General features: G+C 38.8%; 2 protein-coding genes across 7 annotated transcripts; one reads left to right on the top strand and one right to left on the bottom strand.

Annotated features, from left to right (window-relative positions):
• Positions 1 to 36,767: 36,767 nt before the first annotated feature.
• GALC (galactosylceramidase) lies at positions 36,768 to 107,814 on the bottom strand. Of its 2 annotated transcripts, XM_021000294.2 has the most exons (17): positions 107,516 to 107,814; positions 98,424 to 98,492; positions 98,107 to 98,170; positions 94,113 to 94,226; positions 91,665 to 91,804; positions 90,786 to 90,824; positions 86,500 to 86,630; positions 72,709 to 72,864; positions 72,016 to 72,140; positions 68,934 to 69,061; positions 64,507 to 64,596; positions 63,111 to 63,203; positions 61,593 to 61,737; positions 58,582 to 58,762; positions 49,260 to 49,423; positions 47,342 to 47,418; positions 36,768 to 37,271 (listed from the first exon to the last, which is right to left on the bottom strand). In XM_021000294.2, exons 1-17 carry the CDS (start codon positions 107,744 to 107,746, stop codon positions 37,125 to 37,127), a joined length of 2,094 nt encoding a protein of 697 aa, XP_020855953.1. In that variant the 5' UTR covers positions 107,747 to 107,814; the 3' UTR covers positions 36,768 to 37,124. The 2 variants fall into 2 exon arrangements, with proteins under 2 accessions (XP_020855953.1, XP_020855954.1); XM_021000295.2 differs by lacking the exons at positions 36,768 to 37,271; positions 47,342 to 47,418; positions 49,260 to 49,423 and adding an exon at positions 55,611 to 55,785.
• A 23,496-nt stretch (positions 107,815 to 131,310) lies between these two features.
• On the top strand, positions 131,311 to 143,310 carry GPR65 (G protein-coupled receptor 65). Of its 5 annotated transcripts, none has more exons than XM_078151445.1 (4): positions 131,311 to 131,401; positions 134,704 to 134,906; positions 136,171 to 137,248; positions 141,354 to 143,310. In XM_078151445.1, exons 3-4 carry the CDS (start codon positions 136,333 to 136,335, stop codon positions 141,497 to 141,499), a joined length of 1,062 nt encoding a protein of 353 aa, XP_078007571.1. In that variant the 5' UTR covers positions 131,311 to 131,401; positions 134,704 to 134,906; positions 136,171 to 136,332; the 3' UTR covers positions 141,500 to 143,310. The 5 variants fall into 5 exon arrangements, with proteins under 5 accessions (XP_078007571.1, XP_020856008.1, XP_020856007.1 ...); XM_021000349.2 differs by having other exon boundaries at positions 136,128 to 137,248; XM_021000348.2 differs by having other exon boundaries at positions 135,680 to 137,248.
• Positions 143,311 to 144,179: the final 869 nt, after the last annotated feature.

The following is a 144,179-nucleotide window of genomic DNA, read 5'->3' as shown; positions in this document are numbered from 1 at the left end:
CATTTACAATTATCCTTTCTACACTGTGACCTTCCCCATAATGTTTTGGATATATTGCGGGTCAGCATAAGAAATTAAATGAGAATTTGGGGGGAGTTTTGTAGAAGCCTCAGACAACAGGCAAAGGCCAGCAGACACACAGAAAAAATTTAGAAACTCAGAAATGTGTAAAATATATTTATAGTATTATATAGTATCAGACTTTTCTGGTATGAAGGGAGGGTCAAAAATTTTATGTGGATTTCTCAGATCATGGGTCACTGCACCCCTAACCCCAATCTCACCCCCACTCCCCATCTCCCCACCCCCACCATGTGGAAGGGATAACTGTATTTATCTTTAAGATAGAGCCAGGGAGACCCTGGGCTCAAAGATAACATGTATTTATCTTGTTCCACAGTACTATGTTAGTAAGATACAAATACAGAAAAGAAAGATGGTTCCTAGCCTCAAAGAAAGTGTATTCTAACAGGAGAAGATAATATAAATGGGAGACTCTTGGCTAGGGAAGGGTGTTTAGGTCTGAGAAGTCACGGTGATGGTGGGTGGAGTTAAGGGGCTATATTATAAATATGGGCTAGGATTAACCAAAGGTTGGACCAGGTCACAATAACTATAGTGAACCTCAACATTCAGAAGTTCAGAAACCCAGAACAGAGTCGGAGTGCTGGATGGAAGGTGCAGACCAGAATGCAGAAGGGCTATAGCTCCTTTAACAAAAGTAATGAGTCTCTACAAAACAATGGCTTCATAAAATGATCATAACCTGACCCAAAGTTGTAAATGCTTACCCCTAAAAGGCTGTATTAGATTAAAGTGCCATGGGGACAATACTGATGTAATGTTTTAGAATCATAAATGTGGGAGGAGGGATTTGGGAGGAGGGATTTGAAAGTTGGATAATGGCGAGTGTGGAATAACTCAATAAAAGTCTCGCTCAAACACGGACTTGGTGCTATTTGATTTATCACTTTAATAAAATACTGTAAAGGCCACGTTTGAATAGAAGGCAGTATTTTATTTATCTAATTTGTTCTGATACTAAAGATGGTTGTTTGGTTTTTTTAAACAACAGACTTTGTTCATGACAACGCCGCTGAAATAGGTTGAAGTAGGTGGTCCATCAACTGCTGCAAGAAAGTAGAAAATTAGAGCATGGTGTAAGGAGCGATACAGTGATGTCTCTGAAGGTCCAGGGCATGAGCTTCCCTTGAAAATGAATTTTATAATTTCACACATATACTGTGATTTCTAGAACACATTCTTTTGTTCTCAGGACATTTTCTTCCATTCCTTATGCATGCAGCATCAAGGCTGCCTTTATTTACCCTTAGGTGAATTTGAAGGGTGCCAAGTAAAATACTCAAAATTAATTCTGAGATGGCACTTTGGTAACTCTTCGGGTTAAACACTGCCTGTTATATAGGACTGCAACTCTGCAGAGGTGGATAAGTCATAGGATAATAGAATCATAGTTTTAGAGCTAATAATAATAGCTAGCATTTATACAGCACGTACCATGCCCTAGCCTGGGTGGCTCAGTGGATAGAGTGCTGGGCCTGGAGTCACGAAGACTCATCTTCCTGAGTTCAAATCTGGCTGTGTGACCCTGGGCAAGTCCCGCAACCCCGTCTGCCTCAGTTTCCTCCACTGTAAAATGAGCTGGAGAAAGAAATGTCAGACCACTCCAGCATCTCTGCCAGGAAAACCCCAAATGGGGCCATGAAGAGTCAGACACAACTGTACAACACCTCTTCTCTTTCAGATTAACCTGTTTTACTCACATCTTAAATCTCACATTCCATACCCTAGCAAAGGATTATTCACTGTGGTACTGTGAGAAGAGCAATGAACTTAGAAAGAGAAGGCCCAAGTTCAAATCCCAGTTCTGGAATTTATGTGACTTTGGGTAATTCACTTACCCTCTCTAAGACTCAGTTTCCTCATCCGTAAAACAATGAGGTTGGACCAGATGGCTTCTAAGATGTCTTGCTGTTCTAGATCCATAAACTTCTGATCCTATGACCCCTCTGTCCACACCTATCTCCTAGGGTTATTGTGAGAATCAAATGAGATATTTGTAAGCACTTAGCATAGTATCTGCGCACATAGTAGGTGCTACACAAATGCTCGCTATTACAACTATTATTATGATGATGATCCATACTCCTACGTGTGATATGTACACACACACACACACACACACACACCTCATTTCCCTAATTACTGGGTACATTCTAATCCCATTGATTATCCCAACCTCTCTCAGTCTGCTTTTCAACTACTTGGACTCCTTCGAAGAAAGCATATTAAGACCCTGACAAGATAGTGTGAATGAGTTCTTCAACTCAGTTTTCTAAATGACAGAAGAATAATGTGAGAACACTAGAACCCTAGGAGAAGAAGGTTTGTTTTGATAGGAGCAAAGAAAGTGAAAGTCAAGATCCTAAAGACAATTTTTACATGTTACACCATTTGAAACTGGGTTGGCCCAGTGAATGTTCTTACAATGAAGCTGGGTATCTAGGAATTATCAAACATGGATACTAATACATCTATGCCCCAGTAGAATGGGCCAATGGTCATACAGAATGGAATGAGATTCAGTTTGACTCGTTAGAGCTTTTCAGTTATTCTGCAACACAATTCCAAATAATGAGAAGGCAGGTTAAGATTATTAACAATCATAGCAATGATAATGATAATGATGATGATGATGATGATGATGATGATGATGATGATGAAGATGATGTGCTCATGTACAATTGGTCCCTCAGAGAGAAGTTTGGGGTCATTAAATTCACAATATTGATCTCACAACTTCCAAAAGTAATTCCTCCTGCCCTTCTCCTCCTGGTCAATTTTGAGTCCATTGTAGTGTCAGTCCAAGACAGATGGGACCATTCTGTGTATTTTCCTTCCTTCCCATCATAATCTAATCCAATGGTCTCCAAAACTTTTTGATTGCATGCCCCAACAGCAAAAAAAAAAAAAAAATTCGATCCCATGTATCCAACAGGCAACAAGCATATATTAAGGGTTACTATGTTATAGGCACTATGCTAAGCCCCACAGATACAAATGCAAGCAAAAAGAAAGGCAGTTCCTGCCCTAAAAGGAGCTTACATTCTAACATGGGAAAACAACACACAAAAAGGAGCAGAAAAACAATAGGAAGAGGGGGAAAGAAGGTACATGCTCCAACCTGGTGCTGAAGTCCAGAGAATCAGAAGTGTAACCAGCAGGGTAATGAAACATTTAATTATTTATAAATTGTATATCTGTACTCATAAATACATTTTAAAATTAACACCAAAACAGAAATTAAACAGGACGAGATAAAGACAATTGACAGAATTATTCACCAAAAATTATTTTACTGAGGTAGAAAAAATAAAAACAAAATTCATTTGGAAGGACAAAAGGTCAAAAATATCAAAGGAATTAATGAAAAAAATGCAAAAGAAAGAGATTGAGCAGTACCAGATCCTAAACTCTGTTATAAGGCAGTAATTATCAAAATTATCTGGTGCTGGATAAGAAATAAAATGGTAGATCAGTGGAATAGAGTAAGTATAAAATACCCAGTAGTAAACGATTATAGTAACCTTATATTTAATAAATGTAAAGATCTAAACCTTTGGGATAAGAATTCACTATTTGGTAAAAATTGCTGGGAAAAATGAAAAGCAGTCTGGAAAAAAATTAGATATAAACCAATATCTTACACCACTTACCAAGATAAGGTCAAAATGGATACATAACCTAAATAAAGAGGGAGATATAAGAAAATTAGAAGAACATGGAATATATTATCAATCAGATTTATGGATAGCAGAACAATTTATGAATAAACAAGAGATAGAGAACACTGTATGATATAAAATGGATAATTATTACATTAAATTAGAAAGGATTTATACAAATAAAACCAATGTAGCCAAAATTAAAAGGAAAGCAAAAAATTGGGGAGAAAACCTTATAGACAGCTTCTTGGATAAAGGCCTCATATCTCAAATATACAGAGAATTGAATCAAATTTATAAGAATATGAGTTATTCCCCAGTTGATAAATGATGAAAGGATATCAGCAGGCAGTTTTTGGAAGAAATCAAAGCTATATATAGTCATATAAAAATTCTCTATATCATTATTAATTAGAAAAATGCAAACTAAAACACCTTCAAGGTATCACCTTATACCTATCAGTTTGGCTAAAATGATACAGAAAATGACAAATTTTTAAGGAGAATGTGGAAAAATTGGGACACTAATACACTGTTGGTAGAATTGAGAACTGATTCAACCATTTTGGAGAGCAATTTGGAATTATGCCCAAAGAGTTATAAAACTATGTATAACTTTTGACCCAATACCACTATTAGGTTTGTTTCCCAGGGGGATAAGGACAAAAGGAAAAGAATCTACATGTTCTAAAATACATATAAGCAGCTCTCTTTGTGATGACAACTGAAGGGAAATTGAAGGGATGTCCATCAATTGGGGAATGACTGAACAAGTTGTGGTACATGATTGTGATGGAATACTACTGTGCTATAAGAAATGATGAGCAGGTTGATTTTAGGAAAACATGGCAAGACTTACATGAAATAATGCAGAGTGAAATGAGTAGAATCAAGAGAACAGTGTATATAGTAAGAGCAATATTGTTTGAAGAATAACTGTGAATGACTAAGCTATTCTGAATAACATGAATTGGGGTAAGAGGGTGTCCAGCAGGGTCAGTCTATTCTACCTCGCACAAGAGATGTGTAAAATAGCACAGCCCACATTATTTCTGAGGGTGGATGGGGTGGGCAGGCAGGGGTATCAGGCCCAGCCCCTTCTCTAGGATTCCTGTCCCATCCTCCCTCCTTCCAGGGTTGCATGGCGGGGGGGGGGGGGGGAAGAAATTATATGCCCACAGAGGGTTCCTGAAGAGTAAAGATGGCAGAGAGGGATTCTGAATTAATTTGAATTGATGTAAATAGAAAATTGAGAGAGAGAGAGAGAGAGAGAGAGAGAGAGAGAGAGAGAGAGAGAGAGAGAGAGAGAGAGAGAGAGACTGAATGAGAATGATCTCTGGAGTTCCTCAAAATCCTAACATTCCATGTGGACTCAACACTATATTTACACAGCAATTTGAGATACTGTTCAACCGCTAACCTTCTACTATTTCTTTGGTTTATTCAATTTATACCCTAGGGAGACAGGGCCATTGAATATTCATTTTAAGTGAATAGAAGAGTAAGGAAGGAAATAAACATTTATTAAGCTCCTAATGTGTGCCGAGCACTGAGCTAAGTGCTACTTTACAAATATTATCTCATTTAATCTTCACAACAACCCTTGGAGATAGGGGCCATTATCATCCCCATTTCTACAGTTCTGGAAACTGAGGCAGAGATTAAGTGACTTGAATAGAGTCACACAGCTGGTAAGCCTCGGAGGTCAGATTTGAACTCTACTCTTCCTGGCTTTAGGCCCAGCACTCTATCCACCCAGCTGCCTTTATAGAGTTTTGTAAAAGAATTTAGGGGCAGCTAGGTGGTGCAGTGGATAGAGCACCGGCCTTGGAATCAGGAGGACCTGAGTTCAAATGTGATCTCAGACACATAACACTCACTAGCTGTGTGACTCTGGGCAAGTCACTTAACCCCACTGTCTAGCCAAAAAAAAAAAAAGAACTTTAATCAAGGTGTCTAAATCAGTGGTCTCCAGTGGCTACCTATGATATTTAGTGATAACGTAATTTAAGGCATTATGCCTTTTGTTTTATAATAATGATAGCTTTCAACAATTTAAATGTTTCAAAACATTCTCATTTGAACTTCATCAATAATCGAGCAAAGCACTTATTAAGTATTTACTAAATGTCAGGCACTGTGATAAGCACTAAGGATACAGACCAAGCAAAAAATGTCAGTCTCTGCCTTCAGGGAATCACATTCTGTTAGGAAAAGCCAACACTTAAGAGGAAAGCTAGCGTTGGAAAGGGGTGGAAGTGGCCTTGGCAACAAAATATGGAAGCTCCTCCAATACAGCCCAGGCTCCCCAGGGCTCTTCACTCTGAGAAGTCAAGGGGCAGATATTTTATAGGTAAAGACAATGAGGCCCTGAAATAGGATTTGTCCAAGTAAGTAACAGAAATTGTAATGTAACCCCAGGTTTTCTGACTCCCAATCCCATGATCTTCCCCTCTGCTATTTTTCTGTGTTACTATTCTCTATAGGATTAGGCATAAGTACATTTCATGTTATTGGGGAGTGGAGGGATCCTCTAAATCTTTGTAAATTTAATTCCTCTTTTCCCTTCCCCCAATCAAAAAGATTATAGTTTCCCGTATATGGGGTCTCATTGCCTACTCTTTTATGGGAAGCTTTATCCCAACAAGTAACTCTCTTTATCTCCTAAGAAGCAGGTACCTCTCTCTCAAGTAAATTCCTTCACTATATAAGCTATAAAGTTCACTTAAAGAGTGAAACAGCGGAAGCAGCACGTGCTCCGCTAAGCTGCCAAGCCTGTAAGAATTAGGAGGCATATCCTTGGTGTTCTTTGCTTATTGAGGCTCTCCCTCATAAGTCACTGATTCTAAAGGTGTCTGTAAATAAACACAGTCCTCCACAGGAAGCAAAAGAGGCCCGAGGACCTCACGGCTTTCCACTTCTGAATTCCTAGTTTACCCAACTGTCTTAGACCAGGGGTGCACCCTCAAATCACTGTATGCAAAATGAAAAAACCCATTAGGGGTTTGGATATCATATTCCAACCCATCACTGCTTAAAAGAATTGGTTTTGACCTAATCCTTGCATGTGCAGAAGCTGGAAGGAGAATAAAATGACCAAAGTCTTCAGTTGTTTAAACTGATACAAACCGTGGATGGAAGCAAGTGATGGACTGGAGTGGGGTGAAGGAAGGACAGGCCATAAAAGAGGAGCACACGCTATCAAAGAAGACAACAGCATGGCCTAATAAAAAATAATTCAATGAATTTCATCAAGGTTCCACATTAAAGAAAAATAAGCAAGGAATCAATACTAGGCATTTATCGAGTTTTTTCAGTCATATCTGACTCTTTGTGACTGTACTGAGGGTTTTGTTGGCAGAGATACCAGAGTGGTTTGCCATTTCCTTCTCCAGCTCATTTTGCAGATGAAGAAACTGAGGCAAACAGAATTAAATGACTTACCAGGGCCACACACAGCTAGTAGGCATCTGAGGCCAGATTTGAAGGTCCTCTTGACTCCAAGGCCCACACTTTATCCACTGAACCATCTAGCTGCCCCAAATACAGTCCTTACCTGCAAAGAACTCATATGCCTACAGTATCTCTTCTCCAAGTGAAAATCCTCAATTCTTCTAATAAATGTTCATATGGCATGGTTTTAAGTCCCCACAACTTCATGGCCATTCTCTCCTTTGAACATACTGCAACTAGTCAATGTCCACCTTAGATGAAGTGCCCAGAAGTTTAAGATAGTATTGGTTGTCATCCTTCATGCTTGAAGAGAACCAAAATGACCACATTATGCCAGGGTCAAGGTACAGTGTGGCTGACTGGGGCTGATCAGACCAACGAAAGCTCAAAAGGCTCTATCACGGGTCAGGCACAAATAGTCCAAATGAACATTTGAAGTAGAGATGTCTGTAACTTTTCATATCTCATGTTTCTTTTGAGCTACTGCAACTCTGCTTTGTTCATAGAGTCCAGCACTTCTTTTGATATGGGCACGTCATATTGGGTAGTCCTGTGCCAATGTCTTCCCAGCTTCACAATTAATTCCAAAATTCTTCAGAGAGACCTTCAGAGTGTCCTTACATTGCTTCTTCTGACCTCCATATGAGCGTGCATTTAGACAGCTAGGTGGATAGAATATTGGGCTTGCAATTAGGAAGACTCAACTTCATGAGTTCAAATCCAGCCTCAGACACTTCCTAGCTGTGTGACCCTGAGCAAGTCACTTAACCCTGTTTACCTCAATTTCCTCATCTGTAAAATGAGCTGGAGAAGGAAATGGCAACCCACTCCAGTGTCTTTGCCAAGAAAATCCCAAATGGGCTCACTTACTAAGCTGTGTGACCCTAGGTAAGTCACTTCACCCTGTTTGCCTCAGTTTCCTCATCTGTAAAATGAGCTGGAGAAGGAAATGGCAAACCACTCTAAGTATCTCTGCCAAGCAAACCCCAAATGGGGTCACGAAGAATAGGACACAACTAAACAACAACAAAGGTTCGACTCAACATGCCACTTTTTTTTAACCTAGTGCAGTATGGTGAACAAAGATCTGTATTTGAAGTCAGAGGACTTGTTTTCAAATCCTGCCCCTACTACTTAATACTTGTATGACCTTGGATAAGTCACAATCTCTGTAAAAGGAAGGGTATGGACTAGATCAGAGGTATCAGATATGCTGTCTATATTGCTCCCAAGCACAACCCAAAATAGATTAAAATGTAATTGAGAGGCATTTAACAAAATAAGAAAATAGATAAAGTTAACATCAGATTGTTTTCACAGTCAACATATAGCCCAAGGCAACATTTTATATTTGAGTTGACAACTCTCAATATTACCTCTAGGGACCCTTCCAACTCTAAACCTATCATTCAAATCCTAAGTGTCATTTGTAATCTTTGTTCCAAAAAAAGGCAGATCATAGTAGTTTCCTTTAAAATTTGGGAATCTCAAAACAATAACCTTACGGCTATCACCTGTGGCTCTTCGTGTAAGTCTGTATTACCGTTCCAAATCGCACCTCCCACAGCAAGGATAGGTATTCAAAGGCTACTAGAATCAGCTGTCTGCTCTTTGACTTTCAGATTTAAAGGTGGCCATTGCTTAATTTTTAGACTACGCAGTAAAAAAGCTGATTGGATTCATAATTACACGTGAAGATGAACTAGATTCTCTCCCTTTCCCTTACTTGTCACTCTCTGCCCTTTACCCAGGCAAATAGGGCAAACATTCTCTCCTATGAACCTCCCCTCTAACTAATCAACACTGAAAGCAGGTTTACCAAATGGATGATTTTGAAGAATTATCTGGCAAATTGTGGGTCATGAACATAGAACCTTGGGCTGGCCTGAATTAACCAGATTGCCTGTCTCTGTGTCTTGACTGTCTGGATATATCCTAAAGCTGACAGATGGTATCGATAGTTAGTAGATAACAGTGGTAGCAGTCCTGGGACCTAATGGGCAGGCCTGGCCTCACTCATGATAAGCCTGAGATTAGGAAAGGAGCCAGGACTGCTCGCCTTCCGTTCATCTCTTTTGCTCTTTTCTATTGATACCGGCTATATCTGGAAGAATTTTTCTCAGATAATCAAAAAGAAATAGCACTTAAAATCCTTATTTATACCTTACTAAAGAAAACCTATAAATATAGCATATATACACATATATATTATGTGATATACAGAACATATATATATATATATATATATATGTATATATATATATATATATATATATATATATATATATATATATATATATATATATGGAAAGGCTACACATGAGGGACCTAATGACTGACCGTGTCTGTCACCTAAGAACTGTTAGAGCTAAAATTGGAGGTGCTCATTGTGAGGTTAATTGGCCACCAGGTAAAGTCAAGTCAAGAAGCATTTATTAATCAACTACTATGTGCCAGGCAGGAGGTGATTTTTTTAAAAAACTACATCCATTCAAAAAAGTCTGTTGATAAGGTGTGGCAGCATTTTATATATATAAATAGGAGTGTTCATACTGATGTATATAATATATACATCGGTATGATATATAATATATACATATATAATACATACATATATAATGTATATATTATACATATATAATATACACCTATCTTTTAAAAAATTGGGTATAGCTCATGGCTGACTAGGTAGATTAGGCTAATTTTTAATCATAGAAGATAAATAGAATATTATAATATTGCATCATTAAGTTCTTCTTGTTTTTGTTGTTCAGCCATGTCTGACTCTTTGTGACCCAATTTAGGGATTTTTTGGGTAGAGATACTGCAGTGGTTTGCAATTTCTTTCTCTAGCTCATTTTACAGATGAGGAAACTGAGGTAAACAGGATTAAGTGACCTGCCCAGGGTCACACAGCTAGTAAGTGTCTGAGGCTAGATTTGAAATCAGAAGATGAATCTTCCTGACTCCATCCTACCACTCTATTCATTCTGCCACCTAGCAAACCACTGATGATTGACCTTACAGGTATGTGGGTAAAATGTTGTTAAATCTATCTAACAAACAAAATCACATCTGTCTAGCTATTATTAAGATTAGGTGGTAAAAGGTGACATTAGCCAGAGTCAGAATTTGAGCCAATTTAATTTACCTTCCCTTATTTTTAATTAAATCTTTAAATTAATGTGTTTTAGACCCCATGTAGATTACAATAATGAGGAAGATGAAGACATTGCCGCTGATCTATTTAGAAAGTTTTCTGCCCACAAAACTTTTTGAGTGTCTACTTCCAATTATCATAAGCAATGCTGTTAACTTTTCATCTTTCCCAGACCATAGCACTTTCGTTTAAACATAGTTATACTGCCATCTAGTGGGCATCTCTTAAAACAGTGGTTATTCTGTCTTCTTAACATTATGGGGGGTGGGGGGGATGGGGGGAGATTAGCCCTAACACTTCACATCAAATCTCTATTATTCTTTAGCAAACCAATCTTTCTGATGCCGCCATAGATTTTTCTGATTGCAAATCAGAATTGCAGTAATGAGACTTTGTTTTGTTTTATAGCCTGAAGTATGAACAAGCCCTCTCGCCTGACTTAGCTGAATGGTATTTTCAAATATTGTGTCAGTCACACTCAATGAGCTGGAAGAGTATTTTTGTTTATCTTCTTCTGGTTAGGGCTAAAGAGCTCTGTACAAGGGAAAATGTATTCCTTTGAAAAGGCAAGCCGTTAGATAAGTAGAGACTTGCCTTTTGTCTAGTTTAATTGATGTGTCTTAAAGAATGAGACCCTAAATCGGAATATATTGGCTGAGTGCTTCTTTTTCAGTTATTTGGTATATATACCTGTGTATTGTTCTGAAACAATCAGGTGCAATGTGTGCGACAAATACTCAGTGATTGGAGACAAAATATTTTATTTTTATTTATTCACAAACATTACATTGCCTTAGTTGTTATTATTATTATTAGTTATTGCCTTCGTTAACAAAGTGCCCTGAGAGGCGGCAAGATCTTATCCTCTTCTAAACTTCAGCTTGTACAGTCTGCATCATTCACCCAGTAATTAATCACATACTATCTTATGACACCTATATTGTCCCAGGGTCATTCCACTCATCTTGCTTACCTTTTTCCCTGAGTTTATCAATTTTTTCCCTCGGAGAGGCAAGTGTGCTTTAGTGGATATACCACCGGATTTGCAACTGGGGAGACCTGTATTCACACCTAAGCTGTAACTCTTGTTGTGACCCTGGGAAAGTCATTTAACTTCTCTGAGCCCCAGTTTCCTCATCTGTATAGTGGGAATAATAGTACTTGTTCTACCTACTCTAGCTCTATGGGCTGGCCCTGAGGCAGGTTCGGAGAGGGTGGAATGTTAATTAAAGAATCAGAATACTAGGAGCAGCTAGGTGGCCCAGTGGATAGAGCACTGGCCCTGAAGTCAGGAGGACCTGAGTTCAAATCAGGCCTCAGACCAAACACTTGACACTTACTAGCTGTCTGACCCTGGACAAGTCACTTAACCCCAATTGCAAGAAGAAGAAGAAGAAGAAGATTACAGAGGACCATAGACTTAGAGCTGGAAGAGGCCCATAAGGTATTAAAGTCCAAACCACTAATTTTACGAATGAGGACCTACACAGAAAGACTAATTAGCTAAAATAGGTAGTTACCAGATGCTGGACTTTCTCCTTCCAAATCCTAGGTGAGTTCCTACATGACCAAGTCCCAACCTTTCTTCCCCCTTCCTTTCCCCCCCAACATCCTAGTAGTGACACCAGTATCCCATGATCTCAACCCATCCTTCCTCCCCTCCTCAATTCAACTGATTTTTGCCCTTATAATTCTGTCAGTATATAATCAAAACCCCTTCTCTGAAACACACTGGAAGACACAATGGTCCCTCCATTCTCTGAAATCAAAACAATCTTGAATAAATGAATGAAGAGGCATTTATTAGGTGCTTATTATATGCCAAGCACTGTGCTAAGTGCTGAGGGTACAAGTAAAACACCAAGGCAGTCTTCATTCTCAAAGAGCTCACATCCTAACTGAGATGACACATTTAGTAAGGTTCAATTATAGAGCAATGGAAAAGCCCAGTGGTTCTTAGGGTATGTCAGCTTTGGGTAACAAATGACCAAAGAGTCACAGAGGTTTTACAACTGCTGTTAATCCCAAAAATATCAAAGAGCCCACACAGGTTATAAGCAAAAAGCTTTAATTATAACATTGGGGGAAGGAAATTAGACACATGTGTCCGGGCCTCTTCTAGTAGGAGAACCAAGGTTTTGGGGCTAAGACTGGAAAGGTAGCAGGGGTGGGAGGCAGGTTATGAAGGCTTTAAAAGCCAATAATTAAATAGAAGTATGTACAGAATGATTTTATACACACACATTTACACATATATACAAACATACACATATTTGTGTCTACTGATAACCATCTCTAGGACAAAGGATGAGGGAGGGAAGAAAAAAGGAAGCATTTTTATATATTTAAAAGGAATAGCAAGTTGTACATAACGGATCGGCAGTTTATGTGCAATCTTTTTTATTCAACTATGTTATGGAAATGCTTGTTTTATTTCATAAATTAAAAAAAAATAAAATAAATCTTATATTTGATTCTGGAGGTAAGAGGGAATAACCACTGTTTATTGAATAAAAGCTAGCCACATAGTTAGAACTGTACTTTAGGAAGATTAATTTGACAGATGACTAGAGAATGAACTGGAGGGCAGAGAGACTTGAGGCAGAGATACCAATGAGCAGGCTATTTCAGTAGTCTAGGAGTGATGTGACCAAGGCCTTGGAGTAATTGTTAGGGGAGAAAAGGGAGCACATGAGAGAGATGTAAGTTCTATATCAACATGGGCTACTGTGCCCTCTAATGCCTTACTTGAGCTAAACTGCTGTGAAGATTCTAATCGATGTGCCTTAAAAGCTGAGGACATTTTTTATTTTTAATTTAATATATTTTATTTTTTCCCCAATTACATGTTAAAACATTTTATTAACATTTGGGTTTTTCAGTTTTGAGTTCCAAATTCTATTTCTCCCTCCCTCTCAGAGATGGTAAGCAATCAGATATAGGTTATACATATGCAATTATGTAAACCATTTCCATATTAGTCATTATATACAAGACCAGAATAAAAGAAAAAGAATGAAAGAAAGAAAGTGAAAAATAGAATGCTTCAGTCTCTCTTTGGTGGGAAATTCTGCTCCAACTAACATAGCCACTAGCAATCTGTCCACAACCTCTTCCCTCCACCCCGCACAGTTCATCCAGCCATGATTCCTGGGAAGGCCCTGAGGTCTGAGATGCTAAAAAAAAAAAAAATCAGAATGAGGATCGAACACTAACACTGCTCCCAAACGCTTGCACTTGACCTGGGCCACACAGATACTAAGTGGCACAGAGGAGAGTCAAATCTCTATCTTCTGACTTCATAGCCAACAGTTCTGTTTTGGTTATGTTTATTTCTTTCAATACTGTGCCTCACTGAAACGATGATATGTGCATGTGTGTGTGTGTGTGTGTGTGTGTTTGTATAAAATGAGTCCCACTACTGTGTTTTCATGTTCTGTCTTTTAGGAATTTTACTTAAAATGATATTACAAAGTTTCTTGAGCCCTAAATCACAAAGCAGCATTTGTTCTGATGTGAAAGATGCCAAAATCAAAAGAAGAAGCCCCACGGGTAGGCAGAACCCAAGAAAATTCCACTGATTATCCTCATTAGGAATCATCTAATCTCAGCCTTGGGCTCTCTTACCCTTTCCTGGATACTTCTGGATTGCCTAAACCAGTCACCTCAGTATTCCCCTAGTGTCTTCACATCCCTCTAAAGCAAAGGGAACCAGCCAGACACACCTCTCCCAAACTACTTTTAAATACAGTACCCCTTCCACATCACTAGTGTTAGAAGCATGGTATCCCACAACCTGGAAAATCCACATAAAATTTTTTGGCCCTCCCTTCACACCAGAGAAGAAGTCTGAATTTTTTCTTTTTCTTTTATAGGGTGTTTACAGTATAAAAAGATAAAATGTGTTGATACTATACAATACTATACATACATTTTTTGCATTTATGAGTTTCTAAACTTTTTCTGTGTCATCTGATAGTCTTTGCGTTTCTGTACAACTTCCCCAAAATTGCCATTTAACGTCTCATGACAACCTGCAATATATCAGAACGGTGTCGGGGAAGGTCACAATGTGGAAAGGATAACTATATTGGTCTTCCATTAAAGAGTCTAATCAAACATATCTTAAGTCCACACTTACTGCTTTTCTCCTATCCCAAAAAGGAGACCAAAAGGATCTCATTTTCAAAGATCTTGTTCCTCCACCTCCTTCCTGAGTATTCTAAAAACTAATTATACCCTAAAACAGGCGTTCTTAAACTTTTTTTGTGTTTTAGACTCCTTTGGCAGTCTGGTAAAGCCTATGGACCTCTTATCAGAATAATATTTTTTAAATGCATAAATTATGTAAGAATATAAAAGAAAGCAATGATTACTAGAAATAAAAAAAGCCAATCACTAGCGGAAAATAAAGACACAATTTTTGTTTCTCATCCAATTTTACCGACCTCCAGAAAAATACCCCTTGACTCAGGGCCCACGGACCCCCGTTTAAGAACCTCTAGTCTAAAGACATTCTTGCCTGCTCCTTCAAAGATCTCCTGATGTTTCCCAATTTAGAAAACTCCTGAGGTTAAGATATCAAAGATCTCACATATACAGAACTCCAAATTTCAAGTGGTAAGATTTCTTTCGTGCCAAGACAAATCAAACATGCCAGGGACACAACCATCTGGGAAGTATTAAGCCACCCCAGAAAACATTCTGAACCTCACAGAGACCCAGGACACAGCTTGGTCACCTCAGAAAGCTTTCAGATATTACCAAACTTGTTATGCCATTTTAAATTTTATTTTTTCAATTAATAAGCATTTATTTTCTATCCTTCCCATTTTACCCACCCCAAATCACCATCCCCCTCCCACTGAAAGAAGAAAAAAAGAAAAAGAAATCCTTTTAAGAAATGTGTATAGTTAAGCTCAACATACTTGCAGAACAGCCTCACCATACTGCTAATCTAGTCATGGCCTAGCTTGTTGACCCTGCTTCAGTCTGCTCCATCCCACAGGAGGTATTGTTACCTCATCTACCCAAATCAGTAACTACCCCTCTTTTTCCAACATCCCCCCACTTTGTGAAGCACTTTGTTTTGAGAATCTATGGTCCAGTCAAATCTGAATAGCTCAACTCAACTACAAACAATCATAACTTCTGATAAGTTGCTAAGTTTTGCCACTATCATCAACAGAATAATATGAAATATATGGTGAGAGAGGCTTCTGAACCATCTCATCAACAAGATGGCAGCCTACACTTTTATTTTTTTCTGATCCATATCAACTCTCAAAACTCCCCAATCTAAAAATTATGTACAAAAGGTAAAATAACTGCATTAGGCCAGGACACCAAGAAGCCTCCTTACAAATTAGCAGCAAGAAATGCTAATCCTTGATCCCTAATGCCCTCACTCAGCATCCTAAACCACACAGCCCATGTGTTCTGGCAGAGCTACACAACTGGACCCCTAAACTTTTGTACTCTGGGATCCACTCAGCAATCTCCTTGGAGATATGCAGTCTCTGCCCTCATACCCTGCCCCTGGTCATACCCCACCATTCTGGGACAACAAGCACCCCCTAATGTACAGAGGAAATGGATACTTAGGAAAGTGGAAGGGGGCTATGCCTGGGGCAGCAGTTCACCAAATGCATCAGTGTTCAACCAGGAAAACAAAAACCAGAGAACTGGGCTTATGTTGTGGGCTATACTAGGCCTGAAGTAGAGTAACGGGCGTTCTTCTGGGGCCTGTTCTATTCCCCCAGTAGTCACCTGGGACAGGAACTGAGGCCAGAGGAAAGGGGATACTCCAATATGGGAGGAAGCAGGCTTTGAGGTGCAGCCCCGGGGGATTCATTATAAAAGAAGAAGGTGTCAGAAAGTCCTACCACTGTAGGAGAAAAGATTGAAATTACAGAAAAATCTCAGGAACAAGAAAACAGTTAAAAACCATGAGCACAAGATGAAGTGACAGAAAATAGATTAAAACCAAAGGGAAGATGGTCTCTAAGGCATCTAAATAAGTCCAAATTTTTTTTAATATTACAAGACAAAAAAAAAAGTGAATTACACCTAATGAGGCAAAAGATTCCCTGTGGATTTCCAGAAAAGCATGGAATTTCAACAGGATGTTTCAAAATGATTTAGGAGAGAAATAAGAATCATGAAAGTAAAATTTATGGTCCACACAGCAGAAAAAAAAAACAGAAAAAGAATTAAGTGTATGGTGGTATGTCTCTTCAAAGAAGCAAAAGAGAGAACTGAATGGAAATAAAAAACTTTAGAAGCAAAGCATAATGAAGAGAAGAGAAAAAGCAATACTGTTAAAAGAGTACATGATCTCTTATACAAGCAAAATATATTGATCTTGATGACAAGATGCCTACAGTTAACTTAAGGACCATACGTCTCCCAGAACACAAAATTTAAAAGACATATGAACACCATAATGCATGAAATAATACAAGAAAACTGCTCAGAACTTCTGAACACAGAGGACAGAGTGCCAATCGAAAGAATCCACAGATCACTCACCCCCCTTCCACATACACACAAAAAAAGCACATGCTGAAAACTTCAAGACACTTAGTAGTTAAATGGAACAGTTCCAATGACAAATATATTTCTTCAAACAACGATGAAAAAGATCTTCAAATATTAAGGAGATGACATTAAAACAACCCAAGTTGCACCCACCAGAAACTGCAGAAATGAATGTTCTGAAGAGCAAAGAGCACCCCAAAGTGACATACCCTACAAAACTAGACTCAGTCATCAATAAGAAAAAGAGATGGGCATTCAATAAAAGAGTGGCATTTGACGTGTTCTTACCGTTAAAAGTTATGTCAAGTGCAGCAGCATAGGTGGTGCAGTGGATAGAGCTCTAGCCTTGGAGTCAGGAGCACCTTTCTCCACTTGACACTTACTTACTAGCTGCGTGACCCTGGACAAGTCACTGAGCCCCCATTGCCTCAGGGGAAAAAAAAAGTTACGTTGGCTCAGTATCCCTTTGTTCTCAGGCCTGCTAATCAAACAGTGTTAGAGAAGGCTCTGGTGGGGAAGGAGACGCCTTTTTTTTTTTCTTATATCACCTGCTCTTTGTCAGGTATCTCTACCTGCAAATTGTCTCATCCTTGCTACCTTGGGAAGGAACTGAGATTCAAGGCCCCCACCTCTTTTGCTGAGGTGGATCTCTCTGGACTACCTTCAAGTTACCCATAAAAGCTCTCTACACCTTGAAGTCACTGCGGACCTTCAGTGATCAGTCAAAGCTTTGCTACGTTGATGTACTTCTAATAAAATCCTTTTAATTCTCTTTGTTCAGAGTTTGCCTCATTAATCACAGTGAAAGCCCAAATGAAGAATTTCCCTTTCAATACTACCAAAAAAAAAAAGCAAATTATTTGATTTGCAAACAACTCAAACAACAGAAAGAAAAGAAAGATAACTGAATGCAGCTACCAAGGAAAGTAAAAGTAACAAAATTAATTAATCCTTCCACCCCCACACCCAAAAAGGATAGGATTAAAACAATAAAATAAAAACACAGGGAACTGGAAGATATATCTTTTGTCAAAAGGTACTAACTGATTAAATATGCTACAGCTTCCCTTTTTCACAGAGGAAACAGGCAATGAAGTGGCATAAAAACTAGCCAATCAGGAGGACTTCGGATGCCCAGGGCTGCTTGACATACCAGTGATCCTTTGCAAAATAAACTTTAGCTGAACTCTGCAGCGGCTGAAACTAGTCTTGAATAGCTCAGTGAGAAAAGTAAACATCTTAGTTTCTGACTGATCTAAAGCGAAGCTGACGTCTTGGTTTCTGACTTTTCTAAACTAGAAAGAGCAGCTAACATCCTGATTTCTGATTCACTGAATTTACGGATATCTTCTCCCTTAGACCTCCACAACCCCCCGACTCTCCGATTTATTGTGTTTCTCCCTTAACCCTGATTTAGCCATAAATACCTCAAAAAGTCCTAAATAATTCAAATATGCGTAAATACCTCACTCTTTCCCACTCTGCTCTGAGCAGATGAGAACATTGGCCCACAGCTCCAGGTTGCAAGCTGCTGCTTCTTCTCAGGCAATAAATGCAGGTATAATCTTTGTAAACCATGATCAAACTCTGGTTCATTTCCAGGTCCCCCTTTTGTGATCTGGGGTTTCTTCCATTTTTGCAATTCACAGGGGTTTTTATTTCAACACTTTCTAACAGCAGACAAGAAGATAACAAAAGCAGAACATAGAGAGAAATGAATGTGTAATAAGAGGCTTGAAATCCTGTGAACTAAACCTCACAATACTTGGCCTGCAGAAGAAGCAATGTCTTTGTGGGGCTAAAGTGCAAAATGGCAGGGTAAATGAAAAAGTCCTCTCCAATCCTGAAGTAATAGCATTTTGATAAGGCGTTTATCAAAATCTTCCTTTCTTTTTTGATAATCCAAGGCATGGACAACTTCCACCCATGTGTCAAGTAGGATAGGGTCCCTCAACTAAATGAGCTTGAACCTAAACCCCTGGCTTCTATGTTTATTCTTTCCTGATCTTAGGCAAAGGGGTAATCTACCCTGAGATGGGCATACCCAAGCTTGGAGTCAACTTTGTGAGTTCAAGAGAGTCAGAGGTTCTGGGTCCTATTGGGCTGGAGCTGAGGCAGCAGGGAAGAGTTTCTGCAGCTACTTATTCCAGAGCTCTTAGAAGAGTTTGCACATGACAAGAGGTTCAGCCCAAGCCTGGCTGCTTTACCAGGGCACATACACCAAGTTATTTAGACAGTGTAGAAGAAAGATGAAATGGGTAATATCTAGTTAGCAGCTCCGCAAACTGTTTTATGCTCTGATAAGGTTTCAACATCAGCCTCCCAGAAGATTAACAACAGTTATAAGTTGTCATTGAATCCTCATTTTTTGGGTTTTTTTTTTAACGTATATGAATTGTGAATGTATGTTCAACATTTGTGTGTGTGTTGTTATTGTTGTTGAGTCGTGTCTGACACTTCATGACCTCATTTGGGGTTTTCTTGGCAAAGCTACCAGAGTGGTTTGCCATTTCCTTCTCCAGTGCATTTTACAGATGGGGAAACTGAGACAGAGTTAAGTGACTTGCCCAGGGTCACACAGCTAGTAAGTGTCCTGAGGTCAAATTTGAACTCAAGTCTTCCTGACTCCAGTCCCAGAGCTCTATCCTCTACACCACCTAGGTGCCCTGTGTACTGAGAATACCTTTTTACTATTTGTCCCTGGGACAGTGGAGCTAAAGAAAGTAAGAGAAGACAGCCTAAACTCTGCCATTAGAGTCCAGGTTCCCCCAGACTGAACCTAGCCCCAACTACCTGGGGACAGAAGGGAGTAGCACAATACCTCAGCCCCTGTGGGCCCCATAGTAGTTTTTCAAGGTCAAATGAGTAATAAGTAAACAATATGAAATAAAGGCAAAATATGATGGAAGAAAAGTAAATTATCTCCACAAAGTGCTAAAATAAATTTGAGGTGGGAAAGATCACTTTCAGATATATCCATGTAACACTCACAAATAGCCCCTCAGACCTTCACTCAGAGACTATACACTTGTGCTTTATATACAATTCTTGCTTATTTAATTTTTCAGCCTACAACATTTTGATGAGGCTAGCCTGGTAGCTAGAGGCTCCTACACATTGAAGAAGTGACAGTTTACAGCCTGACACTGAGGGAAGAGGAAAAAATAAACAAATTAAAAACCCCTCAAAAAGCATAGCAATCTGGAATCATTTAGTTTGAGGGGCACTCTTCTACACCTCACCTGTGGGTATCATTATGTAATGGCTCAATAGTAAAACGATGGCCTTGAGAAATAAACAAAAAGTTAAATTACGTTTAATATCCTCTTTAAGAAGGCAAGAAAAGGAATAATCTGCTTTAAAGATTCCTAGTGAAAACAGTTAAAATGAAATGTTTTGGTGCTTAAAGGGGATAAGCTTCAGTTACCTGGAAAATTCATTCTCTTGGGGCAGCTCCACCAATGATGCTGAATAAAGAAAGTGTTCCTGGAATATGAAAACAAAAGTATAGCAACAACATTTTCAGCTTGGCTTAGTGGTGCAAACATGCCAAAGTCTTTCCTCTGGGAAATGCATATTAGTAGAAAGGCACTTAAAATCAGATTACCAACTTGCACTCACATCTCTCCAAAATGCTCTTAATGTGCTAACGGTAAAACTGGGTTTTACTTATTGATAGAGACTTTTATTAAATTCTAAATAACTTTTCTTAGATTAGCTGTGAGTTTTTCATTTAGGCTGCATTTTTTCACTCTGAAAATATAATTAATAATTCCTTACTAATAAAAATTATATCTGATTATGTGATTACTCAAGTTCCATAATTGACATTTTGCTAATGGCTGCCAAAATGCTCTCTCAGTGAAGAGTAAAGAGGTAGCTTCAACTAACCAATCGAGCAAGAAGCATTTATGAGATGCCTATTACGTATCAGAAAGTGGGCACACGCCACAAAGATGAAACTGCCTCTGTCCTCCAGAAGCTTATAATCTACAGGAGAGAGTAACATGTTCACAAATAAGTAAACATGGGATGAATGCAAAATAAGTAACAGAGCAATTTGGTGGAATACGGAGGGATATGACTAACACTGAACCTGGAGTCAGGAAGACCTAAGTTCAAATCCAACCTCAGGGACTTATTAGCTGTGTGACTCTGAGTAAGACAATTAAATATGCTTCAGTTTCCTTATTTGTCAATGGGATAATAATGACTACTTCCCAGGGCAGTCATAAGAGGATAAAACATGAAAATACTTGTAAAGTGTTTTGCAACTCTTAAAGCACTGTATATATGTTACCTATTATTAGCTATTATTAACAACTGGGATAATCAAAAAAGGCCTCTGAAAGGAGGTGGAACTTGAGTGGAGTTTTGAAAAAAGCAAGGGTACCAACAGGCAGAGGTGAGGAGGGAGAGTATACCATGAGAGACACAGCCAATGCAAAGGCACAGTGGCTAGAGATGGGCTGTCCTAAATGAGGCCATTTTGGCTGAATTGGAGAGTCTATGAAGGAGAATAATATGTAATCAACCTGGAAAGATAGGGTAGAATCAGAATTTAAGAAGAATCAGATTTAGAGGCTACTAGGTGACACAATAAATAAAGTTTTGAACCTGGAGCAAGACCTGAGTTCAAATCCTATCTTAGACACCCATTTTGATGTATGACCCTGGGCAAGACACTTGACCTCTATCTGCTTCAGATTCCTCATCTATAAAGTGGGGATAATAATAGCTCATACCTCCCAGGGTTGTTTTGAGGATAAATAAGGTAGCATATGGTCTTTCAAACTTTAAAGTGCTACATAAATGCTAGTGATGATGATGATGATGATGATGATGAAGATGAAGAGCTTTAAAAACCAAAGAGAAAAGTTCCTACTTGATCCTATGGGAAACAGGGAGTCATTGAAGCTTCTTGAACAAGGTAGAAATAAGGTTAGACTTGTCTTTGATGAATTTCAGTTTAGGGAGGCTATCAGAGTATTCCAGGTCAGCAGTGATAAGGACTTGAATTATGGTAGTGGCTGAGTATAGAAAGAAGGAGGCAAATGGGTCCATCTCAATGTTTATCTATTTATCATACAAGGATTTAGGGAGGATTAATTAATGTATGGAATGTAGTTCAAGATTTCCCTGCTAAGGTATTTATCCTTCCATAAATCGGTACTATGTGATTAAATGCTATTTTAGGGAATACCAATAGAGGTATTCCCAGAAATATGTGTGTAAATTAATTAATTGTGAATTAATTCCCTACTTTAAGGAATCTTACAGCCATGACCATGCCTGGAAGCATGGAGTCCAAGGCAAATGATATATTCTAAACTATCCTTGCTCAGTTCACCATTTTTGTTCAAGTGCAAATAGTAATAACAAATGCGTAGTATTTACATACACATTAAGGTTTGCAAAATGCTTTACATTTATTAAATCAAGGGAAGACTTTAAGCGGGTAAAAATCACAAAATTTCAGTCTTAAGAAATACTGGTAAGGTTCATTTTGCCTTGGTGATGATGAGAGATGGGGCTATTATTACTGACATGAATACAAAGAGCATTCCATTCCCCATCCCCTTTGACCCTTATAACAAGGCTAAGAAGTAGATATTTTCTCCCACCAATTGCCTTCCTAAATCACTGCCAACCTCAGGAATGTGGGCCCCTCAAAATACACTTTAAACATGAGTTTGCAAGGTGGATAATAATCCACCAATTAGTCTGTTCACTGATGCTGGCTTTTCACAGACCATTTATCTTCTTTTTTAGTTGTTTAATAATAATAATAATAATAATAATAATAATAGATACTGTATAGAACTTAAAAGTTTTCAAAGCATTTTACACATACTATTGCATTTGATCCTCACAACTTGTGAGGTAGCCACTGTAAATATTGTAATTCTCATTTTACATATGATTTAAATCGTATTCCCTTGATCACAGCCAATAGGTGTCAGAGGTAAGACCTGACACCAGATTTTCTTGACTCAAATTCCACCATTCTATCCAAGTTTAAAAACAATAAGCCTACCTATCCTTAGGTGCTGAGAACCCAAACTATCTAGAGGTTCTATCAATTCAATGGTTTCAAATTATATTTAGGGGCCGGAGCCCCAAAACATAGTATGAACATTGTTGTTGTTCACTTGTTTCCATCGTGTCCAACTCTTCGTGACCCCACATGGGATTTTCTTGGCAAAGATACTAGAGTGGTTTGCCATTCCTTCTCCAGCTCTTTTACAGATAAGGAAACTGAGGCAAATAGGGCTAAGTGACTTGGCTGGGGTCACATACCTAGTAAGGGTCTGAGGCTACATTTGAACTCAGGTCTTTCTGACTCCAGGTCTAGCACTGTATTCATTGAGTCACCTAGCTGCCCCAGTAAGAACATAATCAGTGCTTAATAATCAATATTAATGATAATTAATTATTAATTATTTTATAATATATGATATTTAACTATATTACACATTATATATAATTAATAATAATCAATGCTTGAAGCAGGTGCACTTAACCACACCAAGGCCAACATGCAAAAAAGGCAAGACCATGGAAGGAAGAAGCCAAGTAGGTGTCAACAGCATAGGCCTTGTGGACACACTGCTCAACACAGAGTTAAGGAAAACACTGTCAAGTGGGCATGATAAACAATAATAAAAACCAACATTTCTATAGCACCTACTATGTGCCAGGCACTATGCTAAGCCCTTTACAAAGATCATCTCATTTGATCATTACAACAACCTGGGAAGGTAAGTATTATTCATCCCCATCTTACAGATGAAGAAAACTGAGGCAAACAGGTTATGTGACTTGCCCAGGGTCATGCAGCTAGTAAATATCTGAAGCTGGATTTGAACTCAGGTCCTTCTAACTGAAAATCTGACATTCCATCCACTGAGCTACCTAGCTGCCCCGTTCTGTCAATATAAAGTGATACGAATGAAGATAATGGACATCGCTGGAGTTTACTTTTCAAACCTCAGTCAGTCCTACCACAAACTGAGCAGAGCAGAGGACCTAGAGACAGAATGTGAACTTGCCTATATTACTGTTTAGCCAATATCATTCTTGAGAGTGCTGAGAAAGGGACAAGATATAGTATTCATTAGAACAGTCACTTCAGAGGGATATAATTCTTTCAATGATTAAATTTAAAATTACCATTTGTTAAGTGTCTGCTGTATGCAAGGCACTGAGCTGTGTACTGAAGACACAAAGGCAAAAACAAGAGCTGATATTCTATTAGCCGTTATGACACTAGCACAGATGAGTTCTAATTACAAAGTAATCTGAGGAGGGTATCAACAAGCCGTGAGGGGAAGATTATGGACAGCTCCACCAAAGACAAGGCCTATGAGCAGTCGAAAGGACTATGAGAAGCAGAGATGATGAGAGTAAATTTCAGGCATGGAGGTGGGGAGGAAGGCAAACTGAGAAAATATATGGAGGCAGAAGATGCAACACTGAGTTTGGGGAACGGCAAGTAGTCTACCTTAGTGGAGAACATCAGTGCTAGAATGGGAGAAATACAAAATTAAGCTGTAAAGTAGGGCAGAGCCAACCTTAAATGCCAGTCTTATGAACTTGTATTTTATTCTACACTAGGGAGTTATTTTTTTTTTTAGCAGAGAAATATGAACCTTGGAACAATTCATATGGTAGTTTTGTGAAGGGTGAGAAATCAGAAGTAGAGATGTCCTAGGTGAGCAGTGATGAGGGCCTGCCCTATGGTGGCAGCCATATGAGTAGAGAGAAGGGACAGATGGGGAAAAATGTCAAGGAACCATCAATAGGACCTGGAAACTGATTGGAAACAAGACTGGGGGCAGGAGAGGGAAGAAAGAAGAGAGAAGAATCGAAGATGACTCCAAGATGATGCCTGGGAGGATGGTGGTAGTACCCTCATCAGAAAAAAAAAAAGGGGGGGATGTTTAGAGGATTTAAGGATTTAACAAGGAAGAAAATAACTCCATTTTGGATATATTGCATTTGACATGTCAATAACACATCCAGGTGGAGATGATCATTTTGGGTCATTAATCAGAACATCTTGGAAACTCTTCAGCAATTGTTTCCAGGGCCCATTTATAAGCCTGAACATCGTTAATATTAAACCATTCCTTTTTTGAAGCTATAGTTCAAGAAAGTGGAACTTCTCACAGTCAGTTTTCTGGCTGGCCCCATCACACTTTGCTTTTTGCTTTGGGAAAGACCATCAGAGGTAGGAAGGTCAACAGAAGAGTCTCATGTTTATGTAATTCCCTGTGAAGGACAGGCATGTTCCTCAACGATATGTTGCTTCTCTGCTGCTGTTGCCATGGTAATCTTTGAAGGAGCTTGACTCAGCAGACCCTGTACAACAATATGTAGTAGAGTGTACTCTATTTCCTTTTAGAGAACCTTCTGATCTTGCCTAGTATTTATGTTTTGTCAAAACAGAGAAAAGGGGATGAAAGCCCTGGCTTTTGTTTTATAAAGGAAGGAGGAATGCTTGACCCCAAGGAAAATGTATCAGTTGTTTTCATCATTGTAAGTTCTAAATACTGACTTTGATTTCATGCTTGTCACATAGATGCTCCCTCACTGAACATGGACACATCTGTGCTGATTCAAAAAAAAAAAAGCCATCACGTACAAGCTACCTTGTATTTGCTTCCCAACTACCTACTGTTTCACTGCTCTACGTGAATGAGTGACAAAGGGGATAAACAAAGAAAGACAATGAAGAAAAGTCCCAGTTGGTAGGGTAATGAAGAGGTGTCAGTCTATACCAGGGCTGGGGAACCTGGAAGCCTCGAGGCCACATGTGGCTTTCTAGGTCCTTGGGTGTGGCCTTTTGACTGAGTCCAAGTTTTACAGAACAAATTCCCCAAATCCAAAGCATTATTAGAGATCTCATCTTCCTCATCCCATTGTTTTCTTCCATTACTTTGCATTACTCACCTAAGAAAACCTTCTGATCTTTCCTTGCTATTCTTTGGAATTCTATATTCAGTGGTCTATATCGTTCTCTCTTCCCTTTCACTTTCCTTCTTCCTTCAGCTATTGGTAAAACTTCATCAGACAGCCATTTTGCTTTCTTCCTCATCCTTTTATTTTGGAATGTTTTTGTTGCTATTTCTTATCCAATATTGCAAACCTCTGTCCACAGTTCTTCAGGTACTCTGTCTACCAGATCTAATCCTATTCATTACTACACCATGTCATATTCATAAGCGATGTTATTTGGGTCATACCTATGTTGTCTGATGGCTTTCCCTACGTTCTTCCATAGTGGAGAGTTCTGACAAAAGGTTATACACTGGAGAAAATGACAAACCACTTTGGTATCTTTGCCAAGAAAAACCTAAGGACAGTACTAAAATGATAAAAGAGATGACATCACCTTTGACATCAGAAGGCGAACCCCTCAGGTCAGAAGGTGTCCAATACACTACTGGGGAAGGGCAGAGGACGAATTCAAGCAGCTCAAGTATTAATGAAGTAGCTGTGACAAATCCCCCCCCCCATCACTGTCTTGTCATGGCAAAGGGGCTTGCAAAGTTCAATGGAACTATGAGGTACGCCATGCATATATGTATATGTTGTGTGTGTGTGTGTGTGTGTATAAACATATATTTTACAAGCTTTAAACCACTATATAAAATTCAGTCATCTCCACGTTTGTTATTATACTAAAAGAGGAAACAGTATGCCCCTTTGATCGTTCTTCCATCCCCCTCTAGTCTTCCACCTCATTTTTTTTCCTACAAGTATCTTCTTTGGTGGCTACAAATAGGTCCAGATCTCCCCATCACTAACAATAAACAAGAAGATTTTTACAAAGGCAATTGTGTTTGATCCCACCATTCCCTCAAGGTCTTGCGTGTCTTTTTTTTAACTGTCAAATTCCTAGAAAAAGTATCTCTTATGTGCAGCCCTTTGGGCTCACTTTCCACTAGTAACGGTAGGTTGGGTTCTCGTGTGGTAACTGATTAATTCTTCCCTCAGGGTTTTTGACAGGGGGCTGTGGCTTCTAGTACTATCTCTCATAAATCCCTATGGGGTCTTCTCCCCACTATCAATCAACCAGTTGACATCAATTAGCTTTTATAAGAAGAATATTTGCTGAGAAGCAAGAGCAAGGACTGAAGTTATAAGAACATTTTTCAAATCAGAGTGCACTCTGCTCTTATACACATATGGTCCCTGTGGACAGTGTGCTCAAAATTAAAGCAGATGGTATGAAACATCTCCTCCCCCCAAACATGGGATAAACTATCCCTTTGCACACACAATATTCCTCAGAATGGGCTCACATTTAAACTACAAAGGTAATAAAGCTCATATGTAGAGAATACATGGGGCCTAGGATTACCTCAAAACTTCAATGAGTTAATCTGCTCCTGAACAGGACAAGGCAATTACATAGCTTGCTGCTGCTCCCAGCTCCTAAGACTCTTTTGACTCTAGTGGCCAACAGGGCCTCAGATGGCTTTGACGGTTCTCCTAAATTCACTGGTCACCTGGATGCTCCTCTCTTAGAATATTCATTCAACTGAGATCAAAAAAGAATGAATAAAAAAGGAGCAGTGGTGAAAACATGATCATGGACACATGACAACTAGATGGGAAAATATATCTTGCCACTCCAACACCTGGAATAAGCAATTCTGCCCACCTTGACACCAGGAAGAGAAAAAGGAAAGGGGCCAAGGAAGGGGCATATGAACCATTTTGATTTGATCTCAGTTCTGGTTCAGTGCCTTCTGAGTCATCACTATTTTTCGCTTCTCTGTGTCATATCTGACAGCTTATGTGCAGTGCAGTAGATAAAGCACTGGACCTAGAGTAAGAAAGACTGAGTTCAAACCCAGCCTCACATGTACTAGCTTTATGATCCTTAGTTTCTTCATGTGTTAAATAGGGATGATAACGTCCCAAAGTTATTGTGAGGATCAGATGAGATCATCTGTAATGTTTTGCAAACATTAATGCTAGCTACAACTGTTATTATATTTTCCTACAGTCCACCTCCTCTCTACAAAGAGGACGACTCTGGAACCAAGATCATTCTTTGTGATTAATATGAGTTCAGCGATCCTTTAATACATTCATTTATATTACTGTATTTTCTTGTTCTGCTTTTTGCACTCAGTACCATTTCATATGTTTCATCATATTTGTATGAATTCCTCCTATTTGTTTTTTATAGCACAATATCCCATGACAACCACCTACTGCAAGGTGTTCAGCCAGTCTCCAAGCTATGAACAACTATTTTGTTCCTAGTTTTTGCCTACTAGAAAGAGCACTGGTATGAATGTTTTGCTATAGAAAGAACCCTTCTTTCTGTCATTGACTTCTTTGGAGTATATGGTCAATAGCGGAATTCTTGAACCAAGGTTATAGTTTACTAACTTCTCACATAATTCTGATTATTTTTTCCCAGAACAGTTGGACCGATTCACAACTCTACCAAAAGTGAATGTGTTACTTGTACATTTCCAGTATCTCTTGTATACACAATTTCTACTTTTGAGCTTGTTGGGGGCTAGTTTTTTCATTTTTCATTTCCTTAGTTACATGCATAATGCATTGATTTTCTTTCTTTCTTTTGTTAACAAGTGTTTAGAGATAAAAATTCTTCCCCTAACAACCGTTTTTCATTACATCCCAAGAATTTTGGCATATCCCATTCTAAAAAAAAAGTTAATGTAATTGTAATTCCTTTCATCATTCTTTGGCGTTGTCATTATTTCAGATTGCTATTTAGCCTCTATTTAAGTCTGAGTCCTTTGTTCATATTTCCCTTGATTATGTTTAGTGTATTATGGTCTATCAAGGATTTATTTAATGTTTCTTCTTATCCCAGTTTGAGTCCTTTATGACCTAGCCCGTGGTTAATTTTTGTAAAAATGATGCGCAATACTGGAAAAGTTGTGTCACTCAAGATTCTCATTCAGTAATCATCAAAGACCTAGTATTTATGCATTTCCTAGTACATATACTTCCCCTGCCCCAAACCTATGATTTCATTTGTGTAAAGAACTCTCAGTGAGGAAGTCACCATTTATGAAGCAACCACAGATGAAGATAACAGAACTATTCTTAAGACTCTAGATACAGTTTTTGGAGAGTTGCCTGGAGCATTAAGAGGCCAAGTGACTTGTCCAGAGTCAAACAGCCTGCATGTCAGAGGCAGAACTTAAAACCAAGTCTTCTTGACTCCATGGGCAGCTTTCCCCACATAAACAGCACAAATCTACTTTCTCTAATAATTAGATTCTTAATTTCTTTATTTGTCTGCTAGATCTGTCCAAATCTGAAAGAGTGATTTTGAAGTCCCAAATGATTGTGGATCTTTAATTGTTACTTTAAGTGATTAGGTGCTATTCATTTGGTCAACATATAATTTTCTATTCTGCTTTTAAACAATTTCCCTGCTTATCTCAAATGGCCAAATATATTTTTACTGTCATCTATCACGCCAAATACACTTTCCTCTCTGTTTGGATTCTGATGAAGTATAAGAAATTCTAATCCAACACCTCATTTTAGGTCAATCTGATTTATTTTGTGAGTTTTTTATTCTAAAAATTGTTGAGCTTAGTTTTCAAATCCATTCTGCCTCTTGTCTTATAGGGGAAGTCATCCCATTCCTAGTTATGATTGGTTTCCAACCCCTCCCTCAATTTGTTTTAAATTACTTCTTTTCCTTTGCTTTACCCTTCCATTCCAGTCCATCCCATTTACTTCACTGTTTTTATATTACTTTTAAAATTTTAACCCTTCCTTGCTTGGTTCAGAAAAGAATGAGATTCGCAAGTTTTAACACTCCTCAAACTAATATTTGACTAATCTCTTGTAGTACTTCAACAATAAGAAATATTAAATTCCTTCCTTCTCCTCCCTGATCTTTCTGTAAATTCCCTTTAAAAAAGAACTACCCAAGCCCACAGTTTGCTTTATCTTGCTCTTTTTAATTAGAAAATGTGATTCTAAAAGGACAGTGGTTTTCTCTTTCCTTTTCAGAATCCAAATACATAATCAATTAGCTTTTTTTTAGTTAATTTGTTTCCCTTTCTCAAAATTTGTTTTATATGTTGTTTCCTTTTAAAGTCTCTGCAAAGCTCTGGTTTCCTCAATAAGAATGTTTAGAAGTGACCCATTTTGTAAAGTCTGTTTTATTTTTCCTTGTGGGGTTATATTCAACTTTTCAGAATCTTATTCCCAGCAGAAAATAATTTTCCTTCACTGCATTATATTCCAACATTTTCTTCCCTTTCTTGTAATTGAAGCAGTCTTGAAAAGTGACTGGAGTTCCAAAATATGTGATCTGTCTTTTCCTAGTCACTTACAATCCTTTTTTTTCCCTCTTCTTCTTCTGGGAGCACTGAAGCTTGGCAATAACATTTCTAGGACTGTTGTATCTGGGATTTCCCCCCAGCCATTATGTGGCTGGGGGATTCTATCAATCTATACTTTGTTCTCTTGTTTCATCATGTCTGGATAATTTTCTTCTATAATTTCTTCAAATCTATGCTGTCTCTGTGCTTAATACCCCCCCTACACCTACCAAAATCCTCTACTTCAGCCCCAGCTAAAGTCCTATAAAGATTTTCTGCGATTCCTCACCTTAATATCTCTTATGCTGCTCAGACTTCTTCCCTGTATACATTTTTCTACCTTGTATTATAGCTATTTGTATGTAGGCCTCATTCCTCCCTCCTCCTACAAAATTACAAATTCTTTGATGGCAGGGGCTTTGCTCTTCATGTTTCTGTCCCTGTGGCCGGGCCATACATATAGCGGGCATGTTTGCTGAACTCAATTTTCACTCTAATAGTACTGCAAAGCTTTAATAACTCTAAAGATGAGTTCACTTCAATGCTGGTACCCTGATAATGATTCAGAGCACAGCCCATCCATGCCTTTTCATTCTGTGACTTTTGTCCATGGCCTCTTACAAATCTTCCAATAGGGGTCCCCCCAGTATGCTGGAGATTTTCCTCCAGAGATCTTGATATCATGTGAGTAACAATGAAGCACACTGCCTCTGCCACCTTGCTCTTACTAATAAACCAGACTCATCTAATAATCATATATTCCTTTGATTACATCAGACACCAATGTTCTTATATAATTCTTTTTTTCTTAATATGCTGAAGCCTATTCATCTATACCACTGGGTTTTTTTATTGCATTTCAGGGGATCAACAACTTTAATTCTCAAAAGACTTTGGTATACCATGATTCACAATCTTATAGTACCACCAGAAGAATATCTGTTAAAAGTTGGGCCTTTGTTTAAGAAGGCTGGAATCCTAAAGAACATTGCTCAATATGCAAAATGCAACCCATCTGACTCCCTTCCTCCTATTCAATTCTACGCCTAGCTTACTTTCTTTTTTCAGGATCTATTCAAGGCTTAAAGTGCTTTTTGCCTGGGATATTTTTAAATACTATTTTTAATAAAGCAGCCACCCTTAAAGCAAGATAATCTTTTCACTTGTGGCCTACCAAACTGTACCTCTAAAAATTTCCAGATGCCTTTTCTGGTTCGTTTTAAGCATAAGGCAGATATGCAGTTATGTATTGGCAGCCATATGAAAGCAGTAGTTCCAGCCTCTGATTCTAGCTTAAAAAAAGAAAGAAATTATTTCAAGTAAAATATTACTGAAATGTACAAAAGAGGAACTTTCAAAAATAAACATTTATTTAAAAACAACTTCTACCTAAGTACCAGTGTAAACATGGTAAGTCACCAGGCATTTGCTTTAAATACTTAAGAACAACAGCTTTTATACCCTTCACATCCCTGGGAAGAAAATCCATCAGTTATCCTAATGACAATTCATTTGACATACACACACACACACACACACACACACACACACACACACACACACACGTCATACTTTCACTCAAGAACACAGAAAGGCATTTCCACAAGACTACTCTAATAAATGTATTTTACAATTTTTTTTTGTAAATATGAAATCCTTTTTATGATTCCTCATTTCATTCTATTAAATGGTTTGGCAGCTACTTGCCAACCAATATATTACTAAATCCTCAAAGAGAAAGTACAAATATTGAATAACATCATTTTATAATAAGCTTATTATTTATAATACAATGGCTCTTTTACAATCTTTTAACAGATTCTATTAAAACTAAGTTTTAATAGAAAACTTAGTAGAACATGTTCCACAAGTGCAAAAATCAGTGAACTGTCTTCTTAGTGAAATAATCAGATTGATTCTGTCTTTTTAAATTAATCCTTTTAACAGTTAATTGGTTTTTGAACTGCCAAAAAACAGAACATGGTTCTTTGTCTTTGAATTTAGTTCAGAAGTTCAGCTATTTTGTAAAGTGCTAAGTTTAGAAATCCAGTCCTCCTGTCGATCACTGTTTTATTTTTGCATCAAGGAAATTTGTTATCCTTGAAGGAGGCAAGTGGACACCAGAAAGTCTGGTCTAGTGTCTTTACACCAAGTTATCCATCAAGGATCTCTGTCTTGCAGATGCAGCTGGACTCAAACAATGAACATTTCTTAATCACAGATGGAAGGAGGCAGTTGTTGCTAGCCTTCCTTCCCAATTTCTGTCCAATTTTCTTCTATCTACGATTCTAGCCCTCCTATTTTCTATATCTCCATAACTATACAATAGAGCTTTCCCCCTCATTCAGGGTCATAGCTTTGCTGGGGAAGCTGAAATCCTATTTATTGGCAAATTCATGCTTTACTAATAAATTAATTTGTGCCTCAGTCTACCTTAACTTTAACTGTTACCTTAATTAGAATAATCAACAATAATAAGCATTTATTATATATTTTCTGTGTGTTAGGTATTGGTATCAGGCACTGGTAATAGACCAAAAAAGTCAGTATCCACCTTCAGAATTTAGGTTATATTAGGAAGGAAAAACAAATATACATAGAAACCTAAATAGAAAATATAAAAATGTTATTTTGGGGCAGGGGGCGGGGTGTGGAGGCAAGGGTGGCACTAGGAAGGATCAGGATAGGGCTCCTGTAGGATAGAGCTCCTCATCTGTAAGCTAAGGATTCCAAGAGCACAAATGAGGAAGAAGAGCATTCCAGGCATAGAGATGAGAAATGGAATGTCATGTATGGGAAAGCAGCAAAAAGGTGTTTCACTAGAACACAATGTGAATGACGGAAATCAATGTGCTATAAACCTATAAGGGTTGGGTCCCAGCTGTGAAGGGCTTTAAAACAGATTCTTTAGCTAGAGAATGGTCTTAAGTGTGGAGGATGGGTTAGACAGGGAAGGTTTGAGGCTGAGAGATCAACTAGGAGGTTATCAAAATGATCAAGGCAAAAGGTGACAAGTGCCTGAATTAGCTGTGTGAGTAGAGAGAAGGGGATGGATGCATGCTAGAAAGGGAAGTCAGAATTGGCCTGCCTTGGCTTCTGATTAGACCTGAGCGGTCAGGAAGAGGAATGATTCCAAGTTGAGAAACTGTGTGACTAAAAGGGTATTGCTCTCAACAGAAATAAAAATGTTAGGAAGAGGGGTATATTTTGGAGGAAAGAAAACAAACTCTATTTTCAGTATGGCAAATTTATAAGATGCCTTTACTACATCTAGCTAGAGATGTTCAATGGATGATATAATACTGGATGGGAAGCCCAGGAGAGGAACAAGGGATGGCTACAGAAACTTAGGAATCATTTGCATCTCATTATTCACCTCAGTGTGAGTTTTTTCCCTCTCTTCCAGGTGAATTTCAGAATTTCTGGAAGAATGAGAATAATAAGAAATCACTACAAATTTCCTGAGACCTCCCTCACAAATGGCAGCATATGTGCATTTTCTAAGGGTAAACAAAGCCTACTGGTCAAGAGGGAGGAAAGGAATGACAAAGAAATTCTTCTAATTCTACATGGGCTAAAATTCATAAATCATGAATATTGTTTTTAGAGAAAATATGTAGTTACTACTAACAACATAAATCCTCAAGTTTTCTACATAAGCATAACAACCTACGTGGAATCAACAAACATTAAGGACTACTGTGTACAAAGCACCATGTTAGGCAATATAAAAAAAAATGACAAGACTCTGCCCTCAAGGATCTTACATTCTGTTGGGAGACAGAGAAGGCTCATGGATAGGGGAAGAGGTCCACAGACAAGTACAAGATAGGGTGTGAGAAGTAAAAAAAAAAAAAAGTATACCAAAGTGTTCTAGGGAAATTTAAGGAGGGAGAAAAAGTATTCTTGTGTAACTCAATCTATGAGCAAAAAAGCAGTTATTACAGTATTTGACAACATTCATCTTAGTCCTTTATTCTGTCTTTAGCAATATTGGTGGCGCAGGAAACTGAGTGCCAGTCCTGGAGTCAAAAGACTCATCTTCCTGGATTCAAATCTGGCCTTAGACACTTCTTAGCTATGTGACCTTGGGCAAGTCACTTAACCCTGTTTGCCTCAGTATCCCCATCTACTGGTTGGTTGGTTGCTGTTCTTCGTTCTCAGAGGACCAAAATGACATCATTACTAATGTCAAATTTCAAATTTAAATAGTCAAATTTCAGCATGTCCGACTGTGGCTGGCTGATCAGACCAATACGAACTCAAAATGTTCTACCACAGGTCAGGTACAAATAGTCCATGTGAACATTTGGGATAGATTCTCTAAATCAGCACATCTTGTGTTTTTTTTTGAGCTATTTCAATTCTGCTTTGCTCATAGAGCACAGTACCTTCTCTGATGTGGGCACGCCATGCTGAGCAATCCTGTGCCAGTGTCTCCCATGTCACACAATCAAGCCCCAAGTTCTTAAGAGAGACCTTGACAGTGTCCTTGTATCGCTTCTTCTGACCACCATGTAGGCGCTTACCTTGTGAGTTCTCCATAAAACAGTCTTTTTGGCAAGCATATGTTTTGCATTCAAACAACATGGCCAGCCCATTGGAGTTGCGCTCTCTGAAGTAGAACTCTTCATCTGTAAGATTACCTAGAGAAGGAAATGGCAAACTACTCCAGTATCTTTGCCAAGAAACCCCTAAATGCAGTTACAAAGAGTAAGACATGACTAAAAAATGACTGAATAACACCACCACTTATTAACGATGTTATTAAATGTATTATAAAATGTACATTACTCAAGTAACAGGAAATGTGGGGTTCATCCTCTTAAACAAGCTACATCTCTAGGACAAAGTAACCTGCCAGACAGCCTATTTCTGATGACTTTGAAATAGGATACAGTGCTTGATTTAACTTTTAACATCAGTAAGACTTGAAAGTTGTCAGCAGATATGATGACCTTTAGAAAAACAACACAAATTTGAACAAACTATTACCTGGATTAGTGAAAAGATCTTAATTATATGTGCTTATATAGATAAAAGTAAAATGTGTTGACTTACTAGCTTTTACCTTAATTGCTAATGAAGTGTTTCTAAGCAAATATTCAGTTAGGCTTGCCTGGATGAATAGTCACATGCCTCTGTGCAGCAGCACCCATTTATATACACAGTTATTATGAATAAATACAACCAACAAATGAACATCTACCAAGTACCTACTATTCACACATCACTAACTACTAGGAATAACACGGAGAGCAATAAGACTTCTCCCCAAAGAGCCTAAAAACCAGTTGGAAGACTTTACATCATTAAACTATATAAGGTAGGGTACAGATACCCAAAGACATATTATAGTTATAATGGTGTAGGCATTGAGGAGAGAGAGAGAGAAGAGAGAGATCAATGGAAAAATAGTAACCAGGAAAGGTTTCATGACTTAAGCTGGAAACTCTAAAGAGATCATCTTAATTAGGATAAATATTCATCATAAATTTTGTTGAGCCTTCAAATTTGAGGAGCAAACATTTTCTTCACAGATGAAAGGCTCTAGCCAGAGTTAAATCATCAAAAAATGCAAAATTAGTGAAATGTAAATTAGTATGGAAGAGCAATTCAGCTTTTCGGAGCTAAAAGGTATTCTACAGTGCACCTAAGTCTAACTAGGGATGGGAAACCTGCAACCTTGAGGCCATGTGGCCCTACAGGTCTTCAAGTGCAGCCCTTTGCCGAGTCCAAGTTTTACAGAACAAACCCTTTTTATTAAGGGGATTTGTTCTGTGACGTTTGATTTAGTCAAAGGGCCGCACTCAAGGATCTAGAGCTACATGTGGCCTAGAAGCCACGGATTCCCCACCCCTGGAACTCTTCGTTTTGTAGTTGAGAAGTGGTTAAATGACACATGTAACCTCTCCTAGAACCTACTTTTATTTTTTTCTCCTGGAACATAAGAAATATATTCCACACGAGTAACTGGGATGTTCCTAAAAAGAGTGCCAATTTTTAGAAGCAAATTATATCATATAAAAAGCACATGCAGCACTCTTCAAATATAAACTGATCAATGTATTAAAGAGTTGTTAAATTTCAGCTGGTATAATGAAATTCAACAATTTCATTTTGTGTGATAGGACAAGACACAATTCTCCCCCTCTTTCCACAAGCAAAAATATTGGCTACACCAACAGTGAGGAAAATAACTTTTTTAAAAAAGGTAATTAAGAGCAATATTATATAGTCAAGGTCCCAAATTATCTATTCATTTTTCTATTATTCAAGAAAGTTTAGGAGGTAGCTTACTAATAATCCATTTTAGAAACGGTCGTGTATTTGTTTACATCACCATTTTTTAAAGGTCCATTCAGAATGCAAGGATGAAACACCATGGTAATCCATAAAACACTGCCCTTGAAGCTCCCCTGGGCTTCGCGTGAGACTATTTGGTGGAGACAAGATTCTTGGAAGGTTAAAAAAGTATTTCTTTCATCATGACGTGCGACACATGTATGTATGTCAATAATGAACAAGTCTTTAAAGTTACGTTTATTAGTGTTATGCAACATGGAGAAATCTTTCAGTACACATACCACATAACTAATTACAAACCAGATAAAAGGGTCCAATTCCCTCAATATCAGGATACAATCATTGAGATCTCAATGGCAAAATTGTTAAGAAAAGGAAGTAATATATAATCTATGAAGTGATGTTTAAAATTAGAATAACTATAAGAAAAAGCAAATAAAATATACAGTAGTATCAAGTATGAAAAACAAATTCCTTCAATGTTTTTGGCCTCAAAAATCCCCAAGGAATTGACTTTGATTCCAAACTCAAAAGAAGTATGGAGGAGAGAATAGTCATTATCCAAGAGTTTCAAGAATTCTAATCTGTAGCCTCTATATGAAAGTTGTCAAACTGTGCAAACTCAAAGCTACGCGTTCCAATTGCTGCCCAACCATTCTGGGGATATGAGGGCAGATTACCTTTCCAGAGAAGCCAATTATCTAGTATGACATCCACAGAAGAGCCCTGTCAAAAAAAAAAAAGTTACTATATATTCACAAATATTTTCTCATTAATGCTATGTAAAAATTTAATATAATCAGTAGCTAACCTAGCTAGTTGTTATGCTTATCAATGAATTTCTATATAACAAAATATAATTTAACAAAATTTAGGTCAAAGGTCAAAATTAAATGAAAAAAGGATCTCAGATAACTTTCTTCATCCAGCTCTATGTGCCTGGCACACAGCAGATGCTTAATAAATACTGACTGATTGATTGATCTCTCATATATATAGCATTTGATGTGAAAGAACTGTTTCAATATTTCATCAATTTAAAAAATAGTTAACAATAGTTTAAAAAATACTTAACAATTCAACTGGAGTATCTCTCCAATTACACAGTAAATTAAGAAAAGCACTCAAAATAAATTCATAGTTTTATGTTTATGTATTAATCTGCTTTCGTATCTTCATGTACACTGATAATCAATAGATTAGCTTCTAGTCACTGTGAACAATTTCGTTTTAATTCAAAGGACCAGTAGCATAACTACAGGCCACCAATTAGCCTTTTATCACCAAAAACTAGGACTCACTACCATCTGATATGCTAAAAGACTTTAGACGAGGACCATATTCCAAATAGTAAGTTGAGAATAGCAAAGTGAAGAAAGGCATAATCAATTAACTTCATGGAATGAACTTCTGAGTTATGAGGGATCTTCTGAACTTTTATCTCCTATAACATGTCTAGCAAGCCTTCTCTTGAAGTCAGGCCTCTGATGATAGAGAAGTCACTCACTTCTTTGAGGACTAAAGGAGCCTATTCCAACTTTGAACAGCTTTAATTATTATGACATTTTCCCCTTACACTAAATGAAAATCTTTCTCTCTAACTGTTCCTAGTCTGGCCTTTGGAGCCAAGCAAAAAGACGGCTACCTTCAAGTATCTGAAGAGTTATCCTCAACCCTATATTTCCCCTATTCTCCAGGTTAAATAGTCTCAGGATCAACCAACTTTCCTAACCATGGTTTCAAGACTCTACTATTTTAGTAACCCTCCTCCGGATGATTTCGACAACGGCAATATTCTTTCTCAAATGTGGCACCCAGAACTGAACATAATACTCCAGATGAGGTCTGATTAGGGCAGAGAACACAGCAGAACGATCAAATCCTACATTCTGAACAGCATGATTTTATTTTACTTATTTTTTAATGAAAAAGCATTTACTGAATGCTTACAATGTGCCATGTACGGGGGGAAGAAATGAAAACAGCCCATCCTCAAGAGGTTCACATTCAAATAGGCCATAACACTGCCCATAAGGAGTTGTGTGAGGCTGCAATGCCAAAATGCATACACCACTATGGTATTCATTTTAGCATGAAAGCTTATATCATCTCTTATCTTTCAGCAAATAGTATACATCCAATCAATACTTTCATGTGTTGAACTGAATACCTTCAAGTTATTTATTTTTAACACTCTTTTTAAATTTTGAGTTCAAGATTCTCTCCCTCTATCCCAATCCTTCCCCACCGAGAAAACAAAAAAGAAAAAAAATACATCAATAATATATGTAAAATCATGCAAAACATTTCCATATTAGACATAACACACACACACACACACACACACACACACACATCTCAAAAATAAAAAAGAAAAGTATACTTCAATTTGCGCCCAAGAGTTTAATTCTCTAGAGGTGAATAGCATTTTTCATCATGAGTCCTTCGGAATTGTCTTGGATCACTGTAATGATCAGAGCAGCCAAACTGATCATCATACAACACTATTTGTCATCATTACAATATTGCTGTTACTGTGCACAATAATGTCACGATTCTTCTCACTTTGCTTTGTATCAGTTCATATAGGACTTGCCATGTTTTTCTGAAACCACTCCTATCATCATTTCCTATAGCATAATAGTACTCCATCACAATTATATACCACAACTTCTTCAGCTACTCCCCCAATTAACGGGCATCATCTCAATTTGCAATTCTTTGCCATCAGAAAAAGAGCTGGTATAAATATTTTTGTACATATAGGTCCTTTTCCTTTTTCTTTGATCTCTTTGGGTACAGACCTAGTGGTGGTATTGCTGGGTCAAAGGGTATGCACAGTTTTATAGTCTTCTGGGTGTAGTTCCAGATTGTTCTCCAGAATAGTCGCACCAGTTCACAACTCCATTAATAGTTCATTAATGTACTTATTTTCTCACATCCCCTCCAGCATTTGCCATTTCTGATAGGGGTGAGGTGATACCTTAAAGTTGTTTTAATTTTCCTTTCTCTAATCAATAGTGATTTTGAGCATTTTTGTCATATGACTATAGATAGCTTTTATTTCTTCTGAAAACTACCCAATCATATTCTTTGACTATTTATCAATTGGGGAATGGCTCTTATTTTGTATAAATTTACTCTGAGAAATAAGGTCTTTATCAGAGGAACTTGTTGTAAAAAAATTTTACATTACTTCATTGCCTATGGTATCTTTTAGCCAAATGTAGTTTCCCTGTTTATCTCGTTTAATTTGGTTTATTTTTGTTTTTGTTTGTCTGAGATCATGATTGCTATCCCTGCTTTTCTTACTTCACCAGATGCATAATAAATCTTACTCAAGCCCCTTAGTTTAACACTGTGTGTGTCTTTTTTGTTTCAAATGTGTTTCTTATATACAGCTTATTGCTAAATTCTGGTTTCTAATCCATTCTGCTGCTTCCAAGTTTATGGGTTAGTGCATCCCATTCACATTCACGGTTATGATTACTAACTGTATATTTCCCTCCATCCTATTTTCTTCTATTTATATTTATCTTTCTTCTTATCCTGTCCCTCCTCAAAAGTCTGTTTTGCTTCTAACCACTACACGCCTTAATCTGTCCTCCCTTTAATCACTGCCCTACCCCTACCCCATCTCTCTTATCCCCTTTCCTACCTATTTCTTTATTGGCAAAGATAGATTTCTATACCAAACTGAGTGTGTATATATTCTTCCTTCTTTGAACCAATTCTGACTAGAGTGAGGTTCAAGCATTTCCCACCACCAACAACCTATTTTTCCCTCCACTATAAAAGCTCTTCCTTGCATACCTTTTTTATGTGAGAAAATTTTCTCCATTCTACCTCTCTCTTCCTCCTTCTCCCAGTGCATCCCTCTTTCTCATCCCTACATTTTTTGGGTGGAAATTATCCCAAGATAATTGACTCACACCCATGATTTTTGTCTATGTAGACTCCTTCTAACTAATATAAAGTTTTTAGGAGTTACATGTATCACTTTCCCACATAGGAACATAAACAGTTTAACTTTATTGAGTCCCTTATGATTACTCTTTTATTTTCACCTTTTTGTGATTCTCTTGAATCTTCTGTTTGAAAGTCAGATTTTCTATTCAGGTCTGGTCTTTTCATCAGGAATGCTTCAAAGTCTACCTATTTTTCCCCCTAAAGGATTACATTCAGTTTTGCCAGGTAGGTTATTCTTGATTGTAATCCTAGCTCCTTTGCATTCCAGAATATCATATTCCAAGCCCTTCATTCCTTTAATGTGGAAGCCTCTAAATCCTGTGTGATCCTGACTTGGGCTCCATGATACATGAATTGTTTCTTCCTGGCTACTTGCAGTATTTTCTTCTTGACCTAGGAACACTGGAATTTCACTATAGTATTCTTGGGAGTTTTAATTTTGGGATGTTTTTTCAGATGGTGATCGGTGGATTCTTTCAAATTCTATTTAACCCTCTGATCTAAGATACTGGGGCAGTTTTTCTTTATAATTTCTTGAAAGATGATGTCTAGGCTCTTTCTTTGATCATGTCTTTCAGGTAGTCCAATAATTCTTAAATTATCTCTCCGTGATCTGTTTTCCAGGTCAGTTGTTTTTCCAATGAGATAGCTCACATTTTCTTCTATTTTTTCATTGTTTTGATTTTGTTTTATTGTTTCTTGAAGTCTCATGGAGTCATTAGCTTCCATCTGCCCATTTCTAATTTTTAAGGAATTATTTTCTTCAATGAGTTTTTGTACTTCTTTTGCCTTTTGGCCAATTCTGCTTTTTAAGGAGTTCTTTTCTTCAATGAATTTTCATACCTCCCTTACCATTTAGGCCAATTCTGTTTTTTTAAGGTGTTATTTTCTCTGGTATTTTTTTTTGTGCCTTTACCAAGCTGTTAATCCTCTTTTCATAATTATCTCGCGTCACTCTCTTTTCTTTTCCCAATTTTTCCTCTATTGTTCCTATCTTTTTCTTTAACTCTTCCAGGAATTCTTGCTGGCCTTGGTTCCAATTAGCATTTTTCTTTAAGGTTTTGTTTGTAGACTCTTTTTGAATTATTGCCTTTTCTAAGTTTACATCTTGGTCTTCCCTAGCATTGTAGTAGCCTTTTATGGTCAAGTTCTTTTTTTGGTGTTCTCATTTTCCCAAATATTTCTTCACTTTTTGTGTTAAATTTTGTGTTAATTTTGTGTTAAAGTTGGTGTCTGCTCACCTGTGGATGAAGAAGCACCTGTGGATGGATGCCTAGCTTTAGGCTCTTCTGTGCTGCTGTTTTCAGAGCTAGTTCTAAGGGGGGGGTGGGGTCTACAAGTTTTCTGGGCTTCCAAGGCAGTATTATCTAGGGAGAGATGTGGTCACTACATTCCTGGTCTACTCTCTGATTTTTGCCCAGAAAGGGTACCTGATCCCCTGCAGCTGCAAGTGCTAGTGCTCCTCTTGGCCCTGGAACTATGACCAGGGACTCTGCTCCCTTGCGACCCATTGCAAGCACTCCTCTTTGCCCTGGAACTGCAACCTAGAACTGTTTATAGGCAAGAGAGTTGTCAATCAGGACCAGCTGCACCCAGTGCCAGCAAAGGGTCCTCTTGCAATCTCTTCTGATCAGTTGTCTGACCTTTTTCAGCATTAATGATGGATGAAATTTTTTCTACAGCTATATTCTATCTTCTTCTCCTTTAGATACTTTGTGAATTGATCCCTCCACATCTTCACAACTGTATAGAGCATGGATCTTCTCTAGGTACAACTGATCTAGTAATTCTGGATGCTTTTCCCGTCTTTGTTCACTTACCTCCTCTTTTAAGAACACCTGAGAATATGATGTTAGTGTAATGTCTCTATTAACCTTTATGGTAAAAAGAGTTTATTAAAAAATCTGCAAATCTTTTGTACTGTTCTTCCATTTTCCCCTGTCCATCTAATCTTTAAATGCTCTCAGCATTATTCTGTTTGCATCTCTTTCCAACTTTCTTCACCTTGGTTTTACTAGACACTGTTTCTGTTTTATGAGGGGATATTACTCATAATCTTCTGTCATCCTTCTCCATAAGAGTTTATTTTCTGGAATAGTGTTGTTTTTGTCTACCATCTTTCTCCACTGGGCAAGTCAAGTCTTCCCTAACTAAGGTGCTTTTTAGGTTCTTTTGATCTTATGGCCCTCTGATCACAAACATTAAGCGAGGCATAAGACACAGAGACATATGTTTACCAAAGTTGTCTGCCAGTATACCAGGTACAATGAGCTCAGAGACCTAATTAAAGATTCCCTATGGATGGTGAGCTTATCCAAATATTCCTATTTGTGGAAACTGTTAAAATTCTGTGTGAAATTTTCAGGCTATATACATATGTATTATACTATAACACATTTTACATTACCAGTAACTTACCTGAATAGGTCAGGATTGACCTGTTTGAATTGCATGCTACATTTTTATCATTTTTCATCCCTAACAAGTCAATGACCCTACATACATAGACAGCTGACGCAGGAATGGCTCCCACATCAATGACAAGCTATTTCTTGTCATTTAAAATATAAATAATTTCATTTTTATGATGTTATTTTAGTTTTGGGGAGCAGCCATAGGATAATGGACAGAAAATTGATCTTGTAGGCAGGAATATCTAGGTTCACAACTCCCCACTGATACATACCAGCTGTGTGATCCTGGGCAAATCACTTAATCTTTCAGTAGCCTAAACAGCTTCCTAAGACTGTGAGTTGTAGCACAAATGCTATTAGGTACCCTAGTACCCTATATCAATAAAATATAAGTCTTGTCTCCTCCATAAAAAATGAAGCATGCTCACCAAGTCAAGTGCCTACTGATTCCTTTCTTAAAGAAAGTTTTCCTGAAATCACAATATATGAAATCAAGAAGCTTCTGAATAGCCTACGTGTGTTGGCCAAGAATCTTTCATTCATTACTCCTGACTCCTATTTTCCAATATATTTCTTACCAACCTCACCTATTCTCAGATATATCTTGATTTAATTTGGAGGGTCTTATTGACCCTCCAAATTTATATAACTTTCTCAACCCCATTAGCACATGCAACACGAAGCTAGATGTAGCACAGTGGTTGGGGCTGGACCTGGAATCAAGAATATTCGAGCTCAAAGACTGCCTATGACACTTACTAGCTGTGTGACCCTGAGTAAATTCTCTTAACCTCTGTCAGACTCAGTTTCTTCATCTGTAAAATGAGGGTAATTACAGCATCTATCTCTCCCAGGGTTATTGTAAGGATTAAATGACATAATATTTATAAACTGCTTTGTAAAAACCCTTCAGTGCCATAGGAATACTCACTACTATTATGATTATGATTATTATGGTACATAAGCTACAATTCTTCATGGCAATATTTTTTGCAAATATTTATCATGAACACCACAAGAGAAGATGACCAAATGTCCATGGAATGATTTTCTTCTAGTCCCTGTGGATATAACAAGACCAATTTCACCAATTTTTAAAAAATTTCTCTCTCCATGGAGAACCTACAAGCCACACTTCCTTTCAGCTATGTAACTGCCTTCTTTCATCTAGATTTCATAGTAAGAATGTCAAGATTTATATGATTCAGTTCTTATAGCATCATGCCCATTTACCAGTAAACAGACAAGGATCTCATGTTTAGAGTACCAACAGAGAAGAAAGATTTTACAGAGTCTAAAACCTGTAATTCTCAAGACCCTTTGTACCGTTTTCTGCCACTTTCCCATTATCACAGGAAATAATTTCCTTAGACTTTTAGTATATACAATAGACCAAAGAATCAAAATCACTTTTAAAGTGAATACAATCTTATTGTTAAAACAGAAGACTGGGAGCCATTCCGTACTTTCCTTTTTTTCCCTCCAGGGTTGCCACAGCCAAAGAATCACCATTAGACTAGCCTAGTGCCAAAAAGCCTCTACATTATAGAGCTAGAAAAAATAACAAAATTCACCGGGAAGAACAAAAAGTCCAAAATATCAAGAGAATTAATGAAAAGAAATGCAAAAGAAGGTGGCCTACCTGTACCAGATCTTAAAATGTATTATAAAGCAGCAATCATCAAAACTACTTGGTACTGGCTAAGAAACAGAGTGGTGGATCTGTGGAATAGGTTAGGTATGTAAGAAACAACAGTCAATGACTATAGTAACCTACTATTTGATAAATCCAAAGACTCCAGCTTCTGGGATAAGAACTCACTATTTAACAAAAACTACTAGGAAAATTGGAAAATAATATGGCAAAAACTAGGCATAGACCAACATTTTACACCCTATACCAAGATAAAGTCAAGATGGGTACAAGATTTAGATATAAAGACTGATACCATAAGCAAACTAGGAGAGCAAGGAATAGTCTACCTATTCAGATCTATGGAGAAAGGAAGGATTTACGACCAAACATGAGATAGAGAACATTATGAAATGCAAAAAAGATGACTTTGATAACATTAAATTGAAAAGTGTTTGCACAAACAAAGCCAACATAACCAAGATTAGAAGGGAAACAGAAAGCTGGAAAACAACTTTTATAACCAGTGTCTCTGATAAAGGCCTCATTTCTAAAATACATAGAGAACTGAGTCAAATTTGTAAGAGCATAAGTCATTCCTCAATTGATAAATGGTCAAAGGATATGAGCAGGCAGTTTTCAGAGGAAGAAATTAAAGCTATTTACAGTCATACAAAAAAATGCTCTAGGGGCAGCTAGGTGGATAGAGCACCGGCCCTGAAGTCAGGAGGACCTGAGTTCAAATCTGGCCTCAGACCAAACACTTGACACTTACTAACTGTGTGACCCCAACTGCCTAAAAAAGCAAAAAAGAAAATGCTCTAAATCACTACTGATTAGAGAAATGCAAATCAAAACAACTCTGAGGTTTCATATCATATATATCACACTGGCTAACAAGACAAAACAGGAAAATGATAAATATTGGAGAAGATGTGGGAAAACTGGAACACTAATGCATTGTTGGTAGCACTGTGAAATGATCCAACCATTTTGGAGAACAATTTGGAACTATGCCCAAAGGGCTATAAAATTGTGCATACCCTTTCACCCAGCAATACTACTTCCAAGTCTGTATCCCAAAGAAATCATAAAAATAGGAAAAGGACCCACATGTACAAAAATATTTATAGCAGCTCTTTCTGTGGTGGCAAAAAATTGGAAATTGAGCGGATGCCCACCAACTGGGGAATGGCTGAATAAGTTGTGGTATATGAACATGATGGAATACTATCGTGCTATACCAAATGATGAACAGGCAGACTTCAAAAAAACCTGGAAAGACTCGTATGAACTGATGCTGAGTGAAATGAGCAGAACCAGGACAACACTGTACACAGTAGCAGCCATAGTACTCGATGACTGACTTTGACAGACTTAGCTCTTCTCAGCAATGCAAAGATCTAAGACAACTTCAAAAGACTCAGTGGAAAATGCTATCCACATCCAGAGAAAGAACTATGGAGTCTGAATGCAAATGGAAGCATATTATTTGATCTTTTTTTCTTTCACTGTTTTGTTTCTTCATTCTCATGGTTCCTCCCATTACTTCTAATTCTTCTTTATATCATAACTAATGTGAAAATATGCTTAATATGAATGTATAAGTAGAGCCTATACCAGATTGCATGCTGTCTTGGGGAGGGTGGAGGAAAGGAGGGGGTAGAAAATTTAAAACTCAAAAGGTTATGGAAGTCAATGTTAAAAACCAAAAATTAATGAATTAATTAATTATTTTAAAGAAGAGCCTCTACGGACCCAGTTCAACTCTAGCCTCAAACACTTACTAGCTAAGTGACCCTGGGCAGGTCACTCAACCTCTGTTTGCCTCAGTTTCTTCATCTATAAAAAGAGATGATAACGGTACCTACCTCCTAGTGTTGAGTGTTGCTGTGAGGATCAAATAAAATAACTATAAAGTGTTTAGCACCATACCTAGGGCACACAACTACTGCCGTGGTAGAAGAAGAAGGAGTCATCATTAAAACGTAGTAGCATTTTCCCTATTCTAAACTCCTCTCCATGCTTCCTGGCAAGACAACTCATGATATTCAAGGTAAACTCCTCATATAAACCAGTTTTAACACAGAATCTTTGCTACCTCTATTTTAGAAACTAATGATTCAGAACTGCCAGTTTTTGAACTTAAAATGATGTCCCATTCCTAGAAGTTCATTGCTATAATTAGCACAAGTAAGAAAAATAAACCCCCAGTTACTTCTAGTCAACAAGTAATTCCTTAATATCCAAAAAACAAAATTTCTGCTAAAAAATAGCATCAATTATAAAATTATTCACATACAGGCCCAAAGCTCTTCCCTGACATCTTAGTGACAGAGTCTACTAACGTACAGCAGCCATTCAGTACCAACCTAACTAGGTAGCTTATCCAGTTTCTTGTTATTTGTACCAATGTAACTCTTTGCTGGCAAAAATAAGTAATTAATCAATAATAAAGAGATGCTATTGATAGCTAGGCAGTGCAGTGGATAAAACACTGGAGTTAGGAAGACCTGAATTCAAATCCAGCTTGAGCTCAAACACTAACTGCATGACACTGGACAAGTCATTTAACCTCTGCCTCAGTTTTCTCATCTATAAAATGGGGATAATAATAGCACCTACACCCAGGGTTGCTGTGAGGAGCAAATAAGATAATTGTAAAACACTTAGCAAGAGTGCCTGGCATATAGTAGGTGCTATATAAATGTTAAGTATTATTATTATTAATGTCACAAAAGAATGCTTTAGCTGTGAGCACTTTGAACAGCATTACTTACCTTAATATTCAGAGTGAGGGTGTACCATTTTCTAGCCTTGACATCAGCAGATCCTTTCTTCATTATGAATGATCTAGCTGCAAAAGAAAATAAAGCACATGCATGGATTATTTTCTTTTCTGACTTGACCAGGGTCACACAGCTAGTAAGCGTCAAGTGCTTTGCTCTGAGGCTGGATTTGAACTCAAGTCCTCCTGACTCCAGCGCCAGTGCTCTATTCACTGCACCACCTAGCTGCCCCTTAGGATGGGATCTTAACAGGACATTTAATCCTTGCCTTTAGGAATAATCCTTCATGAAATGATTAACTGGTTTCATTTATAGATTTGTAATTTAATGTAGAAATATTAACAAATATTTCAAATGCCTTCAAGTTACTGACAGTCTAGTTGGGAGAAAAATCAGATTTACCCATTACTCAAGAAATCGTTACTGAAAACCAATTCAATATTAAGCGTTGCATTAGGTATGCAAGATGAATAAGCAAAGTTCCTTATTCAACAAAGTCTTAGGCTTCTAGCTGTTTACTGTCTTTAGAAGTGATATGGATGGGCCTGATACATACTGAAAACACATTATATGCGTTTTCTATATATTTGTAGATATTTATCAATTTCATTTGAACTCTCAGTTTTCTGGAATATAACTGTATATAGTACACTTCATTTCCTTTCTGTTTGTTGTCAATTCAAGTTTGTTAATTTGATTTTCCACTTCCTTTTTCTTCATCAGGCCAGCTAATTTATTGATTTTGTTAATCTGGTTTTCCCTTGTCTGGTCTGCCCCATTTATCAAGTCTCTTTTAATACCAAAATCTTTTGTTGGCTGCTGCATGACAATATAGTTTGTGGTGGAGAAGGGCTAATGCCCCCTTCGTTTCTACCTTTTATCCATTATTTCTCTGGCCTAGATCTTTCTTGGTCTACCAAATGAATGCTGTTATCATTTTATCTAGGTTTATGAATCATCCCTTTGGTAGTTCCCAAGCTCTACTGGGATGTTTTGTCAGTTCAATACGAGGAGTTCTTTATGGATATTCTTAATCTGTATTTGGTCATTAGTCTTCTGGTACAGTATGTGAGTTTCCTTTTGCTTGATTTTTTTTCTTCTTGGAAGACCTATATTTCTTAGATGATCTCTTCGCATCCAATTTTTCAAGTTCAGTATTCAAGTTCATACGTCCTTCTAATCTTATTTGGTGTTTTAAATTTTTTTTCTTCCTTTACTTTTTATCCTGTCTCTTTTAGCCTGCATTCTAATTCTGCTTTCTCTTTTTTAGAGAATCTACTATTTTCTGAAAAGAATGAAAAATGTCTTCTAAAGTCATAATTGTTTGGTTAGATTTGCTGATTTCTGTGTTTAATATTTTGATATCTTGAGTTGGTCTGATTTACAGTCTTCATTTTGCTCACTTTATCTAAATGGCCAGGGAATTAAGTGATTTTAAGGGGCAGAGGAGGTCAGGGAATACATTCTAGGTATTGGGGACAGCCACTACAAAGGCAGAGAGATGGGAGAATTAACGGACACTATGAGTAGGGAACAGCAAGTTCAGTTTGTCTAGACTGTGAAATTCTTGAAGGGGAGCATAAGGAGAAGAAAAAAATAGGGTGAAGCAAACATTTATTAAACACCTACCATGTGTCAGGCTCTATGCTAAGTTCAGCCTGGAGTCAGAAAGACCTGAGTTCAAATCCATCCTCAGACACTTACTAGCTGTGCAACACAGGGCAAGTCACGTTTGCCTCAGTTTCCTCATCTGTAAAATGTGCTGGAGAAGGAAAGGGCAAACTACTCCAGTATCTTTGCCAAGAAAACTCCAAATGGGGTCACAAAGAGTCAGACACAATTGAAACAACTCAGCAACAACAGTCAATACACAGTTGTTTACCAAGTGACATAATAAATATTTACTTACCAAGATCATTTGTAACTTGGTAACTCCCATCTGCAAAAACCCAGAAGAAAATTCCAAAGGCACTTCGAATGACTGACCCGCCCTTATTTACTCTTCCAGCAACGAACACACCACCAACAGATGGCGTCTCTATGTAGACATCACAATTTATTATCAGATTCTTCCTAGGAAACAAAATTGACTATTAATTCCCACCAAAATTATATTTTTGTAAATAGAAATTAAATGTATTATGTAAGCCTTCGCTTCTATGTTTATATTGAGTAAAAGTGGCATTTTTCTACGAGTTAATGCCATCTGGTAGTTAATTGCACTACTAACAGTACTAGCTACCACCTACAGTTATCCCTCTCACATCACAACTTTCCCCATCATGGTTTCGATATGGCGGATCATCATAAGAAATTAAATGTGAATTCTGGAGGAGTTTGGTGGAAACCACGGATGACATGCAAAGGCCAGCAAACAATACAGAGCCTATGACCAAATACTTAACACAAAGTGTATAGTAAGGTAGTGTAAACACCCCATAAAAGAAAAAGAAGGAGCCCAGATGGCAGAATAAAAGCAGTGACTTGCTTGAGCTCTCCCCTAAACCCCTCCAAATACCTGTAAAAAATGGTTCTAAACAAATTCTAAAGCAGCAGAATCCACAAAAAGACAGAGTGAAAAAAATTACCAGCCCAAGACAACCTGGATGGTTGATAAGAAAGGTATATCATGCCAGGCTGAGAGAGGAGCACAGTTTGGCGAGGGCACGCAGGCCTCAGAGGACTGAATCACAGGCAGCTGTGGCAGTTTCTCAACCTATGAACGCCAAAGACAACTTAGACGGTCAACAAGAAAATTCTGTGTCCACAGTGAGAGAGAGGTGCAGTCCCAGGCCCAGTCCCCAAGCTCATCCCCAGGGCAGTGGCTGCTTCCTGAGATTCAGGACCACAGACAGGAGGAATCCAGTGGCTGATCAGAGGGGGATTGCAGGGATCTCTCTGCTGGTGCAGGATTCTCTTGCTTTGCCTGTGCTTGGATCTGGGTCACAGTTCTGGGGCGAGAAGGAGTGCTGACATGGTGGAGTTTTTGTGGCTTTGCAGAGCAAATCCTCCTCACAGTTCCAAGACAGAAAAGAGTGCTTGTGGTCACTCACAGTCCAGAGCACAGGCCAGGAAAGGAGTAAACACCTCGCCTCTGATCATAGCACCTTGGAAGAACTGAAAATTTACAGGTCCCTAGAAGTATCTCTGAAAACAGCTGCATAAAACCCCCAAAGCTTGGGACAGTACATTCTCCATATTGGAAGCAGACTCCTACGTTAACAAAGAGTTTATAACTCAAGTAATTGGCTGGGATCATGAGCAAGCAATGCAAAAAGAGTCACACCATAGAATCTCACTTTGGTGACGAAGAAGATCAAAACATAAAACCAGAAGAAGACAACAAAGTCAAAACTCCTACATCCAAAGCCTCCAACAAAAATATGAATTGGTCCCAGGCCATGGAAGAGCTCTTAAGGGATTTTGAGAAGCAAGTAAGAGAAGCAGAGGAAAAACTCAGAGTGATGCTAAAGGAGACCCCAAAAAATACTGAAGAAAATAACACCTTAAAAAATAGCCTAACCCAAATGGCAAAAGAGGTCCAAAAAGCCAATGAGGAGAAGAATGCCCTAAAAAGCAAAATTGGCCAAATGGAAAAGGAAACCCAAAAGCTTGCTAAAGAAAATACTTCTTTTTTTTTTTGCTTTTAGGCAATTGGGGTTAAGTGACTTGCCCAGGGTCACACAGCTAGTAAGTGTCAAGTGTTTGGTCTGAGGCTGGAATTGAACTCAGGTCCTCCTGACTTCAGGGCCGGTGCTCTATCCATTGCGCCACCTAGCTGCCCCTTGAAGAAAATACTTCTTAAAAATTAGAATAGAGCAATTGGAGGCTGGTGACTTTATGAGAAATCAAGACACTGTAAAACAAATCCAATAGAATAAAAAATTAGAAAACAATGAGAAATATCTCATTGGAAAAATATAACTGACCTGGAAAATAGATCCAGGAGAGAGAATTTTAAAATTATTGGACTATCTGAAAGCCATGATCAAAAAAAGAGCCTAGACATCATCTTTCAAGAAATTCAAGGAAAATTGCCCTGATATTTTAGAACCAGACGGCAGAACAGAAATGGAAAGAATCCACCAATCTCCTCCTGAAAGAGATCCCCAAAGGAAAACTCTTAGGAATATTGTAGCCAAATTCCAGAGTTCCCAGGTCAAGGAGAAAACATTGCAAGCAGCCAGAAAGAAACAATTCAAGTATTATGGAAACACAATCAGGTTAACACAAGATTTAGCAGCTTCTACATTAAGGGACCACAGGGCTTGGAACATAATATTCCAGAGGGCAAAGGAGATAGGATTACAACCAAGAATCACCTATCCAGCAAAACTGAGCATAATCCTTCAGGGGAAAAAATGGATATTCAGTGAAATAGAGGACTTAAGCATTCTTGATGAAAAGACCAGAGCTGAATAGAAAATTTGACTTTCAGATACTAGACTCAAGAGAAACATGAAGAGGAAAACAGGAAAGGGAAATCAAAGGGGACTTATTAAGTTGGAACTGTTTACATTCTGCATGGAAAGATGATATCTGTAACTCATGAGTCCTTTGTCAGTATTAGAGTAGTTAGAGGGAGAAAAATTACATGTATGTGTATACAGATAGATAGAGGGCACAGGGTTAGTTGAAGATGAAGGGGTGATATCTGGAGAATAAAATTAAGGGGTGAGAGAAGATTATACAGAGAGACAGAGAAAGGGAGAGGTAGAATGGGGTAAACTATCTCACATAAAACAGATCAGAAAAGGCTTTTACAGTGGAGAGGAAACGGGGAAGGTGAGAGGGAATGAGTGAATCTTACTCTCATCGGACTTGGCTTAAGGAGAGAATAACATACACACTCAATTGGGTCTATCTTACCCTACATGAAAATGGGGGGAAAGGCAACAAGAGAGCAGGACGACGATAAAGGGGAGGGCAGACTGGGGGAGAAGGGTAATCAGAAGCAAACACTTCTGAGGAGGGACAGGGTCAAAAGAGAGAATAGAAAAAATGGGGGGCAGGATAGGATTAAGGGAAACATACTTAGTGTTTCACAACATGACTACTATGGAAGTGTTTTGCATGACTACACATGTATAACCTGTATGGAGTTGCTTGCCTTCTCAATGAGGGTGGATGAGGAGGGAGAGAGGGAGAAAATGTGGAACCCAAAGTTTTAAAAACAAAAATTTAAAAAAAAATGTTTTCACATGCAATGGGGAAATAAGATATGCAGGAAATGGGGTATAGAAATTTACCCTGCCCTAAAGGAAAATTGAAGGGGAAGGGGATAAGAGAAGGCGGGGGAGAGATAGAAAGGAGAGCAGATTAGGAGAAGGGGTATTCAGAACACATGCCATCTTGGGGTGGGGAGAGGGATGAGATGGGGAGAAAATTTAGAACTCAAAATCTTGTGGAAGTGAATGTTGAAAACTAAAAATAAATTAATCAAAACCTCTTAAAAAAAGAAAAAGAAAAAATTCAGACTTCTTCTCTGGTACAAAGGGAGGGCCAAAAGGTTTTGTGCAGATTTTCTGGACTGTCAGGGTGCCACCCCCCTAATTCCCAGGTTGTAGAAAGGGTAACCATATTTATATAGCACCTGAAGACCTGAAAAATGCTTTACACATATATAATGACCTCACTTCACCCTGACACCTCTTGTGAGGTAGGTTCTTTATTACTCTCATTTTATTGATGAGGAAATTGAGGCAGAAAGAAGTTAAGTGATTTATCCAAGACCACAGAGCCAAATAAATGTCTAAAGTAGCACTTGAACTCAGGTCTTCCTGACTTAATGTCTAATATTCTATCTACTGCATTACCTAGCTGTCTCAACAGGGCTAGATACCAGAATTCCTCTGCTCTTTCAGTTTTTGCAATTTTTCACATGAACTAAAACAAATAAATTCATGGTTTCTGTGGAAAAGTATTTACCTTTAAACTTAAGCAGTCTTCAACTCCTCTATGAAGTCCTACTCTGAAGCCACATTTTGATAAGGAGGAGACCCTGGATTCTAGCTCTTCTAAGTTCTAACATTCTGGAAAGGTTAGGTCCTGCATAAAAAGCTGAATCTGCCCTGGACAGAATCACAAACAGGAGACTGACCACTGGTAAAGAACTCTTTGGCTAGGGTAGGCCTGCACAACATATGGCCTGTGAGTCTGGTGGCCTGTGAAAAATGTAGAAGATGTAAAAGAAAGTAAAGATGTAACGAGTGCTTTGTCCATGCCCTGCTGACCCCACCTTCCACCAGTCACTACTGTGACTGTCACGTAACTTGGTGGGTCGCCACTGTGCGCTCTCTCACTTGTCACATGATCCATAGCAACCAACCGCTGTCAGTCTGCCTCTAGTCTGTGATTTCGCAATACATGAAAATTTTAAGTAATAAGTGTAATTATTTGATATTAACTGAAATTTCCCTTCTTTTTGATATGGTTTATTTGCAAAATGGTTAATCATTAATAATTATATCTTTACTTGGAAAGCGAGCCACTGAAAACCTATCTGTGGCCTGAAGAAGTTTAGCCTACTTTAATTTTGGCCCCTACCTATTGCCATGCTGTATAGGTCTGGGCTAGGGCATCTCATGAAACAAAGCTTTGACTGGCAGCAAACTTGATCTCACACCCTAAATGGACAGCTAGGTGGTTCAGCTGATAGAGTACTGGGTCTGGAGTCAGGAAGACCAGAGTTCAAATCCAGCCTATCAACACTCACGGGCAAGTCACTTAACTTGTTTGCCTCAGTTTCCTCAACTGTAAAATGGGGATAATAACATCACCTACTCTGCAAGTTGGTTTTCAGAATCAAATGAGATAATGATCGTAAAGCACTTAGCATAGTGCCTGGAACATAGTAGGCTCGATATAAGTGCTTACTGACTTCCTTTCCCCCTTCTCCTTATAAACATGAATCTAGTCACTAATTCTCCAAGAATATATTTTTTAAATGATAAAAATTAAAAGGAAGTCAAACTCAAGATAATTTTATAAAACAAACAAACAATGACGGCCCTGGAAATTAGATGATGAAATACAACCTCCACCTTTGAGCAGAGGACTGGGGGTACGACTGGGCTAAATACTGGTTATACTGTCAGATACAATCACTGTCTGGGGTGCTTTTGCTTCATTGCTTTTCTCCTTTACAAAGAAGGGTTCAGTTTTGAGGTGGGAGGTGGGGCAGAACTAATCAGAGAAGGGGATAAGAAATGTCAAATGAGGGGCAGCTAGGTGGCACAGTGGATAAAGCACTGGCCCTGAATTCAGGAGGACCTGAGTTCAAATTCAGTCTCAGACACGTAACAAGTACTAGCTGTGTGACCCTAGGCACTTAACCCTACTGCCTAGCCAAAAAAAAAAGAGCTAGAAATGTCAAATGATATTAAAAAAAAAAAAGACATCAATGAAACTCACCGCCCCCAAAATAATACATTTTTAAACAACCTGGAATAACTATAGTTTTCACAATGAACTCTCTCTAGGTTTATTTTATACCACCCAGGGGCAATTGCATGGTTGCAATTGCTTTATTCAATTCTGCGTGAAGAATGACGAAAAAACAAATTATATTATCTCTGAAATTAATTTATATACTATTTAATGACTAATGACTACTCCAAACCGTGAGGTTAGGGGAAACAAATGACATTTTTGCAATGAAATTCTGAGTAAGGTGGACAAGAAAGAAAGTGGGGAACCAGAATGAAGTGGGGGTTTTCTTTAGCTCTCAGAATCTCTTTTTACTGATGATCTTCGATGAACAGACAAGTATTTATTAAGCTCCCATCATATCCCAGGCACTGTGGGTAGGTGAGTGCTGGCCCTGGAATTAGCGTTCACACACTGGAAATGACTATTTCATTTAAAGGAAAATAAAACTAAAGCAGCATCTTCAAAATGAAATTGCAATTAAGAAAATCACCTCAACATTACAATAACTAATGGAGGAAAGGGAGTACTTTACAGAAAAGCCAATGTCCCAGCTTCCACATCTGTAAAATAAAGAGATTATACACTAGGTAAATTCTGGGGTCCCTTTCAGCTCTAACAAACTATGGCTTTCTACAACTCCATGGCAAAAACAATCTTAGTTTTCACAATTACAAGTGTATGCATAAGGGTAAAAAAATATCTCTTTGCTATCTAAGCTGTGAACTTACTGGGAAGAAACTATATTTAATCAACTATGTAATCCATACGCCCTACTTCATTCCTGTTACTCAGATGTTTAAAAGGACCACAAGTAGCACAGACAGCATGATAAACTCATCTTTCTATTTAAATTGAGAGAGACCTTACAATTTTTTTCTGCCTCACATATCACAACCCATAATAAGTGATTCTGGATTCAGCACTTATCAGGAAATTTTATAGATAATGGATGAAATAGAAGACAGTGCAGCTCACTCTTCCACAGCCATAATTCCTCTGTAGTGCTGGCAAAAGCAAAAGAAAAAAATATATATCAGCCAATAAACTAAGTAAATTTGATACCCAGGCTGCAGAGTTCAGATATATGCAACGAAAGGCAATTTTCTGGTTGCCAATCTGATTACAATCAATGATTGCTAACAAGATGGAAAGTTCTATATGGCTTCAGTTAAAGTTACTCGGGGTTGAAAGTTAAACAACAAAGGAGGATAGTCTCCTGCAAATGAAACACTTTTACAACTGGTGGAACTACTTCTGTACTTTTCTGGAAAATGAGGTTTGATCTACTTAAGTAGAACTGTAAATAAGCACCTTAAACTTCCTTCTCCATTCAAACAATTTTTAAAATTAGCCATTTTTTCTTTACCATCCTATGCCACCCTTAGAAAGCAAGCAACAAAATCAGCAGCCACACAGCTAGTACGTGTTACGTGTCTCAGGCTGGATTTGAACTCAGGTCCTCCTGAATTCAGGCCCGGTGCTTTATCCACTGCGCCACCCAGCTGCCCCTCATTTGACATTTCTTACCCCCTTCTCTGATTAGTTCTGCCCCACCTCCCACCTCAAAATTGAACCCTTCTTTGTAAAGGAGAAAAGCAATGAAGCAAAAGCACCCCAAACAGTGATCGTCTCTGACAGTCTTGTAGAAAATTTTTTTTTTCCTTTAAAGAAAGACTGAGTTTCCTACCTCAACCAGGCTAGTGGTGGAGGGGCTATGGGTCCAAATTCACTCTATTTGGCAAAGGAGCTTTGATCTACTCCATTTCCAACCTCCTTGGGCAGCCTGATGGCCCCCCAACTCCCACAGGCTCATCATATTGGTCCTGGACTTAGTGCATACAACCCACCGCAACTCAGAATTCTCAAGTTTGAAAGCTTCGCTGGCCTTTGTCTCCCCAGTAGGAGAGATTAAAGGTGTGTGCCACACGCTAGCCTCTGGCAGAAATTCTTACACATCAGAGGCATGCAGCACTTTAGAGGGCTGTACAAAGGTATTCAGGATACCAAACAGGTGGCATCTGCATGGCATAAATATATTGTCTGGCCTGCAATAAACTGTAACATAACTTGATCAAACCAGTAATTAGGTACTGAGAACCTACTACTTGCTCACCACTCTGCTGGGTGCCAGTGAGACAGACATCAACGCAACCGAGGTTCAGCCCTCCCTCAAAGAGTTTACCCCCTGAAATGATTATCGGACAGAGCGCTAAACAGGGAAGAAAATCAGTGTGGGATTCAGTTTGGAAAAGGTTTCATGAAAGGCGTAGCAAACATTTACATAGTGAAGAACTGCACACAACCAGTGTTTCAAAAGCTGGAATGCAATTTTAAAGCTCTATCAGTTTAGCACTGCATTCCAACTTTTGGAACACACTTTGCTACCTCATTTGAGCCCTACAATAACCCTTTGAAGTGGGTGGCCTTATTGTCAAGGACTGGCCACTGGCACAGCTAGCTGGTTTTTCTGACTCCAGGGCCAGGCCTCAACCCACCGTACCACCTGGCTGCCACACAAAGTTGGTGTTTAATAAATGTTTATTAAATGGAAGGTTCCTCTCAGTTATGACATTATTATTCCAAAGAGCTGGCACATAATAAATATTTTTCATCTGAAAAGAAAAAACAAATTTGAGACTATACAATAAGCTCTTTATTAAAAGAGCTTGCATCTTTGGATCAAATTAGTGGCCTCAAATCGAATTCCTTTCCCAACCTTGGAACAGTAGCTTTTAAATCACTTTTTTAGAAGTTTATACCATTTTGGATAAACAATCTCAAATTTTTTTGTTGATACAACTCATAACTTACTTCAACTGCCTAGCTATTCCTAATACTTAGCATGGTCCTTGGCACAAAATAAGTACTTACTAGATACTCACTGGCTGGCTGAGTGACTGACCAATAGACTTGTTATTGGTGTAACACACAGAGCTTGGCACTAGGGACACAAAGATGAATGATTATACGCTTCTCTCCCAAAAACAGAGCATAAAGTCCCAGGAAGGCTGAGACATGAATGTGTACATGTCAAAAACCATGGCAGAACCATCCTATCACTTTCACCTGGAAACCACAGAGGAGCAAATGCTGATGTCAGAGTTTTAGCCTATATTTCCTCACTCTTTACACCACATCTCTTTGATTTAATATTGCAATAGGTAGAGAAGACAACACCTGACTCAATGCCATGGGTAAAGTTCTGAGTTGTTAATACTTATCCTAAACATAAAAGCTGCTTTTGCCTCTTACTAATGCCACCTACTGGACAAGGCCAGTATTTTACCTTAAATTACACAACAGGAATTATCAAAACAATCCTAAAATTCATCCAGCAGGTGGCAATCTGAGACTACAATAGCTACAAAATAAGATTTACAGAATCTAAAACATGTGTAACTTACAAGCACATAAAAGCCCACCATCAAATGAATCAGAAGTTACTTTTCATTCTAGGATTTGTCCATTTTCACGTTCAAGTCAAAATGCTCCTATCTCAGTGACCTAAAAGTGTGCTCTCTCTCCTCAAAAAGAAGGGACTTGCAATTTTGTCATCAGAGAATCAAAGGCAGCGAGAACTCAGAGACCTTAGAGACTAGCTAATTTAACTTCCTCATTTCATAAATGAGGAAACTGAAGCCCAGAGAGGGAAATGTAGTTTGCACAAAGTGATGAGAACACAAATCTATCAAACAGATGTTTAGCAACCACCACATAGTAACACAAGACTGACTGTTGGAAGTGCCTCAGAATGGACCACAGAGATAGCAAGTCAGCACCTATTGCCCCGACTGACTTACCAGTTATAGTCTCCTATTATACTGATCGTCTGATCTGCATCAAAGGCCCAAGTGATTGGTCGCTCAGTGACCACTTGGCGTAAGGTAAAGGCATGGTCCCCCACCTGTTCGACATTGGTGAAGTACTCAAATACTCCTGTCTGATCAGCAAAATTCGGAGCTTCACTAAAAGGTGGATTACCTGTTTTGAAAATAAGGAAGTCATCATTTTTTTTATAAAAGTAAATAGTTTGGATTTACATTTCTAGTCATTCATGAAGCAATTTACAAAAAAAAAATCTTTCAACTAAAACAAATCATGCACATGTACATGTGTACAAAATACACATGTACATGAACACATGTATATTTGCATACACGCACACGCACGCGCGTACACACACACATATACACACACACAAACTGACCAGGGCTTAAAATTCTGTGTCAATAAAGAATTAGCAATTATTATGTTCTACGTAATGAGTTAAATGTATTACATTTTGTATAACAATTTTAACCTATTTTCTGAAATCACATATTCTTTTCCTTTACTAGGAGACAATCTCTGCAATCTGTTTCTAATGTCTTTTCAATGTACTTCTCAAGAGTCCTTTTCCTTGCAAAAATTTCAGGTTTCATTATATTATGTGTAGAAGGACCATAAAGAAGCTAAAACAGCTGGAAGTTAGGGGGGTTTTTCCCCATTCTTGAAAATGAATATAATGTAGTTTTTGTCTCAAGCTCCATCCATATCCACAAGACCATCTTTACTATTAAATAAGAGTCTCTCATACAGCAGTTCTAACAACATCTCACATTTTATATGTAAATTTTTACTTGTCAAAGTCTTCACGTTCATTACCTAATTTGAGTCTCACAGCAATATTGTAAGATGGTTTCAGGGATTACCTTTGAATGCTAACTTTCACAGCTTTAATAGCTAAATTAATAATAGCATCAGTTTTAGATCTGATGTTTCAGAATATAGCCTCATGGCTTCAGAAATGAGAGTAAAAACAGCTTCTGGAACAGCAGAAGTTCTACAAGTGTAACTAGCCCAAATCTCACACACTCATTGATAATCCATCAAAGTCAATGAAAGTTAAACTTCTACATAGAGAATTTGGGTTAATGAACTCTTCCAAAGAGATTCAAAACCGCTTTTTTAGAAAGTTTATCTAACCTGGCTGCTTCTAAGGGAGTTGTTCAATAAGCCACACTAAGTTTTCCTGAGCATTTGTGGACATCAAAGTGGGCTTCCATCATGATACCGCAACTAAGGACACCCAGGACAAGCAGTCCAAAGGGTGCAGAATTTCTCCTGATAGCCTCACAACAGCTCTCAGGTACACAACGTCAGTGTCATCTGGACTCTTCATTTTCACCCCACACATCCAAATCTTGTCCTTTCTACTTTTTTAAAATTAATTTATTTTAAAATTAATTACTAAAACAAATACACAATGAGAAAAGAAAAAGAAACATAATCAACTTAAATACTTAAAAACTTAAAACAAGAAAAGAAAAGAAAGCATTGCCACGTGCACAGCAGAATTTAAGAGAGGACTCAAAATTTCCATATCAAGAAAGCCTATATAATAAATACTACACATTGCGTTCAGGGCTATGCATCTTTTCTTTGCTTACTTATAAGTTTTCTTTTCTTCTCTGCTGTGCACTTTTTACTTTGTTCTTTTTTTCCTCCTTCCTATTCCCTTCCCCCAAGATATGCATGGAGATATATACATGTGTATGTGTGTGTATGTATGTATAAATGTGTGTTTGCATATATACCCACATACATATATCATACACCATACAAACGTGTGTATACATACATATACACATACATACATACACACACTTAGATATCTATAATCATAGTCATTTATAGACATGTAGTAAAACTGTACTATACTTATTTGTCCTCTGTTTCTCTGAGGATGGATAACCTCTTCATTGACAAGTCCAAGTCTTTCCATATTTTAAGTCCATCAACTCGTCATTTCCTACACCACAGCAATATTCCAGCCTTATATTGTCTAGCCTTTCTACTTTCACAGTACTCTCCCACTCATCCTTTCTCTCTGTTCACCTGGCCAGTACTTGGGTTGGAGCCCTCACCACCTCTAGCCTGGGCTATGACAATCATCTTCTAATTGGTCTTTTGCCTTCAGTCTCTCTTCATGCAATCCACCATCCATTCAGATGCTTAAGTGATCTTTCTGACGTGTGGAATTGACCATGTCACATTGCTACACTCCAGTGGTTCCCTATTAACTCCAGCAACAAATATAAAATTCTTCATTTGGCATCTAAATCTTTGTGTAACCTGGACCTTTTCTGCCTTTCCCATTTTCTTAGGCTCTACTCCCTTCCTCACTCTCTACAATCCAGCTACACTGGCCTATTAGCTGTTCTTCCCATTCAGTGCTCCATATCCCTCCCACCTGTGTCTCTCTGAATTGGCCATTCCCTCACACCTGCAATGTTCTTCTTTCTTACCTCTGCCTCTTAGTCTCCCTCAGTTAAATCCACCTAGCACAGGACATCTCTCCTAGTCCTTGCAGCATGGTAGTGCTTTCCCCTTTGAGATGAACTACTCTTTGGAGATCTTGTACACATTGTCTCCCCATGAGAATGTGAGCTCCTTGAGGGCAGTGATTGTTTTTAATCTTTCATTGCATTCTCAGCACATTGATCACAGTGAGTGGCACATTAATAAATACATTCTGATTGGTTTATTGCCAGTGACAGTAGGCAAGTCTCATAAGATCCCCTTGCCATAAAATTCATGCATCATCTAGTCAAACATGTATTCAAAGATAGGAAGATTAGAAGTCTTCAATGAAAGCTTAAGGTCAACTTTAGTCTTGCAAAGAGATAAAAAAAAAATTTTTAAACCTAGAGAATTAGCCCATTTATGACATATTTTACATTGACTTCATGATGAAAACAAACTGGTGTACGGCACCTGATTTAATTCTAAAAATAAAGACTACATTAAGACATTTTAAAAAAAGACTTACGAATATTGAAATCATCTTTATAGCTAGTTGGAAATGGTTGTGATACTGGAGGAATAGGATAACTGCCCTTCTGACCTGTAGTGATCGTTGTTAAAGTATATACTTCATCCACACCTAATTTTAATGTGACTGTGCCATTAGTAATCTGAAAGGAAAAGGGAAAATAATGGTTAAGTCCAAAGAGGGCTCCTACATGAACGGGCTTAAATCAGAAAAGGCTTCAGAGGCCTCTGGGAGAACTTTAGCAAGAACTTCCTCAGTGGCTGGAAGAATCAAACATGTTACCATAGGAAACTGTAGAGCTTCTTTCACTAGAGCATCTATGAAGAGCACAGAAAACCATCAGACAGTTAAGTTATGTTCTAAGAACAGACAAAAAAGAATCCTGCCTCAAGGAGGGAGAAGAAAGCAGTTGTGACTCAATGAAAATAAGGGGGAAGTGACTTGGCCGAGGTTAAACCAAGATCTTCTGAGACTACATCAGGTGTTCTTTTTTCTGCCGAATATGCTCAATGTTGTTGTTATTGTGGGTGTGGCTGAGTGGGTGAGTGAAGATATTCTCTATCCCTCCCTCGCTCCCTCCCCCTCTCTCCTTCCCTTCCCTTTGCCTCTCTCCCTCCTCCTCTGTATATTCTGCCTGTTCCTCCCTCCTTCTCTCCTTCCTCTCACTCTCTCTGTAGGTTCTGTCTGTCCCTCCCTTCTTTCATCTCCCTTCTCTCCCCCTCCCCCTCTTCCTATCCTTCTGTCCTCCTTCCTGCCTCCTGCCCCTTTCCCTCTCTCTGACATACACAAACTCTTTCCCCTACCCTCCTTCTCCTTCCCTTTCCCTCTTCCCCTTCAGGACCTGTACCTTCTACTTGTTTTATAACCATATCTATCTTTGTGACTCCATTAAGGTGAAAAAGACCATAAAATGCTATTGTTTACTCAGAATGTTAATTTAAATATTTCATACTTATCACAGTGAAAACATGAGTTTTAGGTCAGATTTATGACAGTGGTGTTTTTATGTGTTATATGTACACTTTGGAGCACATTGGGCTTCTTTTCAGAACAAATGCACAAAAATAATTTATGTCCATTTTATAGGACCTGGAGCAAAATTTTACTATTTTAAAGTGGACAGTTTACAGTTTTCATAGCTTTGCTTCTGTGATAAGTTATTAGTCACAGTTATGATTTCATGCCAAATCCTAGGTTCAGAACACAAGCCCTGATTAAGACGTTGCTACCATGGAAAAACAATCTATTTTATGACAATCCACTTCACAAGTTTGTTTCCAGGCACAGACCACATCAAAGTGAAGACTGTACACACAACATGTTACACACAGAGGACAGTGCTAAGACCAATAACTTAAGAGAGTCAAATTTCATCCACAGAGAAAGCAGACGAGATTCAAAAAGACAAAATGGTATGTTTGCTTGCAATGGACAGAACACAAAACCATACTCACTCAAAGGCCTGCTACGCCTTGAAAAGAGTTTTGCTTTCTATAAAATACAACTAATTCCTACCTTTAGAGGAGGTAGCTGTTTGAATAAGACGGAGGTATTCCCAGCTTGGCTCCCGAATTTGGAATACCATACCTGTAGCGTTCTTAATTCTTTCTGGGAAGAGAAAAGCATCAAAGAGATAAGAGGTTTCCTTAGGCTAGGCTAAGCCAGCCTTAGAATTTCCAAAATCAGCAACAACAAAAGGCAGACAATGTCAAAATACACTAAATTTACTAGACACCTTCAACTCTGAGAGGAAAATATAAGATTTTCTTTTCTCCACTGGACTCCTTCCCAACTGCAGAAAAAGACAACGCTAAACCTCTGAAAGTAGAATCAAAGAAGCAGTTGTAAAAGGTAGGATCTGATGTAACCATTTTTCATCAGTATTACAGAGACAGCCCGCATTCACTGAAATGACAGGCTTTGTTTGGGGTGCTAAGATTTCAGTGTCTGTCTCTGAGGGCTTGTGCAAATAAAGCAACATGTTTTGACAACAGTGGGTATGGAAGAGCTAATTTAACTCAGTTTGAATCTGTGACAGTGGCATATAAGTAATTTTTTCTGTCTTTAAGAACAGAAATAAACATGGGAAAGGACAAGGTGCAACTCTTTTATTCAATTGCTGCTACTCATAAGGAGTCTGGGTTTTCCATTTTCTATAGAAACAATATGAAATCTTAGCTATCTCTGAAAAAAGTCAAGGTCAAGGTTAAAAAGATTTCATTCACAGAAGTTTTATGCATAATCCTATTTTGTATAAGTAGCCTTTTAAATTCTGATTAACCAAGGGTTTACTGACGTCAACAGCCATGCTGCTAGCTATGCAAAGGTGTGTGTTTAAGAACTCCAAAGATGTTGTATGCTGTCTTCCCTTTCTAAACTCCAGCTTCATACTGCTTCATTTTAATAGCAATATATACATGGGAAATTTAGAAAAACAGGTCAGATTTGGGGGAAAAACAAACAAAAAAAATCTGGAATAGAATATTTAGTACCCTGTTAAAATGCCCATGTATAAAAGGTCAGTTTTAAGGTGTTATATATGCTTCACTTAATCTTCTGTAGAAAAAGTCAGTCTGAGAAACGTTAGGTTTTTTTCAGTCTTTAAATGCATTACTGTGTAGAAACTGCAGTAATCCTGTCTCTTCCTATGTACAAAGTTCTCAGGATAACCTTTCATGAAAGGGTTCATCCTAAGCAATTAATGAAATGGTTGTATTGTAATTAGTGTAATGGTTACATCATTACAAAAAACATCAAAGCACATGACCTTGTATTTCTTCTGGAACTACAAAAAAGACACTAAGCTAAGGTTATACTAAGTTTCTCTGCAAGGTGACTAATATTAGTCAGTCAAGAGATAATGAATGACTTCTGATACATTTGTCCTGTTACTACATGTATATATACTTACAAAGGATCCCTTAAGAGTGAAACTTGCAGTTTGTTCAGACACTCTGAAGAAAGGAAGAGGTGGCCTTATGCATTTTGAATGCTTATGAGTCTGGAAAGAAAAACAAACAATCCCAAATAAGATCTAAATTAGACATCCCCTGTTTAAAAAAAAAAAGAATAGTACTGACATTTGTGTGGCACTTTAAGGTTTATATTTTACATATGTTATTCCACTTAATCTTTACTAGTTAGGCACCATAACTATTGGTAACTCCATTTTACAGATAAGAAAACTGAGGCTCAGAAGTTTAATGGCTTGCCTATAGTCCCACAGGTCCCACAATGTCAAATGTGGATTACTCAACTACAATTCCGGCCTTATTTCTACTACACCAAGCTGTCTTTACTGCTATACTTTAAAAAGAAAAAGGAGTGGGCAGAAATAGTTAAATATTAATTGTTCCAAATCTCAGGATATCACAAGCTTAGCCATCCAAAATAAATTCACTTGAAAAACATATTTCATTAATCTCCCACTAATTTATGTCTATTTTCTTTAGCTCAACAGTAATTTTATGGAAAAGATTAAAAAAATAGTTAATTCTCAATTATATCTATCTACCTATAGGCAGAGAGATATAGATAATACAGATACGAAACAGATTTTTATTTTCAACAGGCACCAGCTTATCCCTTTCAGGTAGGTATGTGGCCACAAAGACATCCAATAGAGTAAATCACTCATGGGCGTCAAGTAAATCACACATACTGTCAGCCTTGGCTGACCTGTTGGTTAGTTTTGTTGAACTGTTTTTCTCCCCTCTCTCCCCACTTGTTTTGTTCATGAAACAGCCAGGAGGCCAGTGTCACTGGACCGAAGAGGTCGTGGAAGGGAGTAAGGTGTAAGAAGACTGGAAAAGAAGGAGGGGCCTACGTTATAAAAGGCTTTGAATGCCAGACAGGGCATTTTATATTTGCTCCCAGTGGCAATCAAGAGCCACTGGAGTTTACTAAGCAGAGGAGTGACATGATCAGAACTGAGTTTTAGGGAAATCACTTTCGTGGCTGAATAAAGGATGGATTAGAGTAGAGAGAAATTTGAGGCAGGTAGACCCACCATCAGACCAGACCACTGCAGTAATCCAGGCGGGCCTATTCTAGAGATGTTGCCAACGTGAAATCAATAAGTCTGGGACAACAGCTTGGATAGAGATAATGAGGAATCCAGGATGACTCCTAGGTGGTGAGCTTGAAAGAGTAGGAGGATGGCATTGCCCTCTACAGTAATAAGGAAGGTAGGAAAGGGGGGAGGGAGGATTTAGGAGGAAAGCTCTGTTTTACACATACTGAGTTTAAGATGTCTACTGGAAATCCAGTGGGAGAGTCGGTCTTTCAGACAGTTGGAAATGTGAGACCAGAGGTCAGGAGAGGTTAGGTCGATCTGAGAATCATCAGCCTAGAGATGGTAATGAAACCCATGGGAGCTGAGGAGATCACCAAGTGGAGCAATAAGGAGAAAGAAGAGAAAAGGGTCCAGGACAAAACCCTGAGGGACATCTATGGTTACAGGCTGTGATCTGGAGGAGGATCCAGCACAGGGGACAGAGGAGCAGTGAGATAAGTAGAAGAACCAAGAGAGAGTGGTGTCCCCCAATCCTAGAGAGAAGAGGTCACAGAGGAGGAGATGGCGATCAGCAATGTCAAAGGCTGCAGAGAAGCCCTCCTGGCTGGAGGCTGGAGATCAGGCAGGAAACTTCTTGGCAGGAGGCGGAAGGCCTGCCTCCAAATGACTTTCTTTTTCCCCTTTCCTTAAGAAACAATCACAGCAGCAGGCCTGAGGCCCACGGGAAGGCTGCTCCTCTTTGCATGGAGGTACTCCACATACCCCGCCCCAGGAGATCAGGCTGGAAGAAGGAGGCAGAAGCTGCCTTGTGCTGCCCCAGTTGGAAGCTGTTCCTCGCCCTCTCGCCTCCTTCCCTCTGAGCATACAGCAAGAGATGGAAGGCTCTGGATCAGAGGAAGGTCTCTACTTGCTTTTCCTTCTTTTTCTTTCATCCTTTTCATCAGAGACTTTAGTCAAGATGGACAGAATGGGAGATAACATCAAAGTATTTTGAGATACTGAGTAGGAAAGAAAAGAAGCTCACAGCAAATAGCCTCAATTTTCTCTATAAAGTATATTGTTCTTTTGCCTCTGCTCTCTTCTCTCTGCAACACTTCACACAAGTCTACTCAAATTGTTCTGAATTTTTCATATGGCACAGGAATAATTCATTATTCATATATGACAATTTATTCATCTACTTCCCAATCAATGAGAACATATTTTTCTTCCCAGGTTTTTGTTATCAAAAATAATGCTATGAAAAATTTTTATATGTAAGTGCTGTTCTTGGTGTCTATCTCCTCCTCCATATAAGATATTAGTAGTGGAACCTCTGGTCAAAGGATATGAATAATTAATTAATTTTTCTTGCATAACTGAAAACTGCTTTCCAGAATACCTGCACCAACAGGTTGGATTGCACTGAGAAAACTGCCCAATTCTGTTGTCTCCCCTGCCAGAAGCATACTCCTAAAGAAAGCCTTTCTCAATACCAGCATTCTTTTGGGGACACCATATTGTCAAGAATTCTAGAACACATTTCAAAAGAATTAAAACAACAACCTAAAGGGTAAACTGAAAGAAGGGCAGAGACTATAAGCCAGCATAAGCATGTTACCAATGATGACTTGCTGCGCCGTTCAACATTTTTACCAGTAAGTTGGATAATACCATAGATGGCACACTTCCAGATGACACAAAGCAGAGGTGGAAAGCTAATAAACTGAATAACTGACGCAGGATCCAAACAGATCATCAGGCAAAACAATTAGCCAAACTTAATATGATATTGATCAGAAATAAAAGTTCTACACCTGGATTCCAAAAAATCAACCACATCATTACAGAATAGGAAAGTTGCAGCCAGACAAGAGTTTATCTGGGAAATATCAGGGGGAGGCGGGGATTGGTTATATTCACTAGACCTCTCAATACATGAGCTCAAAATTAAATCAGTAGTGTGAAGTGACAGCTCCCCTCCCTGGCATTAAGAGGGGGCTATGTCCAGGGATATTATGTTCACTTCTCAATGCCACATTCTAGTAAGGACACTGACAAATTAGAGGGTCCAAAGAAAGGCAAAGTAGATGGTGAAGGTACTAAAAGTCATGTCACAAAGGACTGAAATGGAAAAAACAAACAAACAAACAAAAAACAACTGAGAATGTCTGTCCTGGAGAAATTTAAGAGCTGCCTTCAAGGCCTGAAGGATTGTCAAATAGAACAAATATACTGTCACATACACTTGCCCTACTCCACCTCAGGGGGCAAGGCAAAGAAGCAAATTTAAGCTTGGTATAGGGGCAAACTTCCTAACAATTAAAGTGGAATGGGCTCCCTCGAATAGTACGTTCCCCCTCAATGGAAGTTTTCAAACAAAGATTGGATGATGAATTGTCATGCCATTTAATAAAGGATCCTTGGTTAGGTATGGAGTTTTGTGTCATATATACACCCTCTGAGTTCCCTCCCACCTCTAAGAGTCAGAGTCTGTGATTCATCTTCAAGAAGCTGCATAAAATACATTCTCAAGGTTCTCTCTCATTCCCCGCACCCTCTCACGGCCAATCCAAGGTCCGTAACCTCTCTCCAACACACCCCTTTCTCACTTCTGACACTGCCCTCACTGCCTCACACCTGGATTACAACAGCCTACTGGTTGGTTTCCCTGCCTCGTGTCTCTCTCCACTCTAGTCCACCCACCACTCAGCTGTCAAAGTCATCGTACTAAAACCTGGGGTCTGACTACTCCACCCTCCTACTTCATAAACTCCAGTAGCTTCCTATCACCTCCAGCACCAAATATTAAGTCCCCTGTTTGGCATTCAAAGCCCTTCACAACCTGCATTTCCCTACATTTCCCATCTTCTTACCCTTCCTTCCATGACACACTCTGAGATCCAGTGACCAGCCTCTTTGCTGTTCCTCATACAAAACACTCCATCTCATGAATCCACTATATACAAAGGAAATTCTAAAGGAGTACAGAGAATGGAGGCAGGGTGGGAGTAGTCAGAAAACACTTCGCCTAACAGGCAAGATTTAAGCTGGTTACTAAAAAGAGAGGTAGAATTTAAGTTAGTGGAAAGAAAGGACATTCCAGGCAGGTGGTCAGGATATGAAACAAAGTCTGGGGCAGGGAAGTTTATATTTAGAGCCCAGCAATAACATTAACTTAGTGGAAAGAGAAGCCTAAGAAAAGAGGAATAAATAAAGAAAACCATTCTAGAAGTACTTCAACTGCTGTAGAAAACAAAGTTACATAACAAAAATACTTTATTTTAGTAAATACTAATCCTCTTTACAACAACCAGTTAATTAAATCAGTTTTAAAATCTTACCATGGTTTCTATGATAACAGTGAGGTTACCTAAGCCATCAGTAAGAGCTACATAGCTTCCACCGTCAAGTAAATGGCCAACTGTTTTCAGGTATTGCCATCCTGGCTGAGCAAACTGAGTGGTATGAGCTGTGGAAAGGCAGAAAGAAATTAAAAAACAAGAGCTCAAGGTTTGTTTTAGAAAAGAGATGAGCTTCATTCTGTGTTAACTTTTTTTTGTTCTAATTTAATTAGTTTTCTACTTGTGTAGAAATCATCTATCAAAAATCTTATTTCAACTTACTAAACAAAAACAATTAGCAATTTATTTCAGTTAAGTTTTGCTATCCCTGAATTCTAAATACCTTATCAACTGACTGGAGTTGCAAGCCACTGCACCGCACCCAAGACACACCCGCTGCAGGGCAGGGATCTTAGGGAGAGGGGATCAAAGTCCATTTTTGTATCCCCAGTGCCTAACAAAGTTGCAAAGAAAGTGCTCACTAAAAAGATATAATTATGCTCTTTCTAATTATAAGAAAAGTTAAACCCCAAGCGGTAATCTGGCCACTGCTAGTAAGTGGACTTGATTTAAATCAAGAAAGGACCAGCTAAACCAATCACTTCATTTTAAAGATGAGAAAATTAAGGCCAAAAAAAGTTAAATGATTTGTCCAACTTCACACAGGCAGTACTCAGTAACAGGTGCATTCAGAACATACCCTCTGAGTCTAAATTCAATCATCTCTGTACTATGGCAAATTCTGACTAAAATGTTGGTACTCTGATGTCTACTTAAATTCTGCACTGTTTCAATGACACCTAGCTGGTATTTTATAGCTCTAATCTGGAGTCTGGAAAATTACAGTAAATGTATTTAGCGTAGAATAAGAGGGAATGAGATACACTGTAAATGGTAACCATGGCTGGAACATGCATATAGCGTGAAACTTGTGTTGTATATCCAAAAGAAGGCAGCCAATTAGAAATTATTTTTGATGCCGAAGCATTGAGAAGACCTATGGTTTTAAGGAGAGGAAGAACCTATCTAGGGCACAGAAGGTAAAGTGGTGCTACAGATGAGGCTAGAGATGAAATGTATGAGCTGTCTGTCTCTTGTGATGGTTTGGAGAGTGAGTCCTTGCTCCCATATCAATGATATCTGTGCAGATGACTCTCTCTCTCACACTCTCTTTGTATATATACATATATGTGTGTGTGTATGTGTATGCACACATACATATATACATATTGTATCTATGTGCATGCACACGTGCGTGCGTGCGCGCGCACACACACACACACACACACACACACACACACACACACACGTCCAGACCTAATTACTCCAGATATCTCCAGCCAGAAGTCCCATAACCATCACAAATTCAGAACATTTACAATGGAATTCAATTTATCATCCCCCCCCCCCCCCCCCCCGGTCTCCAAACTTTCCCATTTTTATTGAAGGTCACAACATCCTTCAAGGCAACCAAGTTTACAACCTTGGAGTAATCCTCAGCTCTTCCCCCTCCTCACACACCGTCCCTCTCTCAACCAATAACGTGCCAACACCCGTCCAATTTGCCTCCATACTAATTCTGGCATCTGTTCCCTTACCTCCACTTGCACCGCCACTACCCATTACAAGCCCTCATCACCTTCACGGAAACTATTCCAACAATTGTTCCCCTAGCTTCTCCCTTCTCTGATCCATTTCCACCCAACTCTTCCTACAGTACTGTTTTGGCTACATCATGTCCTTGCCCAGGAAGTTTCATTAGCTTTCCATTAATTTATCTCTAGGATAAAAGGGAAATTTTTTTAACTCAGCATTTAAAGCCTTTCATAGTCTAGCTCCAACCAAACACTGACATTTCCAGACATTTCAATTTACTCTTTTAACCATGTATCAATCAAACTGGACCTACTTTCTTTTCCCTGAACTTTCAGTTCTATCTCCCACCTCCATAACTTTGCAGAGACTGTTCCCTATATCTGGAAAATACTTTCTTCTCACTTCTGCCTCTTATATTTCCTGCTTTTTTTTCAAGGCTCAGCTCAAGTGCCATCCCCTGAAAAATCTCTACTGAGCCCCATGGCTGTCAACATTCTCCTCCACAATTATCTTACGTTTATTTATCTGTGGAAGGGTTGTATATAGAATATAAGCTTCTTCAGTAAAAAGGTTATTTTTCATTTCTTCTTGGCTCACAGGAGATGGTTAATGGAAGTCTGCTGAATTAATTGTTGAGTGGTTTTCCCCCCCACAAAGTTTTCATGCCATGTTTCACAAATAAAACAGCAATTTAATATGAGAATAATGAATTACAATAATGTAACTTGTAGAGCACTGAATTAGTTAAAAAAAAAAAACCTAGTTCTGTTCCTCTAAAAACAGGATACTTAAAATATATCCAGCAATAAACTGGCTCCCAAATTAATTAGAGAACAAGATATAACTAACCTACTAATTATTCACAGACCTTAATCTAATCTGTAACTTACATCTCAACTTCTCTTATTCCATATCTGAACTAAATTTCGTGTCATTCAACTATTTAATGAGATTTCTCCATTTTCAAAGTCAATACTGCCAGTTTCTTAAGTTTTTCCTCTTTATGAAAGGCAAGCCACTTTGAATTAACATATAGTCTCTGAAGAAGTCAATTAAAAGTAGAACATAGTCATGAACCTAAAATAAAACTTCTAACTTCTCTCAATACTTAAGAAAAAATGATTCCAACAAAATGACAGCGATAGTAATCATGCTTGGTGCCTGTGACCTGCATCTATTCAACCTAGAGGAGCTAGCTGGATTCTCTAATGGAAGAATAACAGGAACAGAAGCAAAAAGATGAGAAGGGATGAAGAGGTTGTGATCTACACCAGCACAGGCAGGAAGCCCCTGGACTGACAAAACTGGTATAAATATAAGCCTATGCTACAGCTTCCCAAAGGACTATTTTGATTGACTGAACATAACATACACAAAATCCTTGCAATAAAAGCTATTTCTTTGGTTCAATTGTCATAAGTTTACTCTAAAGACACTGTATTTTATCTCTTTGAAGGAGAATTACAGGGAGGAATCTGATGCTTACCCGAAATCCAGACAGGACTCTCCACGACATAATGCCCACTCCAGGGCTCCTGAGCAGTCATTAGTCCATCTCTCCCAAAAGGTAGCTGCTGATAGTAACTAGCCACCAAGTTCCAAGCGATTGTGCTGAAAAATTGGTTTGGCAAATGAGAAAGACCACAATTACTTCATGATGCAATTAAATCTGTATAAGCTTGAAGCTCCCCAACCCCAACAGTTTTGAAAACTCTTAGATAAACTTCCTTTTTCTCAAAGAAAAAAAAATGTCAAGAACTGTCAAAAAATGTACCTAAAAAAAATTCCTCTTCCCTTAGTTGGATACTTTTCACTTAACAAGAGTTAAGTCATATTTCGTTGTTTTTTTTTTTCTTTTGAGCTTCTAACTTATACCAAATGATAGATCATTCATACCTAAGAGTGTGTTGGTAAATGTTTAACAACCAGCTTTCCAGGAAAAAAATGTATGCACAAACACATTTCAGCTTAATCTGCATCATTAACATTTTCTCCTTCACTTTCTTAAGTCTAGACAGTCAACAAAACAATAAATCATGCCCTGAGTGTAGCATTTGCCAATTTCCAAGGTGTAAATGCTCACAATGAAAATTTAACAATCAGCTCTCTCAAGTCATTTGAGCTGGTTCCAGCATACCCCTGTATAGCTATTTCAGTGAACTGATAAAAATGTGCTCACGCAGACATGTTGCCATTCACATAATTCTGATTCAAGATGCGGGCCCAGCAGCCTCCACCCACTTCATCATTGAAAGTGCTATAATCTTCTGAAGACCAGAGTATTTTGTTGGTTGCCAGGGCTGCAGCTACAGTATGAGTTCCAGGATAATGAGCCCTAAGACAAAAAGGTGGGAGAAAATGAGCAGACACTTTGATATAAGCATCAAAGCTATTCATTCCTTAGTTTTCCATTTCAAAACAAATGGTGAGAAGGTTGAGAAAAGTTTTAAGTAAGCACGAATATGTTTATTTAGAGAACTACGCTGAAACTCATAACGAATCTAAAATATGAATTAAATATAGTAAAATTTCAAATACTCAGGACCCTTGAGGAATGAATCATTCTGGAGTGCTAAATACCCTAGACAACTGAGAATTAATCCTTCAATAAAAGTCCACACTTTTATTTCGCTTTCAATGAAAACTTCGTAAAAATGTACTTCTAGCATATCTTAACTCTAACCAAGACAGTTCCACAATGACATTATTAACAGACTATTATTAAACCCCAACGAATCACAAAACCCAAGAGCAATGTTGCTTGGACAATCACTTGAGATCCACTGTGTCTATGAATCTAATTTCCTCTTGTAATTCTGTTTTCAATTTAATACTGTGTTTTTATGAAACCAATTCACTTCAACAAATATTAATCACTTATTACATGTAAGGAGTGAGGCCAACCTATTAATACAAGGATAAAAAAATAACACAATCCCTGCCCCGGAGGAGCTTCCTGCGGGCTCCCTCACTCCCCTCCACCCCACACCCTTTCCCTACTCCAGGAGGAGTAGTACACATATGTAAGAATAATGCAAGTACACAGTAATCTGAGCAAAAGTCAAATTAAAATGCTCTAGGAAAATCTGAGGAGCAGGTAGGGGAGGTAGATTGGAAAAGGCCTCAGGAAGGATGAGACACTTAAACAGAATCTAGAAGGAAAGCCTTCAATGGGCAAAGATAAGAAAGGAATCAACTTCAAGCACTGGGGACAGATGAGTTAGAAGACAGTGGGGTAAGTAAATAGCTACTGGTCCAGAGCTATCTAATGTCTGTAGTAAGAGTTCTTAACCTGAGATTCGTGGATTTGTGATTTTCAATATTTTAACGGCTACTTCAATACATCTGGTTCCCTTTGTAATCCAATCTTTTATTGTAGGCATTTAAAAACAATCTTCTGAGAAGGGCCCCTTGGCTTCACCAGACTGCCAAAGGGGTCCATGACACAAAAATGATGAAGATCCCCTAGACTGGAGGGGCTGAGTGAAATGCTCACGTGGCTCACTTAACAATTAAGTATTTGTGATTTTGGGCAATCCTGGAGGGCAGGCACCATGTCTCTCTCTTTTTTTTCCCCCCCTTAGGAAACTGGGGTGAAGTGACTTGCCCAGGGTCACACAGCTAGTAAGTGTCAAGCGTTTGGTCTGAGGCCGGATTTGAATTCAGGTCCTCCTGACTTCAGGGCCAGTGCTCTATCCACTGCGCCACCTAGCTAGCCCTACTATGTCTTACATAATTCTGCACTTCCACTATTACCTAGGACACTGCACTGCACACCCCAAACAAGTCACTATCAAGTGAATGCCCATTATTTCTTTTAAAGAGAAAGATGAGCAGGTTTCTCTTTCTCAGAACCTAGTACAGTGCTCTTCAAGGGTTAATGGTTGTTTGCTGTCATTTTCCCAATGTTTCAAAGATGGAAGTAACCAGCCTCCAGCTCCCATTACACCTAGAAAAGACAAAGTAATTTATAGATGAAATTATAACAACTCACTTATTTCATTTAACTTCTTTTCTAGCTAAACCATATTAATCATTAACATGAATTCTAGCTGAACTGTATTTATTAATCATTAACATGAATTACCTATTTTTTTCAAGATTTAAGCAGGTCTTCAAGCAGTTTGTAAAAGGGCACTATGGAAATTTCCATTTTAATTATGGCATATGCAAACTTTAAAAAGATTTTTAAATTCTAATGTTAACTACCTAGGCTCTGAAGTTTTCCAAGTCCAAGGACCAGAGTGACTACACCAGTCAAGTTTTACTTGCTGAGAAGGATTCAAGTGAATCAAAACACTTGCAGGCCTACAACCATCAGATCCATAGCCTTAGGAAACCAGAGGCCCTGTCCTTTCTAGGAATCAAGGACTGGAAAAGCACAGTGCTCACTTCCATGGGGCCTTCTAGCAATGGTTATTTCCATGTTCTCTCTACCTCCCATTCTGAAATTCAGACATCCATGGCTGGCAATGAAAGTGAGTTCCTGGAGCACTTGGAGTAACAAACCATTTGCTACTAACAGCACTTGCCCACAACATCGTGCTCAGTTATTACGAAATCTCAGAAGATGAGGGTTTCAATCAACTGTTGGTCTTCCTATCTCATAGCTGACAAAAATGCCCTCTTCTTGCCCCCTTTACCTCTGTGACTGAGTCAATATAAAAAAAAAATCCTTTCTCCCACTATATCTCAGTGGGCCCTACCCCTTCACATACCTTATCTTCTTCTGTCCTTCCCATGCACCATGCCTCCTGGAACTCCAGTTGTATTATTAATAAACTCCCCTTCTTCCTAGATCTCCTCCAAATCTTTCCATCTTGTGGTTCTCTAAGAAACTTGGCTCTCTCCAGAAGACAGTTCACTCTGGGCCACCTTTTATCATGCTTCCCAACACACTGGGCCACACAGACTATCCGTATACCGCATTCCTTACTACCATTTCTAGACCCTCTTACGGAATACCCCACAAGTCCATACTACCCCATCCAGAACCTTGACACAGTTATCTTCTGACTTTCAGGTCAGCCTTACTGCTGTCTCAAGGAGTTCACTACTTTGCTCAGGGTCATTTCCATCCTAAACTTGGCCTTCACACTTAGGGACTTAAATACATAATACACCAATGGATGTCCTCTTAAACATCCTGGATTCTCAGTTCATCAGCATCCTCAACTTCCACTGTAAGCTGTCCACCACTACACAATGATCTCCCCATCCCCTAGAACTCTGTGGCCTCCCCTAGCCAAGTTTCATCTACTCAGACTATCACCTACACTCCCTCCTTCTACTGATGATTTGGACTCCACTCCTGAGTCTCTCTCAGCTCTGACAAGTCAGCTTTTACCTTATCTTGCTTGGCCATGTCCTTATTGTGCACCTTTGCCCAATTATCCTCCCTCAAACCCCATGATCTACTGCATCCTTTATGTATTATCTTTCCTCATTAAAATGTAAGATGCCTGATAGCAGGGACTGCTTCCCTGCCCTCTTATATCCACAATGCTTAGCATAGTTCCTGTCATACAGTAGATGCTTAATAAGTACTCTAGCTAGCTAGTTATAACTCTGCTACTTATCTCTAATGAGAACTTCCCATTCTTTCAATTCTCTATCTGCAACATTCCTTCTAAACCAATATTCTTTATTTTCACTAGGACCACAGTCCCTCCACTCCTCTCCATTCTCCTGGTCCTTCGACGTCACTTTAGCTTTACTTTTCTCCCTTCACAGTCTTAACCTGAGGGTGGACCAATTTCACTATCCTTGAAATCCCTGTCCCCTTGTCCTATTGCTGCCTGCACCTGTCTCAAGGAGTTCACTACTTTGCTTCACTACCAACCCCAACCATGGGTTACTCATATCACCTGTCTTCTAAGTTTCTTTTCAAGTGCTGCTGCAAAGCCATGTAATTATAATAACCAGATCCAATAAAAACAAACAATATCTTACCTCAACTGGCCCTTGCTGCTGCATGGCAAGACTTTCTATTCTTTTCTGACATCATCCAAAACTTTCCCTTCTCTCATTAAGCTCCCCAAACAACCGCCGCTTTTTATGGATCCATTCCCTTCTTAGCAGTAAATCTCACCTCCTATTTCACTAAGATGGAAGGCTTTCTGTTGTGAGTTCCCTCTTCTCTCTTACATCACAACCCCAAATCCCATTGCACCATCCCTACTCTCTCCTCTGGGCTCATCTATTTTTCAAGGTTAAGGCCCTTACTTCATTCCATTGCTCTCTCTCACCTTTAATCTTTCTTGCATTCTGCCTTCAGGCTCTATTAATAGACTGAACTGTCCTCTGTCAGATCGGCACAGATCTCTTAACTGCTAAATCTAAAGGACTCTTCTCAGTCTTCAACCTACTTGATCACTATGTAGCTGCTGATACTGTCAACAACTATTCATCCTGGAAATTCTCTCCCTCCCCACCCACATAAACATATCCTATCAGTCACCAAAGTTTTGTCTTCTTCTCCCTCTTCATCTGTCATATCATCTAGACCCTTCTGTCTTTTCACAAGACCATTACCCTAGTTCACAGCCTCATCCCCTCTCACCTCGACTATTACAACAGCTCCCTAATTGCTCTGAGCCCTGCTTCTGGTTTTTCTCCTCTTCAAACCCTCATCCACAGAGTTTCTAAACTAACATTTCCAAAGACACAGGTCTGACTATGTTAATCCCCTATTAAAAATCAGTAGTGACTCCCTACTACCTCTGGGAAAAAAATCAAAACTCCTCAAGCTTAGGGGCATCTAGTTGGCACAGTGAATAGAGCTCTGGCCTTGGAGTCAGGAAGACCCGAATTTAAATACAACCTCAGACACTTGACTCTTACTAGCTATGTGACCAGCTAAGCAAGTCACTTAACCCCTATTGCCTCACCAAAAAGCAAAAGACAAAAACAAAACAACAACAGCAAAAAAACCTCCTCAAGCTTGCACTTAATGTCCTCCACAATATGGTTGCCACCTTCTTTTCCAAATAAATGTTACTCCTTTATCTTCACACACCTTATGTTCTAGTTAAACTAGCCTGCCAGCTATTTCCTAAATTTGACTTCCTATTTCCCACCTCCAGACTTTTGAACAAGTTAGACTGCATGTCTGAATAAGTATTCTTTCGTCATCTCTGCCTTAGAATTTGTAGGTTCTTTCAAGGCTCTGCTCAGGTACCATGAAAAAGCCTTTCCTGAGCCTCCCAACTGTTCATGTTCTCTCCTCAAGTTTTCCTGCATTTACAGGACAAAGTCGCCTAAAATAACATACCCTCCTCAAAGGCACTATTTCATCTTTGTCTTTGTATTCTTAGGATCTAGCCCACAATCTTGCACCAAGCTGGTGCTTAATACATGTGTTGCAATGAACTTTAGTAAACAATGGTCGTCCTCTGCTATTTGTTGTTGTTCGGTCAGTTTCATGACCTCATTTGGGGCTTTCTTGGCAAATACCGGTTTGCTATTTCCTTTCCTGGCTCATTTTACAGATGAGGAATCTGAGGCAAATACGGTGAAGTGACTTGTCCAGGGTCACATAGCTAATAAGTGTCTGACGTCAAATTTGAACTCAGGAAGGTGAATCTTTCTGACTCCAGGCCTAGCACTCTGTCCGCTGTGCCACCTAGCTGCCCTCTGCTACACACAAACCTAATTCCACATGGAATATCATCCTCATCTTACATGAGAGACAATGGTCAAAAGCCTTCTTTAAAAAATAAATAAGGATCTAGATCAGTCATTTCAGATATTTCCATGAGTAAGCCTTATAATCTGCTGCTGTTACTTTCTTTATTCCAGCTTGAAATTAGAAGAAAACAAGGGCTGTTTTATGTGGAAATGATGCCCTTTCCTCGCAACCACAAAAACTTCACGTTCTACCTCTCCAGGTTACACATTCTTTCCCCCATGAAGATGTCCTCTGCTCAAGTGCTCCCTGTAGCACTTTTGTTACTTTTTTAAAAGGTTGTGAATCCCTTTCACAGGCAGAGTCTGTATGTGTGTAGAATTCCTTATGTATATCATGGCTAAAGTTTATCAGCTGGCTACTGTTAGTGAACAATTTTAATATAACCTCTGTTAACATTTCTCTTCTCATGCAAATGCTGTTCTCCTTAAATATCCTCATTAGAGGCTCTAGGCCTATGGAGAAAATTAGCTCTAGAAAGGAGTAAACAAGCAGAGTTTATCACATTGTCAGGCTTAAGCTCTACTTTAATGAGCTAACATTTTTTAATGAAGACAAAAAGAATTAACTGAACGCTTCGGTTGAAAATAGATGTGTTCACACGGGCCCAGCCAGAACAGAAGTCTATTGCCAATCATAGAAAAATGGACAGCTAGGTGGCACAGTGGACAGAGTGCCAGGCCTGGAGTCAGGGAGACTCACCTTACTGAGTTTAAATCTGGCCTCAGACACTTGCTACCTGTGTGACCCTGGACAATTCACTTAACCCTGATTGCCTCAGTTTCCTCATCTGTAAAATCAACTGGAGGAGGAAATGGCAAACCACTCCAGTATCTTTACCAAGAAAACCCCAAATAGGGTTATGTGAAAACAAGTGAACAACAACAATGAAAAAAAAAACACAGAAAAATAGAAATGTAAGGGCTGGAAGGAACCTTAAAGACCTTCTGGTGCAATCCCAATATTTTAGAAATAAAGGAACTAAACCTGGAGGAGGAAAATTACTTCCCCCAAAACCACCTTGTAAATTAGCAGAAGAGCCAGGACTCAATTGTGGATCTACTCTCAGTCTCATTCCCCTTTGTACTCTACCATATTCCACACGTCATTACCATTGAGAAAGTGAGGGACCAGAACAAATGAACATCATAGTGTTTACATTCAACTTACATTCACTTCAGAGTATCCTAGGATTCTACTGAAGGCTAAAAGTGACTTACAGGACATCTTAACCCAACCCCATCAGTTTACATACAAGGAAACCAAAACCCAGTGAGATTCAGAGAGGGCCTGAAGTTATTTAGGCCATAAGGAGCAAAGCAGGCATTTGAACCCAGATCTTTTTGGCTCCAGATTTGTTTTTCTTTCCATTATACCATGATTCCTTTATCCATCAACTAACAGTAATAAGTACCTATATGGTTATACTCAAGGGGCAATGTGGCAAAGTGAACAGAAAGCAAGGCCTAAAGGCAATAATGGTCTAGAACTCTAATAAGAAAACTCTCACCATTCAAAAGTTAGCATCCTTCTCAATGCTTAGTTATTAAAAAGTGTATGAAGTAAGATATGGGAGATGCTCTCCTCTACTCAAGAACACCCAGCTGGGTCCCTTCTGCCAGGGTGGCTGAGACTGGTAGATTACTTGGGCTTGGGTGTTCTGACAAACAGTAAGTAGGGCAAAGGCAATACAGGATGTCTGCACTGAGTCAGCACCAATATGGTGAGTTGGCAGTGCAGGGAGGGGGAACCAGACAACCTAAGGAGAGATGAACTAACCCAGAAGGTAGGAAATGGTCAAGGCTTCCATGCCAATCATCAGCGGGATCAGGGAATCAGCCCGTAAGTGGCTGTTGTACTTCTAGAGTGGATGGGATAGACTCAGTCTCAAATAAATAATTAGATAGACAGATAAAAGCTAATTTGAATTTTTAAAAAGGAAGATCCAGAATGCACTGTAAGATATATTATTGCATTGGATAAAAAAAAATATGCTGAGTAACAAAGTTTCATGAAATGCTCATTTTATCTGACACTTGCAAAGTTTAGAAGAAAAATAGAATAAAAAAAGAAGTTTCATGAGCAAGACAAATGTAGATCTTTAGTTATCCCAAGAAAATGAAGGGATTAAATCTATAAAGGTCCTTCTACCTCTAAATCATAATAAAGGATTCTATAACTATGCAAACAGAACAGTAACTATATCGGTTCAATAACCTTCTAAGAAATAAAGTACTCTAAAATGAAAATAGATTTTTAAATATTTTATATATATTTTTACTAATTTTAATACAATGTCAATTCCTGTGGTTGCTTAATAAATACCTACCAGTAATGCTATTACAAATACCATTATTACTAATACCTATAAGGTAGAGAAAAGCCATTACCACCCTCACTATAAGACTAAAAGTAGGGGCAGCTAGGTGGAACAGTGAACAGAGCACTGACCCTCGAGTCAAGAGAACCTGAGTTCAAATCTGACCTCAGACACTTGGCACTTACTAGCTGTGTGACCCTAGGCAAGTCACTTAACCCCACCGCCTAGCCAAAAAAAAAAATGGAGGAGAACGTAAAATGGATAATTTTGGGGCAGCTAGGTGGCACAGTGGATAGAGCACCCACCCTAGATTCAGGAGGACCTGAGTTCAAATCTGGTCTCAGACACATAACACTTACGAGCTGTGTGACCCTGGGCAAGTCACTTAAGCCCACTGCTTAACCAAAAAAAGAGAGACAGAGAGAGAGAGAGAGAGAAAGAAACTAAAAGTCATGGACAGAGAATTTTTTTCCACAAACAGCTGCATGAGGGACAGGTATTACATATCCTGACTAGGACAAAGGAGTTACCTTCCTATTAAACTATAACCATATTGAAAATTCTCATCCTGGGAAAGCAAATCAAAACTTGTCTAAAAATAATAATAGTAATGTTCACTTCTTTCATGCTTTAAGGTTAACAAAGCACATACTTCACAAAAACTCTCCAGGGAAGACAGTGAGAGGATCAAAGTTTACTCTTTTACAAGTGAGAAAACTAAGCTTTAGTGAGACTTAATGACTCATCCAAGGTCACCCAGATAATATCAGTTTACCCAGCTCTTTCCTTTTACTGTACTTCAGTTGCAGCAATCTAGTTCAACTGAGGTAGTAAGACCCACCCAAACATCAGGGATAACACAGAAAGTAGGCCACATTCTCAGGCCTAAAATTATTTTTAGCATCTCATGTGAATTCAAAAGATATGACACAAAAAACTGAGTCAGAAGATGATTCCTAATTCCAATTTATCAACAACTATTTCATATCACCTCTAACAAATAAAATCATCTCCATGCTCAATTTCTCCATTTCTCTCACCATGAGCTTCTGACACTCATAGCCCAGCACAAAGTACGCTGGTGAATAGTCCATTATTTTGCTATCTGCCATTTCTACTTCCACAGAATCTCTTCATCTGTCCTCTTCTACTCACAGTGCCACAGTGCCGTCATTGTCTCTTGCCTGGACTACTACAATGACCTCCTAACACTTTTCCTTCCTCAGGCCTCATACTCTGTTCCATCTTTCCTCTTCTGCATTCCTTCCATTTTCCTCAGGTGATTTTTCCTCAAGAACAGATCTGACCATATCATTCCTCTATTCAAACTGCAGTGGCATCTCCATTATATCTAGGATTGAATATAAAGTCAGCTTGGATTTTGGAAGTCCTTTACAACCTTGCTCCAGCTCAGCTTTCCAGCCTCATCACACACCGGTCTCCAGGCCTATCACAGACTCTACAGTCCAGCTAAAAGGGATTTCTCGACGTTCCTCACACTCAGCACTCCACCTCCCATGCATTGTTTCTTTGCACTGTGTGTCGCATAGCTGGAATGCTCTTCCTCTTCCCTTCTCCCTCATAAAATTATCTTCTTTCTTCAAACTCAGTTCAACCCTTCAGCTTCTACTCACAAGCTCCTGAACAAGCTTGAAGAAATCACACAACCAAACTAATTCCGTCTACTACAGATGTTTTGCTCTCAGTGGGGCATGCAGCACAAGACAATCCTTTTATTCCCTCCTGATTTATTTTCTATCCCACGCTGCAGAGGCTGTCTTGAATTCCCCTCTTCTCTCCAGCCTCCCTTCCATGACTAAGAAAATAAAGACCATTTGCCATGAGCTCCCTTTTCTCCCCTTCTCCATATCTCACAATGCTTCTAACATCAAGTCTCACCTTATCCTCCTCCACCAGAGTCTGATGAAGAGGTGATTCCTGCCCTCATAAAAGGCAACATGTGACCCTGATCCTGTCCCCACTACATGCTCTCCAGCATACAGCCCACAAAATCATCGTCTCTCCCTCTCTCTAATCTTCAATTGGTCTTTATCAACAAATTTCTTCCCTGCTGCCTACAAAGACATCCAAAGGTCATCATCCTGAAAAAAACCCTCACTTGACCTACCATCCCTTTAAACTATCTTTCTATATCTCTACTCCTCTTCTCAGCCAAAGTACCCATTAAGTAGCTATCTACACCCGCTGTTTCTACTTCCTTTCAACCCTCTATAATCTGGCTTCCAAGACTCAACTGAAACTTTTCTCTCCAAAGTTACCAATGATCTTTTTATTGTCAAATCTAACGGCTTTTTTATCAATCCACATCTTTCATGATTTCTCTGTAGCATCACACTACTGACTACCTTCTCCTCCTGGTCACTATCTCCCTGGGTTTTTGTGACACTGGTTTCCCTAGGTTCTCTTCCTATCTGTTTAACTGTTCCTCAGTCTCCTCTGCTAGATCTTTATCCTTATCACCCCCTAAACCGTGATGTACACCAAGGCTGGATCCTGGGCTCTCTCTATTCTTTCTTTTTATGCATGTACTTGGGTGACCTCATCAGCTCCCATGGCATCATCTCTATGCAGACCTATGTACTCTCTCCTGATCTCCACGCCTCTCAGAGATTTCTAAATGGATGTAGTCTAGGCACATCAAACTCCACGCGACTAACACAGAGCTCATTACCTTTCTTCCCAAATTCATACCTGTTAAGAATTTTCCTATTTCTGTCAAGAGCACGACCATTTTTTCAGTCTCCAAGGTTTATGACATTAGGATTATCATACTTAAATCCTCACTCTCCTTCCTCTCACTTTACTTATCAGTTGCCAATTCGTGTCATTTCTACTGTCACAACATCTCTTGTAGCCATTTCTTTCTCTCTACTCACCTGGACACCACCCTAGTTTAGGACTTTATCAATCCCTACCTGGACTATTGCAATAGCCTCATAATTGACATCCCTGCCTCAAGTCTCTCTCTCTAACCTAGAGCAGTGGTGTCAAACTCAAACAGAAACAGATCCTGAACTGCATACTGGCTGGAAAAAAAACCCCACAAATTACTATTATCTATATTGCACTGGATTATGAGTTTGACACCTCTGCTCTAGAGAACTTCCAAAGTGATACTCCAAAAGTCCAGATCTAACCATGTCAATTCCTTTCTCAATAAACTCCAGTGTCTCCATACTAACTCTAGGATCAAATATAAACTCTTCTGTTTAGCTTTTTAAAGCCTCTCATAACTTGGTATCAACCTACCTTTCCAACATCATTATTCCCCTCCACACACTGTACCGTCCAGGCAAACTTGTCTTCTTGCTGTCCTTCATACACAATGCTCCATCTCTAATCTCTGCACCTTTGAAGTGGGCTCTCCTCCTAGCCTAGAATCCTCTCCCACATCACCTCTCCTCTTAGAATCTTCTGTTCTCTGTTCCTGCACCTTCTATTTGTGACAAATGCAAAAACTCCATGAAACAGAGCTGCCGGGTAATTAATAATCAATTTATTAATTAGGCTAGCTAATAATCAATATATTGATGGTCAGTGGTTTCTCTCAGTAATCAAAGACAAAAGACATGGAGAGCCTGAAAGCTTTAAATAACCCTTGAAAGGAATTCCCTTGACAACTGAAAATCAACCCTGACTGGTGAACATTTAATGAGGAGGCGAGCTAGAAGTCTTCAATTCTTCCTGCTGAGAATGCGGCTTGATCATGAGACTCAGTCACCTCCAGGAATCTGGAGACAGAGGAATCCGTCTCGATCCAGACCACCCTGGCCGGTTTTCTCCTTCATGAGCTGGGTCACCCTAAAATCGAAGGGAGGGGTCCGACAACAGGATTTCTTTCCCTCGGGGTAAGAACTGGTCCAGACTGGATTCCGTGTACACTCCAAAACAGAAGCAGCTGAGTGGGACCCTGACCAAGACCATGTGACCTGAGAACTAAGAATGATCTCATTGATCAGGCATGTCTTTTAGAAGCTGACTTTTTACAGGGGCTGGGCCTTAAATGAGGAAATAAAGGAAAAGGCCTGGATCTTAACGTAATAGGTCATAAATATAATAGAAAAATAATTTCTCTCTGCAAATCAAAACAACTCTGAGGTAGCACATCATACCTATCAGACAGGCCAACATGACAAAACAGGAAAATGATAAATGTTGGAGAGGATGTGGGAAAACTGGAACACTAATGCATTGTTGGTGGAGTTGTGAAATGATCCAACCATTTTGGAGAATAATTTGGAACTACACCCAAAGGGCTACAACAATGTGCATACCCTTTGATCCAGCAATAGCACTTCTAGGGCTGTATCCCAAAGAGATCATACAAATGGGAAAAGGACCCACATGTACAAAAATATTCATAGCAGCTCTTTTTGTGGTGGCAAAGACTTGGAAATTGAGAGGATGCCCATCAATTGGGGAATGGCTGAGCAAGTTGTGGTATATGAATGTAATGGAATACTATTGTGCTATGAGAAATGATGAACAGGCTGACTTCAGAAAAACCTGGGAAGACTTATATGGTCTGATGCTGAGTGAAGTGAGCAGAACCAAGAGGACTTTGTACACAATAACAGCCATGTTATGCAATGACTAATATTGCTAAACTGAACCCTTCTCAGCATTACGAGGATCTAAGACATCTCCAGAGGCCTCAGGATGGAAAATGCTGTCCACATCCAAAGAAAGAACTATGGAAGTCGAAACACTACCACTTTTTTTACCTTCTGTTGAGTTTTGTTTCATCTTTCTGATGGTTCCTCCTATTGGTTTTAATTTGTACTTACAACTTCACTGATGTGAAAATATGTTTAATGGGTATGTAAATGTAAAGCCTATATCAGATTGTGCGCCGTCTTGGGGAGGATGGGGCGGAGGAAGGGGGAGAAAATTTTTCAACTCAAAAGCATATGGAAGTGATTGTTGATAAATCAAAATAAATTAATAAAAAAATAATAATAATTTCTCTCATATTAAAGCTTCTCCTAATGCCCTATCTGGCTGTTAGCATCCCCTCTCCCCCTAAAAAAGACCTCTTCGCTTGTATTTGGTTTTTATTTATTTATGTAACCTTGTTTCTTCCCTGACAGGATAAAGGCTCCTTCAGGGCAGAGATTCTTTCTTTTTTGTCTTTGTATCCCTGGCACCTAGCATGGTACCCAGATCATAGCAATCACTAAATAAATCTTGTTAATTAATGAAAACTTTTTTTTCAATTTTCATATCTCCCCCAGAAACTAGCACTGTTTTCTATACAGAGTAGGCATTTAATGTTTTCCCATTTGTCAGTCAACAATCACTCAACAATATTATAATAATATTATATTATACAATAATATTAAGTGCTTACTAAGTGCTAGGCACTGTGCTGACATTTATAAAATGAGATGGTTGGGCTGACTAAGGACACTTCTAGCTTGAAAATGCTAAGATTTAAAACTGGGATTAAAGAGCTAAATAATAAGGAAAAGAGTAACTAGTGAATAAGGGCTGGGGGTTAAAAAAAAAAACCTAAAATTAAATCAAGGCAAGATTGTGAATCCAGATAGACTCAAGGTATTACATCAAAGGAAGGTAATTTCACCTAATAACAACAACTTTATAGTACCTGATGATGGATTCCTGCCATATACCTTAATACAGATCTGTTTCTAATATTAATGAACTAGATTTCTTTCTACCAGACTCCAAACCTTCCACGGATTTACAAATTCTCAAAAACTTTTTACCTATACTTATGCTATGACAAAAAGAGCTAAAAATAATATTAATGTGTTAAAAAAAAAAAGCACCAATCCATCTGGTGTAGATGTCTTATCAAAAGTATACTTAATTAAAGGAAACAGATGAGAACTGTAAAGATACAATCTCATCCGGAAAAGAAATAAACTCATAATGCATAGGGCAAACACAGAAAATAACTAGTCTGAAGTATTTCCTACCCGATAACATCAATGGCTTCCATGAGTTCACGATCATGTAACATAGAAAAGGAAATGGGCTGCCAGAGGTAATCACTGGCTATGATCTTCACTCTGTTCAGGCCATACTGATAAAGTATTTTTCTTAATACCTTTAAAGAAGAAAAAACCACACATGTAACAAAACAACAAGCAAAAACAGTGAACAGATTTTCAATCTAGTTAAGTGACTCTTAGAAATAGCTAATGATTTATTATTTTTTTAAAAAAAGAGTAACAGCCTAATATGACTAAAAAGTCCAAATCTCTCAGTTCAGTGATCCTGCCATTAGGCAATATACCCCAAGGAGGTCAAAGGCAGGAAAGAAGGTCCCATAGACACAAAAAATTTTCAGAGCATCCTCCTTGTAGCAGCAAAGAACTTAAAAAAAAAAAGCTGGTATTCATTGACCAGGGAATGGCTAAACAAATTGTAGTACATGAATACAATGGAATATTGCTACAGGGTAAGAAATAATGAACAAGAAGAATTCATGGAAAGACACATATAAACGAAGAACAAAGAAAAACCAATCAAACAATACATAGTGATTACAACAAAGGGGTAAAAACAAAACCACAACTGAACACTGTGCAATTGCCAAGCTTGACCCCAAGGGAAAGTTGAGGAAATTGTAACTTCTTCCCTTCACTATAAAGTTGGGGGACTACAGATGTGCGATATGGCATGGATTGTCAGATTTGGTTGTTGTGATAAGTAGTTAGGCTGAACTACTTTCCACCCCACCCCCCTTTCCTTTTAAATTGTAAGAGATGGTTCAAGGCAGGGCTAAGGGATGAGAAAAGAAAAGATACTTTAAACATCTCATTTATGTGCACAGACTTATACAAGAAATTTTAATTTTAAGCCTCAGTGCGACATTACCTTAAAAGATAAGTAATGCAATTACTTTAAAATGAATCTATACAATGTGACGAAAAAAATCCAAAGATGAAAAAGATTGGTCTAAAGATACTAACATTCTTAGAAGAAAAATCATTTTGTATTATACTGAAGGTAGAAAATGCTGTTCTTACTGTTACTAAAAAAAGACAAAGAATAACATCTATTTGTAGATCAGACAGTTACAGGTGTTAATAGCAAATTGAATTATACTGGCAATCAAGAATGGTGCTAGACAAGTATAGCCTATATCAAATTGCTTGCCTTCTCAATGATGGGGGAGAAGACGGGGGAGAGAATTTGGAATTCAAAGTTAAAAAAAAAACTGTTAAAAACTTTTTACAGGTAATTGAAAAAAACAAAATAATTGAGAAAAAAGAATAGTGATAGATACACAGGTGATATTAAGGATTTTGGGGGGATACAAAGTAAAAAGTGTGATCTCTACTCTCAAGCATTTAAGAAAGAAAAACTAGCACATTAATAGCAATAACTATTAACTATTAGTAATTTATTATAATTCACAATTTTTGCTATTAATAATAATAGCCAACATTTATACAGCAGCTAGATGGTGAAGTGGCTGAAGTGCTGTGTGTGGAGTCAGGAAGACTCATCTTCATGAATTCAAATCTGTCAAGAACTGAGGCTGAAATCTGTCAGGAAAAGACCAAAAGATCAATCCAGAAGAAGAAAGCAGCCCCACAACAACTATAAACAGTACCTAGAGGGAAAAAAATGGCATGGCCACACAGACTACAAGAATGGCTAGTAGAAAGGAAACGAGATGTTTAAAAATGAAATTAGAAATTAAATGGGTAGCTCAGAAAAAAAAATTGTAAGACAACAAGAAATATTAGAACAAAATCAAAACAAGGAAAAATAGAGGAAACTGAAATTTCCCTGGAAACGATCACTTCAGAATCATCAGAATCTCTGAAAACCATGACCAAACAACAACAACAACAAAACAAAACTCTGACACCATATTTTAGGAACACATAAAAGAAAATTGCCCAGATCTATTAAAACCAGATGGCTACTAGAAAGAATCCACCCACCACTTCTTAAAAGAAATCCCAAAATGAAGATACCTAGAATGTTATAGCCAAAGTCTGAAGCTTCTAAGTCAAAGAAAAAACACTGCAATTAGACAGAGAGAATTCAAGTACCAAAGAACCAGAGGCAGGATCATGAGACCTACTCTGCAATTTAGTCTTAAAGAGCTTCCTAGAGCATGGAGGCATTAAATGATTTTCCCAGGGTCACACAGCCAGGATGTAACAGAATCAAGATTTGAACTCAAGCTTTCCTACAGTAGATGCCAGTTTTCTATCCACCACGCCATGTTGCATTTCATCTAGTACTTGGATAACAGATTTAGAGATGGAGCACCTTAGAGGTCATCTCATTCATTTTATAGATTCAGTAACTAAAGCTCAGAAGTTCAATGGGCTTGTCCAGGGTCACATAGTTACTAAATGTCTGAAAAGAGATTAGAACTCAGGTCTTTCTGTCTTCCTGTCCAGTATTCTATCGATTATATCAACCTGCTTCATACATTTTTTTAAGAAACAATTGAAGTTCTATCACAACACAAACACAATTTATTTGCATCAGCATTATTAAGCTAGCATGAGAGAAAAAAAAACTACTGAAGTTTTAAGATAAAATCAATGACTTCAGTAATTCCAAAAGACTCATGATCTCACTGGTATAAGTACTCTCTATATCCAGTGCAAATCAGTTTAATCCATGCCTTATCATACTGTGCAGTTCTGGCCCATGACCTTCTATAAGTCCTCAAGAGAGGATATACGTCTTCCTTTATATGGCAGTAAATAGAGCACTGGGCCTGAAGTGAGGAAGACCTGAGTTCAAATTCCACCTTAACCCTTTCTAGCTGTCTGATCCCAGGACAGTCATTTAAGCACTGTATGTCTCAGTTTCCTCATCTGTAAAATGGAGAGAATAATAACACCTGTCTCACTTCTTTCTAGGATAAAATGAGGAAATATTTGTAAAGTATTTTGCCAACCTCAAAGCTCTATATAAATGCTAGTTTTTTATTGTTGTTATTATTTTTAATGAAGAAACTCTAGAATTCAATGAAGTAGATTCCCCCAAAATGAGAAACATAATAAAAATAACCATAACCTACCTCATCCTAAACTATAAACCACCATATATTTTCCAATGATTATGAAAATGACATTAGTATCTACAAAACGTATGAGTATCTATGAATTGATCACAAAAAGAACTATAATACAAGAGTTAACAAACATGCTGAACACTGCAAAGGAAAACAAAGTGATTACAAATGGAGTCTGAAATGTTGGATAGAAGGGAAAAAATTCACATTTTAAATACTATGCTCAGTAGAGATGTTTCAGGGGTTTTTTTCCTAAAGTTTTCTAACTTCATGATAACAGGGTTCTGATATTAGCTCTAAACCAGAATTTCAAAACCAAGTTCCTCCTTCCCCAAGTCAAAAGGGAAAATATAACAATTCGGTGACATCTCTATGAATACAGCTAGTAAACAAAAAGCGGTAACATAAAAAAAAACCCTATCTCTTAGGTAATAACATTAAATAAAAGTGTTTAATTTAAATTTTGGTAAAGAGAAATGTCTCAGTAGTCTTCCAACTCACACCCCTTTTTTCCTTTATTTCAAAGTCAGACTAGATTCTAAGTTTGTTTTCATCTCTGCCTTCTGATGGACAGCTTATCCACTATCTTTTAGTCTTCTGCTATAAGCTTTTAAAGTGACATGTTTCCTATAAACAAAAACTTACAAGTGTTCAAAAACTCAATACTGAGGATGGTTTTGCAAATGGAAATAATTCCTCTGGGAAAAGAGTAGTGAGAAATGACTTGAGAGTCAGAAAGACCTGAGTTCCTTCCTGCTGTGTGACTCAGGACAAGGCATTAAATCTCTGAGTCCCCAGGCAGCTCTCTAAGACCTTAAGCTGCAGAAAGGATCCAATGTGCATGGATAGAGAAAGATGCCTCACAGGAAGCTCCTTACATTAATGCAATCCTAAGTCTAGACAGCTTCTATTTCCTATCCCTGCTTCCCTTCCTAAAAAATTCCTACTTCAAAAAAAAAATCTTTACTGAATTATACCAGGAATGGTACAAAATGGCCGAAAAATTACTTTGTCATCTTTGGAGTTAACTTGTTATTATGACATGAAACAAATGCTAAAACACCAAGATGAAAGGAGATTTTATGCAATAATGTTACAAGCAACAAAATAAATATTTTGGTGTTGCCACAGCTTTAATTTCAGTGGGATCATAAATTTTTTTTCTGCCAACAATGGTACAGAAACAAAGCTTTTCAAGGTGCTACAAACCTTTACATATTCACTGTCAAATGCTCTCTCGTTCCAAATCTACAAAACAAAACATAAATTTTTAAATAAGGTTGAAATATAAAAGTCTGAATGTAAAACAAGAACCATAATAAATGCTACTATCCCCTTCCCATGTTTCAAATTATGTGACTGTCGCTTTTCCCTCCTTAGGGAATTCATATATTTGTGGTTTATATGGCACCAGGGTGCCCTTAAAAAAAAAACCTCACCATTGTTTTAAAGGAATTAAATATTTATTGCACAATTTACTAGAATCCAGGGGGGGAAAAATCAAAAGAAAATTCCCAAGACAACAGGTTAAGAAAATTAATCACAGGTCTACATTCTGGAGACCAGGTCAGAATGAGTCAGAAAACTGCATAGCAACCTGCTAAATGGTTACCAAAAAATGTAATAATGAGCCAAACAGAAAAATCAAACACTTAAATGGCCACAGGAGGGATAGGAACAGGGAATATGAGCAAAATCCATTGCAATTAGATAATCACAGAATTTCAAATGCACCCTAGCAAACAAATACATGCCCCCTCTTTTACAGAGGAGGGAGTAGAGGTCCAGAGGCTAAGTAACTTGCCCAAAGTCTCACAGTTACTTAGTGTCAAGAACAGGACTAGAACATGGCTCCCCGGTGTCCCAATCCCATTTATGACTGACTGATATGTAAATGCAGAAAGGAAAGTGGATGGCACTTCAAGAAAAATAAAGGCAATTTTATATCACTATCAACCACCAAGGGAAAAAATTAGCCTTATGACAAGGAAGACCAGTTACACAACAGAATACAAATAGGGTCTAAATATAGAGGTTAACTAAAGATGAAAGGCTTAAATAAACAAAGGTACTTTAAATATTACTAACCCCAATGTAATCGATATCCAAATCATGATATTGTTTAGCACCCAAAATCCAGCTCACGACATACAAAGCAGTAACATGAGGCATGACATAGGGCCAGTTTTGACCATCACCTATCCAACCAGGAAATGACCAGGGTAACCCTAAAGAAAGAGATAATCAAAGCATAAAAGCCTAAGTTAACAGATCAAGTCTAAAAAACATCAAATGTGACGCTTAGTTACACACACACACACACACACACACACACACACACACACACACACACACACAAAATCAGGGAACATATTCTCATCTGGCGAACATCATAGATGGGACTGGCATCCATGCTCTTTTCCAGTAATAATCCTAAGAGCTAAGTATTTTTCTAAGTGGAGAATAAAACTTCATTTGATGCCCAACACCTTCCCTGCTCCCTCAGCTGCCCCTCCATTCTGATGGCAGTTGGGAGGGTGGGGCACTAAACTTCCTCCCAAAGCCTTCTTCACAGCAGGCTCAGAACCTTCCAGGTAACTCTCTGTTTTCCATCAGTGGCTCTGCTTGGTTTTCAGTCCATGGAACATCGCACCCCATTCTGGTACCCCCTAGAGTTCCTCCCCCTTTTCAGCTTCCTTTTGTCTACTGTCTCCCCCCATTAGACTGTAAACTCTTTTAAGGGCAGGAATTGTATTTCTTTTTTTTATTCGTATCTCCAGTGATTAGCACAGTGCCTGGTATAGAGAAGGCACTTAATAAATGTTTACTGATTTGAATTTATTTTTTCTTTTCTTTTTTTAGGCAATCGGGGTTAAGTGACTTGCCCAGGGTCACACAGCTAGTAAGTGTCAAGCGTTTGGTCTGAGGCCAGATTTGAACTCAGGTCCTCCTGACTTCAGGGCGGGTGCTCTATCCACTGCGCCACCTAGCTGTCCCTGATTTAAATTTATTGGATTAAAAAAAAAACACATTTAGGAAATGTGCCTACTGCTTCAAAGGACAAAGGGGAATATTTTAAGAGTTTGGTCAGATCTATCTAATTCTAAACCTCAAGTTGTATATATATGTATGTATAAATATCAGTCCCTCTATATAGTAATACAATAATCATCTAATGATCTTTTGGTGAGTTTCTACTGATTTATTGCCAACATTCAACTTCAGGTTTAGAAAATCTGTCTGGGTGTTTGTGTATGGGTGTAGGTGTGTGGGTGTGGGTATGGGTGTGTATACAGCCATTAAGGGAATTTGCTTTACTTCACTACATACGTTTCTTATAAGGACTATTGTTTTTTCCCTTTTTTTCCAGTGCGGTAGGGGTGTGAATGTGAAAAGAAGAAAAAATAAATTTCTGTTAACTTTTTTTTCAGAAATGGGGAGTGCTACAGATGTGGAATATTGCACTGTGTACTTTTATATGAGGTCACTATATTATTAGTTTTACTTAACTTTTATTTTGTTACCAGAGACCTCTCACAAGATGAGTAATCTGTAAATATAATGTAAAAACAAAAAGAAATCAGTAAAACTTTTTTTAAATGACATTTAAAAAATAACAATAATAATAACAGCTAATATTTATATAGCACTTTCTATGTGCTAGGCATTATGCTAAATAAATAAGCACTTAATAATTTTTAGCTCATTTGATCCTCACAACTACCACGTTGTTCAAATGCCAAATTTATGTTGGCCTAAAAGAATATTTTATGGAAAACTCATGCAAGGAAAGTGTCACATGGTGGTCAGAGGAAGTGATATAAGGACACTTTCAAGGTCTCTCTAAAGAATTCTGGAATCAATTGCATGACATTGGAGATGCTAGCAAAGGACTACACAGTAGGGCATTCCCACAACAAAGAAGGCTCTATGATCCATGAGCAAAGTAGAATTTCAGTAGCTCAAAAGAAACAGAAGTTGAGCAAATTTAGGGACATACCTACCCCAAAAGTTCATGTGGACTCTTTGTGCTTCACCCATAGTACAGCCCTCTGAGCTGTAATTTTTCACAGCACTGTTGGAAGTCCTCTTCTATAACTATTCTGAGTTTATGAAATATACTCTAAATAAATGCCATGTGTCTGTTCTAGAAAAAATATTGACATTAATTTTTATGTTTTGGGGGGCAGCTAGGTGGTGCAGCGGATAGAGTGCTGGGCCTGGAGTCAGGAGGACCTGAGTTCAAATCCAGTCTCAGACACATAACATTTACTAGCTGTGTGACCCTGGGCAAGTCACTTAACCCCACTGCCTAACCAAAAATTTAAAAAATTTATGTTTTGAGAAACTTCACTTCAGAAATTACCCAGGCCATCTCCAGTGAATGAGTGAGTTATTATTATTAGACATGATTCCAAATGACCTTTGTTTGATTTCCAAAATCAAACTCAACTTCAAAAAATAAAGAATAATGCCATTATAAAGTAATGGATCATAGACTGGCTCTGAAAGAGAATCAAAAGTTAAAATTCTTACCAACAAGTTTAATATTGGGATTCCTCTTCTTAGCTTCCTTCATTAGCCACCATTCATAACCCCGGAAATAGTTCTTGTCATCTGCATAGTGCATATGAGAGGGCTCAGTGCCATCTAAATAAGACAGAGGGGAAAAAGGGAAGGAAGTTTTTAGTTCACAGCACTTCAAACTATGCTACATTTGTCCAAATACACACTTCTAAGAAACAGTATTCCCAGTTCAAACCTGGAATCAGAGAATAACTTTATAGTAGGATTTCTTTAATGCCCAAAGTATTATTAAATTTAATTAAATGTATTAATATAAATTAATTAAATTTAATATCTTTTCCTTGAAATTAAATAATCTGCACATGAGAAGTATTTAAAGCCTACTGTCATTAAAATTTGCCCTACACTCTCCTACTTCCACATCTGCGCTCATGAAGTTTGCTTTGCCTGGAATGTCCTCTACCTTTTTTCTATCCTCAATCAGTCCCAACCCAGACTTTTAGAACATTAATACTGTAAAAATGAAGAAGCCAAGACTAAGGTAGAGAGACAGTTGGTACACGATTTCTTTCTTCACAGATGCACTCAATGCAGCCTCTGAAGCTGAGACGCAACAAAGTATGGATCCATTCTATACTGCTTGTGCTAATTTTGGCCCAATAATTAACACCAAGAAAACACAATTTCTCCACTAGCCAGCACCACACCATCCTTAAGTGGAATCATCAAATACAGCAAACAGAGAAATTTCGAACACTGTGGATAACAAGTCCACTTACCTTGGCAGTATACTTCCCAGGGATGTACACAAAGAGGATGAGATTGATTCATGCATTGCCAGAGCTAGCTCAGTATTTGGGAGGCTCCAAAAGAAAGTATGGGAGAGAAGTATTAGACTGCCTACTAAACCGAAGGTCTACCGAGCCACTGTGCTGACCCCTCACTGTTGTATGCCTGTGAACCCTAGACAGTCTACCAGCACCAGGCCAGGAAACTGAATTGCTTCCATTTGAACTGTCTTAGGAAGACTCTGAAGATCACCTAGCAGGATAAAGTACCAGACACTGAGGTCCTTCCTTGAGCTAAACTGCCAAGAATTCAAACTGTACTTCCGAGAAAGTAACTCTGATGGGCTGGCCTCACAACTACCCTGGAAGGCAGATACTATTATTATCCCTATTTTACAAATGAAGAAATTGAGTAAAATAGAGATCAAGTAACTTGCCTAGGGTCACACAGCTAGTGTTTCCCTACCCAAATGCCACTTCCCCCAAGAAACTTTCCTCTTTCTCTAAACAGGCAAGGACCTTCTCCCTCAGGACCCAAAGTACCTTTTGCACTTCTTGTCTTCGGGAATGAAGGTCAAATAACAAGATACTTGGAAAACTATAGCACACAATCACATTTCGTCCCCTGGACTATTAGTTCCCATGGGGCAGGGACTATGTCCTCTCTAAACTTTGTATTTCAACAAGGACAGTGGTCACATTCACTAGGGGAACAGAACTGAATTCATATCATCATAGAGCATGATAATGTGGTCATCCAAAAATTACAAACTTACGGTATGTAAGCATTATGTTATAGGAACTATTCTTATCACACAATGTGAAATCTCTGAAGTGTTGCTCCTGGCCTTTCTCATTTCAACTGGGGCACAGCCCTAATTCCATTTTTATTCTCTTCATATGAATTTTGATCTTTCTCAGCTTTCAGCTTCAATTTTCAGATTATAGTGAAAAAAACAATCCTTTACATCCTGTATGGGCTTCAGTTCAGAGTTCCTAATGGTCTTTTAGGCTGTGATTATTTGGGGAAGACTAGAAGAATATAAAGAAAAAAAAAACCAAAAGGTAGCAAGCACTTAATACTTCAGATGGATTCCAGCCAGCCCTTAAAGACTTTATTTTACACAGCTTTCCATGTTTGCTCTCATTCTATAAACCTGTCTTTGTTAACTGAAAAAGAAGCAATGAATTTTGAAATAGGGTTATACATGCAGTCCACTATTCATCTCATTTTGATAAGTAACATGTTAAAAGACCACCAGAGACCTCCAAGGGCTGTCTGGGCCATACTTGTTTTGGCTTTTGGCCACATGGCTAGTGTCAGGCTGGATGGCAGGTGGGAAATGGGTAGAAGCAGTGGCTTAACCTATCCTCCTCCTCTTTCAGTGTAGACTTTTTGTTCCGTAGGTAGCAGGTTACAGTTTCGGGAAGGAGTCTGTAGTTCTGACTAGGTTCTAACCTGAGCATAAAAAGCCTTATGTCTACCTAATTGCCTCAAGAGTGGGTAGCAGGCATGTGGGTCACTTTGTATTCATATATACAACATGGTTTACTTTCAGTTTGGAAATGACAACTATTACATACTAAATGGTTATATTATGGTTGCTAAGGAAGGAACTTGTGACCTTTGAATTTCTTGGCACAAGCAAAAGATTTCAGTTTTTAACTCAGTGAAAACTGGTGTCTTTTCTCTCTCCTCGCTTTAGAGATTTAATGTTGAATCTCCATTGCATAATACATGGCTTTCCTCCACTTGTCCTCTCCCACTATGAGATAATGGGTTGCTACATCTTGACTGGGCTACCATTGTCCTGGATCTCACTGTCCTGGATCCCAATCTGGAGGCATTTTTGGTGTCCCTAAATCAAGCTTTGCCATGAGGAGGTGGGGAGGAGCTCTGAAAGAGATGCTGTTCTTAGCCTCAGTGCCAGTGTGGTGCAGTACAAAGAATGGGGTTCAGGTCCTAGTTCTGCCTTGCATATGCCACCTTACATTTTTAGGCCTCACTTCTAAATATGTAAAATGAGGGGATTAGACCAGATGATTTCTAAGGTTCCTTCTAGCTCTCAATCTGGATTGGTTCTATTTATAGTTTAAGCTTTGGCTGGAAAATATACATACAACTTCCTTCTGACACCTTTTGAGAGATTTATAGTTCAATTAATTTTTTGGTGCTTTATTATTTTTCTCAAATACAAAAACAAATTATGTGCATCAAAAAAATTATAGGTCTCCACCAATGGCTTACAAAATTGAATTTCCATGCTACAAAATGAACAAATTTCCCACAGAGCTTCTTATGATGAGATCTAGCCTGTAAAACTGTCCCCTACATTTTTTTAATTTGAAGTCTGAGGTTCCAAAAGTATTAAACTAGTATCAAAAGCATATGGTGTCTTAAATTTTGTATAATTCATTTACAACTATTTTCTTTTTTTGTTTGTTTGTTTTTAGGCAATTGGGGTTAAGTGACTTGCCCAGGGTCACACAGCTAGTAAGTGTTAAGTATTTGGTCTGAGGCCAGATATGAACTCAGGTCCTCCTGACTTCAGGGCCGGAGCTCTATCCACTGCGCCATCTAGCTGCCCCTATCTTATTTTTTCTAAAGTGCTAAATCACTTGTTTATATCAGAAATGTGATTTTAAGTGACTCCTCTTTCTTTCTTGGCATTTTTCTATCATAGCTGTCCCTTTTTTCAATTTTTCAGTGAAATTCCAAACTTATAATCTATCATCTCTAAAGCCCCTTAGGTCCTTTCCCATTAATTATTTCCCTTCACTTAACCTAAGATCAATCTGTGGTTCTTAAGATGGAAAAATCAGCTTTCAACAAAATTAAGCAAAATTATAAGTTTCCCAATCAAGACAAAAAGTTTTGTTGTTGTTCAGTCATATCTGACCCTTCATTACTCCATTTGGGGTTTTCTTGGCAAAAATACTGGAGTGGTTTGCCATTTCCTTTTCCAGATTACTTTATGGATGAGAAACTGAGGCAAATAGGGTTAAAGTGACTTGCCCAGGGTCACAAAGCTTGTAAGAGTCTGAGACCAAATTTGAACTCAGGTCCTTCCTGACACCAGATCTGGCACTCTATCCATTGTGGCACTTAGCTGCCCCAAGACAAAAAGTAGGGATATCTATATTCCAATACAATGCACTTTAAAGTTAAGCACAGAATGCACTGCTGAAGTGTCCCATTTTCCCAGAGCTCTTACCTGTTGTTTGTCCATCACCACCTATTTCCACTTTCAGAATATGCAAAGAGGCACCAAAGTTTGGCTGGGGAAAAGAATTAACAACATTAACAGTGTCCTTCATTGCATCATGCTCAAAGTACTTTAAGAAGTTATCACCTAGATATTATAGGTAAGACAAACAAGACAAAATTTAAAACAAGGCAGAATTTAAATTTATGTCTGTCACTTTTATGACAATCAATTTCAAGAGGCAAAAAAAAAAAAACCTCACTTTCAAAATTTAAGGTTCCCAAACAACTCTTAACACAACCACTAAATGTCTCTTTTAACATTACCTTAAATAAATAATCCAATATTTCGGAACGATAAGGCTCAGGGTAATTGACCAGAAGTCTGGAGGTTGCCTAAAAAAAAAGAGATTTCAAAGGAAAAAAAATATTGAAAACTTTAAAAAACAATTAAAGCCACCTAACCAGACACCTAACTTGCCCATATTTAACCATACTTTAGAAGTAGAAGTGGATTCAGTTTAAAGTAGTTTATACATTGCCCACAGTAGAATTTAGGGAAGCAAAGAAGAGTTGAAAGAGACATATACTATTCAGTTACAAACTGAAGTCAATCAACTTTAGCCCAGGCTTTAAATAAAGCCAAATAAAAAGAACTATCAATGAGAAAGTTATTGTCCTGGCAGATGAGGGTTCCTGAAAGGATGCTGGTGTGACACCCTATTTTCTTAAGTCTTTTTAGGAAATTGTAAGCATTATCATGGGGCACATATGAGGAAGAGTCACTACTGTTTCAACTACAACAGAAAGAAGCAACAGGCTTGGATGGCCTCATCTACACCATCTATATCTCATCAGCACCGAGTTACACTCAACCATGGAACTGACCACAACGTATCAATAACGTCTTGTGCTATTTGCAAATAAAATTTTAGAAGAAGTATTTGTATATTAATGGGCCCTGTATAACCCCTCTGGGCCAGGCCTCTTTCTCATCTGAAAAATGTACTAACAAAATACTCTGCTTACATCAAAACTGTTGCAAAAACAAAATAAGATAATATGAAAAGTATAAAGTATAAAGTAAAAAGTATAAAGATGATACTGATAAGAGGCAATGTTATAACAAGGGTAAAAAAATTTTTTTAAAAATACTTTTCAAGAGACTAATAGGTGTGATAGTACCATTTTGAGCTATGTGTCTTCTAGCTTTAATTTTTAATACCTGAGTTTTAAAGGGCTGTGTTTATGAAATGTTCATTATTTCAGCTTTAGGACTTGAGACCATCAGAGTAAAGAACTAAACATTACCTTTAAAATATAAGGTTGCCAGGTCATAGTCTACATATTGTCCAATGCCCAAACAAATGGCCTTAGATGGTTTAGAAGTCAGAAACTGGTAAGGTCAAAAAGGGGAGAGGAAAATTAGGTTGCAAAAGTCATAAAGATCAAAGAAGAACAGTTGAATAAGAGTAGGTGCTAAGTTTCAAGCTGCCTACTTAGACAAATTTTATGATCTGTAAGTCACAGCCAAGATTTCACTATGTGATATAAGACATCCACCCACAGGGGCAATATTTAACCATGTTTACTGTTTCACCTAGTTCAACTGATGTCAGATATTCTACACTTAACCTGAAGACATCAAGAAAGCTTAAACCTACTAGTTCCCAAGACAACCCCAGTCACTTTTGTCCTTCTGCACAGGCCCTTGCTTTTTTCTTTTATGTCTTTTTAAAATTTTAAACTGATTAATGAAATCCTGGTGCATCCACAATGAGCTCATCACAAAACCCTCCCTTTTCCTCTTTTTTCAGAACTATTTGTTTACCTTTGTTTCTTAAGAATTTCATTCTGTTCCTTCTAGACTGACACCTCTTGTAGAATTTTAGGCCAGAAGATCCTACAAGTGTTTTCTTTGAATCTTTTGACATCTCCACTCTCAAAAAGAAGGTTTATGCACAGTGGATAGAGCTCCAGCCTTGGAGTCACGAGAATCTGAGTTTAAATGTGACCTCAGACACATGACACTTACTAGCTGTGTGACCCTGGACAAGTCACTTAACCCTGATTGTCTCACCAAAAAAAAAAAAAAAAGGTGTATGAAGGTGTATGTATAGCAAACATTCACTAGCTTTCCTTTCCTCTCCTCTTCTCTCCTCTCCTCAAATTCTAAGGTGGGGTAGTACTTTCTGCCCACAGTTCCCTTCAACAATCAATTCCTTCAGGTTAGTAAGATTCATCTCTAGAATAAAAGCCTTATAAGACCTTTATAATAAAAGCCTTATAGTAAGACCCTTGGTTGGTCTCTTTGCTGTTAAATGATGTTTATCTCATTAAGGTATTTAATTGCTATGTTTGGACAGAGAGAACTCTAAAAGGTGCCTGGATAATTGAAGTCTTCCATACATTACACCCACCTGCGGTCCAGGCTTATGATTTGTTTACCAAAGATCTTTCTGTCTAGCTTCTATGTTCCACATCAATGACAAGAGTGTTTATTTCTGTAATGCTTACTCCAAATATTCTCCACTATGCTTCCCCACTCTAGTTACTAGATTTCCTCACAGAAGTATATTTACTTAAAATATAATGCTGCTCTCAACATGACTAGTGGTCTAAGAATATAAATAAAAATTCTCAAAAAGAAATGAAAACTATTAATAACCACATGAAAGAATACTCCATATCACTAATAAGAGAAATGCATATCGAAACAACTCTGAGGTTACACCTGACTCCCAGCAAATTGGCTAAGATGACAAAAAACAGAAAATAGTCAATGCTGGATTGGTTTTAAGACAAGAACTCTAATACATTATTGGTGGGGCTATGAATTAGTACAAACATTTTGAAAACAATTTGGAATTATGCAAAGTGAGTAAAATAAAATATTCATACACTTTGACATAGAGATTCTACTACTAAGCATATACTCTAAGGAGGTGACTAAATTTTAAAAAAAAAGTCATCATAAATACCATTTATAGCAGCAGTTTTTGTGTTATGAAAAGAACAGAAAACAAAACAGATGCCCACTGGATGGGGAAAGACTGAAAAAATAGTAGTACATGACTGTAATGGAATATTGCGCCGTAACAAAAATCCAAATATAATGAAAACAGAGAAGCATAGAAACTTAAACGAATTGAAGTAGAGTGAAGTAAGTGCCTCATCTGAATTACACATCCCAATCCCCAGAGATAACCTAGAGATCCTTGCGGCTACTTTGATCCTCACGGCTACTTTGAACTCAGGCAACCAAAAAAATGATGTCAAAAGTCTGTCTCACTAGTACCCAGTCCACCAAGACACGAGGAAAGCCTCAATACACTTTAAGGAAAAATTAGCCAAACTTGCATGGGAGATGAGTTAGAATAGTGTTCCTACCACACCCTTCAACTCAGAGATTCCACTGCTAGGCCCCAAGGAGGTCAATGAAAGAAATGAAGGACCCATATTCCAAAATACGCATAAAAGCACTTTATATGGAAGCAAAGAACTGTTAACAAAGTAGACACCTATCTACTGCAGAATGGCTAAACATTGTAGTTTGTGAATATAGTAGATATTAATTACTTCACTCTAAAACAGGCCTGTACAACCTGCGGCCCACAGCACGCCAAAGGATTCCCAGTGGACCTCAAAAAATGTAGAGGAAACTATACTCTACACTTTTCATGGGCCACCCAAAATCCTTTGGCTTTATGGCCCACAGGCTGCAGTTTCTGCAGGCCCGAGGAAAAACACAGAAAAGCATAAAAAGATTTATATATCCTGATACAAAGTGGAAATGAAGACGATTGAGACCAGCCACGATGACAGAAAGGGAGGAAGCAATACTGAGGAGCTCTCCCCCACAGCTAGTCCACAAAGACCCAGATAATACACAAGACCACACTGATCAGGAAATACAGTTAAAAATCGCAGGGAGTCATCTTTTCAGCCCAAATCAGCATAGGGAGACAAAAAGAAAGGGACTGTGTGGACATGGGGACAGGCTATGCTGGACATTCCAGCACAGGGACTAAATGAGGATTTGTCTGAGTCTGCAGACCAGGGTAAGATCACAGACCCTAGATCCATCAGAGACCTCATTCAGGATGCAAGAATAGCGCCAAATAGCAGCTCCGTCACTCACGTCCCATAGCTGGACCACAGATCCAACGAGGACTTCAGAGAGGATCTGCCCCAAAGGGTGGGAACCTGGACGTAGGGGTGGGGGTCGAGGGCAAGGCATGGTCAGAGGTCCTAAAACTGTGTCCCGAGCAAGGAACAAGTACAGAAGGGAGCAACAGCTGGGTGGTTCTGATCCCAGAAATGGAACAAGGCCTTGGTTCCAGTCCCAAACACAGTCCGAAGCTTGGAGCAGAATAACAGTAAACAGCTATTATATGTTATTATTATAATTTATTACTATTGTTGTTATTATTATAACAGCTATTGTGTTATTACTATATATGGCTATAAGAAAAGTTAGGAAAATAGCTTTTATTAAAATATTATATGATAGTATATTATAAAATAAGATGACGAAATGAGAAAATAGCATCTTTTCAGAAGTGGGAATTTTTTTTTCCTAGAAATTAGGGCAGGAAGCCCAGACTAATGAGGAGCTTTCAGTTCTGTCACTCTATGCCTGCTGAGCTTTCCAGATGACTAAAATTCCAGACAGTTGATTCCAACAGCAAGCCTATAGCTGTGTTGCTCACACCCAGACACAGGTAAGGAACTTGCAGAGCTCAGACAAGGAAAGCAGCACTCAGTCTGAAACAGACTGGTTTGGGCGCACTGGAAGTTTACAGGTCCCCAACCTGAACAGGTCCCTGAGATCTCTGAATAATATAATACTCAGTGCCCTGAGAAAGCAGAAGCAGGACCCTCTGGCTGAAGTTAGGTACAGCCTAACATCTCATACTGTGTACCAAGATAAGCTTCAATTAGATATGGAAGGTGACATTGTAAACAAATTAAAGAAGTTACTCTTCAGATTTATAATAATAGTAATAATTGCTAACATGTATATAGTGTCAGCTGAATCATGGCGATACAAATACAGGCAAAACTAAGTGTATTTCCTGCCTTCAAGTAGCTTGCATTCCAGTGGAGTAAGACAAGCAAGTAGTGTGCTGAGGAATACTGATGTGTTTACTAGAGAGAGCTCCTTACTATTTATTTTACACAGTTCTAGTGATTCATATGGTCATAAATTATACTTCTGGAAATGGCAAATACATCAAAGTCTTGAGCAAGAAGTTGAAGACTTTAGAGGCACAAGTCCACTGCTGTGGAAGGGCTTTAGCAGAGAGGGGTAGGTTTGGAAAATGAATGGTTAAAAAGATGGTATCCTAGAATAGGATTTCGATTTCTGACCCACATCTTGACTTAATAAAAATAGCACCTGCTTTCTAGAGTTATGTACCTAGCAAGGGCTGGAAAGAATGTATTTGCCTGAAGTCTTGCAAATCTGTTCAAAAGGGCTTTTAACTTGAAGTGAAAGGGGAGGGAGAAATATGTTGACTTTGTTAGAGTAGCTGCTGAGTAGGAAGATGAATAGCAATAGAGATGCCAAAAAATTCTTGAGAAGCAAAACGTAACAAAAGATTTTAGTGCTGTATCTCTTGGTCTCATTTCTTTTCTCTAATGGACAAAACATTTCTAATAAGCAAGTGGAACTAGAGAGCCTAATGCCAGAAGGCAAATTTGACCAAGAAAAGTTATTAGACAGAATGTTTTTTAAAAGGAAACAAAATCAGTAAAAATGAAATGTACTAGCATTTTGTGTGTGTGTGTGTGTGTGTGTGTGTGTGTGTGTATTTGAAAAAAATAGGGCCAGGCACAGCCTATATATTTCCACCAGCAGTAAGCACAGTCTGCTCCTAACACGAAGTCCAAAGTCAGGTAGAAAGGCTAGAACAAATGAGGAAACAAAAAAAAGCATCCCACCATAAGGAGGGATTATGGTGACAGGAATGGTCAAAACACAAACCAAGAAGGAAATGACTGCAAAGCATCTATAAGCAAAGCATCAAAGAAAAATATAGCTTGGGAATGATTTCAACTACAATTCCAGGAAGAAGTGAAGTGTGGTTTTTTTGTTTTGTTTTTTAATCATGTTATAAATGAAATTAAATTGCTAACAGAAAGATTTAAAAAAGAAATGAGTGGAAAAGGAAAGAAATGGAAAAGAGAGCTATCAAAGAAAGAACTGAAAAGAGAATACCTTACACAAGAAAAAAACTCTCTTAAAATTAATGAAACAGAAGTTAACTCCATGAGACAACAACAAAAAAATCAAAATACTGAAAAGAATAGCAGAAAATGTAAAATATCTCATATAAAAATACGGACTAGTAAACAGATCAAGAAGAGATGATTTAAGAATCTCTAAACTATACAAAGCGATGACCAAAAATGGGCCTAAATGTCATATGAGAAATTACACAACTCTCCAGAAACTCTTGGAACCAGACAGCAAAGTAAAAATAGAATATGCCTCAGTTTCCTCATCTGTAAAATGAGCTGAAGGAAATAGCAAATCCCTCCATCATCTTTGCCAAGAAAACCCCAAACGAGGTCAAAGAGTTGGACACAACTGAACTATAACAAGTGTGACTAGTGTGAACCTCTCTTTAAAATGGAGATTCTAATAATTATCCATGACTATGCTTATTTCTTATAAGGGCTTTGTTCTTTCTTTTTCTATAGAGGTGAGGAGGCTGGAGGAAGAAAGGGTGGGATTTTCACTTGTTGAAAAAATTTAATTTTAAAAGGAAGACAAAATAACTTTTTTCAAATACACACACACACACACAAAATGCTAGTACATTTCATTTTTACTGATTTTGTTTCCTTTTAAAAAACATTCTGTCTAATAACTTTTCTTGGTCAAATTTGCCTTCTGGCATTAGGCTCTCTAGTTCCACTTGCTTATTAGAAATGTTTTGTCCATTAGAGAAAAGAAATGAGACCAAGAGATACAGCACTAAAATCTTTTGTTACGTTTTGCTTCTCAAGAATTTTTTGGCATCTCTATTGCTATTCATCTTCCTACTCAGCAGCTACTCTAACAAAGTCAACATATTTCTCCCTCCCCTTTCACTTCAAGTTAAAAGCCCTTTTGAACAGATTTGCAAGACTTCAGGCAAATACATTCTTTCCAGCCCTTGCTAGGTACATAACTCTAGAAAGCAGGTGCTATTTTTATTAAGTCAAGATGTGGGTCAGAAATCGAAATCCTATTCTAGGATACCATCTTTTTAACCATTCATTTTCCAAACCTACCCCTCTCTGCTAAAGCCCTTCCACAGCAGTGGACTTGTGCCTCTAAAGTCTTCAACTTCTTGCTCAAGACTTTGATGTATTTGCCATTTCCAGAAGTATAATTTATGCCCATATGAATCACTAGAACTGTGTAAAATAAATAGTAAGGAGCTCTCTCTAGTAAACATATCAGTATTCCTCAGCACACTACTTGCTTGTCTTACTCCACTGGAATGCAAGCTACTTGAAGGCAGGAAATACACTTAGTTTTGCCTGTATTTGTATCGCCATGATTCAGCTGACACTATATACATGTTAGCAATTATTACTATTATTATAAATCTGAAGAGTAACTTCTTTAATTTGTTTACAATGTCACCTTCCATATCTAATTGAAGCTTATCTTGGTACACAGTATGAGATGTTAGGCTGTACCTAACTTCAGCCAGAGGGCTTTCAGGTTTTTCCAGTAGCTTTGTCATGGTGAATCTGCTACTGTGTTCCCTTGCTTCCATATGTTGTTTATTTCACTGATCAACCCCTGTCTTTACCAGTATCACATCTTCTTGACTGTGACTGTTTTGAAGCCCTCCCACTTTTTTTCATTATTTTCCTAAAGGTTCCTGACCTTGTTACTCCAAATAAATTTCATGATTATATTTTCTACCTCTATCAGGTAATTCTCTTGTAGTTTGGTTTGTATGGCACTGAATAAGAAAAGTAGGTACTATCATTTCTAAAATTATTTTGGTTCAGTCTACCCATTAACAATGAATGTGTGCAATGAATTATCTTCTGCTGACAATTATTGTTCAAATTTGTTACATCACTTGTAAATCCATATTACTACTCAGAAGACAAGCAGCTACTTCCTCCTAAGATCAAATATAAAATCCTCTGGCGGTGGAAGTTTTTCCAAACCTGACCCTTCCACCCCACCCCCCATACCACTCTACAGTTTTCCTAGACCTTATAACCCACCACAGTATTTTTCTAGGAGTCTGGACAGCGTGTTTGGATCCTTCCTTAGAGGAGAGGAAAAATGGTGCCTTGGGCCCAGCAGCCTCTAAGTTGTTAGACTTAATGGTAGACATTTGAGTGTAAGCTGCATGAGGGCAAGGAGTTGTACTTTTCTCCTAGTAGCCCTAAGCACAGAGCAGGCACATAATAAATGCTTGTTAACTGCCTGATTCTTGCTGCAATCCTGGAAGTGTCAAGTCAGTCTCCTGGCATTTATTAATCAATTACTCTGCGCCAGACATTGTACTAAGTCCGGGGGGATCCAAAGAAAGGCAAAAAAAAAAAAGTTTAAAAGTACCACTGGGTCCCCCCCAATCCAGGCATTTTCACTGAATTTCCCGATGCCTGAAATTCTCTTTCTCCACATCTCTGCCTCTTGGCTTCTCTGGTTTCCTTCAATTCCCAACAAGCTTTTCTCATATCTCCCTTGACACTAATGCCTTCCCTCCAATTTATTCAGTATGTAGCTTGATTGTACATAATTATTCGAATATTGCCTTCTCCTCCCCTTCCCAGGAGGGCAGGGAACATCTATGGCCTCTCTTTGTATTTCTAGAACTTAGTATATGATGCCTTTAGTGACTGTTGACAGAGGATTCACAGCACTCTCCTTTGCCATTAGTCAGTGAGCTCCTTGTGGAGGGACTATCTATATAGGCTTTTCTTGTATAACTAAAGTGTGTGGCACACAGGTTACTAATAAATGCCTGAGCTCAAATTTATACTGTTTTTAAAGTTTGCAAGGGTGCTTTATACCTGTTACCTCATCTCCTCACACAAACACCACCCTGGGTGGCAGGGGCTATTATTACCCCATTTTACAGGTTGAGGAAATGCAAGGTCAGGGAGGTTCCCAAGTCTAATTGTCGCACGTGCACGCCCGGGAGGCAGGACGGGGTCGCTTCAGGGACAGCGGCGAAGGACGCGTGCACGCCTCCATCCACGACAGCCTCCCTGCAGCCTCGACATAGCACTCTACAGACCGAGGCGGGAGGCGGGAGGACGGGGCAGGGGAGACGCTCCTCGGTCGCCGCCCGCCCCCTCGCCCCGCGCCCGCCTCCCTCTCCCACGGGCCGCTGAGAGCTCCCGGGGCAGGCGAGCTCAGCCACGTCTCGGCAGCCCCCGGGGGCGCTTACCCCGCCACCGCTCAGCCCGCCGATGCCGTCAAACACCCGACCGAGCCCAGGGACATCATCCAGGACGTAGGGGTCCCTGTGCAGCAAGCGTTTCAGAGGGGGTCGAAAGCCGAACACCCACGCGGGGTGGTGAGGCCCCGGCAGCAGCCCCAGCAACAGCAGCAGCAGCAGCAGCAGAAATAACCGCCCCTTCGCCCCTCGGAGGCTGGTCCAAAGCTTGTAAGCCACCATCTTTCACCAGGCTGAAGCCGGCAGTAACGGACCAGGTTAGGTACTGGCCATTATGTTAGTCACATGACTCCGCCTCCAGGATCACCTGACCAGAAGAAGGCAGTAGATGGAAACTAGAAGCTCTGGTGTCGCCTGGCAAAGCTCTTAGTAGAGGGTAATGGAGAGAGGCAGGAGATGCGGAGCAGGAAGGGAGCCCTAGGCCTTAAGGATGCAGAGAGAGGAACAGTGGGATAGATTAGGTCGCTAGAGAGATGGATTAATAGGTGGACAGGTGAATGACTTAGAAAGGATTGTAGATAAATTGCACAGCAAGGCTGAGAGGACAAGCTGTGACAGATAGATGGACTTTTGAGGCGCTCTTTTAACCTTTTTTTTGGTTTGGGGGTTTTTGCTTTCCTCTTTTTGTTTTTTTCCTCAGGAACATTACAGTATCTGGCACAGAGCAGTTGATTAATAAATGCCAGCTGACTGACTGACTTGACACTTTTCAGGATTGAAGCAGGAATCAACAAGCATTTATTATGTGCCTGCCATGTGCCAGATACTGTGGTAGGCACTAGGGCTACAATGAAAAGAGTGCATCTCCCAGCGCTTAGAGGAGCTTACATTCAAATGTAGAGGAAATAATCGGGTACATTAACAATTATGGGCTGCTGGGCCCAAGGGGGCATTTTCCCTCTCCACTAAGAAAGGATCCAAGCACACTGTTCAGACTGGGTTTGTCCTGAGGGAACCTACTCACCTAGAAGTGATGGGGTTGGGATCTAGACCCCAGAAAGGAAAAACCCGGGACTTTCCCTCTTGGCCAAATCTTTGGCATTCACCTGAGGCTATAATCCCATCAACTGGCCTATCATCATGGCCATACCCAATCTCCCCTGCATTGTCTTATCTCCCAATGGCCCCCCGGCCATTTCCCCTCCCATCTGATCTCCTTAGGCCCCTCTTCATCACCCTAAACTACTTGGCCACTCCTAGATCCCTCCCACAGGCTTTCTGTATATAAGGTCCATCTTGTCTACATTAAGATGCTGGGATTCTTATAATCTAGCCACTTTGCAGATTCCTAAAATCTAGCCAATAGCTTAAGAATGTTCAGACTCCTTAAGAGTCTGCCCAATATGGCAGATGTTCTAATAAACTTTGTCTTTGGCCAAAAGAAGGCTTGGGTTGGACAGGACCCGCATGTTGTGATTTTGGGATCCTATGAGCTCCCTGAACCCCTAAACCACATCAGAAGGATTAGTCTCCTTTTTCCCACATTCTTTGGCTTTTATACTCCCATTCTAACCACAGGAAAAAGTTCCTTAAAGCGTAGGTGTGCCATGCTCAGTGTCCCCAAAGAGATCTGTAGAAAGCTTCTCAATATTCAGTATGAATCAGGTACAAAACACAGTTTATTTGATTTCATGCAAAAGAAATGCTAAGCACAAAAGGTTCTCCAAAGCTCCCAGTGACAGAAACTTAACCAGAAAGTTAACTACAGTTATGACAGGAGATTGGGACTTAAACATCAGAACATAGAGCAGTTTTACAGGACTGTTGAATAGGTAGTAGTATATTTCACCTCAGCTTTACAATGTCCAAACAATCACCTCTAGGTCTATGTCTTCTGGAAAGCCAAGCCAAGACCTGAGCTCTTTCCTCTGTTAGCAATGTCTTCTCTGATGCAGAAACACCTTCTACCATCAGTAAGCTCCAACTGAGGACCAATTGAACTCATAAGATTTCTTCTGTTAACGCTGAAAAATAAATGACCAAAGAGCCACAGGGGTTATATACCAACTGTTCAGGTTGAAAATACTAAAGAGCTGGGGCAGGTAGGTGGCGCAGTGGATAGAGCACGGGCCATGAAGTCAGGAGGACCTGAGTTCAAATCCGGCCTCAGACCAAACACTTGACACTTACTAGCTGTGTGACCCTGGGCAAGTCACAATCCCAATTGCCTAAAAAAAAAACCCAAAAAACAAAAAAGAAAGAAAATACTAAAGAGCTCACAGAGGTTGTGTACTAACTCTCTGAAAAAATAAGATAAAGTAAAATACCAAATTGCTCACAGAGGTTATAAGCAAAAAGCTTTCTTTATTCTGTTAGAGGAGGGAAACTAGACACATGTACCAGGTTCTGCTCTAGGATCGAGACCCAAGGCATTAAGTCTAAGGCTTGATACATATAGTTGTGGCTAGACAAAGAATCAAGCAGTGAGGTATAACCACAGCAGTGAGGTAAAAACAATGAGGCAAGTTTGCTTACTGACAAAAAGTCTATTCATAACAGGGCTTTGTGACCAGAATGTGGTTCCCAAAGATGCTTGTGATGGGGTGTGGCCCAAACCTAGATCTTGGCCACTTGACCCAAAGGGAATCTGATTCCCATTTGTCTACAGTCCCCAGCCCTTCATTTCCCTTTGAAAACCTTAGCCTTACCTTTTAATCTTATTCAGATGCACCTTTGCCCCTCGCCCTAAAAGAATCTGGCTCCCTTTTGTCTATGGGCCCCAGAAAGGCCTTACTTTGGTCTCCAACGATTCCTTATCGACTCCCCTTATCTCCCTTTGAAAGGCCTAGCTCTACCCTTTGATCTTGTGCAGATGCCTTTCAAACTTCTGCCTTCCTGTTCCCTCCATTAGCTATTCCCATTGTCTGTTCAATCTCTCAGACCCTCCAATTGGAATTCTCACCTAGACCCTTTTCCCAGCCCCCTTCTCTGTCCACTCAAAGTTACTTCAGGGTATAAAAATTCCACCCTGGCCCCCATTCAGACGCTGAGAATCTCAAGCCCAAAAGGCTGAGACTTTCTCATGCCCGCTTGTCCTCATGGGCGTCACCTGGCCGATCTGATTTATCACTAATAAACTTTTCCTCTGGCTGGAAAAAGATTTGAGTTGAATTCATTCAGGCAGGGCCAGGTACCGAGATCTTGGGGTTCCCCACAGAACCCCAAAAGTCCTAGACCTCTTCACTTGTCTGATTCAAGAACCACCTGGGGCTGGTTTAAGCCAATTCTGTGATTTAGCTGTAGCAGAGTTAACGCAGGGGTTGAATACAAAGGACTATTTTTATGCCAAGTGCAGGGCACAACTTACTTGCTGGGCCTTAGCTATGGAAAACAAGGTGTCTCCTAATAGTAAGAAAAGAGAGAGTATTTAATCAAAATAATAATACAAAAAGAATATCTCCTTAAAGAAAAGAGAGAGGAGTGGTCTTGGTGTGGGGGTCCTGACACTTCCATGACTGGATACATCCATCTTAAGGTTGTTGTTTAGTAACCTATGCTCAGGGAAGGAAAAACAAAGAAAAAAAGGCAGCCAAGGCTCCCAAGGACTGGACTCAATTCATCTACTATGAACCTATTCTAGCTACCTCATGAGATTAATTTCAGTGCAGCTGAGTTGAGAGGAAGGACAGTCATTCCCCACCCCCACTCCTGATAAGCCACCTGGAGCTTTGAAGAAAGAAGAGCAATAGGAATGGTATCACTCCTTTTTAAAGATCTGTTGTCATTGACTCTTCCTTTTCAGTGGCTAATAAGGGGATTGCTTGTCAGCCTTTCCAAAGCCCTAGAGTCTTGGCACTGAGTTATACCCACAGAATCCACCAGAGGCTTTGCCACTTCCAAAGAATCCAAGCACTGAGCTAGCACAAGTGGGTAGTTGGTCAGAAGCAGGTAGGACAGTTCAGCTCATGCCTTGTTATAGACACACATAGGTATATATAAAGCAAATACAAAGTGACCCTAGAGGGGAAAGCAGTAGCGGCTAAGGAACCAGGCAAGACCGTGCTTGTACCGAAGGTGAAACTTGAACTGAATCTTGAAGGAAGCCAGGGATTCCAGGAGGTGGATATGAGGGGAGAGAACATTCTAGAAATGAGAGGCAGCCAATGTGAATGCAGAGAGATGGAGTTGGAATGTTGTACTTAAGGAATAACAAAGTCAATGTGGCTTCACCTTAGAGTGTGTGGAAAGAGGGGACTAACAAGGCTAGAGAGGTGAAGAGAGCTTTCAATGCCAAATGGTCCCGGAGATGATGGAGACCCACTGGAGTTTGCTGACTTGGTTGCAGGGGTGAGTTTTGGGGGGAGTTGCACAGTCAGACCTGTGCTTTAGGAAAAATCACTTTGGCAGTTATATGTAAGATCAGTTAGCAGACTACTACAAGAATCTAGGTAAGACACGATGAAGACCCGAACTGAGATTGAAACTGAGTGGGATTGAGACCACCTACCCAAATAAAAATTCAGAGGTTTCTCTAGGTGGAAACGGAAGTTTTATTTAGCAAGTCTCACGTGAGAATTGGGCATCACCTACCCAGGGCAGACTGGTGTAGGGAGGCAGGATACAAGCAGCGAGCAAGCAGTTATATACCCCTAGAACAAACAATTCTAAGATAAGCCCCACCCTCCCACCTTTTAACCTGAATCTCTTTATCCCCATTGGTTGAGGTAAGAGACCTTATATTCTACCCAGAAACTAAGAGGTACATTTTACCCAAAACAAGCTTGGAAGCTAGAAGATTGCCTTATTTGGCAAAGATGAGGCTGGGGTGGTGGTTACAAAACAAGAGAAGGGATGGGCAACAGGTGTATGACCCGATCACATGATTTACAGGAAAATGAAACTTAGGCCCTGCTAATGCTAAAGCCTTAACTAAATTTTGGGGCATAGCTTCCATTTCATATGAGAAACTTTCAGTTGTCCCACACAAAACTGTACAACTGAAGAGAAGAGGATGGATGAAAAAGATGTTGTACAGTTAGAAACAAGATTTAACAACTAACTGTATTTATGGGTAAAGGAAAGTAAGGAGTCAAGGTTGCAAACTTGGATGACTAGAAAGACGGTAGTACCCTCAGCATAAGTAGGAAAGTTCAGAATAAGAGTGAATTGCAAAAGGTAGATAATGTTTTCTTTCAGACATATTAAATCTGAGATGTCTGCAGGCTATCCAGTTCAAAATATCCAGTAGGTGGTTCACAAAATGGAACTGAGCTCAGGAGACAGATTAAGGCAGAAGAGATACAGTGGATCTGAATAAAGATGATGAAATAAGGAGCAGCATCCAGAATGAAGCTTTTGAAGTGAGTCTAGGCTCCATCAGGGAAATGTTAGAAAAGAAGTGTAGTGAGGAAAAACAAAAACAAAAAATAGGGCTGTGGAGACAGGTTTTGAATCCACCTCTGCTTATTTGCTTGGCCACAGGTGTCACCTTGGATCAGTTTCCCTCTTTGAGCCTCTTTCCTAGTCTGAGAAATGTGAGGTTGGGCTGTCCACTCTGTAAGGTCCCTTCTTGTACTAAACCTAGGATGTCGTCTTGTGTTTCTCCTTCTAGAGGAAGGCTCCCATTAACTTAAGCTCCCAGACATCTTAGATTTGGCAAGATGTTTTAAAATGTTTTCTGTTTTTAGTGATTTATCTTCTGACTCAGTCATTCAACTGAAACTGTTGTAGTTACTGAGTATCTTTTAATTGCCAAATCTAATGATTTTTTTCTCAATCTTCGACATTCCTGAAACATTTGAGACTATTGACCATTCTCTTCTCCTCAATACTCTTTCTTCTCCGGGCTCTTGAGACACTGCTTGTTCTTGGTTTTCCTTCTCCCCATCTGGATGCTTCTTGTCAGTCTTTTCAGCATTCTCATTGATGGCACATCCTCTAACCACATATAACCAAAAGCTATCTGAGCCTTCTTATCTGTTCTCTATACATGTTCTCATTTGCTGACAACTCTCATCACTACACTGTCTTTATGTTATCATTGTCAATACTATTCTATTTTGAATCTCCCTTGATGCCATGTGCCCTGTTTTGATTATTTGCCTAGTGCCGTAAGCTTAGATTCCAGGTTCCCAATTGAGGAGGACCTACCTCTAGCTGAATAAACCCAGAGATGCCTTCACTCTATGTCACCCTAGGAAATCCAGGAGTCCTTTTCAATGTAAGAGTAACTACAACTATGCACTTATCCTATTCCTAAATTTTTTCCATTTCCAACTTTCTAAGGACATTTTAGTCCCCAAAAACCTTCCCTGGATTTCTTTCCCCCTATGATATAAACCTAGCTCAGGTGGGTGGTACAGTGGATAGAGTGCTGGGCCTATAATGAGGAAGAGTTCAAATCTGGCCTCAGATACTTACTAGCTGTGTGACCCTAGGGTAGTCACTTAACCCTGTTTGCCTCAATTTCCTCATCTGTTAAATAGGCCGGAAAAGGAAATGTGAGACCACTCCAGGACCTCTGCCAAGAAAACCCAAAAATGGGGTCACAAAGAGTTGGACATGACTGAAGATAACTGAACAACAACAACAATTATATAAAGCCAGAGCTTACGGGTCTTTGTTCCCTTTCCCAGTCTATAGTCTAAGTAATTGTTTTCACTGCCTTCTGTTTCTCTTATAAAAAAAATCATTTTCAAGAACTTCACATAGTGTATGACAAACCGTGAGATAGTGTGGTTAGGGTGATGAAGGAAGATGATAAAGAGAAAAAAAAACAGTACCCCACAACATACAAGAAATAAGGAAGTTTAAACCAAATACCCAAAGCTGCTTAAGAGTGTGTCATCAGATGACATTGTGTACATGATAAACACTCAATATATATTTTTGTTGGGTGAACGAGTGACTAATGGAGCAATCAGTGTGCTTAGCTTGGGGCATGTTGCTGAAATTGCAAGATGGAACAAAAATGGCATCTTGGGCGAAAAAAGATAAATTCTTCCCTAGAGGCTACTACTTCATAGTTAATTTAAATGGTAATTGTGTAGATGTGATAAGGGAGAAAAAAATAGTTGTATTATTGTTACAAACCTTCAGTCTATATTCTGAACATTTCTTGAGCATTTGAAGTATTTTAGAACATCAGACAAGATGAGATTACTGTCAAGTACTAATATTCAAATAAATGCTGAGAAAGTGGCGAAAATGATAGTAGGCATTGCCATTGCCCCAAAATGAGAAAATGTATAAAAGAAAAAAATAATTTCATATTACCTATCATTCTTCCTTTGGCAGCTTCAGGATATATCAATCTCTAACAGAAAGAGAAAGATTCAGTGATGAGTTGAGTTTTGCCGTTCTCAAAAGTAAAATGAGTCAGAGTGGGGAAAGTTTTCCTTAAGGTCAAGCATGTTTTCATTCCAACGATGTTTTTGGCATTACAAACATCCTCAAGTTATCAGTCAGTCAACAAATATTTTTTAAACACTTACTATGTTCCAGGTGTTGTGCTGAGCTCTGGGGGCTAAAAAGATAGGCAAAAACATGTTTCCTGGCCTCAGTGAGCTCACATTATAACAAGACAGACAATATGCAAACAACTATGTACATATAAGATATATACAGAGTAAATAGCCTCTCAGAAGGAAGGAAAATGCTCCTATAGAAAGTAGGGTTCCAGATGAGTCTTAAAGGAAACCATGGAAGCTAAAGAAGAATAATGTTTGTTTAGAAACTCCTGTTGATAAAACCTGCTTTAACATCCTCCAAAAACTATATCAGAAGCATAAGCTCTGAAGCAGAACTGGGAGGCTCACATGGGTTATACTTATCCAAGGTCATGTTGCCAATAAGTATCTGAGACAGCATTTGAATTCAGAACTTCCTGACTCCAAATCCAGTGCTCTAATAACTGTAGCACCTAAGTTGTCTCATGAAGTCCAGCTGAACTAGTGAGAGGCTAGATATGGTTCATAAATCAAGGGTTTTAGTGTCAAGTAAGCAAGAGGATGTTGAGCTAGACAGTAAGAATTACAGTTTGCAGCAATTTTTAAACCTGGCCAAGCTGGACCTCATCTTCCAGGTTCCTCTAAATTTCTTTTGCCTCGAGCTCCTGACACTATTGATACTTAAGGTCATTGTGGTGCCAGATTCAAGTGAGGCAGATCCTAATGACTATATCACTGCCATCAAACAATATGACCTAAAAGTGCCCCTTTGCTCTTTTGCCCCACAGTGTTTACCCATAATGTTTGTTTTCTACCTTAGACCCTGCACTCTGTTTGACTGATTCCTCTCCATTTATGCAGGATGCTCAAGGCAATCATATGGCCATTCTTCTTCAGGCTATACTTCTGACTTTCTCTGCCTTTTCCTTCCTGCCACCTACCACCCCACTTGCCCTTTCCAGATTCATTTTAAATATGTTATCTTCTCCTACTATGACAAGATCATAGTACACACAGGGAACTGGACCACTAAACCACATATAAATATCCCCTAAAGGCCACATGCTGACTTGGGAAACAATATGATAACATATGTGTTTTATTGTACTTTGTTAAATATTTCCCAATTACATTTTAACCTGGCTCAGGATGTCCTTGGGAGTGTTGAGAACCAAATGTAGCAGGGAGCATGAGTTTGGCCCATCTGACCTACTCCAGCTCCTTTTCATATATAAGAATGGAGGTCTTGGGAGATGAAATGATTTTCTCAGTCCCAGAGCCAAGTCACAGAGGACTAGAATTGAAGCCCAGGTCTTCCAACTCTAATTAAATGTAGTGTTTATTTACCTATTCTAACTGCACAATTCTTGCCTATTCCTCTGGCTCTGTTGACACTGGAGAATTCCTGTTTTGACCTTCTGGTTACTCTTTCAGGTCACAGTTTTGGCAACAGCACTTCCCTGCCTAGGTATAATCTCTCTTTCTGGGCCTGTTAGCTGCCCTGAATCACCATCACTGGAGTCAGCTCCGCAGTAGCAGCCCTCAACATCATCCAGTCAATCAATTAGTAAACATTTATTAAACCTGTTGTTCACTTTTGTTGAACTAGTCAGTCAATAAACATTTATTAAGAGCCTACTGCATGCCAGCCACTGTGCTAAACACTGGGGATGCAAGGTGGCAGACAGTACCTGTCCACAAGAAGCTCACAATCTAATCTAGGAAACAGCATGCAAACAATTACATGCAAGCATGCTATATGCAGGATACATAGAAAAGAATTAACAGAAGGAAGGCACCAAAATTAAGAGGCTTCCTGTAAAAGACGGAATTTTAGTTAAGACTTAAAAGAAGCCTGGGAAGTCAATAGGTGGAGTTGAGGAGAACGGCATCCTAGGCATGGAGTACAGCCAGAAAAAAGGCCCAGAGAGACGGAGTGTCTTGTTTGTGGAACAGCAAGGCCATTGTCACTGGATGAGATAGTACATGTAGGAGGGAGCTAGGTTATAAAGGGCTTGGAACACCAACAAGAGAATGTTGCCTTTGATCCTGGAGGTGACAATAAGTAGGGGGTGCCATGGTCAGAGCTGTGCTTTAGGCAAATCACTTTAGTGGCTAAATGGAGGACAAATTGGAGTGAGTGTTGAAAGTGATATTGACACATTGTTCCCGGCCCTGCTTATCAGCCAGTGTTGGGGGAGGCTCCAAGGGGAAGGGGAACCCCAAGTCTGCAGCTTTTTGTGTCCCCTGCTCTTTGTCACGTACCCCTACCTGCAAATAGTCCCATTCTTGCCGTCTTCCTGAGGAACTGAGATGCAAGGACCCAACCTCCGACACTGGAGTAGACCTATTGGAATTGTCTTAAAGGTACCTATAAAATCTGTCCCCACCTTGAAGCTATTGCTGATCTTCAGTGTTGCTACCTTGACATACTTATAATTAAGTCCTTTTAATTCCCTTTAATCAGGATGAAAGCCCAAATGAAGAATTTTTCTTTCAACGAGAGTAGATTTGAAGCAGTCAGACCCACTGGCTCCATATTGCAGTAGTGCATGCATGAAGGGATAAGGGCCTGCACTAGAGTGGTGGCTGTGTCAGAGGAGAAAAGAGGGCATATTCTGGAGATGTTGCCAAGGTGAAATCAGTAGATCTTGACAACAGCTTGGATGGGGGTGGTGTGGGGTAGGGGGATAAGGTGAGAGATAATGAATAATCCAGGATGACTCCTAGGTTGTGAGCCTCAAGGACTGGGAAAATAATGTTGCCCTCAACAGTTATGGGGAAATTGGGGCAAAGGAGAGTTCAGGGGGAAAGATAATGAGTTCTGGACATGTTAAATTTAAGGTGTCTGTTGGACATCTAGTTTGAGATGGTTTTGAGGCAGTGGGAGATGTGAGATTAGAGATTGGGGCAGGATAGGTGGATCTGAGAATCATCAGCATAGAGATGGTTGTTAAATCCATGGAAGCTGATGAGATTACTAAATGAAGTAGTTTAGAGGGAGAAAAGGAGAGCCCCAGACAGAACCCTGAGGGACACCTATGGTTAAAGCATGTTATCTGAAAGAGGGTCCAGCAAAAGAGATGGAAAAGAAGTGGTCAGAGAGTGATGAGATATGGGCCCAAGCTGAGACCTTTGCCCCTTGCCCCAAAAAGAATTTGGCTCCCATTTGTCTATGGCCCAAGAAAGCACTTAAACTTTTCTTACTCTGGTCTCAAACAGTTCCTTATCGACTCCCCTTGTCTCCCTTTGAAAGCCCTAGCCCCACCTTTTGATTTTATTCAGATGGCTTTCAAACTTCTTCCTACCAGTTCCCTTCATTATCCATTCTCATTGTCTATTCAATCTCTTAGAAATTCTCACCTAGACCCTTTTCCCAGCCCCTTCCCTGCTTACCCAAAGTTACTTTAGTGTATATAAGATCCACCCTGGCCTCCATTTAAAGGCTGAGACTTTCTCTTGCCCACTCATCACACACAGATGTCACCTGTCCTATATGATTTATCTCTAATAAACTTTTTCTCTGGCTGAAAGAAGATTTGAGTTGAATTCATTGAGGCAGGGCCCACGTGTCACAATCTCTGGGTCCCAGCACCCCTAACCTGTAGACCTCAGCAATAGATAAGGAGGAGAACCAGGAGAGAGTGCTATCCTGAAAATCTAGAAAGGAGAGTATCAAGGAGGAGAGAGTGATCAATAGTGTCAAAGGCTGCAGAGAGGTCAAAGAGAATGAGAATTAAGAAAAGGTCATTGAATCTGGCAAGTAAGAGATCTCTGGTTTCCTTGGAGAGATCAGTTTCAGTGGAATGAAAAGGTCCAAAGCCAGAATATAAGGGATTAAGAAGAGTGACCTATTGTAGGCGATCTTTTCAAGGAGTTTAGCTACAAAGGGCAAAAGAAATATGGCAGGAAAGTTAGCAGGGATAGAAGATTCAAATAAGAGTCTTTTAAAGGACTGGGGAGAAATGTATAGGCATGTTTGTAGGTAGTAGGAAATGAGCCAATAGATGATAGAGACTAAAATAAGTGAGAGTGGAAATGGTAGAGGAGGCAGTCTTTTGGAGGAGACCAGAAAGAATGGGATCACTTTAGCAAGTGGAGGGGTTAGCCTTGGTGAGGAGTAGAGCTACCTCATCATGGGAGAGAAGGGTGTCAACCTTGGATTATGTGAGTTGTTGATGATTGCTTTCATGGACCTGGTTCCCTCAGCTCATGGAAGTCATTTAGTGCCTTGTAATTGTTCTGAATTTTTGTGCCAAAGTTGTATTTGGCAGGGCTAGCTCATGAGAAGGATAGTACCATGGTGGTTGTAAGTGATCCATCCAGGAGTTTGCTAGCCTGGGCTCAAAGAACTCCATCATTAAATTTTCAGTGTGAGTATTCACACCTCACAAATGAGCAACTACTAAAATCTGGACTTAATTGTTTTAATTGTCTGGATTTAAGAACCCGTTAACAATGCAGATTAAATTTAAAAGAGTATGTGTGTGTGTGTGTGTGTGTGTGTGTGTATGTGTGTGTGTGATCCCACACATCCCCACCCTCACTCCCCTCACACTCCTCCTTTAACATTCACCAGGGTACTCCTAGATGGATCCCTTCTTTCAAGTTTGTGAGCCCTGAGGATACAAGTCTACCTCAGCAAAAAGCAGTCTTGTCTTCTTAGTTCCTGGGATAGCAAGGTCCTATTGTGGAACCCTGTTGGATCATAGATTTTGAAGGGATTAGTCTTATGCCATGGAAGCCAGCAAACAGGTCGTTGGTCCATGATAGGAAATAGAACCTTGTTTGAGGCAAGCGATCTGAGAGCCCCACCTTTACCCAGGTAATAGAGATAGTAGTCCATCCAAGTTAGTACAATTCTTATCTATGTTTCCTATCAGCTTTGTGGAAATGGAATGGTTACTAACTTTACTAATAACCTTGATTTGCTTGAGCTCCATTACTATGCAGAGGAGACCCCACTGACCTGGGAATCAGAATCAGCCAATCAGGAGGCAGAGTGAGCATCCTTTGAGCTTGACATACCAGAGATTCTTTGCAGTGGTCATATTAAACAGATAAGCACAAAGATAAATTTCACCCATCACCCTCTTAACAATTTCGCCTATGCCTATTGTCACCATTTCTAGAATCATTTGCTTTGGGCTCAAGTGTCGCCTCCTATCTCCCTGTTCTTCCTAGTTGTTAGCACTCTCCCCTAGCTTAAACACTCCCCTGAGAGTGTTGAGGTTTAGGGGTGCTGAGACCCCAAAATCACTACACATGGGTCCTGTCCAAAAGAATTTAACACAAGCCTTCTTTCAGCCAAAGACAAGGTTTATTAGAACATCCATCATATTGGGCAGACTCTTAAGGAGTCTGAATGTTAGTAAGATATTAGCTAGATTTTAAGAATCTGAAAAGTGGCTAGATTATAAGAATCAGAGCGTTTTAATGGAGACAAGATGGACCTTACGTACAGAAAGACTATGGGAAGGATCTAGGAGTGGCCAAGTAGTCTATGAGGTAATAGAACTCCAGGGATCTGGACCAAGTAGCCAAGGGAAATTGGAGCCTAGATAGGATTAAGGGCAGGAAGTGGCCTGGGGCCATAGGGAGGTAAGACAATGGAGGGCTAGGCTAAGGATAACAAAATTGGGAGACTGGGTGTAGCCATAATGAAAGGCCAGTTGATAGGATTATAGCCTCAGCAGATTTGGCCATGTAAGAAAGTTCAGAGTTTTTCCTTTTTGGGGTCTAGATCCCATCCTCATCAAGAGTAGAATGTAAGGTCCTTCAAAGCAGGGACTGTTTTTCATCTTTGTATCCCCTTCACCAAGCTGTTGTTGTTGTTTGTCCTTCCTTCTTGAAGAGGACCAATGACATTATTAGGGTGATGTCTTGACTTGTGCATGAATTGTGCACGAATGAATATATGTATATGATATTCACAAAATCATCCAGCCTGTCTCTGGCATTGAAATCTAATGGCAAGACAAAGGTCAAGATGACTGGCTGTGGCCACGGATTCAATGGGTGACCTTGGCCATTCTAAATTAAGGTCTTTCCCAGGTTTTAGTTTGTCTGAGGCCATAGCCGTTCAGTTATTTAAGTCTGAGTAAGAGTTGAGGCAAAAGGTGGCTCAATTTATCATCACAAAGATATCAATCTGGGAGGGGAAGTCCCTCAGAGTTTCTGGTCCAAATAAAACACTGTTGCTCTTTACACCCTTTCTAAGCCTTAAAAACCTAAACAAGGAGCTAAGGAGGCTTGGGTCAAAGCTATTACAAGGCATTCAATGAAAGTCAGAGTGATTTGGGTTTTAAGGTAAAGTCAAGTAGCTTCATTTAAAACACAATGGGCACAATAATTTGCATTCATTCACTCCATAAATAAGCATTCATCAGTAAGAACATAAATTTATGGCTTTAAAAGTCATCAAATCCAACCCCTCCATTTTGTAGAAATTGATCCCCAGAGAGGTTAATTGAGTTGGCCCAGATCACACAGCTAGTAAGTAGAAGAGATGGGATTTGAACCCAGGCCCTCCTACTCCAAATCTAGAATTCTTTTCGCTGTAATGCATAAATATCAAGTATGCATCAGGCACTAAACTAGGTACTTGTGATACAAAGACAAAAAAGGAAATAATCCTTGCTATGGGGTGGGATTGAGGGAGGGGGAGGGGGATGAACAAAAGTTAGTAAATAGAAAATGCTTGTTCAAAATAAAAATTTGGAGGGATAAGAGAGAATCACCAGCAACTGGGGGAAATGGGAAAGTCTTTATGTAGGAAATGGTCCTTAAACTAACCCTTAAAGGAAACTAGGGACTCTGTGAGTCAGAAATGAAGATCTCATTGAAAGTTGTGGTGACTCAGTTTCCCATTGTTCCCAGCCCTGCTTATCAATCAATGTTGGGGGAGGTTCTAGTGGGGAAGGAGACACTAAGTCTATAGCTTTTTGTAGTACCTGTTCTTTGTCACATACCCCTATCCGATGCGGTTTAGTAATTTAGGGACGCTCTGACCCCAACATCACAACACAAGGGTCTTTCCCGAAAGAATTCGACCCAAACCTTCTTTCAGCCAAAGACAAGGTTTATTAGAACATCTGTCACGTTGGGCAGACTCTTAAGGAGTCTGAACATTAGTGAGCTATTGGCTAGATTTTAAGAATCTAAGCAGTGGCTAGGTTTTAGGAATCTGAGCAATGGCTAGATTATAAGAATCTAAGCACCTTAATGGAGACAAGATGGATCTTATATACAGAAAGACTGTGGGAGGAATCTAGGAGTGGCCAAGTAGTTTGGGGTGACTGGAGGAGGGGTCTAAGGAAGATCTGAATGGGAGTGGCCAGTAAGCTGGGGTGAGCAGAACTCCTGGGACCTGGACCACATAGCCAAGGGAGAATGGAGCCTAGCTAGGATTAAAGGTGGTAAATGGCTGGGGGCCATAGGGAGGTAAGACAATGGAGGGGAGATTGGGTATGGCCACAGTGAAAGGCCAGTTGATGGGGTTATAGCCTCAGGCAAATGCCAGAGATTTGGCCATGTGGGAAAGTCCAGGGTTTTTCCTTTCGGGGGTCCAGATCCCAACCCCATCATATCTGCAAATTGTCTCCTTATTGCTAGGTTGGGAAGGAACTGAGATGCAAGTTTTGAGGTTTAGGGTTGTGGAGACCCTGAAATAATGATACTTGGGTCCTTCCCGGATGAATTTGACCCAAGCCTTCTTTCAGTCAAAGACAAGGTTTATTAAAACATCGATGGAAGGTGGGTGTGATTCTAATAATCAGCCATACTGGCCAGACTCTTAAGGAATCTAAGCATTTGTTTCAGTAATGCAAGCAGGCCAGATTGAATCTAAGCCATTGGCCAGATTTTAAGAATGTGAGCAATTTAATGGCTGCCAAGACAAATTTTATATAGAGAGAGACTGTGGGAGGGATCTAGGAGTGGCCAAGTAGTCTGGGGTGACTGGGAGGTGATACCAGGGACTTGGACCACTGGCCAAAGGATAGTGGAGTCCAGATAGAATTAAGGGTGGGAAGTGGGAGGTAACAGACTATGGGAGGTAACAAAATTGGAAGACTGGGTTTTAGCCACAGTGACAGGCCAGTTGAAATGATTACTGGGATGACGCCTCTGACATGATGCCAAAGAGTTGACTTTGTGGGAAAAGGAGAAAACTCAAGGAAAGTTGGAGGTAGGAGGGTTTCCAGGTCCAATACCCCCGTCACAAGGACCCAACCTCTTCTGCTAAGGTGGACCTATCTGGATTGTCTTAAAGGTGCCTATAAAAGCTGTCCCCACCTTGAAGTAATTGCTCATCTTGGTCTTTAGTGATCAGCCTGTCAACCTGTTGCTATCTTGACATACTTATAATAAAATTCTTTTATTTCTCTTTGTCCTGAGTTTTGCCTCATTAATCAGGGTGAAAGCCCAAATGAAGAATTTTCCCTTCAACAATCTAATGAGATAATGTATGTGACAGCATTTTATAAATTGTAGAATACTACATAAACACAATTATTAAAATTTATAAGACTATAATGTATACATTTCAAATACAGCAAAGACCGCACAGAAACTGATGAAGAATAGACAAGTGGGTCCTAGTATCCTGAAAGAATTCACAAGTCTCCAAGGTAAAGAAAGGCATTTATTGGGGTAATGCACCCAGCGGGCCTGCTTCCACGTGGAAGAGACAAAGCAGTTAGACTGGTTAGGGGTCTGATCTATATACAGCTCGATGGGATGGAGGGAAGGGAAGCAAGAGAAGGGAGGAGATACAAGCACTGCTCCTGAATGCCTGAAATATCAGGTAGTCTGGAGATGTACAGATAAGCGAAAAGGAAAGGGGAAGGGAAAGACTGCTCTTTCGTGTCATGTAGTTCATTACAGATAAGCAAAGAGAACAGGAAAGGGGCTGGGGGAGAGTTGTTCTGGAATGTCAGGTAATTGGGGGTGTTTTGTGAAAGCACGGTAAGCCCACTGTGAGGGGCTTCAATGCATAGCCTTCTTTGATCACTTTTCTGACTGGTCACATCTTGCATCTTATCTCATATTTCACATCCTGCATCCTACTTGCTCCATCTGCCTGAAGAACTGTCAGCCTCACCTCATCAGAAATCATCTCGGCACAGTGCTCTAACCAAATGAGGTAGTCATAGGCCTATCCACAATTAATTTTAGTAGCATTATTAAACAGGTCTGTATCTGATTTTGAGCAGCTTCATCCTTTTAAACTTTGGATCATTTAGCTAAGAAAATGTCCATTATAAAACATTCTAGAGTAGTTAGTTCATGGCTTTTGCAAACATATTTGAGATTCTTCTTTGAAAAAATAACTAGGAGTCAAGACTTGAATGTTGCTTTAATATAAGCTAGTAACAATTTTTCTACCCCATCAAACTTAGACATTCTATAATTAACTTCGGAGATTGAGACTCTTAATATTGTAAGATAGCTCAAGTAAATTATTGCTAGGTACAAGAAAAATTATAGGAAAGGAAACAGAGAACAATGGTTTAATCATGCAGAATAGGAAGCAATCACTGAGTAAGAATATGGCATTCTATTATTAGCTCTAATTTCTATAATGTTTTCTTCACAAAAACACAGGTTCTGTCTTGGAGTATTTTAATCATCTAAATGGTTTGTGTTTGCTTCTCTCTAGGACTCAGTTCCTGGAAACATCTGAATTTGGTTTTTCTGGCTGTCTCCAGGAATCTTCAACTCTCTTGCAAGCATTAAATTGCAGTAGAACACAGAACAAGGGTATAACTTCTGAGGCCTAAAAAAAAAAAAATCCTAGTCCTTCAGACTCATTTCATTTGAATCCTGAGCCTAAACTAAAGGAGTTGCTTAATTCAGGCCTGACTCACAAAAATCAAAAATACTTTCTTCTCTGGTGAGTCTCCCCTTGCCCAGGGATCTAAATGGTCACTCTGAAGCTTTTATCACTACCCTGGGGCTGAGCTTTTCCCACCCCATCATAAGTGGGGAAAGAATCAAAGGTGTCAAGCAAACAATCCGTTTGGTTAGGCCCACCTTATGTGAAGACTTATAGAGTTACTCCAAAATTTCACCCAGGCATTAAGGTCGCCTCAAGCAAGGGCAGCTAGGTGGCCCAGTGGCTCATCCTCCTGAGGTTCAAATCCAGCTTCAGGCACTTACTGGCTATGTGACCCTAGGCAAGTCACTTCATCCTGTTTGCTTCAGTTTCCTCATCTGTAAAATGAGCTGGAGCAGGAAATGGCAAACCGCTCCAGTGGTTTTGCCAAGAAAACCCCAAATGGAGTCTTAAAGAGTCAGACACAACTGAAATGGCACTTGTTACTAGAGAGGCAATCCCCACCTCTTTCTCTAGGACCTAAGAGTCCACATTGTTGATGGTACCAATGAAGGTCATGGGTCTAGGGCTGGGTTTTCTCCTTCATTTCATGACTCCATAGTTTGTTTCAGGATTCTCACCTTCACCCAGTTCTTAGGTCGGGGTTCTTGTGCCATGATAATGGCTCTATTCCTTTCAACACTGCCATTTTGCCACCACTGTCTCCACGTCCATGTGGTGTTTGTTCTCTGTTATCAGATTGTGTATAACTCAGTACTTACCCCCACTATTATGCTTCCATTGAGTCTTAGAGGCTCCATCACTCTACTGTCCTGCCAATGCCGGTTTCCACCATTGCTGCTGCCATCTGTTTCCCCTTCCTCAGGACATTGTTACAGCCCTTGTAATAAAATAGTCTGGACCAACATGCCCTAAGGCTAACATGTTTCCACTTTTTTTGTTTTCATTAGGTTCCTGGCCCTGCCCAAGCAGATTCACAAAAGGGCCCTTCTTGTAGCTGTGAAGATGACTCAACTTACTATCTCAGCTAACATCTCTCCTTTCTAGCTGTACGAATTCTCTTCACCTTTTCTCCAACTCTGGAGCTAGGCAATATGTCACCCTGTCCAGATCAGCAATTTCCAATGAGTTTTTGCTTTTGGGGTTTTTTAAAGCTAGGGAAAATACACTCTTTTCTGTTCATTTTTCTCATTCCTGTTACCCCTGCTCCCAACTCACCTCCATGAGTAAGACCAGATCTTACCCTAAGTTTTCAGACACCGCAAAAAAGTACTAGAAACACTAGAGTCAGTGGGAGGGGCAAAACTGGCAACTGTTGCTGTCATCTCTGCACAACAAGAAAGGCCCTTGTCCCTGATATATATTATTATCCCTTTTTTACAGATAAGGCTCAGAGAGAGGTCAAGTAGTCTTGTCCATGATTCCATAGCTAATAAATATCAAGCAGAATTTCTCCTCACTATACGGTGTTTGATCTACTCACAGAGGTTGCTGTTTGTCCTTCATTTGAACAGCAGTCTCTGTGCGTAGAGAAGGAGCTGCCTGATGGGGTGCTTTTGACGGACCCCCAAAAGGCCCTGAACTTTCACACATGGAACTGGCATTCACCTGAGGCTCATCTCAGTGTAATCCTTTCAACTGTCCCTGCATTGTGGCCTTGACCATGCCCCAATCTCCAATTCTCCCTTACCTCTAACCTAGCCCAGCCCTTCATTGTCTGTTACCTTTGGTTTCTCCAGCCACTTCCCACCCTTATTCTTTCTAGACCCCTTCTCTGTTACCTCATTGTCATTCCAGACTACTTGACCACTCCTAGATCTTCCCACGGTCTTTCTGTATGAAAAGTCCATCTTCCCTCCATTAAAGGGCTCAGATTCTTAAAATCTGGCCAACAGCACAACTCACTAGGAATCTCATCCACCCCAACCTGTGTTTTAATAAATCTTGTCTCTGACTGAAAGAAGGCTTGAGTTGAATTCTTTTGAGGGAGGACCCACATCTTTTGCCCTTGAATTTCGGGGTTCCCAGCACCCCTAGACTGCAACATGCCCACCAGGGACCAAACTTCCAGTTGGGCAACAGAACTTTCTTTCTTTCTTTTTCATGTATCATGACAGTAGGGAGTTATTTTCAATCAGAGGTCCTGCCTCGTACTCTTCAATCTCATACCACTGCAATCAAATCCCTGATTGACCATATTAATACTGAGCTCTAGCTAATACTAACCAACACATATAGGTGGCGCTCTCCTACTGTTAAGGTAGATCTTATAAATTAATTTACCAATAATATAATTACAATTTGAAGTTGTTTTTACAACAAAGATGATAGAGTTGTGCTAATTCACTTATTCCCTTCCCTTTTCCCTTTTATGACCAAGCACATTTATTCACAGGACACTTCCAATGTGAATGGTATGGTCTGTGGTATTGGAATGATTATAAATAACTGATCTAGCAGGGTAATTTGATCTTAGACCTAAGTTCAATTAGCACAGTCCTCTGGCCAGTTGAGCTGACACAGGATCCCTACGGTTTGACTTTTTCCCCCTTTCCTATCATTTCAGTGTCTTGTGTGTTCAATATCACTGAAAACTTCTAGAATAACATGTTAATGAATTAATAAAGCACTTACTATGTGCAAAGCACTATGCTAAGGCAAATGGAAAAGACAGTCCCTGTTCTCATGGAGCACACAACACATACGAAAAGTTTTAGCTGCAAGTCAGACAGAAAAGATGTCATGGTCTTTAGGGTACATTGACAAAGCAGATGGTAATGCCTCCTCTTTAATGCTATTTCCACCGATAAAATCATAGCGTTTCTGATGTTAAACCATTTGACAATGCTAAAGACTTTGGTGGCAAGAAGGTTCTTTTCTGGGTCTTCAGGAGCTGTGGCTGTAGCCCCTGCAACAGGAGTTGCCAGGCTGTGTTACCACAGAGAATGCTTTCCAGGATAAGGACTGTGGGCAATGAGATGGAACCATTGATGTCCCAAAGGCTTTTTAGGTTCATAGGCCTGGGCTGTTTCCACCAGAGTGTGAGGAAAGATGGTAGTCAAAATGCTAAGATGGTCTTGTCTTGCTGGAAACACGCTGCCACATTTATGTGGTATATTCAAGATAAAGAAAAAGAAAGCAATGTTGTTAAAAGTAACATAGCATTTATGAGCTGTGAGGAATGCTGTCCCAACCCAGGCCATTGCCAGTCATCTTGACCCCTGTCTTGCCACTGGACTTTGATGATTCTGGAGGAAAGAGTGAGGCTAAAGACTTTGCTCAGCTCTGCCTCACTTGGATCCAATTCATGCACAAGTTAAGATATCACCCTCCTGATGTCATTGGTCCTCTTCAAGAAGGAAAGAAGGAGAACAGTAACAATGCTCACTAGCAGCTGGGGTCCCCAGAGAAAGGCTACCATGCCCCTAGGAGATCTAGCAGTAATTTGAAGGGGTTAGGGTATTTTTTTCTGTAATACTCTTACTTTTAAGCCTCCATCAGGTGTATTCCCCCAAATATCAATTTATCTATCCATTAATATTGCCTCAATCACTATCACTGATAGTCAACATCAATTAGCTTTTTCAAAAGAATTTTTTTTTAAACGAAATGATACTGTAAGAACTGAAGTACAAAACATTTCTCACCTCTAAACTGTGGCACACTCTACCCTCTAGACCTTAATCCCTAGAGAGAATAGGCTCAAAATTAAAGGTGTAGCTATACAAATCTTTTCTCTCACCAAGTTCACTTCTGAATGTGATGTAGTAGAAGGATAAGTCACTACCTTGCTCTCAAGGATATGGCATCTCAGCTTTCAAGTTAATCCACAGCTGGGCAATGAGTCAAGCAGCCTTTTCCTCCCTAGCCTAGGTTTCCAGCCAACTCTGGTATCGATTTCAATTTTTGGGCCTTTTGTGGTTCAACCTTTTGAAGCTAATATCACAACCTAGTGCTTCCCTCCTCCTACACCCATTCACCTAAGAAAAGGAAACAATGAGCCACGTCAGAGACAGAAAAACAGTAGTAGCATGCATTTATGGCTCCATGATACTGGGTAGGAGAGAGTTGAAGGCTCCTCTCTCTCTCAGAGTCCCACAGTAATTTCCAGCAAGGCAAAGGTCTAGTTCCTCCATTGCAATTTTCTGTGCATTCTCACTTCTAGTTCAGAAGCCTATTAAAAGGCTTTTCTTCACCCCGCAGGAAGGCGGCAAGAAATAGTCACAGAATACCTCCTCATACTTGGAAGGGGAGGGCAGGACCACCATTACACACCATCCTTCTGGACATGGAAGCTCACACCTATGATTCCTGCTCCCAGAGGAGGCTGAGCCTTGTGAATCCCTTGAGTTCAAGAGTTCTTAGCTATAGTAAGCCAAACGCCAATTGGGGGTCCACACTGTCAGGCATCACTACAGTGAGCCCATGGGAATGTGGGGCCACAAGTCTGCCTAAAGAGGGGGAGCCAAGCTTCCATGGCAATCAGGAGTGGCAATGGGCCTATGTATAGCTGCAGTACTTCTAGACTGGGCAAGATTGTCTCAAAAAACAAACAAAAACATGAATTTCCAGAAGCACATTCTGAGTTGGCTTCCGTATTCTGAAAGGACTGGGCCCCAATTGACTTGTCTCACATCATGCTAATAAATCACATGTCTGAAAAGCTGGTAAGCTTTTTGCTAGGTCATCTTCATTTTTTTTTCTCCTGTTGAATCAGGGAGGTGTGTATTTCTTGAGTTTTAACAAAAAGCCACCCACATCCTTATTTTTTAGAACAGAGTGCGTAAATATCTGAGGTGAATGCAAAATTTTCTTCTCCCTGAAAGCAGAAGTATAACACATTTAATTAATGTAAGGATTGTGAGTTATCGTCATGAAATAACCCTTGTTTGTAACCACAGAGAAAAAAGAAGATATGCAAACAGCAAAAATAAATTTCTTAGAAGAGAATCACGACCAAGCAAATGATTACTTTCATTCTATTGATACTTGGTAGTAGGACTGGGTATGTGAATAATATGTAGGCCTAACATTCATGCTGTTAAAGAGGTAAACTCTTAGAAGGCATTATGTTGCAATGAAAAAAAAAACCCACTCCATTTTGAGTTAAAGGTATTGATTGATACCTCAGTGATGAAACATGCTGTCTTAGTGACCTGGAGTAAATCACATGACCTCTCTGGGATTCTGTTCCACAATTACGAAAATGAAAGGGTTGCACTAAATGGTATCTGGGATCCCTCTTAGCTCTAGTTCTGTGTTCCTACATGTCATAGTTGTTAAAATACAGGTTTAGCAAAGTTTCCCTTTACCAAATATCTCTCTACTAACAACAATTAAGATAAAAAGTCTTGGATATATTGCAAGGCCAATACTTCCTCATTTGGTTTTTAAAATACTCAGTGCCCTTTCACAGAAGAGAAACTCAAGCTTCTCTGAGCAGCACTCCTTCGTCATAACTCTTATAACCCTTGGGTTGTCCTTATCACATTCTTCCTTGAATAATACTTATTTTTTCATATCTGTTATACCCCATAGTAGGCCATGAACTTCTGGAGGAATGGGACTGTTCTTCATCTTCTTGTCCCTAGAATCTTGTACAATACTTTGAACTTGTTTAATAATTGTTGTGATTACTTCTAACTGTTTAATAAATGCTTATTGAATTGAATTTTTGAAATAAAAACCATCCAAGGGATGGTTTTTTATGTTTTCTTCCTCATTGGTACATCAAATCAGTTATAAGCCACATATGAGAGTTAAAAATTAGATTCAAAGCAATTTCTTTGACTTATACATTTTTTGGTTAGGCAACTGGGGTTAAGTGACTTGCCCAGAGTCACACAGCTAGTGAGTGTCTAAGGCTGAATTTGAGCTCAAGTCCTCCTGACTCCATGGCCGGTGCTCTGTCCACTGCATCACCTAGCTACCCCTTCAGCTGTAGAATTTTGCAACAGTAAACATTCTTTATAAAGTCTCCTATGCTTAGAATTCTCTCCTTTCTCATTTTACTTTCAGGCTTCCCTGGCTTCCTTCAAGACTCAGCTAAAATCCCACAAGAAACCTTTCCCAATCTTCCTCAAGTCTAATGTCTTCCTCTGTTGATTATTTTCAATTCATCGTCCATATATATGTATATTATACACACACACACACACACACACACACACACACACATAACACACACACACACACACACACATGTATTTCCTAGTTTTCATCTGAAATTGTTGGTTTATTTGTTCAGAGCATGATATTAATGAAACCAATGCCTGATTCAATCCTGTAGGGGTCAGTTTTGATCAACTCAAAACTGTGGGTTTTCTTGTTACAAGAGTACTTAATAGAAGTAAAACATATTTAACTTTATTTCATGCAATAATCCTTAAGATAGAATGAGAAGATTTTCTTTAATTTACTTCAGAATAATAAATAAAGTCAGCCTATAAACTATCTGGGAAAGTATTTTGTCCCCTAAACTTGAGTTATGATCATTTTTTCATATCAAGATGCTGCTTCCTCATTGGTTTATTGTGAAATGTCTGCAATTTCCTGTCTCTGTAGATTGTGCTGCTTTTTCCCACTTCTTTAAAGTTGAGCAGATTTATCAAGTATCTCAGCAGAAAGAGCTGCTACCCCTGAGACACCTGGGTAAGTAGAGAGAAGAAAATTTTTTTAAAAGATTATAACTAAGACTGTTTCTGTTAATATGACTATATAAAAAAGGCTAATATTTACAAAGAGGATTTCTATACTCACATAATTAACAAGTCCTTGTATTGGCAAGGCACAAATGAGGAAGAATAGGAGTTTTCTCTACCCTGTGTAGCGGTGAGCAGATATCAAAATTCCAACTTAGAAGTAGTGAGGAAAGAAATCTCCAGATCCAAAAGGAAAAAGAAAAATATTTTCCTAATGTTTTACATTTAATTTTTTTCAAGTAATTTGTTGGCAAATTATTGTACATGTTTAAGATGATGTGGTCTAGAAGAAAGCATTACTAGTTTAGCTAGTAGAGGTATTTCTGGCTCTTAAAATGACTTTTACTCTTTCTTTATCTTCAAAATGGTGTAATGATTCTTTTTCATATTCCTCACCTAAATATTATGAAGATTAGGTGTGTTACTGTTGAGGAGTATACTTTAGAATAAAGAACAGTGAACCAAGTACTACTATGATGTTTTGTAAAAATATCCTTTATTTTAATCACATTATCACCTATCCTATATTAAGAAGTTCATAAGTGTGTAACCCTGAGCAAGTCATTTAACCTTTAGGTACCTAGAATTTATCTACTAAGTCATTCTCACCATAGGAGTTCTCTCCCTGGGGAAATCACAATTCCTTCATATATTCCATCATTTTAAAATTAACTATGATCTGATTCTTATGTTTTCTTACTTTGAAAAAAAATCACATTTCTTTAGCCCACTTTCAGATTCTCATCATTTTCAGATTCTAACCCATATTTCAGATTCTTAGATTAACTTACATTCAGATTCTCATTTAATTTCTGTAAAAAGGAAGTAAAGTAGAAATTTTTTTAAAATTTAATTCAACACTTTTTAAAAAAAGTTTTCCCCATAAGTCAGTTAAATAACCCCAAAATTATCTGAAAAGGTACGTAAATTATAACAAGTATATATTCCATAAAGATTCTCATGACAACTATTGTCTCTAACAGTTTACTAGGAGAAAAGCCAACTTCTATTATGCATTTACACTCATTATTGTTTAAGGTTTTTCCAGGCTGTGCGGAGATGACTCATGAAAACAGTGCTTCCCCCTGCTAAAGAATATAGGCACTAGGAGTACATGGACCCCAATTGTGTGGGCCCCCCAAAATCAGTGGAGATTCCTATCTAGCTTTGGTAAAATCCCACCTTGTCTTGTCAAGATTACATTTCCATATATTCTGTGCCAGAGAATAGTGAGATCTACCACCACCAGAACTTTATAAATCTTGCCAAAAGCATTCTTTGTTATCTTATCTTTAAGAATCCTACATATTTATATACATGGACATAATGTATGCCTTTCTCCATGAACTTGAGGACAGCTAGTGAAATTCCCACTAAGGTTCATTGTACAGATAAATATGTTTATACTTGATATTAAGGCTGTTGACTGAGAATGAACTAGTAAAATACATCCCAGTCTTTAACAACTGAACAAGGCTAAAAAATAGGTACATTTTCTTTAATACTATCAAACAGTAGAACAACAACCAAAAAGATCCGTTTTATAAATAACAAATTCATTTGTCCTGTTTTCCATTTTAGAACAGCTGGCTTTTTAAATCTTGATAAGTAATACTCTATGAGCCAGGACATCTAGTCAGTAACAGTTGTCTGCTTGTCCCTGTCAAGAAGTTTTATAGCCACCACAATGTAGTAAAGTTGGTTCTGCTATAATGCTTGTTTTGAAGACACAGATTTATTCTAGCTATATCCAGCTATTGATATGTTAGGAAATAATTAGAGCATAATAAAAAACTGCTAATGGTCAGTTTCCTCTGAGAGAAACAGCAAAAGTGAAGAAAACCGCTATTTCATAATAACTCATTAGCTGTTACCCTTTTGACATCCGTTTCCAAATCTTTTTCAAAGTAAAACGCCATGGTTACTGTGTATCTTCTGATATAGTAGTAGTTGTGGATAGAGGAGTACTGGTCCTCATTCACATACTCTGTCCCCTACTTCAGCGATGGTTACAGCCACTCTATACCCTACTCCTCTGTTTGCACCCATTAAGGTCACCCTTTCCCTTCTAGGCATCAATTTTGCCAACCCAGGCCCCACAGAATCTGGGAGTAGGATGAAAAGCAGTCTGAGACTATATCCATAGTAGCTACTTTTTTGGGGTAACATTTATGTATTTCTTAACTATTTAATATAAAAATGTGCTTTCATTTTTATTAAATTCCTATCTTTTTTTGTAACTGTTTCACTGACAGAAGTTTGTTTTTTTTTTTAGGATTGTGTTTCTAACTCCATTTCCCCCCATAAGCTCTGTAGCTTTTATTGCACAATTTTGCATTGTGTGATGATTTTTATGTTGTGTATGTCTGGTTATAGCAGAATTGACTGTAGATGGGAGTAGATTGTTGAAACTAAGAGATAGTAAAAGAGAATAAACTCAGTTACTCTGAGGTCAGAAGAAATGTTCAGCAAGAGACAGGGTATCTGTGACTTGGCAAGAGACAGGGCATCAGGGTTCTTTGTGAACCAACATGTGGCCAGCCAGGAAGAACTAACAAAAGACAGCCCCAACGGTAAGATTAACTCTAGTTTGTTTGTTTGTTTTTCTTCAACATCTGGGCCAGTTTGAAGTCAGTGATCCAGATAAATATCTGACTTAGGCTTAAGAAATTCCTTTTAAATTGAGTTACATCTCTGATTGGGATTCTGTATCTCCAAAACCTTTTTCAGAGACTCTTGGTGGGGGGGGGGGAGGGAAACCCAAGGAACTGATTGGTATACAAAAGATAGGCAAGAAAAAAAAATAAGAGAAAAGGGCAATACTTTTGTCAATAAAACTTCTGGTATACGACCCTACTTTTGTTATGTTTATCTGCTACCAACAAAACCCAACTTTCGTGCTGGAATTCTGATCAATGCTATTTCTGTGTGTGTGTGTGTGTGTGTGTGTGTGTGTGTTGTGTGTGTGTGTGTGATATGTATATGAAAAGGTGATTTTACTAGCAAAACAAGAAGACTAATGGTATGCTGAAGAGTCTGATATATCACGTGTTAAATTCACATAGTTTAAGTCATTCAGTATATTGTTAGATTTTTGGTTGGTTGGTTTTTAAATTACAGAACTTTCAGCAGTGCTAATGACACATTTTACTTGGATGGTATGCAGATTTGGATATTGTCCTACAAACTGCACGTTTGAAATCTTATGACCCCATGCTTTCTCCTGTCCTGGTTGTTGTTGTTTGTCTTCAGTCCTCGAAGAGAGCCATGACGTCAGGGAGATGATGCTATGACATGCAAGTGAATTGGATTTAAGTGAGGAAGGGCTGTGCAAAGTCACCAGCCTCACTTTCTCTTCCTGAGCCATTTGGATCCAGTGGCAAGATATAGAACAAGACAGCTGGAGATGCCTCCCAGCCCGGAATGCTACATAAGCAACATAGGAAGAACGTGATGTAAGAAGCATTTTCTGCCCTAAACATCCTCTCTTCTCTCTTCCACTGGCCTCTGGTGACCTGTGACTATGGATTCCTTTCCTCTCCTTCCTGAAATTCCTGTCATTAGAGCCATTTGCCTGGATCAGATTGAAAAAGCAGGAGGTTCCTATTTTGCAGTATAAGAGTAAACAGGAAAGAACCCAGGTCTAAGAGTTTCTCCTGTCCTGACATGTGCAACACATGAACATGATTTTATTATTACTTTTATGTTTGTGTTTGTGTGTGTATGTATGTGTGTGTATATGTGGGGGAGAAGCATTTTCTAATCATTTTATTAATCCTCAAGTGGGAGAAACCCTGGAATTCATCATACTTGTGGAAAACTATTATTACAAATCTAACTTCTTTTCTATAAGTTTCTCTATGATAGACACAACTGCTTAGTTTCTTTTTTCACCTCCTAAAGTCTATGATTTAGTATTTGCTTTTTAAAAACTTCAGAATTATATATCAAGGCATTTTTAAGATCTGCGGGAGAGAAAAGGGTATTTCAAAAACCATGAAACAATCAAGAAATACTTATTCTTTTGGCTAGGCAATGGGGTTAAAGTGACTTGCCCAGGGTCACACAGCTAGTAAGTGTTAAGTATCTCAGGCCAGATTTTAATTTAGGTCCTCCTGACTAGGGCCTGTGCTCTATGCACTGCGCCACCTAGCTGCCCCCAAATACTTCTTTTTAAACTAGATTCTGAGTATAAAATATGACACAACTGTTTTTTCTTTCCTTACAGAATCAAAGGCATTTAAGAAGAAACTTGAACCTTTGCTAAAGCAAAATATTAATTATTCCTATTGTGATCAAGCTAACTTCAGTTTTATGGAGATTGACAAACAAAGTATGGTCCTACCTCCAGGCCATGTGATGGACTAATTGATCTCTTTTGTCAGTTTTCTGGAACTATGATAACATAATATCAAGTTTCTTCAACCTAGCTGCTGGTCTCAGTTAATGGCCAGACACCAATCCATAGGCATTTGTGGAAAAATCTCTAGGCCCCAAATATTCAATGGCATCGCAAAACAAGACCAACCTATGAGAGCTTAGTATATGAGCTAATAATGAACACAGTTTCACTTTTTCATAGACTTTTAGAGAATAACAATAATAGCTAGCATTTATATAACACTGTAAGGTTTGTAAAGTACTTTACATATATTATCTCATTTTATTTTTTACAGCAACCCTGGAAATTAGGTAATAGTCTTATCCCTCATTTTACAGATGAGGAAACTGAGTCAGACAGAGATTCAATGACTTGCCCAAGATCATGTGGCTAGTAAAGATCGGAGGCTAGATTTGAACTCAGATCTTCCTGACTCCAGGTCAGGAGTACCACCTACTGTACCATCCAAAAGAACTGACGCTATTGCCAGAAAACAAATCATGAATGAAACTGAGTGTATTGAAGAACAGCACCACGTCGATCACTATTTGTTCCCCGTCATTTATGTCTTCGTGATGGTCATCAGCATTCCTGCCAATGTCGGGTCTCTGTGTGTCTCGTGTCTGCAGATGAAGAAGAAAAACGAACTGGGAGTCTACCTGTTTGGTCTGTCACTCTCTGATCTTCTCTACTCATCGACGTTACCCCTTTGGATACATTACACTTGGAATGAGGACAACTGGACATTCTCTCCTGCCCTGTGCAAAGTGAGTGCTTTCCTGATGTACGTGAACTTCTACAGTAGCACTGCCTTCCTCTCCTGCATCTCCCTTGATAGGTACTTGGCGGTGGTCTATCCTTTGAAATTTCCCTATCTCAGAACAAGAAGAATCGCCTCCTTCATCAGCCTATCAATCTGGATCGTAGAAACATCGTTCAATGCCATCATTATCTGGAAGGATGAAACGTCTATTGAACGCTGTGGTACCAATAAGTCTTATATTCTGTGTTTTGACAAATACCCCTTGGAGAAATGGCAAAGTAACTTCAACGTCTTTCGGACATGCACCGGTTATGTGATACCCTTGGTCATAATTATATTTTGCAACCAAAAAGTCTACCAAGCAGTAAAGCACAATCAAGCTACAGAAAGCCGTGAAAAGAAGAGGATCGTCAAGTTGCTCTTGAGCGTCACGCTCACTTTTTTCTTATGCTTTACCCCTTTCCACGCTATGTTGCTGATTCTAAGCGTCGGAAAGCACAGCACAGACTTCGGCAAGCAGATATTTAAACTTTATCGAATCACCGTTGCCCTGACAAGTTTAAATTGTGTGGCAGATCCAATTTTGTACTGTTTTGTAAGTGAGACAGGAAGATCAGACATATGGAACTTGTTCAGATTCTGCCATCTGCCAAGTAAGTCTCAAAGAAACATGGCAGTCTCTGTGTCAACAAAATACAGTGTAGAGTTAGGCATAGCAGAATGAAGCACAATCTTTTTCTTCCTCCCTCCAACCCCTTTCAATGGAAGATTTTATATTTATGGACATTCCTTTTTTTAAAATTTTGAGTTTTGAATTCTCTCCCTCTCTCCAGTCCCTCCCCCACCCATTGATAAGGCAAACATTGTCATATCAATTAGACATGTGAAGTCATGCAAAACATATTTTCATATTATCCATGTGGCAAAAAAGCAAGAAAAATAAAGTTAAAAAACCCACTACATTTCAATCTGCACTCAGACTTCATCAGTTCTCTCTCTGGAAATGTAGAGCATTTTTCATCATGTATCCTTTGAAATTATCTTGGATTGTTGTCTTGATCCGAGTAGCTAAATTCATTACAACATTATTGTTACTGTATATAATGTTCTCCTGGTTCTGCTCATTTCACTTTGCATCAGTTCATATAGGTCTTCCCAGGTTTTTCTGAAACCATCCTGCTTGCCATTTCATATAGCATAATAATATTCCATGACAATCATATACCACAACTCGTTCAGCCATTCCCCACTTGATAGGCATCCCCTTAATTTCCAATTCTTTTGCCACCACAAAAAAGGAGTATATATATATATATATATATATATATATATATATATATATATATATATATATATATATGTGTGTGTGTGTATGTATGTATATATTTGTACATGCAGGTTTGTTCTTTTTTTTTTTTTTTTTTACCTTTTTCTTTGTTCTCTTTGGCATACAGACCTAGTGGTGGTTCTGGGTTAAAGGGTGTGCACAGTTTTACGGCTCTTTGGGCATGGTTCTAAATTATTCTCTAGAATAGTTGGACTAGTTCACAACAAAGTGGAGTATTTTTCAAGTCATCAAGATAAATATGGGAGTTATGGTGATCAAGTAATCTATCAGAATAACAGAATTTAACTAGCATTGTCAGGAATGAATTATTTAATATAAAACATCTCATTTAATTAATCACAGAGAAGTGTGAGCTAGGTGTGAATAAGACTTAGATATCTCACTAGGTGGGACTGGAAGTCACTTAGGATTGTTTGAGAGACTTGGTCAGGCTATGTCAGTCTAGGCTTTAATATTTTAATTTAAATTTAGTTTTTTAATATAAAACTTTAATATTTAACTAAAAGTTAATAGTTGAATACTTTTTGGAGGGAGTGTTTACATACATCTCTGCCTTTTCAAGCAGAGTAAATTAAATGGAACCATATAATTTTTTTCTTGATGATCTTATTTTCATCAGTAGCAACAATTATTGTATCTGGCTATAGTACAACAAAGCAAAAAATGTAGGGTTGCTTGCCCTCCAGGAATGAACTCAGACTATACTTTCAGTTCTTGTGTCTGCTTTTTGTAAGTTTTCTCCCTCCTCTCTCACTATCCATTGTCAACTGTCACTTCTATCTTTCATTGTCTCCCCTCCACATCCCCTTGGACCTCTCTAATCTTGCTTCTAATTTATGGAGCTAGAAATCTAGCAACTGAGTGTATTGTTCTTATGCTTTAAATATGAATAAATAAGAATAACAAGGCACCTTTCATAAAATAATGGGAATGAAATTTAGCTCATGGACTCTAAGCAGCTTCACCTATTCAGGGGACTCTTTTCCTTTCAGAGTCCCAATTATATTTCAGGTTTACAGCTCTAATCTAGAATGCTGTTTGTCAGAAAACTAGCTCCCAGATAAGTTTACTGTACTTATATTTATATTTTTAAACTGCTGAAGTTTGTTATACTGGATTTTTTTCCCAGTACTTTATTTTTCCAGCTACATGTAAAAACAATTTTTAACTTGTTTTTAAAACTTTGAGTTCCAAAGTCTCACCCTTCCTCTCTTCCTACCCCCACCCCCTCACCACTGAGAAGGCAATCAATTCAATACAGGTTATACATGTTATACCGAATTTTAAACAAAAAATGGTTACTCTGCATCATTTATATTTTGAAATCTCTGAAGGGCACTATTATTACACTGTTCTACCTTCATGAGTACCCAGTGGAGGTTTGGTATATACTCTTCTTCCCTACCTACCCCTAATCAAGTTAAAATTCCAGAACTCTGAAATAGTTTTTGCTTTCACCTTTCACATTGTCCCCCTCTACCTGAGCTTCCTCTATTCACCTCTCTATGGTTAACTTCTCCAAACTGCCCACCTACCACTAAGACATACATATACAAATATACATACTTGCACGTATCCATCAAGTTTTACTTGTAGCATGGTTTAGTGGAAATAAAACTGGACTTGAATTACAGAGGGTCTGATTCTGAGTCCCAAGTCTATGATTTACTAGCTGGGTGACTTCGGACAAGTCACTTGAATTTTCAGAGCCTCAGTGTCAAAATGAGAGGGTTTAACTAGATGACCTCTGAGATTTCCTTGAGTTCTAAAAGATATGATCCTATTTGCAAAATTATCATTAACAAAAGCAAGATGTCTCTGCCTTTAAGAGCCATGAACTTACTTGAATGATTAAAAAACCATTTACTATGTACTTACTACGTAACAGGCAAAGAGCTGTACAAATATAAAAAGCAACACAGCCCCCTCTTTCAAGGGCTTACATTCTAATAGGTAAACTAATATGCAAGGTTGGACTAAATCTCTAGAGTTCCTTTCAGCTAAAAATCTATAACTATATAGAGTGGCTACAGGCTATGAATATCCTAGTCCAAAAAAAAGGTACTCAGCACGTGTTTTGTTGTTTTCTTTTCCTTTTTTAAATAAACTCAGCAAATACCAAACGCATTCGGATAAACAAAATAAAAAGTATACAAAATCAATCTCAATTTTTTGGTCATTTGTTATAAATATACATATTAACTTTAACAAAATAACAAAAATATGATTTAATTCCATGTTGCCCTGTGACCTTCTTTCTTTTGTCTATGTGTATATCTGTATGTATATGCAGATATACACACATATGTTTATATACATATACATACACATATAAAATATGTAAATATTACATATGTGTGTATATACATGTCTAATTTTGATGCCCAGCACATTCTATGAGGGGGGAAACTATTGATCATTCTATTTCATTGACAGACATTTCCTAAAAACTGCTTATGTGTAAGGCATTATGCTAGGTGATAAAGGTTTGGTTTTTTTTAAAGGACAAATTGTCTCTGGCCTCAAGGAGCTTACATAACTTCTGGCTCATAGTGATATTTTTTTATACCCTTCTGCTGAATAAAAGTGCAGGCTGTAACTGACTGTTTGTTCCTTTCCAAAGTAGTTTCTTTGCCGTCCATAAAGGAAGGCTTTGGTAGGAATTTCTACCCTCCAGTCTTCTGATCATATATCTGCATATTGATCACCACTATAGGTATATCACTGCTTAAAGTGTCATTTTCATTTTTTGTTTTACAGTTCCTGAGGGTTTTTTAGCCCCCAGGATGTTTGTGATTTATAAGCATAAATTGAATATCTTTTGCTAGAGAAAGAATTGAGGGGTAAAGGAACCTCTTCTCACCCATTTTGTTTAGAAAGTCTTCCTATACGAGCTGAGTTTCCAGAATACATGACAATTTCAGTCTACAATATTCTTGACTCTTGAGCAATGATTCCGTGAAAGTCTCATGACAGTATATCCTTTAATTGACCTATTTTGTTCCTTACCTTCTTTTTCAGTTTAAGTCTGGCCTCAAAGCTAGAAAATTTCCCCATGTCATTGGAGTCTTGTTTTTCAACAACAGTAACAACAACAACAAAAAAAACCTTTGAAACAAGCTACTGTTTCTTTCTTCTCTCACCTGTTGGTGTTTATTTTAAATTACACAATCTGGGTTTTAAAAATAGAATATATGTTAACATATGTAAGCCATATGTTCTTTATAGAGCTTTTATCTTACCATATGTGCCAGGGTACCTTCTCCGCCTGTCATCTTTACCACTTTGCTTTCCATGCATTTATTTTTACTCTGCTAAAACCATCCAGGGGTTGCTATAGAAACACAGGTGATATTGTAACACACTCCATTGTGCAGGACTCTATAATAATAGAATTATCTTTTGTCTAGGTACAACATCTGACCCTGGCATGGAATTAGAAGATTGCTCTTCCAACAGAAAGCACACCAAAACACACGTGCTTAGCCATCAACTAACTCAAGTATGTACCAAGAAGCTGGGTTCCTTTAGCAAATCTTATATGCCATCTATTTGACAATTATAAAATATTTTCTCTTTTGAGAATTCAATTACCAACTGAAGGGGAAAAAATGGGTCCGTGAGAATTGAAAGACCTATGTGTTTTCACATCTTTGTAAATCTACAGGAAGGCGTACAGTTTTAAGGTTATTTTCTCACAGACTGGATGCCAAGGAAGCTATGGGAAACAGGTGGCTGTCGTTCCTGGGCAGAATGTAACTAATTCCAATGAAAGAATCTTTGTTTAATACACTTCTTTCAAGTCAATTATATTCGACAAAGCATTTATTAATGCCTAGTGTGTTGCTAGTTAGAGAGAAAAACAAAACATCCCCTGCCCTCAAGAAGCTTGCTTTCTGATTTCTTCTTGGTAGATACATATTTCTTAACAGGGGGAAATCAACAATATTTCAAAAGAAGGCTGATAAGAGGCATTTTTGGGGGCGGGGGAATTAGTTTACCATAAATGCTTTAAACAATTTCAATTGAAGGAACTAGGATAGCTTACTTCCACTTTCATCATTTCACAGTCTTTGTTTGTTATTTCAGTTTGAAATATGAAAGCATATGAATGAGCCAAATGACCTTTCTCTCTACAAGAAAGTGGCTATAATAAAATTATGTCTAGCTCGGAGGAAAAACTACGAGTTTGTCTTGGGTATTGAAACATGCATGAGAATAGGCCTGCTCCAAGTGAATTTGTGTAGAGACCTCAGGAGTTTTAGGGACACGTTTGTCTCCCCTCTGAAGGGCCACTATTTTGATTTGACTAAGCAATCCACTCACTGGCCAGTGAGCGAGAAGGATTAGTCATTCAGCTGTTCTTTAAAATGGAATGACTAGGCCTTAGCTAATTTTTTTTCTCTTCAGCTACAAATCAGAACTACCCCAAGAGACATTGGGGAAGGGACTGTGAACTTTTGCCCTCCCTGCCAAATAATCATTTCCTAAGCACCTTTTATATGTGAGGAATTATGCTAGGTACTAAATATTAAAAAAAAAAAAAGACAAGCTGTTCCTGGCCTCTCCCAGCTTACATCCTACTGGCTCTGGCTCATAATGATGATTTTAAAAAAAAAAAAATCTTTTCATTGGATAAAATAAAAGTGCTGCAAAGGACATATGGGTCAGCTAGGTAAGCTTGAGGTTGGCCCTCTTCTGCTGTGGGTTTCTTTTTTTTGTCCTGATTCTAGGTGACCAAAGCTCCATTGAGATCTAGCCTCAACCAATGTTGGCTTAAATACTCTGCCATCCCTTAGTTCCTAGAAGTTTCCGGGGAAGCCTTAGCACATGTTCTCTGAGATGGCTGATAAAGGCCTATTTGAAGCAAGCTCCAAATCCTACTACAAGTGTTTTCATATTTCTCTTTTTTCCAGCCTGTGAACTTTTTTTTAAAACGCTAAATTAAAGAACACTAAAAAAAGTACATTTCTATATGTAAAATAAAACAGAAGTTTGTATATGAAACCATGAATCTTTATGACAAAACTTGCTTTTAAAAACTTATAAATTGACTACATTATTGTATTGATTAACTACAATATTACTACATAATAAATTCAATATATTACTTTCAAAGCTGTCCTACTTCTTGGTGTTTCCCTTTTAACTTCCTTCTGTGTACTTTAAAAGATGCTCCAATAATTTTTTCCTTTCCCCCTTTTATTTTTGCAACTTTCATTGGTTCTTTCCTTTCTTCGAAATCCCTCCCTAATTCCCCCAAACTACTTCCTACCCCCCCAAAAGAAAAAAATGTATAATCCTTAGAACAAACATAGTTCTTTGCTTTATCACTTGTAGCTAGCAAATATACATGCAATTCCTAGAACCACTAGGTGCTGATATTGTTCCACCTACCTTAGGATGAGTTCTCTTGAGAATGAGAAATCTGTGCTGATTTCTTGTTCCCGAAGTGTTTGGGATCATGTTTTCATCTCAAGAGAGCAAAAATACTATACATGTCACCCTGGGAAGGATGGAGAAAGAGGTTAGTCATGTTATTGACAAATACTCTGAGTTATTAACAATCACTGACAAGTCTAATAATATTGCTATAATACACTAAATTATAATTTACAGATATCCTTTTGAAACAGCCCTTTTCCAAAATTGTCATGAAAGACATGCAAACAGGTAAGTAGTTTGATAGTTAGTCATAGTTTTTGTTCCAAGCTACTGATATGTTATCACTTTCCTAAAAGTCCACAGACAAAAAAAGTTACTCAACTTTTCTGGTCCTGAGTTTCCTTATTCATCAGTTGGAGGTGCTCCAATTGAAAGACTGCAATCAGGAAGAATTAAATAACAAACACTATTTGATAAGTAACACCGACAGGTGGCATGCAAATTGAGTAACTGGTACTCAGGGTAAATGCTGACTTTGTGTTTTTAAAGATTAAAAATGCATATAAACCGGGGCTATATGTCTTAGTTTTCTCTTTAAGAGTAAGGAGCTTATTAAATGTTTATGGACTGACATATTATATAACATTTATATTTGTCCATATTATTTGTATACAATTCATGTAGCAAGGTGGTCAGTTTTCTCTTTGGGTCTTTGTTCCACTTAGAGTTAACTTAGAAAAATATCTAAAACAAAACTTAAGTATAGTCATTTTTCCTAAGTTTTATATTTCATTATTTCTGTAGACATTCTAGAGCATTTTTCCCCAGTGAATTTTGTTATTATTTTATCC

This window comes from Phascolarctos cinereus, unplaced genomic scaffold (assembly GCF_003287225.1).
Source record: "Phascolarctos cinereus isolate Bilbo 61053 unplaced genomic scaffold, phaCin_HiC Scaffold_3;HRSCAF=262, whole genome shotgun sequence".
NCBI lineage: Eukaryota > Metazoa > Chordata > Mammalia > Diprotodontia > Phascolarctidae > Phascolarctos > Phascolarctos cinereus.
Note: the sequence above shows the minus strand (reverse complement) of the source record. Positions and strands in the feature narration are given on the sequence as shown.

Bases quoted from the DNA above. Each gene is read 5' to 3' on its own strand.
- GALC (XM_021000294.2), bottom strand. From the start codon at position 107,746: ATGGTGGCTTACAAGCTTTGGACCAGCCTCCGAGGGGCGAAGGGGCGG. The intron at 94,227-98,106 runs GTAAGAGCTCTG...TGTCTTATTTAG, and splicing joins TGGTGATGGACAAACAACAG to ATGGCACTGAGCCCTCTCAT. The intron at 69,062-72,015 runs GTAAGCATCAGA...GCCTTTCCACAG, and splicing joins GAGTCCTGTCTGGATTTCGG to CTCATACCACTCAGTTTGCT.
- GPR65 (XM_078151445.1), top strand. From the start codon at position 136,333: ATGAATGAAACTGAGTGTATTGAAGAACAGCACCACGTCGATCACTAT. The intron at 137,249-141,353 runs GTAAGTCTCAAA...TCTTTTGTCTAG, and splicing joins CAGATTCTGCCATCTGCCAA to GTACAACATCTGACCCTGGC.